Source organism: Chrysoperla carnea, chromosome 2 (genome assembly GCF_905475395.1).
Source record: "Chrysoperla carnea chromosome 2, inChrCarn1.1, whole genome shotgun sequence".
NCBI lineage: Eukaryota > Metazoa > Arthropoda > Insecta > Neuroptera > Chrysopidae > Chrysoperla > Chrysoperla carnea.
Window position 1 is genome coordinate 40,021,473 of NC_058338.1, and position 144,179 is coordinate 40,165,651.

The 144,179-nt window shown below is 28.1% G+C and overlaps 11 protein-coding genes across 14 annotated transcripts; 6 read left to right on the forward strand and 5 right to left on the reverse strand.

Annotated features, from left to right (window-relative positions):
- Nucleotides 1-14,996: 14,996 nt before the first annotated feature.
- Nucleotides 14,997-25,716, reverse strand: LOC123291460 (B-box type zinc finger protein ncl-1). 2 transcript variants are annotated; one of them, XM_044871760.1, is made up of 8 exons: nucleotides 25,623-25,716; nucleotides 24,956-25,282; nucleotides 23,877-24,021; nucleotides 20,812-22,132; nucleotides 17,414-17,607; nucleotides 16,997-17,354; nucleotides 16,394-16,626; nucleotides 14,997-15,321 (listed from the first exon to the last, which is right to left on the reverse strand). In XM_044871760.1, exons 2-8 carry the CDS (start codon nucleotides 25,093-25,095, stop codon nucleotides 15,217-15,219), a joined length of 2,496 nt encoding a protein of 831 aa, XP_044727695.1. In that variant the 5' UTR covers nucleotides 25,096-25,282; nucleotides 25,623-25,716; the 3' UTR covers nucleotides 14,997-15,216. The 2 variants fall into 2 exon arrangements, with proteins under 2 accessions (XP_044727695.1, XP_044727694.1); XM_044871759.1 differs by having other exon boundaries at nucleotides 17,414-17,787.
- Nucleotides 25,717-30,526: 4,810 nt separating this feature from the next.
- LOC123294192 (high mobility group protein DSP1-like) lies at nucleotides 30,527-54,642 on the reverse strand. Of its 3 annotated transcripts, XM_044875302.1 has the most exons (6): nucleotides 53,415-54,642; nucleotides 52,668-52,985; nucleotides 34,405-34,571; nucleotides 33,176-33,350; nucleotides 30,841-30,888; nucleotides 30,527-30,776 (listed from the first exon to the last, which is right to left on the reverse strand). In XM_044875302.1, exons 1-5 carry the CDS (start codon nucleotides 54,051-54,053, stop codon nucleotides 30,853-30,855), a joined length of 1,335 nt encoding a protein of 444 aa, XP_044731237.1. In that variant the 5' UTR covers nucleotides 54,054-54,642; the 3' UTR covers nucleotides 30,527-30,776; nucleotides 30,841-30,852. The 3 variants fall into 3 exon arrangements, with proteins under 3 accessions (XP_044731237.1, XP_044731236.1, XP_044731235.1); XM_044875301.1 differs by lacking the exon at nucleotides 30,841-30,888 and having other exon boundaries at nucleotides 52,668-52,970; nucleotides 53,415-54,641; XM_044875300.1 differs by lacking the exon at nucleotides 30,841-30,888 and having other exon boundaries at nucleotides 53,415-54,641.
- Nucleotides 54,643-58,606: 3,964 nt separating this feature from the next.
- Nucleotides 58,607-63,187, forward strand: LOC123292193 (histone deacetylase complex subunit SAP30 homolog). The gene is made up of 3 exons (XM_044872756.1): nucleotides 58,607-58,956; nucleotides 59,944-60,159; nucleotides 61,453-63,187. Exons 1-3 carry the CDS (start codon nucleotides 58,786-58,788, stop codon nucleotides 61,576-61,578), a joined length of 513 nt encoding a protein of 170 aa, XP_044728691.1. The 5' UTR covers nucleotides 58,607-58,785; the 3' UTR covers nucleotides 61,579-63,187.
- Nucleotides 63,188-63,341: 154 nt separating this feature from the next.
- On the reverse strand, nucleotides 63,342-66,622 carry LOC123292191 (exosome complex component rrp45). The gene is made up of 4 exons (XM_044872755.1): nucleotides 66,500-66,622; nucleotides 66,344-66,438; nucleotides 65,847-66,290; nucleotides 63,342-64,888 (listed from the first exon to the last, which is right to left on the reverse strand). The coding sequence occupies exons 1-4, from the start codon at nucleotides 66,569-66,571 to the stop codon at nucleotides 64,222-64,224; spliced, it is 1,278 nt and encodes a 425-aa protein (XP_044728690.1). The 5' UTR covers nucleotides 66,572-66,622; the 3' UTR covers nucleotides 63,342-64,221.
- A 2,127-nt stretch (nucleotides 66,623-68,749) lies between these two features.
- Nucleotides 68,750-75,228, forward strand: LOC123292430 (DNA repair protein complementing XP-C cells homolog). The gene is made up of 5 exons (XM_044873088.1): nucleotides 68,750-71,333; nucleotides 71,824-72,065; nucleotides 72,937-73,331; nucleotides 74,030-74,184; nucleotides 74,250-75,228. Exons 1-5 carry the CDS (start codon nucleotides 68,802-68,804, stop codon nucleotides 74,475-74,477), a joined length of 3,552 nt encoding a protein of 1,183 aa, XP_044729023.1. The 5' UTR covers nucleotides 68,750-68,801; the 3' UTR covers nucleotides 74,478-75,228.
- Nucleotides 75,229-77,594: 2,366 nt separating this feature from the next.
- LOC123292377 (ubiquitin carboxyl-terminal hydrolase 46) lies at nucleotides 77,595-82,763 on the reverse strand. The gene is made up of 7 exons (XM_044873008.1): nucleotides 82,627-82,763; nucleotides 82,417-82,497; nucleotides 82,125-82,341; nucleotides 81,980-82,060; nucleotides 81,613-81,713; nucleotides 78,564-79,043; nucleotides 77,595-78,061 (listed from the first exon to the last, which is right to left on the reverse strand). Exons 1-7 carry the CDS (start codon nucleotides 82,645-82,647, stop codon nucleotides 77,954-77,956), a joined length of 1,089 nt encoding a protein of 362 aa, XP_044728943.1. The 5' UTR covers nucleotides 82,648-82,763; the 3' UTR covers nucleotides 77,595-77,953.
- A 1,454-nt stretch (nucleotides 82,764-84,217) lies between these two features.
- Nucleotides 84,218-91,980, reverse strand: LOC123293595 (monocarboxylate transporter 2-like). Its single transcript, XM_044874467.1, has 8 exons — nucleotides 91,865-91,980; nucleotides 91,627-91,753; nucleotides 89,445-89,588; nucleotides 88,231-88,524; nucleotides 87,748-87,922; nucleotides 86,878-87,170; nucleotides 85,854-86,045; nucleotides 84,218-84,357 (listed from the first exon to the last, which is right to left on the reverse strand). Exons 1-8 carry the CDS (start codon nucleotides 91,958-91,960, stop codon nucleotides 84,218-84,220), a joined length of 1,461 nt encoding a protein of 486 aa, XP_044730402.1. The 5' UTR covers nucleotides 91,961-91,980.
- A 7,170-nt stretch (nucleotides 91,981-99,150) lies between these two features.
- LOC123294274 (phenoloxidase-activating factor 2-like) lies at nucleotides 99,151-102,411 on the forward strand. Its single transcript, XM_044875400.1, has 3 exons — nucleotides 99,151-99,341; nucleotides 100,206-100,578; nucleotides 101,171-102,411. The coding sequence occupies exons 2-3, from the start codon at nucleotides 100,277-100,279 to the stop codon at nucleotides 102,111-102,113; spliced, it is 1,245 nt and encodes a 414-aa protein (XP_044731335.1). The 5' UTR covers nucleotides 99,151-99,341; nucleotides 100,206-100,276; the 3' UTR covers nucleotides 102,114-102,411.
- Nucleotides 102,412-108,276: 5,865 nt separating this feature from the next.
- Nucleotides 108,277-120,661, forward strand: LOC123293402. Its single transcript, XM_044874213.1, has 5 exons — nucleotides 108,277-108,427; nucleotides 114,360-114,529; nucleotides 115,556-115,779; nucleotides 119,393-119,733; nucleotides 119,928-120,661. The coding sequence occupies exons 1-5, from the start codon at nucleotides 108,403-108,405 to the stop codon at nucleotides 120,632-120,634; spliced, it is 1,467 nt and encodes a 488-aa protein (XP_044730148.1). The 5' UTR covers nucleotides 108,277-108,402; the 3' UTR covers nucleotides 120,635-120,661.
- Nucleotides 120,662-127,695: 7,034 nt separating this feature from the next.
- LOC123292364 (epoxide hydrolase 4-like) lies at nucleotides 127,696-131,634 on the forward strand. The gene is made up of 5 exons (XM_044872993.1): nucleotides 127,696-128,195; nucleotides 128,260-128,384; nucleotides 128,806-128,918; nucleotides 130,598-130,906; nucleotides 131,278-131,634. Exons 1-5 carry the CDS (start codon nucleotides 128,004-128,006, stop codon nucleotides 131,538-131,540), a joined length of 1,002 nt encoding a protein of 333 aa, XP_044728928.1. The 5' UTR covers nucleotides 127,696-128,003; the 3' UTR covers nucleotides 131,541-131,634.
- Nucleotides 131,635-138,258: 6,624 nt separating this feature from the next.
- LOC123292690 (glutamate receptor 1-like) lies at nucleotides 138,259-142,905 on the forward strand. Its single transcript, XM_044873403.1, has 8 exons — nucleotides 138,259-138,370; nucleotides 138,430-138,653; nucleotides 139,352-139,442; nucleotides 140,094-140,302; nucleotides 140,367-140,570; nucleotides 140,639-140,700; nucleotides 140,764-140,909; nucleotides 142,862-142,905. Exons 1-8 carry the CDS (start codon nucleotides 138,259-138,261, stop codon nucleotides 142,903-142,905), a joined length of 1,092 nt encoding a protein of 363 aa, XP_044729338.1.
- The last annotated feature ends 1,274 nt before the right edge of the window (nucleotides 142,906-144,179 follow it).

Sequence of the window (144,179 nt, forward strand, 5' to 3'; positions counted from 1 at the left end):
TTATAATTTAGGCTTTAGCTATCCTTTAGTAAGAACCTAATTTCCTTAGTACCTTGGTTCGTATCTAGCATTGTCCCGATTAACTTTTAATTAAATAAATATAAAAAATATATGCCGAAATAACATTGTTTTAAGTATTTTTTAAGTAGGAAAGTGGGACTAACACAATTTTTTTTGTGAAATAACATGTTCTCCTAATACAAAATCTTATAAAATTTGATTTAACAAGAAATTTCCATGTACAACAAAAAAGCAAGCAAAATAAGTATTTTTTTTAATATTTTGTAATAGGCGAATATGTTATAAAAAAGTGGGATAAAATATATAACATGTTCTCCTATAATAAACTTTCAAATTTTAGTCTCAACGAGCGATTATTTTAATTTTATAAATACAAATTTTAATATTTTGAGAATATGAATGAAATAAACTACATGACATGTTCTCCTATTAAAACGTTTCAAATTTTAGCATAATCAAACAAACCATTTTTGTACATATTTTTAATATTTTGTAAGAGAACATGATTTTAAAGAATGAGATATATTTATGATTATTTAAATTCCCACCCCCTGACAGAATAGTGATTTATGACATATGTATAACTGTTATATTACTTAAATTCCCACCCCCTGACAAAATAGTGATTTATGACATATAACTGTTATTTATAGCAAGAGGACGGAGTATATAGATAATTTAAACTATAAAAATAAAAAGAGTGAAAAGATTTAACATCAGGAAAAATTCATTTAATTTAAAAGTATAAATCTTAACCACACCAGGATACGAACTATCGTACCTTGAGTTAAGAGGCAAGTGCTATACCGATACAGCCACCCAGCTTATTTGTTACCATATTATTAATTTAATACTTACCTTTACTAAATACATAATTAATTAACTGATAGTTTTGTTCTGAAAGAAAAAATAGGATTAAAAAATAAAAACAAAATTTAAAATATATAACGATTTTTATTTATTTATAACCACAAAAAAAATGTACATTTTTTCATAAAACAAATGTACAGGTAAACCTCTCCGATATACCGTAACGTGTCCGTCCTTATACTTCACGGAATGGAATTGGGTTGGAGGAAAGAATTAATATAATTTAAAAAATAATAAATTTTTTATTTTTTTTATTTGAAAAAACGAAGAACATTACAAATCAAACAATCTTACAATAAAAGATATTTTAACAGTTTCCAAAAATATCAAGTAAGCTAAACATTTCCATTTGACCCTGAAGAACAATGTATGGGAAAATGATGATTTGATGGATTTTGGAGATCCACTTATTATATATATTATTTAAAAAAATACATATAAAGTGGACATTAAATACACATATTAAGAATAATTATTCTATGTATATATCCATCCAATCAGACCATAAAATATATTTAGCTATTTTGTTTAATTTTTATTATTTATTTAATCAGTTTTTTTTTTTTACATTATGATAAAATTTTATTATCAATTTGTTAATTTCGGCACGCGAAACGATTTAAAATTTTCATAAATATATTTTATATATATTATATATTTAATTTGTAGAATGTGTATACGTATTTGTCGTTTTTTTCGAAAATAAAGAAAAAACGTTTTTATTTCCTTTTGATATATTTTTTAAGCTATATTCGATTTAATTTCTTGCAACTTTTAAAGCGCATGAACAAAACTAAATATAAAATATGTAACAAGTTATTATTAGATTTGCATATAAATATACGTACATTACACAATTTTTCTTTTCAATTTGAATCCCTGATCACTTTTTGAACAAAAATTTGTGCAAACGATTCTTAGAAATTTAGCTGTAATTCCAATTTCATTTCACAATTCTTTTTATTGCTTGAATTTCATACGCAACTTGAAGTAAGATTTTACGATAGTCTAAACTATTTCAAGTAATTTTGACTAGGTGTCTTCCAAAATTATTAAAATTCAACAATAAAGTGAAATATGACTTTAAAAAAAGATATTTCGCTTAAAAAATTTTTATTGTGTACTATGCTATTATATTAAAAAGTACATTTTTATCATTCCTAATTTGGTTTATCTATTGCGCGAAAGGAGCATCAAGATATTAAAATATTGATATTGCTTTTCGACAAAAATTTTAGCCTGTTTCAATCTATCAATGGTAAATAATACTGAATAGAAATTGAAAAATGATGCAGGGATTAGTTACTTTTCCTTGAATTTATAGCGAATAAAAATCAATGTGATTCGGTCAAGATACAACAAAAGTGATATTTTGCACATTATCGAAAGCCATTATGACATTTTAGATTTTGATTTTTGTCCCTTCTGCGCTCGCTGCACAAAGTGCTAATATAGATAAGATTTTTTTGCCGTGTGGTAAAATTCACTATAAATTAAAGTGAATCTAGTCCGTACACCATTTATTAACTTTATTCCAATTATAAAAATTAAGGATAAGATGAAATACACGTTAGAATGTCCAAAATATGAAAAATATAACGTTTACTTTCTAAAAAAATTAGCATATTAATCAAAGTAGTTTAAGTATAAATTGTTTAATTTTAGGCATATTTCAAAAGCAGAAATCACTACTGGTTTTTTTATTAATCACTATTAACTTAATTACTAATTTTGTTATAATTCTGCTTGAAATGGAAGCTTCATAATGTACACTTGGAAAACAATTTTATAAAATCTTCATATTAAAATTAAGATAATTTCTGAAAAATACTAATGCTAGGTCGACACATCATGGCTATACGAGTCGTGAGATTACAATACTGCACTTCAGAGTCTTCAATCGAGAATATGTACAACATATTAACGAATATCGGTACTGATCACATATGTTGTCTTCCCAAATGCCAAAACTATGATCTAAACAACTCGGAAGAATATTAAGATACCGAAAAATGATCTGTGTAAAGTTGTGGAAACGATAAGGCATAATATGAATGTCCAATATTTAACTTGGACGTCATTTTCAAGGCAAAACATAATTCATAGTTTAAGTTTTTTAAATTGAACTTCATTTTTTATTACAGATTTGTTTTCTTGGAGAAAAAACTAACATAATAAATAATTTTCAAACTTTAAGAGAATATTTACAGATTAATACAATTAAAGATTTAAAAACTTGATCTTCGTTTTTCCTTGAAAATGGCTTTCAATGTCAAATCATGGGTCACTATTTTATGCCTTAAAATTTGTACAACTTTTATTACCGTCATTTTTAACTGTATTCTTGGTACACCTTAATATATAGACTGAATAGTAGATTGCCTAATAAAAGTAACTTTTTTACTTATATGACAAACTAAATAAAATTTAATTTATAAATTATTGAAAGGTGTCTTATTGTACTGCCCAGAACAATTCAAATTTTGAAACATTACCACCACAGCCCATTTCAACCTAGCATAATCACTAATATTAAAAAAATGATCGTGAATACAATGAATTGAAATTTAGCTATATTTTTAAATATATAAACTAATAATAAATACAGGGATTCATTGACAATAATAATAATACTAAACAAAAAAAAAAAAAAACAAAAAAGAGAAAAATTGAATAACAAAAATATAATAAAAAATAGAAAACAAAAACGAATAATAATCTACTTTTAATAATAAGTGTAGTACATGTTTATATGTCTTTGAGCCCATACAAGCTAAAAAATACAATATTAATACTAAGATGGTGTTCAAAAAGAGCGTGATAAATTTTTTTTTTATTCTTTGATATACAATATTACTTTTAAACTACAGCCTTAATATTGCCGATTGTTGAATGCGCGTATGATTGTACGTTTTTTCCTTTTACATACTCTCTAAAAACACTCATTTGATATATTTAGATTATTAATTAATAGTTAAACACACATCTACCATCTAAAAAAATTACAAAATATGATTAATCACTTTTTTATACACCACATCCATTATCCAAAGTTGAGGAACCGAAATTTTCTAAACAAAAAATAGTAAAATACAATTTGGAAGTTTTAAACAAGTTGTTAGGTAATAAAAAAATTGATTGTCTTTTTTATACAGTATATAAAAAAGGTAAGCCAAAATTATGTTTATATTTCTAGTTTTTGATTATGGAATATTGATAAATGAAAATTCCATGAATGCAATATCAATGAAAGAAAAGGCGTTGTTTATCTAATGCTAAACAACTCTTACAATTAGTGATGTTTAAACTTCATGCAAGAGTTCATTTTCCAAAATTCTTTCACTAAATTGTGGGACATGAAAGTATATGGTTAAGGTAGTAAAAATTCTTGGTTGAATTGTAAAAATTTCAACGAACACAAAATTAAGACCTGTATTGAAAACAAAATTGTAATAAGTGAAATAAATATATGTCAAGTTAGGTCGATCAGTCTAAAAAACGGCAGTTACTATCTAAACGAGCGGTACAATCAATTGTAAAAATGAATAATTCAAAATGAAAAATTTACAAATATTTTGTTATAGATTAAAAATTTTTTAACGGAAAGTAACGTAGCACAAACCTAAAATATGGCAAAATCGCGTTTTTGATAAATTTTTTCATGTATAGAAATTTAGATTCACATACCCCGCATTTTAACAAAAAAAAAAATCTTAAAAATTCTGTGTACCCATTTTCTTTAATGGACATCTTGAAGTACTATTTTCAATAAAAAACCCCGCCTAGTGAATATTTGGATGTATCAAGATTAACTTAAGCCCCTAGATAATGAAAAGATAAAACTAGAATAGCAATGTTGTTATTGAACAGGGCAATACTCTAACAGTCTAGCATATATTTGTTTAATAAGCATGTATGAAGCCCCAACTGAATGCTGGTACTATTTTTATATATTATAGCCAGTGCTGTAATGGAGGGAGTACGACGGTGTACGGTATATTCGACATGGTTTGACCTAACAAATTATTCTGTCCTTAATGAAATTAAACAAATTTAAATTTATGGCGTGTATCCTTTGATTTTTAAGGTATATATACTATAATATCACATTAGTGATGTAATATATTTAATAACTGAGCTGTAAGTCAAATAATCAGCGTAGCTGAAAGTCCCGTGTTCATTGCCCTGATTGCTATAGTTTTGTGATAGATTTAAAGTAAATATATGAACTTTAATTCATACAAAATAAAAACTCAAGGTATTTACAAATTATTTTGTAAATTCAAAATTTGTTTGAAAACCTTAAAAAGCAGAAGGGCAGTAAAATTAATACAAAACGCCATAAATTATGACGTAAATATAAGGATAATTGAAAAAATTAAACGGCGTTGCTAAGTGGAGAATTCAAGCATAAAATTGAGAAGCTGCAGGATGAAACATAAATCTTGGCCTGAGTATGACAAATTTGAACATCTAACATCGTGAAAATAAGCTTTAAGTAATTTTTATTCGTTTTGTATTACAACATAATTTTTACTAACCCTTTAATTGCTTTGCAAATATGAAGTTTTTTTAAAACTTTTATTAACAATATTCTTTCTATCTACAATTCGTTGTAAATTATCTTAATTTTTTTTTTTTTTTTGAGTATTTAAAATATTGCCATTTCCTCAACTTTTCACAAAAAAAGCAGTGTATTGAACACCATCTAAGTTTGATATTAACATGAAGAAAATACAATAGATAAATAGTAAATGTCCCTATTTATTATCTATCGATAATCAGAGCAGTTTTTTTTTTGTTTATAATATAATGCTTAATAATAATAATTAATACTAAAAATTCTTTGGAAACAAATAACATTATGTAATATTAAATATTAAACGTATGTATATTTTTTTGTTAATTTTTTTTATATTTAAATTCGTTTAATATGACATGGACTAAGACACAGTGAATTTATTTCGTTTTTTATTATTTTAATTTTTTTTTTAAATTTTTTGATTTTGTTTTATTTAATTTTTTTTTTAATTTTTAAAATTTTTTTTCTTTTAATAATATATAATATATATATATACTTAAGACAAGATAAATTGGTGTCCAAAAATGACTATTTGCGATTTCATTTTATAGAAATTGCTTTCTTTTTTTCAATATATATTAATTAATAATAATTTAAAAGTTAGTTTTTTTAAGTTAAATCACATAAAGTGTCAGGAGATTTTATAGTGATTAATGTAAGTATAATTGTGATATGTCAATGTGCCCAAACAAAACAAACAAAAGTTTTTTTTATATACAGATAGCAGTCATTACTATATTTTAATTTTTCCGATTTTTCTAACAAGCAACTAATGTTTCTAATTATTTGGTATGTTATCAAAGCATCCTAAAGGATATTAAAGCAACGTATAAATTATACGCGTGGAAGTACGGTGGGTTTTTGATGCTTGGACGATATTCAAGTGCAGAATTAATTAAAATATAGTAATAAAAAATTGACACTCTGTATATGTATATATATATATATATTTATATAAAAATATCGTGGCACAAGAAACAAATGAGCAATTTTTGTTTTATTAATATATTTTATATTTTTAATAATTATTGTAGTAAAAATATGTATTTTTATAGCAAAAAATAAAATAAAAATAGAAAAAAAAAATGTTTTTTGAAAGATTTTTTTTGTGTTACATGAAATATGGAATTTTCATCAATAAAAATAGCAAACTAGTACATTTTTATTATAAGGTTAATAAATTCATCATTAATTCTATTAATAATAATATAATATGTATTACTTTTTTTTTAAATATTTGTACTTTAGCTGACTAAAGAAGAGTGCAAATAATCTTATATGAGACCTTATCACGTACGTTAACAATATATTTATAATACATTCCGTAACTGGTCCTTCGAGACGGAACTAGTAAAATAGATAAAACAAATAAATTTGTTGTTTTAAAATTGGCACTACATTATAAAAATTGTTACACAATACTGTGATGTAAATTTTGATACAGTCCACATAAGATATTTGCACAATTAACGAGGCTTGGAATGTTAATATCTATCAATAAATTTATGATTGCATGCATAACAATCAATAATGGAGATAATATTTTCATTGAACAAATAAAAAAATAATTTGTTCAATAGTTTTTTTTTTTAACAGTGTGGTTTTTTTTTTGTATACCTAAAATGATTTTCACTTATATAATTAAGAATTATTGCACAACTGTATTAACCATAAAGTATGGTGAAACAGTCAAAAAATATTTCCAAAAGGGAGAATATTTTTAAATATATTAAATTAATATCTCACAACCATCTTATTTTTTAAAATTTATGGTCTATTATATATACAAATATATAAGGATGTTTCTAAATTTGTGCGAAAAATTTTATCAGTTATATTTTTTCGAGCATTGTTTCAAAAAGTATTATTTTATTTTATTTTCTACAAAATAAAAACGTGATAAGTACTGAATTTATTTTGAATATACTTACAATCAAAGTGGAACCAAGCTCGAAAAAATATAAGGAAATTTTTCGAATATACTTAGAAACAACCCGTATACAAATACATATACATTGAACAAGTATATATATAAATATGTGTATATCTGTATTAATATATAATTTCAATGATTGTTTGAAAAGACGAGCGGCGGCTGCGCATTTATGTAGAGCAAAATCAATCTAAATAAAAATTTTGCAAAAAAAAAAAAAACGACAAGCGTTTTTAGAATTGTTGATGAATTTTATCAAGATAATACATTTTGAGGAAGATTTTTTATAAAAAAAAAAAATGTATGATCAATGATAACAGTCACCGTAAATATTTAAATACAAAGTTTATATAGCACTCATTCAGAAAAAAAATCCCTCACAAATAAAAAATTCACACACAAACAATTATTTTCCTACATATATAGTTTTTTTGATGTTAATTGGTGATTCAACCTAGGTATCAATTTTTAAAAAAAATTTGTTTTCTAATACTCTAATAATATTCAAATTTGTTAAGAACGATGTTGTACAGTTACGACAAAAGTCAACGCACATACATCACCGTTATACAGCCATAGAAAGAACACAATGCATTAACAATATTAAAGTCAACCCGAACAGTACACGCGATGTACACCGTACGAGAAAAGAAAAAAAATCATAAACAAAAATACAAAAATAATAAAACCGCATTTTTTTTATTAAATATACCGGGAAAGCTCAAGGTTTAGCTTAGGAAGACGTGGATTGGGGCTGTTTTACAAGTCCCGCGCAATAATGATACTCAGAGCAATTAACTGCTACAAATATGTATATTTTTAGTGTGTGAAAACGATGCGCTCTTTTCAATATTACATACCGTGTATTGCATTTTTATTTTAAATTATTTACAAATGAAAGTGAAGGCTTCGTTTTGCAAATTGTTGTTTTTTATATTAAAATTTTTATTTTTTATTTTTGGATGGAATGATAAATACACATACAAATATTTAATTTTGTTTTAAATCTCTAAGTAAATATACACTCAGAGATTTGCTGTGGCAATACTGACGACGTGACACTCGACACTTATTGCTAATGAATTGAAAATATCAATCAGTTCTGCCAACTAAATATCGTTTCTATTTATTTTGATTCAACAATAACGACCTACTAAAAAGGTGATTTAATTTTACTTTTGTATATCGACAACATTCCAAAGTTTTTCTTCCTATATTCGTTGGCATGAATACCTATCTACACTCGCGTTTTATTTAAGTTGGTACTTAGTTTTATACTTGAAAGATTTTTTTTTTAAAAGTGAGCGCACGGGTACAATTCATGATAAAAGACTGGAATGCTATTAATATATCATCCATCTATACGTTGATAATATTTCCTATATGAAAACAATTACCGTAATTGGAATTGCATTCATCGATTATCTAGCTCTACTGACAACCTAACGTTTTCAGTTATTTCAGTACGTACTTCAAGAATCTACTTTTTCCATACGTTTGAGATGAAATCGAATAGAAAGCAATTTGGACACGCGAACAAATCATCCTGAGTAAAGATCAGGGTTCCTTCTGATGGTTTTCATTGATATTGAAAATTAAAAATAAATGAAAAATCGATTTAAATTACTGAATTCCTGATTTTTTTCGCTTATTTTACTTTGCTCAAAGCGAACAGAGTTAATTCTTTGTTTGGAGAAACTGTTGGGCATGTCAAAACTCGAGTAAAAATGAAATTAAGACAGTATGATTTTGGTTGCGTTTCTATACAAATTGCTTTCTATTTGGTAGAGCCATTGAATAATTTTTTATTTGTTATTTATGCAAATTTTCAATTTTCCTTTTCATAATAATGAACTTAATAAAATACAATCTTATTTCTTACTGTGTTCGTTTTTCTTCGTTATTAATGAAAGCAGTTCATACTTATACGAGATATTTTTGTATATAATTAAAGTGCTAAAAATATGTAATTAGTTTCTTATTGACTTAGAATTGAGACAAAATTTCGAATGTTTCTCGATTGCGCATAAGACTAGATTATACATTAAAAATTTGCATATTGTATTTGAAATTAAAATAAGGTCATCATTGTTGATTGAGAAATATTCTTGGAAATTGATTTAAAAAAATGTTTTCAACACACGATAAAACAATAAATGGCAATATTTGAAACTGATTGAGAAATATATGGAATACAATATTTTTAATATATATAACATCTAACGATTTTGTACACATACTAAGACTTGTGATTGTAAAATCATCAAAAAATCTATCACATTAAATACCATTATATTTTTAAATAACTTGTTAAGTTTTTAATTTTTGTTTTTGTTAAAATAATCTATTAGTGTTTTTTTAACTTTTTTTAATTTTATTTTTGTTTGTTAAATATTTTTGAGAACTTATCTCGAGCCACTAAACAGCGTGCGAGCGAATGGCAAATATACAGAATATATAATTGGAGTCATCCACATAACAACTAATATATATAATTGTGGATTCTTTAAATAGGGGCGCTGGCGTGTGTATCGGTGGTGTGAGAGAAGTTCATCATCAAAAAAGTGATATATAATAAATTTAGAGGGATGTCATAGAATTTAGTTATAAGGCAATATTCTTTTAATTGTTAAAATTTAGTATCTTCGACTCAAAACAAATAAAAAAGTTAACTTCCATCCTAACAGTTAAGGAAATATTGTTAACTGAATTGTGTGACAACCCTGTGCTTTTTTTATTGTTGTATTTTTATTTATTTAATTTTTTTTTTTAGTTTAAAAATTGTATAATTTCAAAAAAAGTGAGCAGATACTTTTTGAAAAATGATGTTTTACTTTTTGTTTTATTTTAGTATCACTCATGGGATATCAAAAAATATAATTATTATGTTGTGTATATATATATACAAATAAATATTTGGTTAAAATAAATAAAAATGTTTTTTTTTTTAAAACTACTATTAAATCATTGAGATTTTCATCACATCACATAAAATTTTGACTTGAAATGATTAAATTTTTTTTAAATTTTCATTTGTCTACCATTTGTACATATTTTTTTAAATGATGTTCGATTAAAATATTGCTTGGAATACTTTGTAAATTGACTAGTAGTTACAACATTCATAATGTATTAATGGTAACCTAAGAAAAGGCTGTCTGAAAGAAGATATTTCCATTCTGGATTTAGATTTAGATTGACAAAATTTTGGATGCGTCAAATTGTGGGCGATATAATTTAAATAACATGTAAAATAATATTTTTTGAAGGGGACAAACTTCTGCAAAAAGTTTGTTCAAAATAAATAGGAAAACTTTCACTCTTCAATATGAGTACCGTGTTGTTACAGTCGAAGAAAAACAACAGGACTCCAGTTGCGATGTTAAGTAATTTTTAATATTTATTTTCGCTTTTCATGAAGGGCATAAAGATTCAATGGAAATTAACAAAAATGGTTATTTTATAATCTTTATAATTAACATTAAATAAAATACTGAAAGCAAAAACAATTTTTGGTTCTTTCCTTTATTTCTGTCTCATTCAAATTTTTCAAAGATAATTATCGAACATAATTATCTTAATGAGATGGCTATACGTAGATGATTTAAATGAAAAAGATAAATCAAATTTGTAAGTTATTAAAAATATACTTCATTCTGCCTGGTCTGTGCTTCATCCTAATTTAACAATCTATATTTTGAGACACATGGTCGACATATACTCTATTTTGATGGAAATTAATCTAATAGACAGCCAATTCCTAGACTATAATCTAGAAGCATTTTAGAAAATATGGTGCATCCAAGAAAATTTGCTCCAATGCACCTTACAATTATGTCGAATTTTAACGTTATTAATACTTTACAATTTGTTATAAACGTATTTGAAGCTATTATGTGTAGAAATTGTGTTCATTTTGTATATAAAGAAGCTCATTGCTCTCAAAGCTTTAATAAATTGCAATTACCTATATTTTAGATTTGGTGCAAGTAATTTCAATCAAGAACAGTTTTATACAATTTGGGAAGAAATTTTATCTACCATAACAAATTTGGTTGCAAGTATTCAAACAATATTTACCAAGAAATTGTATATGTAAACCCTTTGCAATTGCACACGAATTAATTGTCATAAATATTTTTCTTAAAAAAAATAGGAATGAATAATAAATGACTGAAATAATAAATGCATACATACAAAATAATTAACAAAAAAACAATAAAAAATAAAGATTTTAAATATACAATTCATCAATTTTAACGACTAAGTTCGTAATTAGCGAAAAGTGTAAAAATTTATGATTATAAAAAAAGCATTCACAAAATACAATTTAAAAAAAAAGATCCATATCGTTACCAAATATACAAATGGTAGCAAAAAAATATTTTTGATTTTTTTTTAAATATTTTTTTTTTTTTTTTAATATTATTTTTTATTTAATACATATATTTTAATAAATGCGTGCATTTTTTAAATAAACGTTTCAATATAGAATCGTATTCAAAAAATACACTTAATAACAACGAGAGGCTAAGGTCACAACTTATCCTGAAGATACTATTATCACAGGCATGGTTTATCGAATGGTTTTTTTACTATATTCATCCATCGAAAAATGTATAAGAAGTGAAAACACAATAACACACTAAACTAAATTTTTTTTATTACTAATAATTTCGTTTATATTCTTGCTCAAACGATTGTTTAATTTTTTGATATATTTAATAAATATGGCTATTTTTATTTTATGTACAATTATTTGGGTAATTCGAAATGGAAATACTTTTTTCCAAGTTTGTACAAAATTAGTTCTAACTTAATAATAATAATAATAATTAGAAGCTTCAATTTTGGAAAAAGTTTTCAGAGAAATTAAACTATAAATTTTTAAATAACTGACTCTGAATCCCGCTAAAATGATAGTTTAGTACAGGATGGGATATATGAGAACTTTACTAATTTTGAATTCCATTTAAGGCGTAAAAGCATTAATCCATTCACACTGCCGAATTTGAACGGATTGTAGCATATCAGTTGCAGTATTATTAACAAGAAAACAATAATTCGAGGTATCATTTTGACTTGTAAATGTGGTTACAGAAAAGCCTTTTAGCACAAAGTTTAATATCGTATTGATTCCAAAAATTGTGGTCGATACTTCAGTACTGGATTCAAATACATTTTATGTGGTTTCAGTTGATCGAATTAATAAGAAAACTTCATGATTAGACTAGAATGATGAATGGTGGAGAAATTATTTTGAGATCTTAACACGATTATTACGAATATAGGTTTTTTTTATTTAAAAAAAAAATGTTCAAGTTCTTATACCTCACCCTCTAAATGTTAATGTTTACTGTTAATGTAAATGTTACTGGCGATATACTACAAAATATGGGAAACTTTCAGAATGAAAAGTTCATTATTTATTGCGAAACGAAAAAAATTTTGCATTTTAATGTTATCAATTACGAAACTCATAAAATCAATAAGAAATACCAAAATTTAAAGTCCTTTTTTAAATTCAATAGCAATTTCATTAAAATCGTGATTCTTAAATCATTTCGGAAAATGGTTTTCTTAAAAATAAATACATATTTGTTAAATATTTTTAGTTTTAAGCTCGCTAACTATACCCGTGAATTTTAACAATTATAAAAAATTAGGCCTGGTTTAAATCCAATTAAAATTGTACATAAAATAATTGATATAAATACTTTTAAAAAAATATAGCATACATAAAAATGAATATTTAAGTATTGCTCAAAATTTCACAGATAAATTCTATAAAATATTGATTTGTCTCAACAATGAGGGATGATTTAATTCGACTAATGAATTTTTTAAAATTTGATTTTGAAAAATTTGAACAAGAATTGGATGATTTGGCGCAATTACAGTGTGTAAATTGTGATTGAATCTTAGGCGAGGGAGAAGGGTTATATTATTTGAACTTAGTATTTATATATTAATATAGATGGCACTAATGATGCGCACACTTACAAAGCTTTATAAAAACAAAGCTTGCAAACTTGGTTTTTAAGTGTGCCAAATTGTTCTTTTTTTATACATGAAGACTATGAAAAAATATTTTGATTAGTCCGAATTTTCGTCGGCCCATATTTAGCATGAGAAGATGAAATATTTTTTAAAGTAAACCAACCTGAGTAAAAATAAAGAATGGTCAAAATTTGTAGACAGATTAAATAATTTAAGAATTTTCAATATGAAAAATTTGATTGGATTTTAATTAAAATTTCAACAACAAAAAATCACAAAAATTCCAATATCACTGATGTATCTCAACTGTTTGCATGTCTTGTTCAAAAAAATATACGCCAAACAGTCGATAATCTCGATAACATTTTATTTGAATTAAATTTAGAAACGAATTATTGTAAAAGATTCAAATAAAAATATCAAGTGAATGGAATTATATTTAAAAAGAGCAAAAAATTTAAAACAATTTTGTACATGCAATTTCTTGACCATCCTATATTACAAAAATTTATACACACATTCACACTTATACACGTTTTTTTTTAGAATTATTAACATTTAAATTGAAGCACACATTTTAAAATTTCGCTAAATAAATTTCTTAAAGTTTTTCAACCATTTACTAACTATTTTTAAATAATTTAAATGTTCTATTGGGGTAAATAATTTGATTTTCAAATTTCGTGCCAAAATTATTTACAACTCAGATGATAAAAACGAGATGAGTTTCAAATTGGCACTTAATCAAAAAAAAGTACTGATTAAAAATCTAATTGACGCCTATTACAAAAAACAAAAAGAATACAAATATCAGCTCATGCTATAGGAACCATATTACACGCCTTTTAGCTGCTACCAATTTTTGCTTTAACAAAAATTCATCAACTTAAAAATTACTTCGTTAATATTTATAATATTTAAATACAATTATGCTTTGGATAAACTGGTTTTTTTTTTCACTAAACTATAATCGCGAAAAATTTATCTAAAAAACTCTAAAAATACATTAACTTTTAAAATTCTATCAGTGCAAGTAAAATTAATTCAGTGTGATTGTACGCGAACTATAGTAGCATGTACATGAAATTGATTTATTAATCACTGGTATATCAGTCTGAGTTTATTTTAAAATGACTAAAAAACATTTGCAGTTTATCATTGATAGTGCGTTGAACGAATAAAAACAATTAATTTAAAATTCGAAACACATGCGATTCTCACTTATTGTCGTTTTTATTTTTTTGTTTGAGCAAACATTTCGAAAAAAATCACAATCTAGAATAATCGAGAACTAAAGTTACTGGTTAAAATTTGTGGAGTATTTAAACTTATTTGTATTTTACTATGCGATTATTCGAAACGGTAATTTAATTTCACTAATATCGAAAACAATTTACGAGAAAACAATTACGTGAAAGAGAAATTTAACGAAAAAAAAGTGAAAACCCCTCGAATTAAGCATTATTTTCATTTAAATTTTAAAAACAATAATTTCATGTACAACGAAAAGTTACGTACAAAAAACACACTGATTTGATAATCAAAAATTTGTATAAAAAAATCTTTTAAAAAAATGAGTTATTTGCGTTCATAGAGATCATTAACAGACACGCGCAGCTTTTAATTAAAACTGAAATATTCTAAGCATAGAATTTAATACGTATGAGGCCAACGGATGTCCTTGTGTGTTAATGCGGCTGAAGCGGAATACCTGGAGACTGCATTGTTTGACTTGAAGTGTGTTGTGAACACTCAACAAGCTGAGATGTTTTCATTCGCTTCCTTTCCACTTTCGACTGCCGTATATAACTTACATTATGTACAAAGTGTTCAAGACAAGTACATGATGATTATTCTTAGCTAATGTCACCACGTACCCTTCAGATGTTATTTTTAAACCACAACAACGAGATACCTAAAATACAAATACAATTAAAAAATGTAGCTAAAATTCACAAAATTAAAAAAAAATCCTTTGTTAAAAAGTCAGCTGTTGGAGGTAAAAATTAAATTATTTTAATGAAGCACTGAGAAATAAACCATTTGAAAATTATTAACATAGATTACGAAAAGTTGAAAATCAGCTTTAAATATTATTAACAAAATAATAACAGTAAGCCATGTAGAATAAGGTACCCCAGCTCGCTGATATTCCCATCTATTCTTGCGCCCTCGCGGGTAAACATTACTGTTTACGAAAAAATGTTTCAAACAAAAATTTTTGATTTTTTTATAAGGATTATTTTTTACATTTTAACTTTTGTTCTGTCTCTAACGGTTTACAAGATGGGTCCTACAGACCCAAAACCTAAATGACCTATGCTACTATTTACGAATTAAACCTTTTACGTCCTGAGCAACGCTATAAAAGTTTCAGCTTGATATCTCTTTTCGTTTTTGATTTATCGTATTTACAAACAGATAGGACATTTGAGCGTAAATGGCTGGGCGGTCTAAGGCGTTACTTTGATCGTTTGACTACTTAGAGTTAGGTTGCGGATTCGAATCCAGCGGCAGTGTGAACACTTATTATTAATTGGGGAGATAAAATTGATCACATTGTCGTCGCTTGGATAAGAACTAAGTAACTGATTTCAGCTACGTCATAAATGTAATTGTAAAATATGGATGTAGTTAAATAAATAAATATTAACAAATAATAATGTTGGTGGCCTCTGTTATAGGCGTATGTCAGAAAAACGAAGATTAAAAACCCCATTATTATTAAACAGATAGGACAGACGAACAATCGGAAATGGGCTAATTAGGCGATTTTATGAAAATCTATACCAAAATTTTGTTCGTAGCATCAATATTTTTAAGCGCTGCAAGCTTGGGACTAAACTTAGTATATCTTGATATATTTCATATATACAAGGTATAAAAATTATAAACTTCAAAATAAATATATAAAATTATGATGTTTTTAAAAATGTAGGGTTTTTAAATAATTTAAATATTTAACTGAAAAAATTATAAATCTTTACCTTAACGTATGGGCATTCAAATTCGGTAATAAGATTTCCTTCTCGTGAGAACACAGCTACATGGAACCGATTACCATGCGAATCTCCAATTAACACATCGCCCGCATCAGAAATGTCAATGCCATTTGGAAAATTAGTGATATTCTCACATCCAATACGACGTAAATACTGCCCTTCTTCGCTAAATACAACTACATTATGGCCCTTAAAGTCACAAACATAAAAATCTGACCCTGAAATTGAATTGAGATAAAAAATTAATCTTTCGTTAAAAAACAATAAAAACATACACGATATATATATGGGTAGTTCTTTTAGAAATTTTATTTAATATTGGTTAAATGTTTAGAATCAGAAAATTTGATTCTAACTAGCTAGTGAACTTTGGATCCCACCACCGAGACACAATTCTAATTGGAAAATGCATTTTCAAAAATTCAAGTTTCGATTAGCGCTGTGTTCAGATGCATCTTGTAGGTTTTGCCTTTAGAATTTTTACATTCCAAAAGTTCACTGAAACTTGGTCTATGAAACAGCTTGATAATGTTTGAAAACAATGTATTTTGTACGTGGTCTATTTTGAAGTAAATTAAGAATATTTACCGTGAACAGCAATATCAGAAGGCTCCCTCATAAAGTCACTGCAGTCAAACCAGCGCAAGAGATCGCCTGTTTCAGATATCACAAACACTGTTGGTGATACACTATCTACGGCAACGATATGTCCTTGAGGTGTAACAGCAAGTCCTGCCACAATATCAATATATCTGATTGCTATTTTTTTAATAAAATGACCATTTTTAGTAAATATTTGCATGCGTGATCGTTCATTTCCACGATCACAAACAACGAATTTCCCAGTCGTTCTCATCACAGCCACTTTTCTAGGATACCATAATTGGCCTTCCTCTTTACCAGGTATTCCAAATTGAAATTTATAGGTACCAGTTTTTTCAAAAATCTAACGGAAATAAAGCTTTATTAAAATTTTAACTCTTCCAGTTTTGTACAATTCCTTACTTGAACTCGATGATTATTAGTGTCAGCAACAACAATGTCTTCATCAGTACCCAAACAAAAGCCGTGGGGTGAATTGAATTGACCTTTACTTGGTCCAAGTTGACCAAACTTGCAACGTATCTGCATTGGTGCTAATTTGATGGATCGCGGAGGATGTGTAAAACTGGATACAGGGTTATTGACGTTTGAACCACCTATAACAACGGGAAGGTTGTCGGATGACGATAACATATCGTCAGGTGTAGTAATTATAGGCGAGGTCGATGTGGACAGCGAACCGAAACCACCCAAAATTGGATTACCGATATTACACGACGGCGATAGTCCACTCCGACCTATTATCAGCTGCCCATTTCCGCCTCCTCCGTTCAAATCTACATTGATCATATTAGAGCATTTTTGTATTGATTTTTTTTACAATCTTTCTGATTTACAAATTTGTGGAGGCATTATGCTGCAACAGGTTATTAATTCACTCAGATAGGAATGTATAAATTTCGATTATGAATTGCTAAATACTAAACAAAAAAGCATATACTTAAGATACTAAGATGATTCGGGGAATATAACACGATATTTAAACATACAATCTTGATTTTTTTGATGACTTAAATAAGAGGAACAGAACTTTTAAAATAATATTATCCATTTTAAATTAATGTTTTTTCACATGCATTCCAGCCAAACTATTTATAGCAAAGGAATCATTAAATAAGAATTCAACTCAGAAAACTAAATTCAACTCAAATCAGAAAGTTGGCCAATTGTAATCTTAATCTGATGACGTTCATTAGAATTCGTGAAGAGGTATAATTGACTTGAAAATTTTGTATAGTAAAATAATTTAAAAACGATTTATTTAATTTGAATTGACGAATAAATTCAAATTTGAGATAAACTTTAATCAAAATCTCTAGGTCAAGAAAGAAAATACAATATTAAAACACGAAACAATGCACTCAGTTTGTTCAATTAGTTATAAAATATAGTTTTTTGAACAAATACTATCAAGTCAAAATGAACAGAAAGTGGCAAAAATCAATGCAAACTTGAATGATCTGATTTAAAGGATTTTCTGTAGGTGTAATGTTGTAATAACTTGCAATTTATACTAATTTGTATGCTTACATGTACACACATGAACGTACAAAAACAGGTTAAATTCTCCCACAAACCAACTGGATAGAGAAATATACCTATATTCGGCGTTTGCTACAGTCAGAACAGAGGTAGTTTTCGCAGTAGTTTCAGTTATGTATAAGAAATACTTCCGACAAATATTAATTAGTGGTAGAAAAATACCTATAGAAACCGTGCTTCGTAGTAATCAAGAAGCAAAAACTTATGGTCAGGATTAGCTGATATAAAAGAAATCAGCGCATATATTTAACATTTATTTTTTACATTAAAGAAAAGATAAATTTTCGTTATTTGAGATACTGAATGTCTGGGGAATGAGTCGTCGCGTCGTCTAATTAGCCTAATTCATCAGTTAACCACCACCAATTAATATATGTGTAACCGTAAGTGATTCGAACTAAAACATGGTTTAATTTTGAAGTACACTTTTCATAATCTGCAGAAAATTTCAAGTTTAGACCAAAATATCTGGAAAACTGTGGAGGCTTCTGTTCAATGAGACTTCTTTTCAAAAAACAACATACAAAATTTTCAACCCATTTAACCATGAACACTTTACCATAAAAAGTTCCCATGTGCACTTTAACTGCTCTTAATAGCTACTTTCTCCATAAATATTTTGGAAAAATTAATCTAGAACAAGAACTTTTTATAATTTTGAAAAGCTGCACTACAATAGATATTTTCAGTGATCAGATAGTATTTTTGCGGAAATAATCTTGATATATTCCCCTTAAAATGAACTTGAATCAAATGAAAATCATACCTGAGTGAATTAATTATAACACGACTTGGTTACACGATTATTAAAATTATAGACCAAAGTCACGGGTGTATTATTTATTACTAATTTTTCCCAAATGTTATGTAAAAATGGATATTAGTTACATGAGTACAAAAATACGAATGGTAAACTAAAATGAATTGAAATTACAATGATATTAAATAAAAAAATAAAACAGGTTTTAATAAAAGCACAGTTTAATTATAAAAAACATGGGATTCAAAATTTTCTAGGATAAGTCGTCACTTTTTAAATTAAAGCAAGTTTTAAAATACAATCAATTATTAGACCGGGAGGCACTGATACAAATTTAAAGTGATTCGTTACAAAGTATGTAAAAGCAGTACTTAGTAGGTTTATTTATAAAATTATTAAAAAAAATAAAATAAACACAAATCGCTATGGTCATCGGTTTCCTTTCAATAATAATTTCGACCCATTAAGAGTAATCTTAACAAATGGCATTGCTTTAATCTAGATTCAATAATAAAAATAAATGAATTATGATCCGACTCTCACAGAAAACTCTAGCTTGAAAAAGAGTCATTAACTGCAATATACAATAAGACCCACATAAAATTTTTAGAAATTTCATCAAACAACAGTTTTGGCCTACTCCAAAAATTACTCACATGCTTCGAGACATAGCGATTTAGTTTAAGAAATAAGTATAAATAAATAATGAAAGTTATTAAAAAACGGCGTACAGATTTTAATCGTCATCGACTTATAGCGAATTTTTCAAAGGCCAAAAAAATCCGCAAATCTGAACTACATAAACTGAATTTATTTTGTTTGCCTCTTAGTCGAAAATTATCCAAAGAAATTTGAACAATTTGTATCGGCATACGAATAACAAGCATAATCCTTTTTCGGGCTAGAAGTTATCCTATTGAAGAAAAAAAAATATGGCTTTATTTTACTTCATCTAGACTGGGATCAGTAACATAGACCAAAATCGAAAGTGGTTTTGTAGCATGCTTGCGTTTTTTTATTAATGTAATATGCTGAATATATAAAATGATAACGAACTCGATAATGCTAAGCAGCATACTGACTATAGAGCTTTTCATTTAAAAAATGATTCTTTTTTGTTTGAGACAGTGATTAATCAAGTAAAAACATATCATATATCTTCTATCCTTGTCAAAGAGCGCTGTTTGATAAAGGTGGTAAAATAGATTATATTTAGTTTAATAGTTTAATTTGTTAAGAAATCTAAAAGTGACGACTCCCTGTTAATTTGCCAATGGATTGAAAACAAGGGTCGTGGGAGTAATTTTTTGGAAAAAAGTATTATAAACAAAAAAGCAAAACCACATAATTTTTTAAAAAAACATCAAAATATATATTCAGGAACTTAAAAATGATATTTACAAACTTAGCTAATTAGTAAAAAAAAATTTTGTGTGCAAAAAAAATTAATTCCACCAGTGACCATTGTCATATAAATTATCATATACACTAAAATTACCTGTATTGCTATTCAAGCCAAGTTTGGCAAGTGCTTGTAAATTATTCAACGCATTATTTGCCGAACTGAGATCACCGGTAAACAAATCAGCTAAAGTGAATGAGGGCGTTGGACTTGGCGCAGCACTAGTTTCACGTTCCGCTAAACTTGCTAACTGCTGTAAATTATACTCTGCCATACTTGTAAATCCATATGGTGTTTGTGGTACAGGTGCCATTGGTGGACTATCTGGACTTAAAACAGGTTGTGCCAAAAAACCACCAGTGTGTATTTCACCATCAAAAGATGATTGCATCGATGTTGGCAATGATATTGGACTACTATTTGTTAATGAATTTGTACATCCATTTGTTAAATTAATATTCGCAGTTCCGTTCATGATAGGTAATAATGGCACATTAGATGGAGAATTTGAATCTTTTGAGCTTGCCGCATCAATTGGATTCATTTCTGTACGAAACTTTCCAAATATTTTTCTTAATGTATGCTTAAAGTTTGCGAAATCAGTCTCGAATTCAATTGAGTATGTTTGTTCGGGTTTTGATGTATTATTTATTAAATTCATCAGTTGTGTTCCAACAATCTTCTTTAAACACATGATTTCAACAGTGTTACCTTTCTCGAGTAAACGACTGGTGAATTTGCAAGCATCATCGACAAGACTAATATCTTTACCAACACGCTCTGTTAAATCCATTAATTTCAATTCCCTTTCATGATGGAGTTCGTTTAACTCATTCAGAGCATCATCTCGACACTTTTCTAGTACAGCTTTATAACTTTGATATGATTCATTGATTAAATCTTTGGCAGCGGAACGCTGATGTGCGAGCTCATTTAAACTAATATCTAATTCAGCGGAAGCGTTTGTTAGTACGCTAGCCTTGGCACGACCTTCAGCCAATAACGTTTCTAATTCTTGTTTTACACGTTGTTCAGCATCAATGACCGCTTCACATTGATGACCCATATGATCTAGTTTTGCACATTCGGCGCATATTGCAATTTGACAAGTTGCACAATAGAATAACAGAGATTCGCTGGGATGTAAGGTACATGGTATTGGTTTATGTATACAGATTTTTTCACCCTTTTGTTTAATTTCGTCTAAAGGAAGAACTCTATGACATTCAAAACAACGCATATACTGATGAGCTGAATTACAGTTCGAACATAATAGATTGTGACATGTACAACATCGTGACACCGCAAGCTCTTTTGATGAACAACTAGTGCAGCTCAAATTTGGTAAACCAGTCACATCAATTATATTCGTTGAGATCAAATCCAATGGCAATGAAGCCACCTTACGACTGCCAACCTGTTTTAATGAACAAAAATATTCAAACTTATTCATTCATTTATTTAAACTCATTCACTTTCAATGGACTCCACACTTATCTTTAGGAAATTGAATTATGGTCAAATCTACCCATACTGCAGAATTTTAAAATTTGACATCCTGATCAAAATTTTCAATGGTCACAATGCTCTAACTACAAACCATTTTGAGTTATGGACGTTAGAATGTCAATAGTCCCTGTATGAAGATATTTATTAGTGTTTCAAAAGAATACAATGAATAATTTTTGTGCTTTGAGAATAATAATTTAATACAACACGCAAAGCTCTATACACAGGGATTATTGGCATTCTAAGGACCATCAAAATGCATATTTAGATCATCGTGCCCAGCGAAATTTGATCTGGATTCCAAGAGCTTCAAAATCCTGCAATATAGGCAAGTTAGGCTAAGACCAAATTTTCATAAGTGCGGTCTTTATTGATTTTTCTTATCAGTATATTCAGTAAGTCGTTAGCCACCTTTAATTCTAGTTTTATTGGGTAACTTGGTTAAGTTAGGTACAGAATAATATACCAAACAAAAGTTTTTGGCTAGAACTTAACTTTCACCTGTTAGTGCAAGTTGTTTTATAAAATAAAAAAGAAATTTATTTGTTTGAAATCCTTTTTACAAATTAATCCGACACAATTTAAATTTTAAATTGTAATTTTTTTTTCCTTTGAATTTTGAGCAATACACTGATTTTTGACTAAATATTTCGAAAGAAATTTGTTAATTTTTCAGTGAACACCAATTTTGCAATTTACGTTTGTAAATATAAAAATTGAAATCTAAAAAAAATTGCAAGGACAGAGAAGACAAATTTTTACATTTATTTTTTCCTGAAACTACTTGATTTATAAAAAACGGTTATTTTTATTGCGAAAAAATAGTTATTTAGTGATAATTATTTAACAAGCTCACATCCTCCACCCATATCACATTTCGACCCGCTAAGCAATACCCCTCCCTTCTCTTGCTTATGTAACATATTTTATGAATAGACCCTAAATTACAAACGATAGATTTAAGTATTAACACCGACAGTAAAAAATTAACGTATTGTGTATGAAATAATTTTCGTTTAAAATCTGTCGATTACTACAATAATTTTTTCTAAATAATACGCTTTAAAAATAGTTTTATTCTTCTTTAAAAGACTTATCTAATCATACCAATTTTATGGACTACTAATGTAATCAAGGTTTATGAATTTGAATTCATTAACCGAGCTAACAAAGGAAAATTTTTTAAGGGTTCATTTTTATAGTTTGACAATGGAATCCATGACCTTCAGGATTTATATATTACAAACTCTGTACATATATAACAAATATTACAGATCTTTTTACTAAGTCCAAAATACAGTAGAGCTTTCAAACATTCAGTAGTTCGACACATCCATTAATCGATAATATGAATTAATCCCAGTAATTATAACATTTCAGTAATACGGCACACTTCTTGGTTTTTAATAAAGTCGGATTAATTAATTTAAGGAATCTTGAGCAACTGTTACATTCTTTAAGAAAAAAATGTCTATCACAAAAAACCCATTCAAGATTGCAATTTTACTTCTTACAGCAATTTAAATTAGCTGCTTTTGTCAAAACCTGATCCAAGAATTACACGCTTTATAGAATCTTTTTAATCACCATATTTTTCAAATTCATTCTTTTTATACAATTATTGTGAAAGAAATTGAAAATAAATGTCTTACCTTTGTCGCTTGATTGCAAATTGGACAGTTTAAAACAGCTTCTGGAGTACCAGGGTCCCCAGCTTCCCCAATGAGCTTTTTGTCAAGGCACGGCTCGCAAAAAACATGAAGGCAGGACAACACTCGGGGGTTGCATAGGGTATTTCTGCAAATCATATCAAAAAATTTCGAATCATTTATAATATCATATGAATTAAAAATTAATTTCTGAACTTTGTGGTTTTATCACAGAATCCTGAAGGTATATCGCAACGATTACGATATGCAGGGTGGTAAATTTTGATAGTTAAATTATTAAAACTTCAATGTCTAATTTTCGTTTCTCGTTTTTTTCTTACTAAGAATAAAACCCAAAAATTCCCGATTTTTAATAATAGTTTCACCTTTAAGTGTCATTTCAGCCTTTAGCCCCGGGTTTTAGGAAAATACCAAATGCTAGTTCATTTTGTTAAAATATATCCTCTTTAGGAAAAACAATTAAAATTAAAAATTAAATTTTTAGTATTTATAATTTAGCTAAATGTTTTTAAGAAATTGAATAATGCAGCCCACAGAAATGCTCATCTTAATTTGAAATGCTTGTTGGTAATAGGAATTTCTTGGAGAAAGAAGGTAATCCAACCTAAACAAGGAATAGCAATCAATTGACAAAAACTGAACTAACTCGCAACTCAGATGAAATAATTTCTTATACATAAATATACAGCTTATAAAATAAAATTTCAAATTTTAATTTTCAAACTTCTAACCATACAAAAACTAACGACTTATTTTACACTTTTCCTCAATCACTTATAGAGTATAATATGAAATCGTTTAATCGTTTAACGCACAGGTAAAGCCACGTTCCTTAATAGATATTTTTGTTATACTAAATTGACAGCTTGATTTCTAATTTTTCGGTGAAACTGAATCTCTTTACATGAATGTCATGGTTTAAAAATAATTTGAATATTTTATTAAAAAATTTATTCAAACTTTAAAGATAAAAATCTCAGGCCTTAATCTCCTAGTGAATTTTATGATCATATACCTTCATTTTCTGATCAGGAAAATTATACAATTAAACGTATACATACCCACATATTCCACAACTATCTGGATCACCTAACAAACCATCTTCCAATGGATTATCAGCGCAATTCTTTAAACTCTCACCGAACATTTCCGTACCCAAGTTTAACTTATGCAAATCTTCGTGTAATTCATTCGAGGCCATTACAGCCCAAATATATTTGAAATAACAATATCAATAAACTAAGAAATATACTTTTTTTTTTAATACTAATTATTTGTAAAACAGTTTTTAAAAAGTAAATTTCCTCGTTTCCTTATTTTAGAACAAGTTAGAGGTAGGCCTATTCAATTGAAATGTTAGGTTTGCGGCACTTGATCTAAGTAAATATCTGCAAAGAATATAAGAAAAACGAACGGATATTTTTAAAATTCTTAAACACGTACTTTTAAAACAAATTAACATTATTTAAAAAACATTTTATCTTTGGTTAAAATTAGTTACACAAAATCACAGAAAAAATATTAAAAAAATTTTTTTTATACTTGCACAGGTATCATTACTGCTTGAGAATGATAAGTGATTTTAAGGTCGTTTGATTAAATATGAAATTATTAGGTAAATACAAGTGCAAGTATAAACATGTATTAATTTACATATAAATCAATGAAATTCATAATTATAATGATTTATAAAAATTAAATATCTATCGAAAATCAAAAATAACTTACCATAGACATTGTGAATCGTGTGCTTTGCAAATGGCGCGAGCAAAGACTGTATTACAACGCCATTGCGTGAAAAAAATCAAATATTTTGTATATGTACATAAACCGCATATAACTGATATTTAAGAAAATCAATGTTTACTAAACACTGTATGAAAAATACTCTAACATAGTTGAATAATATTTAACTGAAAAATCCCCCAGTTCTTTTTCTAAACAATCTATTTTCCCGCAGTTCAAATATATATGAGCAATTCTGCCATTATGAATTTCAAAGTTTTATAATTAAGTCATTTGAATATCGATTCAAAATTTTATAAAAATGTCCATGATGATATTGATATTTTTTTTTAAATAGTTTATTAAAACACTTACCTTAATCTAATATTTTATTTAACATAAATATATGTGTTTTACACAATACATAAATAAATTATTCTTAAATTCATGAGACAAAACAACCAAAAGTTGTTACGATAAACAAGAATATCATTTGTTTTAGTAGCTAAGTAATTTTAAAATAAAAAAATTTTAATATTTATTCTCTAATACCGCGATATTTCATTTTATTTAGTCAATTAATAAAATATTAATTTTTATATTTCAAATAAAAATTAATCGATAAATTTTAAATGTAAGCGCTTCCGTTATATTACGTATTATACTCCCCTCTTTGAAACATAAATGTAGAAATAAAGGCAATGAACCAACTCGAAATTTACGGAAAAAGTTTTGTTTGGAACTTATAAAATTTATTTTAGTTAATAATTAATATGAAAGTATAAAGAATAAATAAAAGAAAATATATATGTTTTTATGATGTAGAATTACTACGTTCAGACATCTATGTCATGACATAATGCTGTTTTCTAAAGAGATATCAGTTTTCAGCGTTTTGAGTTATAGTGTTAAAAAATTTTCTGATTCTTTGTAGTAAAAAAACAAAACTTAATATGAGAACTCTATATTTAAATTTGTTGAAACGGCTCAAAAAATTGCATGTAATGAAAATTTAGGATTTAAGATTCTTTTTTAGATTTTCTTATTGCACTAATATCAGCAATTAGAGTACAAAATGCATGTTTTCCTCCTTTTTCTCTGTTTCTTCCAACATTTTTGACTCGATATATTTTATCCTGTCAGATTTTCCGCAACCGAGTGAATTGAGGGTATTAATCATAGACATATAACATATAGATAGGGGATCCTATGTATTGAAATTGGTCTGAAATTTGAATGGAATTAGAGATATATACTAGAGCCACAAAATGATTGCTAATGAACATATAGCACGCGTTAAATGGTTTTATTTAGTTTCCAGCCACTCACTCTGAGGCGCTGTTTTACGCCATAAAGATCCTCGCCTAGATCTATATGTTATGGTAATAATTCACTGCCTGTATTAAAAGCATTGACATTACATTATAACTATAAAGTCAATGATTAAAAGCCAAGAAATTTAAAAAAAGATGTTACTGGTTGGTCGCTTTTTAGCCAAATTACATCTAATATATTAAATATACTATTAAATACCTATACTAAATAAACTATTAAATACCTGTCAAGGATTAAAAAAACTTTCTTAGCATATTGTTATAATGAAACACTATCTTAAAATAATGCATTTTGTCTTTTATCCTAATAGAACTTTCTAATCTTTTTAGTTTCTAACTTTGCTTTTTCAGAATTTAACCACAAAAGCAATAAAACACAGTTTTAGCTACGTTGTAAAAACAATCATGATTTAATTTTCCTAACTACAATTACTTATTATTATTTAACTACAATTCTATTGATGTAAGAAAATTGGTTCCATAACTGCAAAAACAAAATGGTATTTCAGAAAAAAGCGCCAAATTTAAATATTTCAAACATACAGTTTTCGATAACTCTTACTTCATACAAATAAAAATTTTAAAACTGATTTTAATAAAATACAATTTCGGCTTTAGCAGGATGCCTGCCACCTGGAAGACGGAACGTATGGTACAGTATGGCATCGAAGTATTCGGAAACTCTTGTTGCTGCCACCGCTTATCCACTTAATTTAATATATACATTATGTATTTGGCAAAACCCAAATAAGCTCCAAGTTTGATACTTTTTTTTCTTGGCTTGGCCAAATTAATTTTGGAATAACTTAGTAAGGATATTTGTAATGTATAGATTAATCAAATTTACTGTAATTAATGGAAAAATCTAACGTTCTCTAAGTTTCTAATCTTTATTTCCAAACCGGAAATTGATGTAGCCTGATAATGAAAAGATAATTTGAAGAAAAAAAATTCATCTATTACAAATTGAAGCATTGATTGAGGGAATATAAAGGTAGGGTTAATTAAAAAATCGACCAATTATTATAAAAATTGTATTTTTAATTTATATACATAGAATGTAGTAAATAATTTTTATTATAAAAATACCTAAATAGTATAAATAAAAATTTAAGTTACTTATGTTTATTGAATGGCTTTAGAAAACTAATTGGAAGAAACTATTACTTTTTTTTATAAAATTTTACAAAAAAACAAAATGAGATTTTTCAAAGGGAAATATTACAATTATTACGCATTCTACAAAATAGTAGTACTTAGTTATTCTCTCACTACAGCCTATGTAAATTTTTTCAGTATTTTCAATATGATTAAACCTATTTTGAATAATACTTTATTTTTAAATTTTTCGCTAATATTTTTATAATTAGGTAATATGCTTTTTTTATTTTGTAATTCTTATTTTAATACAAAAAATTATATAACTGAATTCTACAACTACTTACGATCAGTGCCCTGATATATGAGAAAGCTATACAGACTAGACGAAATAGAAAACAACAGTCATCGGCAAAAATTTGTAAATTTTTTGTACTATATTCGTTTAGTCTATATTGTTCCCATTTTACCACTAATGTAGAAGGGAAAATGAAATAAAAGTAAATATTTAGAATTTTCTGAAAAGTTTATTTATCCCTATGAGATACAAAACAAACATTGCTTTTTTCTATGAATTTTTCCCTAAATAACACAGAGCAAACTGTCATTAGAAAATAAATCGTTCCATTTTATGGAATTTCACAAAAAAAAAAATAAATCAGCTTTTCTCAGTGTTTTCCACATGTTTTCAAATTGAAAAATAAATTATAAAACAAAACAAACAAAAAATGACTTCAAAGAAAATTTGAATTGTATTTTAAAATAAATCTAATACATTTTTTTACATTTAAAAATAATTACATGTACCCCCGGTTTAATTAGTACAACGCTTTTTCTCTTATATTTCACAAAATTTACAAACTTCGGTAAAAAATAAAGTTTAAAATGTATTAATCGTCGTCCGTGAATATGCATTTTTCGAGTCACAAATATTAAAAAATTTTCGGAGGTACATATATTTTGTTATAATTATTTTATATTATATATATATTTATATATGAAACATGTGGCACAGGGCCGTAACAATGTTGTAATTATAAGTATTATGTGTAGCAGCTTGGAGATAGATTTGGAGACCACTGTTTTAAGTAAAGCATAATTAGTTCATTCAGTGGTACCACTGTTTTTTTTATTTAATTTTCATAGTTGTATTATTTTAGTCTATTGTTGTGCTGCATTGCGTTTGCACTTGACTGCACGCACTTCACTCTCAAAAATAATGCACTGTACATTTTACACGGTCATACAATTAATTATATGTTTAAACTATTTAATTCTTTTTTTTTAATTTAAATTTAATTAAGTTATTTTTATTTTTTTTAATGAGAAGAGTATATTTTTTATGAAATTACGAACCCTATTGTAACAATGAAAAATATTTTTTTTTAGTGTTATGCTCTGCTCTGTATTTTGAAAAAAACTAACAAGTATTTTTTGAAACAGTTTCAAAGATGCATGGATTAATAATTATAATTCATTTATTTTTTAATAAAAAGATTTTATATTTAAAAAAATAAAAAAATTAGGTTAATTTTGCTGATACGACGTATTCTGGCCAATGTAAACTAACACATCTACTGGTGAATTTAAGAAATTGTTTCACAGCCAATTATTTTTTTCAAATAGCAAAAATCGTTTAATCGCTTGATTTATTCTCATTTGATTTTTAGTATTTATTTTTTTTGAACATTGAAATATGAATTTTCTTAAAAAAACAACTAGATTCGTTTGTTTATCAAAAACAAGGACGTATCAACATGTACTTAGCTATGTTTTAAATAATTTAAAAATGAAAACATCAACTAATAAAATAGAATCCATGCAACTGAGCACTATTCAAAAGAGTTTTAAAAATTTATTTTTTTGTTTTTGTAAGTAAAGTACTAATAAAGTAAAAATACAAGTACCATACTCGATAATATTTTTATTTAAAAAATGAAAACAATGCTGTTGTCAATAAGATTAAAAACTAAAATTAATAATGAGAAAAATAATAATTACAAATGGTAATAAATTTTTTTGATTCCACAGAAAAAATAAATGAATTAATTATTTTAATTAAAGTAAATTAATGAAATTTTATATCATGATTTGATTTTTTTATATCGAACGAATGTACGAATATTATTTTTAGCGGCCAATCCGGTCGACATGTGAGAAGATGTGATATAATAATAAATGATGAATTGAATGGTTGGTTTTGGTTCTTCTTTCCATATTCTGTGGAAACTTAACTCTAAAAAAATGTACTCACATTCACAAATGAATTGGAAATTGCAAATTACATACACGCAAAATTAAAATGAAAAAAAAACAATGTAATTGATTTTTTTGTTTTGAAATTGAAAACTTAACCAAATCTCAAAAATTTGCCGATGTTTGGTTAATTATTTTTCGTTATTTTATTTAAAGAGAGTCTCATCAGTTGTTACGATCGGATCGGTAAATTATAAATCAAAGAAAAAAAACACAAAACACTGTTATGTTAATATTATTTATATACACTTGGGAGCAGGAATGAACAATTATGATTAGCAGACACGCCTTTGTTTCTCAAGTGATCAACCTCACATTGATTTAAAAAATAAAGGCTTTAATGTGTTTAATTTACACATTTTAATGTCTACTCATCATCTTCTTCTTCTGGGTCCTCTTCCTCCTCCTCTTCTACTGGTTCTGGAACATTGTTTTCTGGCTTAATTCTTTTTTTGTATGCAGTCATTTCCTGCAAATAGAAAGGTATCACATAAGTACTACTGATGTTTTGAAGATGATGATTATGTTATTACATTATTTCTGGATTATTGATTGATCGAGTTTTTGTATGCGGTCATAGCCTGAAAATTATAAAAATGCATTGCTATTTTCTACGTTGAATAAAATGATTAAAATAAAAGAGATAATTTGGAGAATAATAAAAATTTATAATACAATAATATGGAAATAAAAAATTTTTATATTGAAAATTAATATCATAAGCGTGGTATATGTATGATTTTTTTTATTGATAACGGGTCATATGAAATTACAAACATTAATGTCCAAAAATTTTTGATTACTTGATTATTTCCATACAATTGTGCAGAAATAATAAACGCAGAAACTCGAACAATTGCAAAAATTTTTTAATCTCAAAAAGAGTATCTGATTTAAATATTTAATAAAAATCAATAAACTCAATTGATAATTCAATGGTATTATTTTATCGGAACAATTGTGAAAAAATTTATATCAATATTTTGGAATTAAATATTTCACGCTTTAACTTGTTATTAAAATTATTCAATGATATTCAAAAATCAATTTATTAAATTCATTTAATGATCTGTTGTGTCCATTTTCATGTCAATCATTAAGTACGATATTTCATTATTACCTTGCTTATCAATTTATTGTATTTAATATAAATTTTGAAATTTTATTATTACATCTACTCGCGCCCTTTTTGTTTTGTTATTGAATAAAAAAAAAATTTATTGGTTAATTACATGAAAATATTCTAAACCATATGTCGAGTTTACGTTTTGAAATTAAATTTTATTACTCGTTAATTTCTTGAACAAACAATTAAAAAAATTGAAATTTAAAAAAAAAAATATTTAAATGTCAATTTTGTATTTAACGAGAAATAAAATTTATTTGAATATTTTGGACATTAGAACTTTATATAAATTTAAAAATAGAGTGAAACACGCCAGTTTGTTCATTTCTCAATTGGGTAAGATAATGAGGATATTTAATTATCAATATAAAATTATTAACGTGCTAAGTACAGCATCCGCTTAATACTAAAGCCACTACCATAATACAGAAAATTAGGCAAGTCTTTTGAAAGATTCCTCCAAATTGAAAAAAACAGAAAATAAAATGACTACAATTACCTTTATCTATTTTTATTTTCTCGATTAAATAAAAATATATAAATCCAGAGCTAGGGCTTCCAAAATTTCGCCGTGCACTACATTAATGAATTCTACACGAAAATACAATTCGAAAGGATGTTTTTAAGAATTAAAATATTTTTTCTTTTGAAAAAGTCCCTATCGTTTGGAAGCTTTATGTACTTATTAAATTTTAATCATTGGTTGGTTACAGTAGCGATCATAATATTCAAAAAGTTTCCAAGGATGAGTTAAAATTTACTAGAGCACATAGAGCACAAATTATGCGATAAAATACATTTGAAAAATAGGCTAATGTGATTTTGATGCCTTCTTAGTTAATTTCTAGAAAGAAGTATCTAAACCATTCTTTAAAATAATGCAATGACACAAAAATCTTTTAAAAGCAATCGTATTTCTTAAAACGAAATCATTAATTCGCAAGGCCATCCTTCTGCGATGTTATTTCATGTAGGGAAATATACCATTTGTCTTTTATCGATATATAAAAATACATAAAGTGCAAAGCATAAAATTTGGTAGGTCTGGCTTTTAGTGTTAGTGAAAGCTTCGCTATTTTCCATTTTTTCAATAGGATACTCTCTATTAGCTTATCTGCTTGCCCTATGTATACAAAATTCTTTGATTGTACGCTCAATTTAAAAATAGCATTACATTGGTTGTTCATATAGAGCAAAGACCAAACTGGCAAGTTCCTCTCCTAACCATCACCCCTTTCTATTCCAATTCAAAAAATTCTAATTTATCTTTTAACAGGATTTAAAGAAAGAAAAATGTTAAAGAGTTGTATCCATCACCAAAAATAAATTAGGTAAAATTATAAACGAGATAAAATTAAAAAATAATATCTAAAAATATTGAAATTCAAGAACTGTATAAATTATTTTAACAAATTAAATTCAAAATTTAAGATAGAATATTAAAAAAATGAGAAAAAACAAACGAATAAATTTGAAATAGATAAAACATACACACTTCTGTAAAGTTTTCTAACAAAGATAATTTATTTTACCCTATAATCAATATATTGTCTGACGTCAGTGTGCTAAAAGAGGGTTGAATTTTATTAACAGTAACTTTAGTAAGTATATTCAAGGGGTTCTGAAACATTTAACACAAAAACTTCATTTTTATTTTGTTGAAAATATGTAAAAACATTTTTATCACGTTTTATGATTTTACCTTCAGAGATTTCAGAAGTTATGGAAAATAGAATACTTACCCTATCGTATCGGGCTTTATCTTGTTCAGCCATGGCCTCATACTTAGATTTTAATTCAGGTTCAACATCTGACCATCTTCTTCCCAATTCTTTAGCAATATCACCGACTCCATATTCGGGATTAATGGCCTTTACTTTACTGCGTTCATCATTACAGAACCAGAAGAATGCTGATCTGTAAATTTTATTAAAATATATATTAAAGATTTTCATATTGTTACGCTAAATAAAGAATTTGCTTGAACATAGTGATACTGTAATATCATTCACTCTTGATGAATTTTAAATTTTTGAAAAAACTATTATTGAATATTTAAAAAACTATACAGTCTCAAGAATGGCAACTTAAGAAATAGAAATTAACGAAAAAATTCTTAATAGCAGGTGAAAAATATGTGTAAACAGATTTTTCTGTAAAATAACAAAACTCATCCTCAAAATGTCATTTTTAAAATTCGTAGCATTTAAAATTTCAAAATATGATAAATAGTTTCAAAATAAAATCGTTGTAAACATATTTTTTAATAAATTTTAGTCATTGTTTACGTAAAATCAATATTTCACCGATAGTGAATTATATCACCCTTTATATTTAAAATAGCGGACACCCCTTATGGGATAAAAGGGGTAAAGTGAATTGTTGCGGCGGCATCATCAACCTACTATTTAAAATTATCCTGGGTTCGATTTTTGTAACTAGGTGTAATTGCATATACTGAATTTACTAATATTTTGCTAATTGTAACAATTTCATTTTTGTTAATTGTAAGAAAATTGTTTAGAATAAATAACATAAAATTTTGTTCTAATTTTAACCCTTTTCTTTTATTATAGCGCATGCTTATAACGAATATTCATTATAGAATAACCGTTGATCAAAATGCGCAATTATAAAAATGATTATTCAATAAAAAAAAACAATTGGTTCGACAAGTTATATTTCTTAGAATTAAAATTGATTTGAAAAATAAATTACTGTTTGATTAAAAAACCTTATTAATTACTGTAATTGTATCTAGTTCTATTACGAATAAGAATCGATAGAACGAACATTTTAACTAATTTACTACATAACGATTTAAAAATAATATTTTTAAGACTCAAATGATTCTCATATCACAGTAATTTGAGAAAGGTAAAAAAAATTTTATCAACTACATTACAACATTGTTTTAGCGAATCAAGCAAATTCTTTCAACATTATTTTAAATAATTTTAAAAATACTTACAATGAACGTTTTGGTGCATTTGGATCTTTGATCTGTTTCCTTTTTTTGCCTCTTGGCTTAGTTTCACCTCCTTTGGGAGGTGTATAATTTAACATTTCTGAATCATAACGTGCTTTGTCTTTTTCTGCCATTTCATGGAAACGTTTCTTTTCCTTATCTAACATGGTCTGAAAAAATACAAGAAACATTTATTGATTGATTCATAAAAAGTTAGGATTCGAGCTTTTTGTTTTACTACGCAATTGAAAAATATAAAAAATATTTAGGTAGTTATTTATTTTGCCATGTGGGTTCAAAATTTATAGAAAAATTTTACTATTTGAATAAAAAAGAATTTTAATTAAAAGTTAAACTTTATCGTTTTGGTCAAGTGCCAATTTAATGCCATTTTGTGTTACATAAAAAATTCGACAAATTTATTTAAATACAATATTTTAGCTTTTATCAAACTTCCGTGTTTCAATTAATCGAACAATATAGTTTGTAGTTTAATTAAATTAACAATTTTCTACCATTTTCTATTATCTTCTAGATATGAATACTTTGTATTCAAGCAAGATTCTATTATCGCATTTTGTATTAGAATTTCAAAGCCAACGAATTAGGCCAATCACAAAAAGTCAAGTTAAAAATTCTGTTTCTGATTCTGAGAGCTCGCTTCCTCGTCACATCGTCCCATTAGAGACAACTTTTCGCAATTACATATAATAATCATTCAACGTAATTTTAAGAATAGACGTTCGAGTTAATACAGTTTTGGTCTTAATTTTTTCTACCAAATTTTTACTTTTATGGTCACAATTAATATAAATTATTTGATCTTGCAAAATAAAAGTGTAAAAAGTCCATAATATAACCTATGTGACTTATTGGTCTTGCGTTTTTCAGATCCCTACACTTCATAATTAATTATCAGTTGCACTGTGCTTAGTTCTATCGAAACCTTTTAAACCTTCAAGTTTTTTTTTTTTTTTTTTCAAATTCAAGTTACGATTTACGGAATTAAAATTATCTAATTTACGGAATTAAAATCATCGTAAAACCAAATTTAATTTTGAATTAAGTTTGAGGTTTTAAAAAATAAAACGGCGTGGCATAGTTTAACGAGTTTTAACAATATTCGAGGATCATTCAGGGATAAACAATGTATTCAACAATTGATTATCAATTTTTATTACATTACGTTTTATGTTATATTAGTCAGGATATATATTACAAAATTAAATTTTAATAAATTTTTAAGATATTAAAGGGTACAAACAAGTGAATGTCTAAAATTAATATATCTGAGATATAACGTTTTAAATCTTGTTCTGCCATTTAAATAAAATCAATTAAAAATTTTTTTGAATATAACTTGACAGAGGTACTAAGTTTAAAGGTTTTTGTTTTGCTTGTTTAAAAAATTATACCCAAACGTATATTAAATTTATCATTTATCGGTAGTGCCCGTTCAAAGTTTCAATTTCAGCCCAAAAACGACCTTTCAGCTAAGTCGAAGCTTCAAAAAATATAAAAGAAACGATCTATAACAATAAAAATACATATCTAGATAATAATCAACAGAATACTGCAAGAAAATGTGAATATTAGATTTATTTGATAAAAATGCTGTGATTTATATTTTTATATATTTTGGGCTGCAATGTGGCTGCGATCGTACAGCATTTATCAGAATGCACAGAATAATTACAGAATTTTTGTAATTGAATTATCAGAAATAAAAAGCTTCTTTCGGTTCATAATCAGTGAAAATAAAAGAACTGGGCAATTAATTTCAAAATGGGAATTAAAAAAAAAAATCAGGCAAAGATGGCTACTAACTAAAGGTTTCTGAGATTCAACGTATATGAGATTTAATTTTTTGATTAACAGTACTCTTCTTTCGTGTAAAAATGTTTTTTAAACATGCTACTATTTTTCATAATTTATATACATGTTGTTAAAAGTAGCTAAATTTTTAGTTCGATAATTAAAAATCTTAAAAATTTGTATTTTGTTGTATAAAGCTTAGTCCTCAAGTTTTTGGATTCAACGTTAAGTATCGTTAACGAGATAAGTTTATCTTTATTTCTCAAAATTAAAAACAATATTTGACGAAGCTCTAGCTCTAGTACCTCGGATCTAAAAACATCTTTTACTTAGAATGTTAGGTTATATATCACTAACTATGTTTCCCAAATGCTTTTAAATATTCAACAAGCAAATTTTGTTTCTGTGATTAAACAAACCACTTTTAGTAATATTTGAAATTAAAGAATTAGAGGGCATTACAATTAATAATTTCTAAAATGGAATACTTGACCAAGCACTCACTTGATGTAAGCTAGGCATATCTGCTTTGGATTTGTCGAACTTTTTTTTCGAAACTACGTTATATATTTGCACAAAACAGGTATTCAATTAATAAAGAAATTCTTCACTAGAGCAATTAGACTTCATTAAGAAAAATGTCCTCAAAGACATGCTGATAAATGGTGACATTCATCATAGAATGACGTCAATTGTTGTGGTTTTTCAGTTCCACACCAATAATTGTATTTTTTCTTTTTAATTTGTTTCATTAATAGAAACAAAAACCAATTGAAATCCAGACAGAATTAAATTGAATACATTACAACTTGATTGAAATATACAAACGCTATGATATCACAAACATATACATAATATTATGTATAATCAGTGGTACTCAACAGTACATTCTACACATAATACAAAAAAAAAAAACACTTCATAATACAATTTATTATATTATGTACCCATTGTTATTACATAAAAAGAGTTTGAAATAATTTTTATTTGAATGAGAGAATATGTCTGTCGTTTTGAGTATTATCGGTCGGTCCGTCATCCGCAGCGCGGCACAAGCCTATATACTCTCTTTAGGTGTTTACATTGCTACAATTCACGCAATTATTATTTATCGTGATGCAAGTTTAATGAGTGTAGTATCGTATAGTATTTATATTTTAAACAGCGGTAACATATTATAGCCTTGCAATGTCATTACTAGCCAGTAATATTATGTTTTTATAAATATTTTTCATTAACACAGGTTTATAATATTAGTATTATTATTATTTTTTAAATAAAATCATTTCCATTTCACTGGGTCATTGATTTCAATTGTTTTATTATTATTAATATTTATAATATATTTATTAATAGTTTATAGTAATTACCGTCACATTTTTCTTATCGTTGTAATTTTTATGATATTTTTTTGGGTTTATTGTGACTAACTTGCTAATCATGCAAATTTTTTTTGGTGTATTGAACTTAAGAGTTTATATAACGGTTTTTTATTTTTTTAAGAGTAGAAGTGTACACCGCCAGTTATTAAATTTCTGAAATATTTTATGTATTGAGTATTTATTATGGTGATTTTTTTATGGTTATGATTTGTTATTAGCGATTTTATACGATTTCATAGACTTTTATATCTTCTGAGGTACAGGTAAAAAAAGTTTAATTATTACAAGAACTGGTGGGTTTTACGAAAACGTTGAGAATATCTCCGTTTTTACCTAATAAGACGTGATTTTATCAATATGATCTTAAAGAAGCAAGGTTTTGGTCTATTATACTATATATTACTATTACGGTGTTTTTAAGTACCTCACAAGAGAAAATTTAAAACAGTAAAGTTAATTTGGTCACGTTTGTGAATTCCTTTGGTTTGCGAATTGTATGATCTAGAAATAACTATAATTCGAATTTGAATGAGTTATGAACAATTTTTTCTGATTTTTTTGCCATTTGAATTTGCATAATTTTTCTATCGAATTTAGCGCGTAAGATTTTTTTATTACATATTTCGGAATTTTTGCAACTTTCTTGATAGAAATTATCAGTAGTTCTCTTACCTGTGTAGGCATCTTAAATAGTAAAAAATTTGACATTTTGACATTGACAAATTTGACATTTGTTTTGGAAAAATCGAAAATGATTTTTACTGTCTCAAACAAGTATGAAAATATTCTAGAAAATTTAATTTTTTCTCAAAATTGCCTAATTCAATTTTCAATTTACTTAAAATAATTTCATTTTACGAGGTAAAAACTGTTTGACGCTATTGATTTTCACCCCACAACTTCTAGCTAAGTAGATGACGCCAACAAAATCGTGAAACTTTTTAATCGTCCGCTCTTTCTAAAAGGCAGTAATATTCGCGCGGGAGAAATTTTTTTTGTTTTTGTTGTATTGATAGGTAAACATTACTTGAATGGAAATCTTATTATAAAAATATAATGTGGAAATTTTTATTATTCGAACACAATTAATTACTATTATCAGATTTTAATTTTGAAAAGTCGTATTTTTCCACCCACATATACAATAATAAAATGATGATATTGACCAACTAGAAACACATCCGGTTGAAATGAATGTGAATGGCCTCTGTTATACATGACATAATATCTAAGAATCAGAGGTGAAACTTCGTAATAAAAAAAAAGTATAATTAGTCAACTTATTCGACGCTGAATAATTTTTATACATGCTGTGTTTCTTTTAACATTTCTTCGAAGTCTAAACACGGAAATTTTAAAACATTTTTATTAGATGGGTGTGGCATTTTATTACTATTTTTAGTTGTTTGATAACGTTTGGAAAATAGTTACTATAAAACTCAATAATTATTTCAAATGCGCTGCAATTTCATTAATTAAAAATTAAATGTAAATAAAATTTTTACAAAGAACGTGAATATTAAAATTCTGTATATTTTTCGAATGATGATGGCGAGGAATTGGTTTTCTTTTTTTAAATTCTTTCACAACCATTTTATGTTAGAGGTCATTTATATATTAATTGGAAGTTGAAACAATAAAAAAGTTATTTCTTTGTTATAAATTTGTAATTAATGAGTTTTACGATATTCATGGTGGTATCATATTGGTCTTACAAAATTTCTATATTCATTTTCGAATCTTCCCGCAATGTTCGACACACATCAAATTTAATAGATTAGTCTATCATCTTTATCCAACCGGACTTTGACCCGATTGTTCCTTTTTACATTTAGCATTAAGGTTAAAATACTCCTCAATCAAAATTGGTACGTATTTTTAAAATATAAGTATGGATTTCGCTGGGAACTAAAGCAAATATTTATTTTGTTCAAAAAATTGAACAATGGACTTAAAATTCTGGGCCTTAGGAGGTTATCTAAACAAAATCGAATACTTAATAAACGAAACGAATTTTCGCCCATTTTTATCAGAATAGCTTAAAACTTACGTCTGAATACTAATTTAAATACTGAACAATTAATTATTTTCTGTGGCAGAAATCTTAAGTTTTAAAAATTTCTTTACAATTTAAGGACCCTAGGCTTAGGTCCAATTTACTGAAAGTTTTTGATGAATAAATCGAAAGTCTAATAATAAATCATAAACCACCAATGATTATAATCACCAATTACACAGTTTTTCAGTAGCGATATCGTTTTTTGCAAAATTTTAAGTGGAAGAAAAATTCAATATTTTGTATCGTTTATAATTAGAATTAATTTCCGCTTTTTGTAATAAAAAAAAATTAATTTATACTAAAAAATAAACTTGACCTACTATAAGAAACAAATACAAATTTTTTAGATTTGAAAAAAGGTAACGTTTATTGAAAGCTCAAAATGACAAATAAGGTTGTTGTCTGAGGGTTATATAAAAATATTTTCAACTTAGATATTTTCCATAATATCCAAGATAGTGAAGAGAATTGGTTTGTTATAGATTCTTTCAACCGTGTTATGTTTGGGGTCATTTATACGTTAAGAAGATGAAGAAAAAAAAAGAAATCTATTCAGAAGTTGTAAAACTATTCTTGTGTTAAGTTTAATTTGTATGATTTTATTTTTTAAATATCGTTACTTTCAAAAGAGATTCATCTGGCGTACTTCCAAATTTATTGTGAAGATATTTTACTTTAATTTAGAAGTTTAGTTATCTCCATTTTCATTATAATTAAAATTTTATTCTCTCTCTATACTTTGACATGCAAAATAAGTGAAATTTTAAATAGATTCCTTATTGTATCTTTTAATCATTTTGGTATATTTATATTTAAAAATCCATAGTATTAATCCACTGTGTTAGGCCTTTAGTGTAAGTAACTAACTATTTAGAAAATATCGCTCTGAAGCCGGAATACGATCTTAAATTCGGAATAAAACGACTTTGAGAATAAAATTTTATTAATAGCGTGCTTCGTTTTAAAATATAAAAAATCCAAGTGCCATTATTCAATTTTGTTTGAGCTTTATATTATTAATCTCTAAAACAAACGGAAATTAGACTCAATTTACGATTTGATAAAAAATATTTACAGCGTTATATTTCGAAGAAAAAGTAAATGGAAGTTATTGGAATAGACCAGACATGTGTTTTAAAGGAATCTTAAAGAGACGTGAGTTGTGACTGCAACTCGGGTTAGTATTATTAAAAAATATATTTTTTCAAATATTTCAAGATGATTTATCTCGCAAACAATGCCGAGAACTTCGGTAGTAAAGGAAATTTGTTACAGTTTTTCAATTTTCAAAATAGAAACTGAGAGTGGGGCGTTGTACACATTTTAAAATGTTTTCATTTAATTTTATCAAATTAATAAAAAATCTGACATAATTTATTATAAAACTGAAGCAAATTTATAAAGAAAAGGGACACTTGATATTCAAAATTAAATTTGCTAATGGACATTGCTTTCGATAAACTTGATATGCTTTTTCTTATATTTAAAGTAATCTAATTTAACCTTAACTACTTTGCAATATGCTATAATTTACGAGAGGCAAACAACTAAAAAAGTAAAACAAAAAAAAGTAATTTTCGTGTAATTCCTTCGTAGAGTTTGCTTTTCTATTGGTGTTTTATAATTTACAAATTTTCACACTAACTATCTTAGTAATATTTAATAAACGGTTAAAAAGTATTAGAGTCTTGAATGATAAAACAATTAGAAGTTTGAAATTATGTAAACCATATTACAGAAATAATGGTTAAATCATTTCACAAGCTCATCAGTTTCAAATGCAATTTATAAATCAATAATATTACAAAAATGACGTTAGTGGAATCTTCTCTTTAGGCTTGTTCTATAATACACTATCACGTATTATGTAAATGAAACCGAACATTGACGACAACTGCAAGTAATTAGGAAAATGAAGCTTTATGAACAACGCCTATTTTTGTACGAAATGAAAAATCAATGAAAAACTATAATTTATTGTCTTATTTATATTAATGATATTTTAACTCAATTAATTATTTTATCAAGTTTCATGTTACAGAACGGAATTATTAAAAAAAAAACCTAAACATTGGAAGGTTATGCGTATATATCCAGAAAATTCGAATTGAGTTTTTCAACGGATCTTTAAGATTTAAGTTATCTTGATACCAAAAAGAATATTTTCAGTCATTCGTCTGCATGAATGTGGGATTCAAACGAAACGACCAAAATTATTGTAATTTCATACTTCATATCCGAGTGTTATTTTGATTAGCAATTATTGTTTCACAACATTTTTCAAAAGCGATCAAAATAGTGACTCGTCTTTTATAAACCTACAATTTGATATGCATATCAACTCGCAGACTTTTGAAGTTTTGAGTTTTTTCCTTTTATAATTCAAAAACGATGTTAACAACTTGTTTTTAGAGCATTTATAATTATTCGTTGTGTATCATTGAGACCTACACTTTGATATTTAACCTTAAATTATATCTTTTTAAGGGGATATTCTGGTCTAGGCGCCTAAACTATAGCCATTTCTCAAGCTAAAATTCACTGCCTTAACTTATTATGTTACTAGATGTTTAAGTATTTAATTGTGCTAAGGCATTATAAATGATCAACGATTTGGATACATTAACCACCTTTACAGCCTAAAAATTGCTTTTCTCTTTATTGCAGTCCTGTGCAACAATAAAACTTCACACAGGAGGATGAAAAAGAGATAATACTTTTTTATATTCAAATAATAATTTATTTTTACAATCGCACTTAAAACTCTATTTAAGTGGCACTAAAAATAAGTACCAAATACTGTAAAAAAATTACAATGCTTATATTCGATAGTAAAATATCAAATGAAATACATTTAAAATCCAAATCCATAAATAATGTTTTAAGTGTTTTGTAAAAGACTAAAAAAAATTTATAAGCTCAATGGATTTACCACAATTTTAGGTTAAGTAAATTTTCTTCATTTTGAAGGTTGATATCAAAATGTAGATCTTCATAAAATCAAATCGAATAACAATATTTAAGAGAATCACCGTTTTCGAGAAAGTTAATTCGAAATACAGCGATTTGTATATTAAGCCATACATCTGATTAGCTGAATTTAAATGTAAGTATTTCTGTTTGGTTGAATTTTGGTAACATATTTTTAATTAATTGCTTCACCAGTTATGAAATCAACATTAAAAGACATTAAAACGTAAAGACCCATTAAAAATTCATCATAGAATTTTCAACTGGAAAACATATTTTTAGTTTGGTCCAAGTAGATGATGTTAAGATAACTATGTATTCTACTTTATAGTTTATTAAAACGATGTAGATTATTCTAACCCTTATTTGGTAAATAAAAAAAAAAAAAGCTCGCAAAATTACGAGCATATAAAATAGTCATTAGGGGTTAAAAATTGAAAAATCGTAATCGCTAATAATATTTTGAAAATTTTAATTTTTTTTAAACATTAATTATTTTTGTCTCCTACCTTCTATTCTAACGTTTCTACCTTCCATTCAAATGTTTACGGTAATACAATATAAAATTTACACTAATGTATAAATAAAATTCTGTAGCGAAATTCATTTTCATCAATCCCTACAAAACTGGTGGGATTGGTTTTCGAAGTATAAATTTCCACTTTTTCAATATTTCAATTTGCTTATTTTTCGCATATTGTAATATTTCTTCTAGATATACATTAAAATTTTGGGAATTATTCCTCACGTAACGCATAGCTTATATTAAAGAGAATTTTTATAAAAATACACTCGTATCAGGAGTCAAATCTAGAACTCTTGGATTTTAGCCAAGCGCCTTAACCAGTTTGGTCATACGCGCTCTAGCTTATATACTCATCATCGGTTATTTCAGCCACTAAGCCAGGATATTACAGGCACTATGTACTGTGATTCAATTTCTTTCAACTAATAACAAACAAGGTGTCCTGTTAACATTTGCTGTCATTGATAAATACACTTTTGTGGTTTTATTAAGCAAAAGTTTCTATAAGAATGAAATCCACTTTTCTATAAAGATGATAATTAGAAAATTGTGGTTATATTCAAAAATGTTAAATATACAAAAGCGCGTAAAGCTCTCAGTTTATCCAATACAATATTATTCACGATAAATAACTTTTCAAATAAAACGGGAAAAAAGTATATCCACATAAAAATAACAAAGTGTAATAATAAAATAATTTTACCGGAAATACAATCAACGGAACATTAAAATTAGGTAAAAGGAACGATGAATCGATGATGTATTTTTCTTTTATATAAACGTTGCACGGTTGCATTTATAGTTAAACATAAAAAAAAAAGAATTCGGACGATGAAAGTGAACCAAATAACAGACAGGTGGAAACATTAACAACAAAGAATAATTGAAAAAAAAAAACTGAGAGAGATAATCTTTGTTACATGGATGGATAAATGGGTGGACTAACAACAGACAACAAAATGACGGACAAGTTAGTGTATATATACACGTATAGTATTTTTGTATATAAAAAAAAAAAACAGACAGTTACTTCAAATATTATACATAAAAATACTACAATATTCTTTGTTCATGTCTGTTTATGCAGAAAAAAAAATTTACAATACTTTTTTTCAATAAAAATGTTTTGTTTTAACTAACTATTCCTCACTCACATCATGAATGTAATCATTAATTTTTTTTTTGTTTTTTAGATTCTTAAGTATTTATTCTAATTTGTTTTTTGTTGGAAAATAATTTCACTTTTAATACGGGAGATTATTATTTAATTTTTCTATGTTCCATATTGTTTTATTTTAGTGGATATTATTATGTTTTTCATTTATTTTAGATACATTGCATTAGAAATAAATTGTACGATATTTTAAAGAATGTTAGATTTTTATTAAATAAAGACACATATTTCAAAGAAAAAATTTCGCGTGTTTGGACCTGTAAATGAATCTTCGTTACTCTTACATTGATTGCCTAATCGAATAATTTAGACAGTCAAAACAAAGAAAAAAGCTTAATTTTTATACTTTTGTTGAAAGTTAAAAAAAAAGGTTTTTTTTTTTTTTAAATATACATGTTTCTTTTATCAACACGTTAATATATATGTGTCTATCAATGTACAAATATTTCTTTTTTACTTACATTACAGACTAAGATTTCTGATAACTGCGTACAATTCATTTACAGATGGCGAGACTATAATTCGCAAAATTACTTTAAAACTAGAAAGTGCTCTAAGTCTACTTTTAAAATTTTTTTTTTAAATTTAAACCCATTGCAAGTAATAGTTTGTAGCTATTTTCTGTTCTGTATTTACAAAAACATACTTGTGTTTGTAAGCATAAGAAAATCGAATTCATTCACCAAACATATCTATTCGAGGGGACATTTAACAAAAATTTAAATTATGAGAGCGTAAATTTTGTAGATAAAAAAAATACAAGGCTTCATAAACGAGAGGATTCGGTCTATATTTCAGAAAACAGTTTAAAACACAGATTATTAAAATTGATATTGCTTGTGATATCATTGATGAAACCTAAATCCTAATAATCTATTCCCAGCAGAGATGACTAAGAAAATTTAATAAAAACACATTCGAAGTAAATCTCAAGAATTAATGAATTTCTTTCAGAGTTTAAAATTCTCTACCTAGTTGACTGGCAGAATTCCCTAGCAACTTGGCAGGTACGATCATCATATATTTAACTTGAAATATGTACATGTAATGGTTTTTCAATCTCAAAAAATATGTAAATTTCATCAATTTTAAAAAAAATATCATAAAACCTTTTTCAAAATCTACCTGGGTTTTAAGTAAATTTTAACAGGTAGAATAATATAGGAAATCCTTATTTATAAAAATGTCTAGTTAAGCAGTATTACATTTTTGCTGCAACGTACGCGAGCTTTTGAAAATTAACTAATTATTTTTTATCTATAGCTCAAAAATTAATGCATTTTTTTTTTTAATTTGAGTATTTATTTCATATAATATCAAATTTGTAATAATTATTGAGATAAATAAAAATTTTTATGGTGTCTATTTTTTGTGCATTCATTTTTTAATTACCACAAGATAATTTGAAAAATTTTAAAAACTCGCATATGTTAGTAATAATATTTTTTTCGTTTGCCCAACTTTTAATAAAAAGAAAAAAATAAAAGACCAGAAAATTTTTTCCAATTGCTAGTTAAATAAATGCTTATGATTTATAATGCAACATATTTTCCAAAAACCATCCCTGCTTATTATTCTATTTCGCACTCGAACTATGCTCGAAAATCGTCATTACACAACATTCTATGTATTCGATTTAATAAAGATTTTGATGGAAAAGGTGAATGAATGAGTATACCACTCACCCACAAGCCTATTAGAAAAGCCTGCAATACTAAGGTACAAAAAGAACAAATTAACGTAATATTATAATAATCTATAATCGTTGGAACAATAGAAATACGTTTTAAAAATTTTTTCGATATAACACTTGTACCAATTGAAGAAAAAAATGTTTCATTTTCTTACAGACAAAAATTTTTAATGTTCAATTATTTTGATATTAAGTTACATAAAAACTGCACTTAAATCTTTCATGAACGTAAATTTTTATTACATAAAACGTATTAAAATTTATTAAATAAAATTATATTAAAAATTCAGATTTTTATCTGTACATTGCTCTAGTAACTCTATAACGTTAACGGTTTTTAAATACGATTAATTTTGAAACATCTTAATTTAAAATCGTAGACAAAATTTTAAATTTCAACTTACTCCCGTTTCCTTTTATTAGGAAAATATATTATTAAAATAAATTAAATTTCCTTCAAAATCTTTATTAGTTCGTTGAATATAGAGAATGTTGTGTAATGGCGGTTTTCGGGCATTAATACGAGTGCGAAATAAAATTATAAGCGGGAAAGTTTTTTGGAATATCCATTGCAGATTACATCATGAACTAACGTTTTTGTTAATGTATGAAAATTTATCTTATTTTGTCTTTTAGACTTAATATTTAAATGCAAAGATATACGTTTAAAATTAGATTGTTGGTAAATATTATTCTCAAAGAAAAAGGATCAAATGATTGTAGTAAAATTGATTATCTACAACTTTGGTCTTCATTAATATTTTGTATCAAAAAACTTGAGATTGTATATGGTTGTAATGGGTTTTTTAGATTAGTCTCTCTGGTTTTGCAACAGTTATACATCAGATAGAAAAAATTTTAAGGAGTTTTTCTGCCTCGAATTTTAATCTGCAAGCCCCTGTGCTGTCCAAATGTGATGTTTATGCTACACTTCAAATTTTTATCTTAAAATACAACAAACATTTTTTGTCCTCAAAATTTAAATTTCTTTTACTATTCTCGTTTTTTCAGTTCTTATTATAACATATAAAATTTCAAGTGTTATTTAACATTATATGGAATGCGGAAAATAGCAACAGTAACAAAAAATATAAACTAATTAAATAAGAAATTATAATAAAAAAAAATCGGAAGGAATATTATTACTAACTCGAACAAAACAAATTTCATAGTTGAGTTAATATTTGCAAACATACAAACATGATGTAATATTTTTCAAATGACGTAGTAATAAAATGCGCGCAGCAGAGAATTTTTGTCTCCCCAACAACAAAATAAATGAAATTTGATGTAATTTAATTTTTTTTAATCATTGCTTTTAATAAAACTACACATCCTAAAATGAATCAAAATTTCCTATTAAACAGCGTAACAAATTCTTTATTAATTATTTGAAAATTTCTTTACGCCTAATAAACGATTATTGTGTTGTGAAAACAAAAATACGATGAAATTCACCACGGATATTCTTTTAAATTTAAGATAATTTCAAAAATTAGTTTGTAAACGCAAATTCAGGGTTAGTTTAAAGAAAAATATTAATTGATTTTATAGTAATTCTTATGCCAAAAAGAAAAAAATTTTTCCTTATCCAGTTTATTGAGTTTGAATATTAATGTTCCTAAAACAAACTTTTTCATACCACCCTATATGGACATATACTTTCTAGTTTCGATCGCTGATAGCACATTGGGCGAATTTAACGATTTTGTTCTTTCGAGTTAAAACTAACGCTAGAAATTTTTATACTTCCCGGTCAGGTATGAAAGAAAAATGAAAAATATTAGAAGTAAAATATGTGGCACAATCTTAATACAACTATCTTACTTTTAAGACTACCTTTTAAGAATCCAAAAATATTGAGATATTTTCCAAGCCACGGATGAAATATTTTTACAGTTTCTGAATCAAAAATTTAAAACGCTAGCGTGCACGCATCATCTCGCTACATCGGATTGTATAGCTATTTACTTTTTAAAAAAATGAAGCATTTGTTTTAAGACCTTAGAGAAAAATAGGGAATTTTACCTCTCAAAACAAATTCGCATCATTAATTTTTTTAAATTCGATTTTTTAATAGTATCTATCTATCCTACCATGACAAAAGTTCTCGCTTTTCTAAAATATTTCTTTCTAACTTATGAAAATAATAAGATTTTCCTATTTATTATAGTCTGAATAGCCGTCTTATCCATATGGGGTTATAAGAAAACAAAAATTATCAGATAGAATTAATAGAATTTCAATATTTTGTTACCCCTTATAATTTCTTTATTGGGAAATGATATAATTTTGAATAACAAATTAAGTGTACTAGAATATCCAAGCGATCTTAAAAAAATGACTATATATTTCTTTGTGTTACAATTATACATCAACTTATAGAAATTTTAACCACAGTAAATCTAACCATTTTAAACAACTCACAAGTCCCTGAACTTTTACGGTAGATATTTCAATTCTTAGATATATATCATCGAATTTTTCCTAATATCAAATGTAATTTTTTTGAAAATTTGTTATTCTTAATAACGTTTATTTAAAATAAATAAATAAAAAACGAAAAATATTTAAAGAGTTTTTCCAATTAAGAGCAAAATATTAATTAAAAATATCCAAAAGGCAATAAATAAAACTGTCAAGCAAGCAAAAAGTTAATAATTAAAAATAAATTGTAGTATCGTTAAGAATAATATTTTTAAAACACACGAACGAGAAAATAAGTCGATCAATACTGCACATAGCGCATTATACAACCTTTTCTAATAAGAGAGATGAAAATACGAACGGCGGACACACGACGACTAACTAATTGAGATTGAAAAATTACAATTTCAAATCTTTGTAGAGAGAGTACGTACAAAAACAAAAATTGTATTTTTATTTTTAACATTTTTTTTTTGTACCTGGCCTTAAGTTTTTAATTTTAAAAATTTATTTGTTCTGAAAAAGGTCCACTTTACATAACAATAAATTTTAGTGAAAAGGGTCTTCAAAAAGATTTTTATAGTTTTTAATCTTCAAAATTTTGGGTTGAACACTTAAAAATATTTTAAAATAACAATTGCAAAGAATTAATAATATTTAGTCATAAATCACTTGAAAATTAATAATTATGACCTTTTTGTTTTTTAAAATTACTTGGAAAGAAATTTTGATTTTATAAGACAAATTTACCAACAATCGAAATAAATTATTTTCAAGGATTCTTAATTTTATTTTTTAATTGTTGAACGGAATATTTCGAAAAATAAATGATGGAATTCACAAATTTCTAGCAATAGTATTTTCTCCTACTTTTGAAAGATGTATGTATAAAAATATTTAATTTTCTCAAAATTATACTTTTCGAATTTGTATAAGCTGTAACTTCTCAAAAACACACTGAATCAATTTGTGTTTTATTATTTTATTATTTTTTGAAACAAAAAACATATGTTAGTTCTTTTCTTACGTGAAAAAGCCAAGAAAATATCATGTTTTTTTTTTAGTAGCTTGAGAAACGAATTGCTTCCTATCAAAACTTAGCACAAAATGTTTTATGAGAATTACGAAATTTCTAACATTTAAGATTAATTTTCGTATTTTCAAGAATTTTTCCTTCTAGTTATTATTCTTAAAAAGAATCTATTGTAAAGGTAAATGTTCGACATTACAAAAAATTTAATAATTTTGAAGAAAATCCAGTTTTTTTGAAATTATAAAAAAAAAAAATATTTTGATTTCCTTGTTTTGAAAGTTGAAATAAAAATTGCACTAATAAAAATCATTTACGTATAATAAAATTGAGATTTCAATGACCTATTCACTGAAATATCAACTAAGATAAACAAAAATTTATCTCTTGATTATTTTTATATTAAATCTGAGCACACTAAATTTATTATTGTTCTAAGAATTTTTATGAACATTTCCAAGGTTAAATTGCATGCTGTTAAGTTCATTAAATTTTGTGTTCAATTTTTTTAATGACCGTGTGATTAAATAAACGATTTCAAATTTATTGATAGAAAATTATGACTTTAATCTAGGGAAGAAAATTTATACATTTAATAATGAAATAATATTATAATTCCCAAGTTATTAAAATATCGGAAAATGCAAAATAATTTCCAATGTCATTATAAGAGAAAATTGGAACTTTAAAAGATTTTTTGAAATTTTTCCGGACTATCTACAATTACGTAATAAAATAGAATGGAAAAATTTTTTAATTATAAAACTTGAAAAAAAAAAAAATGTATATAATCTAGTTTGTAATCGGGTATCGTACGTTCGTTTCTATATGCAGCAGGCGTGATGCTTTAACTTGGTTGTCGTTATATATTGAAGGGGGAAATACAACACTCTGATGTTTTATATATGAGGCAACACTCTGTGACCGTCACAGGAGTACGGGGAGAGGAGGCCCACATATTACAGAAAAGGGGCAGATTTGCACAGGCGGCGCCGCCATTGATTTTTGAAAGGAAATGAAAGAGGAACGCCGCGCGCATTATTTTGTGTGTGTGTGCCATGCACTGCAAAGTGCAGATTCTTCATTAAGATTTTCTCAATTTTTTTTTATAAAACATATTGTTAACTTTTTTTGAATGTGTTTTAATCGTTGTCAAAAAGCATTTTAACTTAGAATTTACGATCGTTTATTTTTTAATGTCTTACAAAATTGATAAAAACGTTTTTAAGAAAATTATCCAAATTTTTTTCAATTTTGTTTTTTCTTTTTTTAAAGAGAAAAATGCTTTGAAATCTAAATGAAAAGTTAGTTACTAAAACAATTTTTAACAGATTTTGATATTCTGAATTTAATTAGTTTATTTTCTCGAAATTTTACTTCCTTGTACGAAGCAAATAACTGATTTCTATTTTATTAGCATCGTTTATATGTAGGTATCTAGCAAAAGTCAAACATAGAACGTTTAAATTTTATAAAAATCGGAACGTTTATAAAATCAAAACACAAAATTGTAAATTTCATGGCAAATATTTATTTAGTAAATTTATAAGCAACATAGAAAATATAAATATTTTCTATTATATATTTATAAAGAGATTTCAGCAATATTGTAATATATTTGAAAACAAAGTTTTTGTTAGCATCAAAAATTTTTTGAATCTTTAATAATAAATTTTAAATTTTAAGACAAATAAGACAATTTTTATATATTTTTCCTCTTTTTTGTTGTTAACTCTTTCATAATTTATTTTAAAAAATATACGTCTTAATTAAAAAATGGCAACACAAGTCAAAATAATTTTGTAATTTAAAAAAGAAACGTATTGATTAAGAAAAAAAAATTAATTCCCCAAACAACATTTTTAGGAACACAAAAATAAAACCAGTTAATCTAAATATCAACTCTGTTAAAAATTTTATGAATCATAAATTAATCAGAAAGATTTTAATCTAATAAAAATAAGTTACTTTCCAAACTACATTTTATGTTACATAGGGGGAGAAAAAAAATATTCAAGTTTTATAATTTAAATAATTCAACCCCTACGAAATAAAATTTCCTCTCTAAATAATATAAATCATTTGGAAAAAAATATGAAGCCAAAAAATTAGTTCATTGTTTAAAAAAAAACGATTGTAAATTCGAGATAATTTTTAAATATTAAAAAAAAAAAATCAGATCGTTAAGATCTAATTAAGAACGCATTAATAGTTGTTCTTTTTTTTTTATTTTGGTAGTGATGAAGATTAGGCAACAGTGCACAGAGTTGAAGTAGAATTAAAACGCGTCAGACGTGCAGCCGGCCGGCCGACTGACTTGACCGAAACCAGTTTGCCTTCGGCCTCGAAACGAGATAATAATACCAGGGTACAACACACAAAATACTTTTTTAAAAAATAATAAAATACAATTATAATTTTTTTTATCCCAAATTGAAAATTTTGTAAAATCCAGGTTGAATTTTTCTCATGATGATGAGGTATTCAAGAGTTCGAATCCCCACTTATTTATTAAAATATTCACGTGTTGGAATGCGACTTGTTTTTAATCCCCACTATTATTTTTATTTTTGAGATTGCTTTATGAGATAAATGTGTTGTGTGTACGCCTCCTCAAAAATTTACATGACTTTTTAAAACAACTGGCTATGAAAGAAATGATCAAATACAACACACGGTCAATCTACCAAGTACAATGAACGAGACTGAGAATATTAATATATATTTTTGTAATTAAGAATTCTTAATTAATTTTCAATTATGAAAAATATTATTTTTAAATTGGAAAATTAAATTCTGGTCTTGAAGTTAATAAAAAAAATATGTTATTTTCCAAAGCTGACTTTTTTTCTTCAGTTCAACGACCAAATAAAAAGATGGTGGTGATCAATAAACGTTTATGAAGGCCACCAGTATATAATAAACTGCTTTGAAACTCATCATGGAAGAACAAAAACAAAAAAAAACTAAAATAATAACCTAAATAATTGCTTAATAAATTTCATATTATTTTAACCTTAACAAATAACTTATGTTTACTTATTAATTTTTAATCTAAAATTTTAAGTTGATAACGAATTTATCAATCAAATTTCAATTGCGTATAAAAAACTTGGAGATTTCAATGCAATTTTCAAAATTGAATTTCCTGTTTCAATAAGAAAAAGAATTTAATAAAAAGAACACCTACCTTCCATCGTTCGGCACATTTCCTAGAGAATTCAGCAAAGATTACATTTTCCTCAGGATGTTTTTTCTTATGCTCTTCGCGACATGTTTGTACGAAAAACGCATACGCAGTCATTCTCCCCCTAGGTTTAGAATCAGCTTTTGCACGCGGCATTCTGCCTCTCGGTGTCTGTTGCTGTTGTATTTGAGGAGACTGAATTTGTTGATTATGTATTTGTTGAGGTTGTTGTTGTTGCTGTTGATTATGTACCTGCTGCTGAGCTTGTTGTTGAGCTTGTTGCGCTGCTTGCTGCTGCGCTTGATTCTGTTGATTTTGTTGCTATGTAAGTGTTTTTAAGTCAACAACAAACGTAGGAAGAAACAAAAAAAAAAACAATGTAACCTAGGTGTTAAATTTATTAAAAAAAAAAAAAAAAACCATAACCTTAATTAAATAATAAACGCTATCGCAAACGATTTAGCCCTAATTTGTTTTGTCTGGCAAATGATGGCAAAGATGAAATAAAAATTAATAAGTTTGAATTAAATTCTCAATGATCAATAAGTGCAACTATTGAAGGTTTACTTCATTTGTTTTCGTTAAAAACAACACAAACTGTTTAATTAAAATTTAATTATAATGTTTCGTCTAACGAACGTTTAATTTAAATTAATACTAAACAAAATAAAATATACAAAAACAAAACGAGTTAGTTAAGTAATTTTATAATTTCATTCGCTTTTCTCCTGATAAGAAAGTAATTCTTACCGGAGGTGGTGTTGATACATTTTGCATATTTTGCATTGCATTTTCCATAGCACCAGGATACCACCATTGAGCTGTGGGAGCTGCTCCTGCTAATGTGGCACCACCAACATTTACCATACCGCCACCAAGTCGGTAATCATAACCGCGAATACCGGCAGCACCTACAGGCGACGTGGAAGACACACTTGCCACCGTACCCGTGGTGGCCGGATTTTGGAAGCTACTAGCCATTTTATATGAAAAGAGTTGGTGTGTCGCTGCCGCAGCAGCCGTACTTCTTGCGACCGCAGCATCATGTGCTGCTTGCGCCGCTGCTTGTTGTTGTTGTTGCTGCTGTTGTTGTTGTTGTTGCTGTTGATGTGCAGCCTGCGCCGCAGCTTGCTGAGCTTGTTGCTGTTGTTGGGCCTGTTGTTGTTGTTGTTGCGCTTGTTGTTGTTCCTGTTGTTGCTGTTGCGCCTGTTGTTGTTGCTGTTGCGCTACAGCTTGTTGTTGAGCCGCAGCTAATTGCTGTTGATGATGTTGATTCAAAAGATGTTGATGATGCGACTGTAATGTCTGTTGTTGGTCGGTTGTAATAGCGCCCGGCCACCACACTGCGTCCTCCCGCGCTCCCCAGGCACCACGATGGTGCTCAGACATGGCTTCACTACACTACACTTTCGCGAAAGCTTGGTTAGCACACACCACACGAAGAAGAGACGAAGCGGGGCTACTCTTCACACTGATCCAACACACACAACCAATAAACAAGGGGGGTTTCGTTCGCTATATTCTCTTCGTATATAGTATGTATATATATATACGTGTGTACTCTATCTCTTTCTAACACTGTATTTAGTTTGTGCGCTTGTCGTGGGGTGGCTGCACTGTTGCCAAGCCACGCTTTCTCTCACAAAGGAAGCCAAGCGGCCACCATGTAGCCGGCTTTACGGAGTGGGGTGCGGTATAAAGGGATACCCCCTTCGCTACCCTTGAATTTCGAGGTCAACTTGAAAAGTAAAGGCGCGCGGAATATGTATTATATTTATGAAATTTAAAATTTTTAGGGGAATTTGGTGATGTGAAAACACACTAAAAATTCATGCATTGATTTTTTGTTGAAAACAGTTAATTTAAAAATAATACGGTTGATAGTTTGTTTAATTAAAAGACACTGATGAGACAACACCGTCGCTGAACTTGTTTGAAAACATTGATTTCTGTTATTGTTTTTCACAGATTTTGTTGAATGAACTTGAATTTGATTTGTTTAAAATAGTTTATTTAATAAATGTACCAACGAAGTCTCACTAAATATCAAACAATAAATACACCACTAAATCTGAATCTGACTGTGAATACTGACTGATGAAATAAAATTCAATTCAATTTACACACCACTTTGAGTTTTTATAAAAGTTCGCTACAACATGGAATTTAAAACAAAACATAGTATTTATAATAAATAATTTACTACGGAATAATTTATTAATTATAATTAATTAATATAAGAATAAATATTAAACGAACTATATGTTGTTGAACTAAAATGAATTAACCGAAACACGATGCACGGACAAGCAGCACACAAGAAGAAACCGACCGATGCGAACGTATCAAGACCGGCAAAACTACATCACAGCCGAAATATTCACACTAGCAAAGAAAATAGCAGGTGTATAAATTGTTAACACTCGCAAATACCACATGGTCACCAGAAAAACTCACTACCTTTTCAGAAAAACTTTAATTAACTAAACAACAAACGACGTTACGACAAAGACGACATGAAGGAGATAGGCGACTGAAAAGAGAAAACGAGAGACACAACATCCGTGAGATCACATCTACCAACGATGTTTCGAACACGACTGAACTGGCGATCTGGCAACATGGTTCTCTGAGGACGCCAATAGTTGAGAGCAGCGCCCTCGGTATGATGAACGGTGCGCGGTCAGGGGAATTATACTTATTACTCTTGTTGTGATCAAGAGTGAGAAAGATGAACTACAACGGCGAAGTATGAGAAGTAAAGAAGTGAGGTACGGGGATTACATTGTACATAGTATACAACATCACAAAACCAACTCTAAACTATATACAATCCATCTATATATGATATATATCCCCCTCTGTACAGCACTACACCCCGAATTTACCCATAACTTGACTAAACATAGAGGACCGAGCCGTGACGACTGTACATCGGCCTGCTTGCCGTGCCGGTCAATAAGACGCATTCCCAGGGCTGTACTGAACCGTCACGAGCCATCACCATCAGAGCCAAGCCCTGTTCAGTTCAAACCCCGACCATTTGTAGATCATGCAAGGGGTGAACGGTGTACGGGAATATGCCTGTACGACAGGCAATAAGCTTTAAATTACCCCATCTTTTACATTTTTACCTCCCTATGCCAAATTAATTTTTTTTTTTTTTTTTTTAGAAAATTTAAAAAACTTTTTTAGATACCGTTTTTCTTTAAAAAATGAAAATTATAATTTATAAGACGCAATAAAAAATACAATTAGTTTGGCATTTAGAACATAATGATGTATGGGTAAAATTTCACAAATTGACTAACAATATCCGGTAATTAACATGATAACGCTGGATAATCAAAAAATATAAAAATTAAGAATCTCAGAGTTGAAAATGAATAAAATCATAGACAAAAACACTTATATAGTAAAATATTTCTAAATCACTTTTAAAATTAATATTTAAAAAATAATATAATAGTAGTATTAAAAATAAAAGAATATCTAGGCTTAAATAATTTTTGAAAATTCGTTACATGTATACTATATTGTATTAAAAAAAGACAGAAAACATTTTTAAAAATATTAAAACAAATGCCTAAAACCGTTACAAAAACAGCATAATAATAAAAGATTATTTTCATTTCTAGATGTAACAAATTTTCTTGAAAATTTGCCAATATTCTTATAATTAAAAAAAATATATAAACATATTAATGAATTAAACCTATGCACAATTTTGAAAATATCAAATATCAAAAATGGGAAAAAAAGAAAAACGAAAAAAAAAATTATTAAAATTAATAAAAATAATTTGCCCTTCATTTCACCTTTGCCATTATTATTAAAATAAATTAAAAATAAAATTTGAAAATAAACTGCGAGATTCAGCAAAATAGTAAATGTAATAAAATTGGCGGGAAAAGATTGCTAATAAATATCACATAACGAAAGATATATGTTTGGGAATACTCGAAGTAATAAATATAAAAATATGAAAGACAAAAAAATGAAACAAAGGAAACGCAATTAATGTTATTATGAATAAAACATATTTTATTTTGAATTAAGTGAAATGCGTTTTAGAGAATTTTTTTGAAAAATTACACCTAAAAATGTTTTTTCAAAATAAAGTTTACATAGGACACGTATATTAGAACCTAATGTACATTGAACAAGCATATCTGAATATACAGTTAATGGAGTCCATATGCACTGTATAATGCTATATTGAGTATATACTGTTTAACATTATACACAGACTTTAATACAAATGTTCACTTTAAAATTTAATTATCACTTTGTTTCCTACATGAATTACGCATCAAAAAATTTCTACAATTAGTTAAATGTTTAAGCTATTCAGATTTAAAATATGAGTACGAATTTGAGCATGAATAGTACTTAAAAAAATTCATTTAAAATCTCATATGCCACAGCCTATGCTTTGCTTATGGCAGCCATTTGCTAGCTATTGTAAAGTATATAGCAATATTAATACATATCAGTTTTCTACTCATGCAAATAGAGTTATGACATGCAGTTTAACAAATAATTATAAAATTAAATGAACTTATTAAATACTAAAATATTAATTAATGACAATATTTAATAAAATAAATACAAAAAATTCTTACCTGGGATAGCTATGAACAACTAAAGAATTCTCGGCTTCGTATCTAGTAACCCCACGCCACTTATGCGGTACATACAAGTAACATACAACTTATACTTGATATCGTATTGGTGTATTTCAGATAGGCCGCAAAAATTAAACCAATCGTAACGTACATAAACAGTGTGTACACTCATTCATTTCTCTCTAACTAATATACAATTGCGCAATATATAAAAAACTTATTATATTTAATATATTCACGTTTAACTTAATAATTTGATAAAATTTAGTTAAAACTTTACTTAAAGCATTTAATTTACTCGAATTATTACTTTAAAATAAGTAAAACTACATTTAAATGACACAATCTAGTAACAAATTCAAATGTCCCTAGGCAAACTCACCAAAATAATTGAGAGAAAACATATGATTTCCAAACAAACTTTTTAGGTGGGGTTATAAAGATCCAGCTAGATCAGAAATTGTTTGCCGCCTTTTAATTACGTATTATTAAAACAACAAGATAATTTACGCAGTAATGAAGCATATGAAATACGCACTTATTTTACTCGATTAAAGTAATAACTCAAAGGCATATCTCATTTTTTTATTCAAACCTAAAATATCTTATAAGTATTAAACTATTTACTAAAGAAGTAAAAGTTAATTTATAGTATAAAAAGTTTGAAAGCGGAGAAGCGTCAAAATTTCAACTAGATCGTGTGAAATTGTTTATTTAATTTGATTGATAAAATTTTATTTCATTCATTTTATTAAATTAGTATCTAGAATCTATATAGTGGTTACTTAATGCAAAAAAGAATGAATTCGAGAGATTTTTAAAACAAAATAATTCAGAAATATTATGATTATACACACAAAATTAGTTATTTAAAATTCTGAAATTTTTTGAAAGCTTCTGAATATTCAGTTTTGCTTCTGAATTTTCAGATAGGCATACATAGAAACAAATCTTATTATTAAATAAATTGGAAAATCAATTCCGTTGGTATTATTATAAAACTTTCAAATATAAAAAAAATTAATTAATAATATTTAGTTAAATTCGTAAATAATTCTTTTAAATATAAATTTTCTCATTTTTTAATACCGTAATGTAAGAAAAGATACGTTAAAAATAAGAATCTACCATTCAAACAAGAAATTTGGCAACTGTGTTTAAGTAAAAAAAAACGTAACAAGTTTTTAAATTTCAATGTTGTTGACGCAGTCTTACTAGAATAACATAATAAAATACGGTATTGCACAAAGAAAACAGCCATCTAACCATACCTTTACAATATATAAGTAGAAGTTTCATAAAAATAAGCCAATCACCTGCTATAATATTAATCGAACATTAATGCCATGACAATAAACAAATTACTTTATAGGCATATATGGTTCGAATCAGTGAAAAAAACTTTCTCAAAGTAGTTCATCACATACTGATAATTTGCGTTGTCCTTAATTAATTGAATGTAGTTATTTAGTTGTGTTTTTTTTACGGCAGTAATGAACGGTTTTAGTACTGGTGAAGAAGATTCTCGTGGACCAAACGATCAAATTTGTTGCTTAGTGGACGATGGTGAACGGTGTTTGAGACCAGCAGGAAACGCTTCGTACAGCAAACGAATACAAAAAACAGTTACACAACGAAAATTACGATTGAATATCGATCCACTTGTAAGAATTAGTTATTTGCTTTGTTTATCTAATTTTTTTTTTTTTTATCTAACAACCTTATGGTTTATGTTTCGGGGTTTGCCTTAACATATCCGTAACACAGCTTGACCTTCTCTTTAATTCGAAAAAAAGTAAGTAAAAACCTGTAATAGATAATAACCCGTAAACTTAAAAACAGGTAAAAATCAATTCGGCAATATTGTTATTAAAATTATGTAACCGTAACACTTGTCGTTAGCTTGTTTATTCAAAATGTCGAATGAAATTCGTGACTTGGTGTGAATTCTAAATATTCATAACCGCTATTTTTCTTGATCAATCTTTTTAAATTAAAGTTTTCAAAATATTTTCTTATTTTAATTCAAAAACCATTTGTGAACTATTCATAATAATTTTATACTTACACGTAGAATAATAAATTATATTATGCAAATATTTCGATGAAAAAAAAAAAAGAATAAATAATTTCATATAACTACGGAAATAAGGATCCCAAATAATATAAACAATTCGGCGTTCGAACTTACGAAGGATTCTCCGTTCACTAGTTTATTTATAACCTGTTGAAGTTGAACTTGCATAAATAGGAGCCAGTATTAGATTAAATATTTAAACTTATCTTAAAATTTAAAATATCGTAAAAAATTAAAACCAATTCTAAACCAACGTAGAATAGTATAGTCTGTATCAACTTGATATAATTATTTTCTGTAAATATAAGCAATCGAATATCGTTATTAATGTGAATACCAAGGAAAGCATCCCAAAAATTAATTATTTGATTGAAGTCTAAAATTTCCCGGCGCTATAAATTCTAACAGCTAACAAATTCACCGCGGGATTTTTGTTTTTGAATCTATGTTAAATTAAACCAAGAGTCGTTTCCATGGCATCAATCATTTGGAATTTTGAAACACTTACCTAACTTAGTCTAAAAATTTTCAATGTGTTATTTAGATATTTCACTAAATTTTCATTTATTTTTAGGCTCGTCATATTTACATATGTGATTATCATAAAACTATGATACAATGTGCTAGAACGAAACGACGTCGAAAAGAATCAGAAGATGATAGTAATGAAACTGATACAGATATTCCAGAAGTTGATCTATTTCAATTACAAGTTAGTACTTTAAGAAGATATAAACGCCATTATAAAATGCCCACACGCCCTGGCATTAATAAAGCTCAACTAGTAGACGTAAGTATTATCTATATATGTATTCGAGTTTTTTTTATATAAATGATTGATTTAATGAATAATATTGCATTACAAATATGTTTCTAAATAAAGCGAGAATACAATTTTTCATTAACCAGATAAACAACGTTGTATAAAAATAAAAATTTGATTAAAAACATTGTTGATTATAGCACTCTCAAGAGTTATACTCTATATAAACGAAACAAATCTCAAGAAACGACACTATATAATATTCAAAAATCTAACATTCCAATTATAGTTAATAAGCCGGGTTGCATTGTAAATTTGGGAAACAGCACCGATTTTAATGAAACTTATAAAAATACCTACTAGATGGCAATTTTAAGTCAAAATAATCATTTCAAAAAAAAATTCGATTGCCTATGCCCCCGGCTTATTCACTATATTTATAGCCTGTACATAGTTTTTTAAATCATACTTGGTTATTCGTTGCAATACTTGTACAGAGGTTTGTCATGTTGTGTCGAAGTTGAGTCATTTTAAGAATATGCACTTTAATTTTAATTTTTAAGAAATATTTTTTCGTTTAGAGGCTATTACGGAAATTGGTATTAGTTGATTTGGTTGTATTCGACTGACCACCTGATTACTTACTATTTATCAATAGAAAAATCTCTGATTCAATCATAATTTCAAAGAGTTCAGTGGACAGACAGCTCTGTTTTATTAATCGTGTGTCACTAGCAGCGGACAGCAACGTGCGATCATAAAAACAACTGTTCCCTTAACTCTAAATTGTAATTGAGCAGTACATTTTTCGACTATTAGCCATAATTTCATACATTTCAGCTGCAAAACGGGTGTCACCAATTTCAAAATTAAACAGTGGTGAGGTTGGTCTGGTACGACCCTTCCCAGTATAATAAAGAGTTATAAAAAATAAAATAAAAATTTCAAGACATTTATATGTTTATGGTTCACTACAGTATTTCAGATAAATTAAATGTTCAGTCTTTTGTTTAGACAGTCAATTCGACCTAATGTTATGAAATTCTTTTCGGATCATATTGCCGTTAATACGCTTCGGTTTACACCTCAACCAAGTCGATTATATATTTTTTTTTTCTATCAGGAAAAAATGACCCCACATGTACGTACATACACACACATCTCCAAATTTTTGTCGTGATGCTATTTCCATTGGACAATTTTAAAATATGTTGAAAACGCGATTTTTATGATCGGTCTCGTTATAATAACTTTCCTATAGACTGAGAAGTTAAAAATATAGAAATATCTTAAACTAATTTATAAATTTTTTGTTTTCAGAGCATTTTCAAACATTTCAAAACGATTCCTGTTAAAGAAAAAGAAATTTTAACATTTTTTATATACACTGTAAAATCGAATAGTAATAGATTAGAACAAAAAAATGGAATTAATTCAGATGTTTAAGAATTTTCATTTGTAAAGCGAAATAAATCTAGCTAATTATTTAAAAGATCATACGTTTATGCTAGTCTGGGGTTGGTAACTCGTTTTGGTTGGTAACCTAAATTGTATAAATATTAAGGTTACCGTTGATAATAAAGAAATAATTTATTATATTTTGTGAATTATTTAAAAATCGAAACGATTACAACCCCAGTCTAGTAAGTACAAACATTTTAAGGGAGCAAAAAAATTTTTTTAATAATTCATGGGTTTATTTTTATTTGTAAAAAAAATATGTTTTACTTTAATTTTTATCTAATTCATAAATTAATTTATTCGAAGTAACTGTAAAGTATACAGTTTTTGTTGTGCAACGGTTAAGTTAGTATAAAGAAATGAAATACGCCAAGAAAATAATTTTATATGAACGATTCAGAATTATAGTTTAATTTTTTGATATGCAATTGAGTCCTTCCGTAGACTGTTTTTTTGGGTATATTTCAAGACAGATCAGATTGATGTCATATAAGACAGCAATGTATCGAAATGTTAACAAAAATTTTGGTAAATTGGATATCTTTAATAAAAATTAAAAATGGCATCCTAAATACACACGTTCATTTATGGAATATTTCACCATTTTTATTAACCAGAATATTTTGTCTTCCACATGTCCACAATACATGTCATTCTAGTACAAAATAATAAGATAGAGACACATTAAAAGAAATAACATCCTTAATGGATCACTCTATAATGAATACAAAATAATTTTCTATGTAGAAAATTTAAACATTGAACCGGAAGTCTCTGTAAATTATTTCTGATATACTGAGGATATTGCAGTAACACGGTTGACTGACCAAACAAATGACAGCACTTCTGTACTAGTCGGTATCCTGAATTCATACAAACGAACATATCCAATAAATTACAGCAAATTTTTTTTCTAAAATTTTACTCATTATAATAATTTTGAGAAATTCTCAAAATAATATATTAACGAAGACATTTTTTTAATCAGGGACTTTTCTACTTAGAACGGTCGGATAAGCAGACAACTGAAAATGGTCTAATTAGGTGATTTTGTGTACACATGTAAAATGCTTTGTCCAGAATGACTAACGGATCAATGCATACAGAATAAACCGCTGATTGTAGAGACCTGAAACTTGGAGGGTGTGTTCTTTGTATGACATCCGATAAGAAAAGATTTTCCGAAATTCTACCCCTAAGGGGGTGAAAATGAAGGCCAAGTTTGTATGGGACAATATGATTCCTTGGTCCGATTTACTTCAAATTTTTTTTATAGAATTGTATTGTAAGTATCTACGCCCCTATCTGTCTAACCATATCTCTCTCTTTCTCTCTTATGCGACGCCGAAAGTTGCGCGAGTCAGCTAGTAGGGTATAAAAATGGCGTAAAAGTTGAAAAGTGATACAAATTATTGATTATATATATGATTTAGATAAAAATTTATTATTATTTGTTAATTTTATTTAAGTTGGACAAATAAGATTGGCTTGAAATTAAATTGTTTTTTATTCCATATTTTTAATTTTACATTTAATTATTAAGACGACTTATATAAGGAAAAGAGTTTAATAATAAAAACTTTTTATATCAAAATCACCATGTATTTTTTTTAATCCAGAATTTGTTTGTACAATTTATTAATAACGAATTTGTTTATACATTTGTTGCGAAAATAAATCCTAAGAATTATATCAATCATAATTATACTATTTTACGATGATTAAAGTCGCTTATTTTTGTCGTCCAATTTACAGGACCTTTTTTCTTAAAATTCCATAATTTTAAACCATGTAAACAATCAGCAAATTGAAAATTTCCACATACTTTCTCAAAAATAAATCCTTTTTTTAATTGGAATATTATTGAAAGAATATTAAAGTATCTTTTTCCATACATTTCCTCTTCAAAGCAAACAATTTATTAAAACAGTAATTAAAAACTGCCTCATCGAGAAAAAAGTTGTTTAAACGTATTTTTACACCCCATTTATGCACCCCATTTATGGGAAAAAGTGCTTAAAGGAACCCTTTAAAAGGGTTGGTTAATGGTAGAAATATATTGTAATTTAATATTTGTTTCCATGTAACGATTCAATTTGATTGAATATGGCAACTTTAAAAAAAATTGTTCAAGTCTTCGTATTGTCACAGAAAAACAAAACAGTTTTACTTTCCTTATTATCTTTGAACTACGCAAGAAAAAAAAGAATTGGGTATTTTTTTAAATAGAATGAATCCTCCAGCGGTATAGTATGTTCAACGGAAAGGCTCTTTATATTTTACATAATATACTTAACCATGCGTCCATAAACACAAATTTTATGATTTTTCAATTTGATTTTGGAAATTAATGCACTTTCCTGTTCGGCACAAATCACCTCTGAAGGGAGCCATTTCTTTATATCATATGCTTGTTTTGGCGCATCCTACCACTTACTTAATTATTGACCATTTATTTATATCCATCCGTTAATAATGTGAGTCCTTGTTTTATCGTAACCGTTTAAACAATCAATAAAACTCGATTTCGAAATTTTATACCACAGGACAAATACCTTCCTAATTTGTTTGCGATTTGAGTATAAAAAAAAATGTATTTTTGAACAGTTTTGAAATTTTTTTATAATTCTAAAAATTTGAACCAAGTTCCATTGTTTCTTCTTCTTCACTATCTGAATCATGTTTTGAATGCTTATTTTTTTTAGCTGATAAAATTTCTTTTGTTTGGATATTCGATTTTGGCCGTTTTGTATTCAAATCTTTTCTCTCGTTTGATTTTTTGTTCTTCATCATTTTTGTAGGTTTAACTGGTTCTATAATTTCAACATCAGCACTCTCATCCGAACTGAGCATTTGGACATCATCTCGAATTAATTCTGCTGTATTTTCTGCAACTATATTTATTTTGGGTTCTTCAATTATTTCTTCTTCCTTGAGAGTGGATGTATCTCCACTTTCAAATTTTTTATTTTTCTTGTATTTTCGTAATTGGAATGTTATACACTCTTCACTGTACGAAGGTATTTTATTTAAACGTAAACATTCATTAAATCCAACAATTTCATTTTTACGCCTATTTTCTGTGTCTTCAGCTAATTTCTTTTTAATTAATTCAACTACTTTTCCGGCTCGTTTTGCTGCCATTGAAGAACATTTTAAGACTAAATCTGGTTCTACAGGAGTATTTCCTTCTAAATGAAGGCCACATAATTCTTTGTATCCATTTACGGCTAAACTAACTTGCCCTTCTGATATTCTTTCTTCTAATGATGTTGGGTCAGCGATTATTCTCTCACTAAAATATAATTGAATATAGTATTAACTGAAGAGCATCCTACTAGATTTGAAAAAACCTTTTATAAACAGTGAGAAAAATATCTAATTTGGATTATTACAACATGCTAAGAATTAAAAAAATCGATAAAAATAAAAAAAAATCGAAATTTCTTATTCAAGGTGTTTTAGGAGGATTAGTAAATATTTCGAGGACACAAACATAAAAGTTATAAATTTGTATTATTATGAGGTAAATAATCATATACGGTAAGGTAAGGCAAGATCCAAACATTTTTATTAAATTCATCTCTATCATTGCAAACCTCAAACGTTGAATATTTTAAAAAAAAACTCTTGGCGTTAAAAATTCAAGTAATAAATAAAAACAAGTTAAAACAAACAATTGACTGAGTTAATTGTTGAAATGCCATGCATAAATACTGTTGATTACTCTATCACATTGCACATGCATATACAATTTATATAATACATATTATAAAATTTACGTATAATTTGCACCCTCATGGGTAAACAGTGATGTTTACGAAAAAATGTTTCAAACAAAAGTTGTTTATTTTTTGATAAGGAAGATGTTTTACATTTAAACTTTTGTTCTATCTCTAACGGTACACAAGATGGGTCTTACGGACTCATAGGTCAAGACCCAATTGACCTATGTTGCTCATTTACGAACTTGACCTCACTTTTTACGTCCTGAGTACGCTGTAAAAATTTCAGCTTGAAGTCTTTTTTTGAGTTATCGTGCCCACAGACGGGCGGACAACCGGAAAATGGACTAATTAGGCGATTTTATGAACACCCATACCAAAATTTTGTTCATAGCATGAATATTTTTAAGCGTTACAAACTTGGGACTAAACTTAATATACCTTGATGTATATTACATATATACATGGTATAAAAAGAAAATAGCAAATATTTCAAAATAAATTGATTTTTAAGATAGTATGAATTACCCTTCTGTAAAAAACGCATAAGTTACATAGACTGGATAATGCTGAACAATCAAAGGTAACGGCTGTTTTTCATGAAATTTATGAATCGTAATTTCGTTTCCAATTAATGTAACATCTGGTCGTTGATAATGTGCTAAAGCTGCTAATGCAGCAATTGATGCTGCATCAACTAAATTTCCATCTAAATTTAATACATTTAAATCCAATCGTATTGACCAAACTTTTACACCAGCCCGTATGCATAGTGCCTCTAAATTTATCACTTTTGAATCTTTTAAGCATTTCTCTAATGCTCTATTTACGAGTGTACTCAAATCTGATTGTCGGTTTACTTCATAATGCGGCGCAGCCATAGGTCCCAATTCTAAGTAAACTGATAATATACCCTCGTGTGGTCGTGCATTTCTAGCTGGTAAAATTTCTCCGGTAACTTGAGCTAAAATTCTGATACAAAATTTTATATAAGATGACTTTAATATTTTATCTGAATATTTTACCTAGTTTCTCCTAAACAAACGTGAACAGAACCAAAATCAATGCCAAATACTATACTTAAATCTCGAAATTCATATTGCGTGCGACCATCATGCCTCTAAAATTTATAAATTATTTTAAATTGACGAATAAGTAACAGGTATATATGATGAGCTTACAATACCACCGGTGATTGCTTTATTTATGAAATCTTTTTCACAAGTTGATAAAAATCTTTCTTTTACATTCATTTTATAACCTTAAATAAAAATTTAAAAATATATCTTAATATTTATTTTGATTGTGTTGACATCTATGTATGATTTTATTAACAACATATAACTTCACGGTTTGTTCATCTTCGAGTACTGTGTTGTATAAAAATAATTGGATTGCATAAAAAATTTTTGGACCTTAGGATCGGAAAAATATGAAAATTTAACGTCTGTTGCAAATTAAGAAATATTTTGTTTCAAGTTGATTTTTCGACAAACGACGCCAAAGTACGCGCGGTGGGTATGTTTCGTTTAATGTACATATTTTGGAGTCAAGTTGACGTCAATTCTGCATTTTAACAATACTCATCGAATGCAGTTCTTATCTCTTATGCAAGTTTGTGAAAGAATTTAAATTTTACAATGTGTTCAATAATGAATGTTAATAGTTTTTTCTAAATAGTGAAAAACATATGAAATAAAATTTTTCACGTTTATCAGTTAATAAAATTACAGACCCATATTTTTCAATTTGCCACAACCACAGCGGAAAGATATTTTTCCGCTATGAACTCGGCTTGTAAAAATATTTTGGACTATATGCACGGTAAGAGTATACATGCTGTAATCAAATAATATGTTATTTTTAACTCTAATGTTAATTTTAACGCGAGATATTCTCGTTATAAAATATTGTGTATTCTTGTAATAAAGTCTGTGTTAAAATAGATATCTCTCTTCAACTACCAATATTCTAAGTATAGTTTTGTCTCTTCAGCAATAAAATTGTTTAACTCTGAGTTATTATATCTTAATAATTCAATCAACGAGTTAAAAACACAATCTCTCCTATGCTCTCCATATTAGTAATCCAAACTTTAATTTAATTTATTTCGAGTCAATCGACTTTTTTTTATGTTTATTGTATTATAATATTCTTAATAACTATAAAAAAATTTAGAACTTTCTGACACTACCCATAGCGAAACAAGCAACTTAAGTAAAAAATTTTCATTTTTTTGTAAAAGTAATAAAACGCCAGTATCAAAATTGGAACAAACTTTGAAATGTTTGAATATTAAGAACATATATAATATTATTAACCTACTTCAAACAAAAACGGAGGAGGTTATCAATTCGACTGTATTTTTTTTTTTGGTTATGTTTGTTACCTCAGAACTTTCGACTGGGTGAACCGATTTTGATGATTCCTTATCTATTTGAAAGCTCGTGCTTCCCGTGTGGTCCTATTTCATTTCAGTCCAGTTCTGACAACGGCATCCATGAGAAAACCATAAAAATCTTAAATTTGCATTAAGTATGCACGACAGGAAGACGAATAACTCAATATCACGCCAACCGATTTCGATGATTCTTTTTTTAGTTACAATAGTAAATGAAATTCAGATTCACTAAAAATCACTAAATAAAAAAACATTTAACAAAAAGAAAACCGACTTCGAAAGAAAAACTTTTCCAAAATAAATTAATATGCACTAAAAAGTAAAAAAATTATTTATAATATGTAAAATGATTGTTATTCTTGGAGTCGGTGTCATACAAGGAAACAACTCTGACAGAACAGTTTACCTTTACTACATTGGCTTGGCTGACACCGACTTCAAAAATAACAATAATTTTAACTACATTATATTATAAATTATTTTTTTACTTTTTAGTGCATATTAATTTGTTTTGGAAAAGTTTTTCTTTTGAAATCGGTTTTCTTTTTGTTAAATGTTTTTTTATAGATATGTAATAATATTTTATGATTAAGATAATATCAGAGAATAGGTAAAGTGTTAATATTCTATGATTAAGAAGCGATATTTAAATCCACATCAAAAATTTAAAGATTGCACAATTCTTTGCAATTCTTCATGCAACTAGCAAAAAATTTAAAATTTATTAAAAATTTCCAATCCAATCTTTCATAAAACCGTTTTTTTACAAATAACCTAGTTCTATTTAAGATTTTATTTTTGAAACTTGAATGCCTATAATTAAATGATAGTTATTTTTTGTGAGAATGTCCTTGGAACATAAAAGAAATAAGAAAACTAGTTTTTTTTTGTATTATTTTGGCTATCATGAGAAAAAGGACCAGTTATAGAAACCAAAGAAGTGATTAAAGATATAATAGTTTGAGTTGTTATTTATTTAAATAAATTATTAAATTTTAATAAAATCACTTTCTTAAAAAAATTATAAAAACTTGATTTGTTTATATTGAACATTTTGGCGCCAAGATATTTATTATCGAATAATGAGACGAGCATCAAAAAGAGTTTCAAAAACAGTCAAATATGAGGAGAAAAATTCATCAGATTCATCTGATGATGATGAACCGGTTGTTAAATCCAAGAAAAAAGTTTCACCTAGTGCTCCAAAAATATCAAAAACGAAGACAGTAGAATTTTTAGATGATGAACCGGTTATTAATACTAAGAAAAAGCATGTACAATCACCAAGTTCTTCAAAAAATGAAGATGATGGTTCATCATCAGATAGTAGTGTTGGTGGAAATTTTAAAACAACCGATAATATTGATTCTATTTCATTTTTTGAAAAATCTAATGTAAGTAACACGAAAAATGATTCATTGGATATTCCAAAAGCACTTAGTGATTCCGAAGATTCTGATTTGGAAGATGTCCCTGTCAAAACTAAAGAAGAAGTAAAGAATGATGTTTTTCGAGAAATTGAGGATTATCAAAAAAGACTTGATGATGCTAAACAAAAAATGATGAATTTCAATAAAAAATTAACACCAAATGAACAGTTATTAGACGTTAAAGAACTTCTTAAAATGGGTGAAACCGGTGTAGATGAATCAAGTCAAATATTCGACACAGATGAAGAAGTTGATTCTGAATTTGAAGAAGTAGAGCACGCAGTTGACAAACCCTCAACGTCAACTTCAGTTCCTGAACAAGGTGTACAAATTACCGTTGAAATACCTAATCAATCAAGGTCTAAAAGTAAAAAAGAAGTTGATATGATGGCAGTTATAAAACGTAAAATTAATCGAGTTAAAAAAGAACATCAAGTTTATATTCATCGAGTACATTTACTTTGTTGGATTGCGCATGGAAATTATGTAAATACAATTCTAAATAATGAAAATTTATTAGGTCTAGCTTTAAGTTTAATTCCTGGTGAGAAATGTTATCCTGATGGTCGTATTACGCTAGCCTATTTGGAACAGATAACAAAATGGTATTCAAAAATTTTTAAAATAAAACCTGAACCAGAAAATCGTACCATTCAAGAAATTTTAAAAGATTTACCTTTAGATAGAGCTTTGAAATTAGATATAAGTCGGAAAGAAGCATCCTCGCGAAAAAATCACGTTTTAATCTTTGTTTGTATGTTAAGGGCACTAGGTATACAGTGTCGTTTAGTACTTTCTTTTCGAGTTGTACCTCTACGACCACTTCAAAGTGAGTTGTGCTCGCTATCCACTAAAAAACAAGAATTACCAAAAAAAGTAGAAAATAAGGAAATAAAAAAATTAAACAACGCCTTAAAAGATTTAAATAAAAAGAAAAATTTGAAAACCAAGTCATTGAGCGTAAAAAAATCAATTTTTTTTGAAGATAAATCGAAATCTAGTGAATTACCAAAAATACCACAGGTAGATGGGGCAAATGACATTACACCCAACATAGCTCAAACGCGTCAAACAAGAGGAATGAGCAAAAATTCAAAACCAATTAAAATTCAAATCAATGATGTATCGTCGGGTGATGAGTTTCAAGAAGAGAAAAAAACTGCAAAAGCTCCAAGAAAATCACTTTCTGATTTACTTAAAAAACGCACACCAGATAAAAAGAAAGTTGATACAAAAACACGCAGTAAGTCAGCTTCGGAATCTACAAAGAAAACAAATCGCACACTTACACCAAATCAGAGTAAGCTATTAGAGACATCGTCAACTAATAAACGCGCTAAAACGCGGTCTTTAACACCCGAAGTTTCAAAACCTGAAGAAAAATTGGAAGAACGCAAAGCTAGAAGGAAGTCTCCAGCTACTAATCTTGAAGCCAAAAAGTCTTTAAATAATGAAAAAACCCCAACGCGAAAAATAAGTAAGGATTCAAAATCACATAGAACAACCGTTACTCAAAAACAAATGAAAGAACAAACACCACTAACCAATGAAGAGAAGTTATTAAAATCCCAAGGAGTTAAGCCTTCAAAATTATTGACGAATGAAGAAAAGTTATTAAAAGCTCAAGGACTTAAACCTCGAAGTAAATCGGCTAGTAACGTTAAAAACACAACAACGTCGAAAAAGCAGACAACAGCTCAAAAACCATTGACTAATGAAGAGAAGTTATTAAAAGCTCAAGGAATTAAGACACGTAGTAAATCAGCTAGTAATTTAAAAAGTCCATTTTTCGATCATAATACCACTAAGTCTCCATCAAAACATGTTGCTCCTAAAATCTCAATAAGACCTAGAACAAATAAAATGAAAAAATTATCGGAACCTCTTAGTGATGATGATAGTGAATATCTTTCAGATGAAGCTATACCAAAGAAGAAAAAGAAATCTAGTAGTGATGATGAATTTGACATTGAAACTAAAAATAAGATTAAGTCGAAGGTAAATCAGTTGAAAAAAAGTATGGACAGGAGAGTACTATCGACAGACGATGATGAAGATGATAAGGATAAGAAGAAAAAAAGAGTAGGTAATGATATTTGGGTTGAAGTTTTTGTTGAAGAAGAGGAAAAATGGATTAGTGTCGATGTTGTTAAAGGACAAGTACATTGTGTGCAAGAATTACACGTAAGTTTCTGTTTACTTATAGTAAATATGATTACTGGTAAAAACCTTCCTTAGTCATTAAATTAAAAAACAAATACAAAACTGCACTGTTACAAATATTTTACATTAATAAAAGGTATAACATAATTCAGGCATCGCAATGCCTAAAGCCCCTAGAGCTGGGGCCACCATTAGCTTTTCGGCCTACTACTCAGAGTTGGGTGAGGCTAAGAAGTCTCATTTTTTCAGAACAACTATGATTCCTGGTAAAAATCAAAAAGTTTCAATTTTCGTTGATTACAGAATATATTGGAAAAAATTTTTAAAAATGACGAATAAGTCCTGAATCTTGATTAAATTGCTGTAAAAATTGGTTGAATATATTGAATAAATTTTGAACTGGGATAATTTTTGACTGAATTCAATCAAACAGATCTAAACGGACGCGTCCAAAATTATCCTATATATAGAATTGCAATTTTTGTTAATTTTGTGCCTCTAAAATTTTTAGACTCGAGCCACACAGCCTGTAATTTATGTGGTTGCTTGGAATAATAATGGAACGCTAAAAGATGTTACCAGTCGGTACAGTAAAAATTGGAATACAGTAACAAGGAAATTACGTGATGATCCTACTTGGTGGAATCGAACGTTAAAACCTTATCAAGAAAAGAAGAATGCTCGAGAAAAAGAAGAAGATGAAGAATTAGCTCGACAACAATTAGATCAACCATTACCTACTGCTATTTCTGAGTTAGTAGTTTTAATGTTTTCGATAGTAAGGATACTTACTATAAGTTTAGTTAAAAATTTTTAATGGTAGACATTTGGATGTTAAACAAAAGTGTCCACTTAATCTGTACCTCAAAAAAAAAGGTTTTCGAAAAAGCATCTATTTGTAAATCGGTTGTAAAGGCTTCCATTGATCGATTTAATTTTAAAAAAACACGATTAAGTATTGTAAAATGATATATTTTTATAATGTATACATGTTTTGTTTTCATTTTCAATACTAGATGCCGGACGTGACCACCTACTTTGATAAATAATTGTAAAACCTTAAAAGTAGTTTTACCGATATTTTTGATTTCCAAAGATTTCAACTGATTTTAATCTTCTCAAACGAAGAATAAAGAATTTTCAAAAAAACTCCATTGTAAATCATTTGCAGAATTAAGTGGTTACGTCCTAGTATTGAAAATGAAACAAGTACATGTATGCATTGTATATACTGCAGTCTGGTCGCATTTAAGATGAAGACATCCTCATATTTTCATTATTTGTAGGAATATCTATTTAAAATTTTGCACAATCATACAGGATGATGGATCACATTTTTTAAGATCCTTAATCGAAACTGAACTTTAAACTCAGCCTACTAAAAATTGACAAATAGTCCCGACTTAATATTTTACCTAGCGTCAGAGATGGTTAGAGATATCAAACAAAAACTATTGGAAAAAGTTGCTTAGAATATTCTGTATTTTCATAACAAAATTCCCATTTTTTAGTTTTTTCATTATTTCGGTCTTTATACCAAAAATTATTAGAAGTTTATTGAAATATTTGAATTATATATTGAACTTCTTATTATATAATTATCTCTTGTTCATAACTTTTTCAGATATAAAAATCATCCATTGTACGCGTTAAAACGACATTTATTAAAATTTGAAGCAATATATCCTCCTGATTCACCAACATTAGGCTTTGTACGAAACGAACCTGTTTATGCTCGTGAATGTGTACATACATTGCACTCAAGAGAAATATGGGTCAAACAGGCTCGTGTAGTGAAACCATTTGAAAAGCCTTATAAAATTGTGAAAGCACGCCCAAAATATGACCGTTTAACAGGTACTGTTACAACTGATATACCGTTGGAAATATTTGGTATATGGCAAACGAAAGATTATGAACCACCAGTAGCAGAAAATGGTGTGGTTCCACGAAATGCGTATGGAAATGTTGAATTGTTTAAGATGTGCATGTTACCAATTGGAACAGTTCATCTTCAATGTAAGTGATTTTATTTTCTCTCACTTTGTTAGTGATATTAAAATGTTTACATACCTATTTTATTATTACGATGCATTCTCATTAATTTCAAATTTTGAATGGTCTTCAATACGAATAAATCGTAAAATAAAAGTAATTTTTACTGATTAATATCTATTAGCATCGTTTCAAAATTTGAATGGATTTTAAATATAATAAATTGTAAACTCAATTTTCGATTAATTCCGATTTATTAGGACGGTTTTAGTCCAATAAGATAGAGAAATCGAATAGTCGCGATTAATACATAAATAGTGGCTCTAATAACATATACATACGATTTTCTGTTAATACTAATCATCAAACGATACTTGTCTAAATTTGGTGACATATTTCGCCATTGTTTTTAAGATTCGAAGTTCCAGTGCTTCCCAATTCACTCTCACTGGACCATTTAATTACAATTCATGCAATTTTACTATCTGCGCTCAACGTATGACACGAAACATTGCCTAGGTGAAAGAGCAAATAGAGTTACTAAAGCACTGTGACTAGATATCGGAAAGATGTTTTTAAAATAAGCTATTAGACTAACGAGTCAAGAAAATCAAAGCTTAGTATTTGTACTTATTGGAATCTCTTATTTTCAAAGACGAATTATTGCTATCAGAAATGTAAATGAACTCAATATGCTCATGAATATGTTCCGTGTTTTTTAGTACCAGGATTGAACAAAGTTGCTAAGAAATTAAAAATCGATTGTGCACCTGCAGTTGTTGGATTTGATTATCATAGTGGAAGTTGTCATCCAACTTTCGATGGATTTGTTGTTTGTGAAGAGTTTAAAGATGTTTTACTTGAAGCTTGGGAACAAGTAAGATTATTTATAATCGAATGCTAAATGACTATACCGAAATTCAATTTTCAATTTTTTTTTAGGATCAAATAGAAACAGAAAAAAGAGCACGTGAAAAAATTGAAAAACGTGTATATGGTAATTGGCGTCGTATAATTAAAGGTCTATTTATTCGAGAACGTTTACAAAAACGATATGATTTTGGTGGAGATAAAGAAGATGAACCTCCTGCTGGGACATCAAAGAAAAAAGGTTCTTTAAAAGTGGCAGAACGAAAACGTAGAATTTGTAGTGATACCAGTGATAATTGAAAAATGTACTAAAGTTTTATCAGTTTTTTTTGATAAACCAAATAAATTTTAATATTATGTTGTTTTACAGTAAAATAAAATACGGGTAAAGTACAATATTCCACCATAAAATTGCACTAGTTAAAATGCATCATTTTTTAAACTCTAATTTATTATAGTATTTTGTATTTTTTTAAAACTAATTTTCTTATAGGCGCTTCATAATTACATTAGATTGGCATTTGGCTCCAAAGAAAAGTTATTGACCACGACTCATGCATCACACATATCAGATTATTATGATCATAGATTTTTTTGTCCCTTGTGAAGGAATCGTCCTTTCAACATAACGAATCTATTTGTTTGCGAAAATATGTTTCCATAAAAATACGTTGGCTTTCTCATATGGATAAACTTTTTCAACATCTAATTTACACAACAAGATATTTTTTATTATAGAATGGAAACGATTCACACGACATATTTTTAATCATAACAACTGTTTAGTAAGGTCGTCCTTCTATCTTCTATTGGTGAGACGCAACTGTTATATTTTGATGAAAATTCAATATTTCAGACGATATTGACGTATTGTTCTAAAAGTACCTGAAAAATTCGCTATGAAATCAAGGTAAAGCGATTAATCCATACGTAATCTATCACCTTTGTTTCAGTTTTGTATCCTAATAATTTGATTAATCATTGAAGTTTACTGAGAGCAAATTTCAGCTTGGTGCAATTTTGTTGTGGAAGTGTATATCAATTTACATGTTGCCAGTATTATTTTCCTTGAATTTTGTTAAATATTGTTTTGAATCGTTTATTATACTCTGTATATACGTAATATATCAGGAGTATATTAAAATTTTATTAATAATTTTTTTTTTTGTTATTATTTATATTTTACATTTATGTTTTTTGTGTAAAGTTATACTCTAAATACTCTATTATAGCAATATTATTATTTTCTACGTAATATACATTTGTTATTTTCATAATATAATTGTTCAAAAGAAGCTTCGTTTTTTATTTTCTCCAAGCTAGTAATCATTGAATGCAGAACACATCTAGTGCCAGAGGTAGCAACTGCAAAAATATTAAATAAGTAAATGATAAAATTGTTTATATACTCATAGTTATTAACGGTGTGTAAAATAATTCTCATTTATTAAGCTAGTATAGCATTATCGAGGTGAGAAATAGTGTGTCAAATCAGCAATTAATTATGTACCTCGCCAATGTTATGGTTATATTGGCTGTCCACGAAGGACACACTTAGGCTATATAGCCCATTGTGATACTTACTATATGTGTTTTACCACTTTTACCGCTGATAATTTCATTTATCAGCTCCTCAATTATTTTCAGAGACTGAGTGCACTTCCTTCATGCATACGCCATGCACTACACCAGCCCATCACAACTATTAATTAAATTAATTTTTGTTGTGACGGCGGGAATCGAACTCGCTACCCTAGGCATACCGCGGACGCAATTGGTTACGCCTTAACCAACTGACCTACTAGGTTTAACTCGTCAATGTTATACTACCTTAAAAAAAATAGATATAGGCAAAAATATTATATAAATAATGAAATTATTGTACATAAACTCATAGTATATATGATTATTAAAATTATAAAAATATTTTTCCCACGCGTGATAATTACAATTTAAAAAAAATTCTTATATATATATGCCGTTCAAATAAAAATCTAAAAGATAATGCGATATTATTTAAATAAAGAATATTAAAAATTTGCCGTTCTTAACTGATATAATGAAAAGATTCTGATATTATAAACATTTCCGCTAAGATGCGTTCAGTCCGTTTCTGCATGCAAAGAATAGTCATAACACGTCACTCCAAATGGTAAGTAATCAGGTGGTCTAAATTAGAACTACTGAAAAAGCGGTCCACTTCCTGTTTAATAGTACAAATTTTTATCGCCAGTTGGCTGTTTTTCATGTAAATTTAATGGTTTTTCTAAACTATAAATAAAAACGGCAATGACTTCAGCACAACGTTTTAGCAACACCACCGCATGGAGAATTGATAAAATAACATGCAGAATGATAAATGGTTTGTCTAATTATAATCGTAATTTTCTATAGAAACCAACTGGAAAATGTAAATTAGCATGATTCCGATTGGCTTACAGTCTCCACGGGTGTAAATAAGTCACTGTCTTTTTTTTATTCAAAAATATAACTCTTTTTACATTATATCACATACACTTCAATTGGGCTTCAACTAACTGAATCGAATGTAGTGAACATTTTTTGATTTGGATATTGTTTCATTGTCCTTGGGGGCATTGAAATTTCTCAAATATTGTTGTAAAACAAATTAATAATAATATAAAATCAGTAATGAAGTATATTACAAACAGAAAAAAAAAATTTTTGCTGAATATTAAACATCTTCTACATTTTAAGCCACCCATTCTTGAAGTACTCTCAAAATTTCGCCCTCTTAAATTTTATATCGAGCCCATTTTCACGTAAAATGCATTGTTTGGGAATTATATTAAATAGAATGAAAAAAGTTCGATTTTTCAAGATTTTTGTCAAACAGTACAAAATAATAAATTCGATGTTATAAACCATGGATTATTTTCTTCCTTCAATCATGTAATTGACCTGTTAAAAAATATCAACCACCCCACAACTATATTACAACGATATAATTATTTTGTACTGTTTGTATTGTTTTAAACTTAAGAAAGGCTAAAATACCACTCACGCTAATCAATCATATATTTTCCTATGGTTTTATCATTCAAATTTATATTTTGTATTGTATTTTAAAATTCCATTATCATATTGGGAAGATAGTAACATAGTTTTTTATTGACTTAGGATCTTAGTATATCTGCATAATTTCAAATCGTGTTCAACCACTGGGAAAATTGTTGAAAATTGAATTCCATTACATTCACACATAGATTTATAGACAACTCGGTTAAGTTAATAAAGTTTGTTAAGAAGAAAAGACTAAAAGCAAAAGGAATTTAAAAAAATAAAAATAAAAGATATATTTAAAAGATATAATTTGAATTATTTACATAAGAACAACATAATAAAGAAATATAAATTGAAATTATACAATTAACTTGCATGAAAAATAATATAATTATTTTATGTATAGTACGATATATTTTTTATTGGAGAAAACTTTAGGCATTTGCCACAACCTCTCAGTAATTTTCCAATCAATTTCAATATTATTATTATTTTAGAACAGAATTTGAGGCTATAATTATTCTTCTAACTGGAATTATATAATATGTTGTAGTTTAGGACGCAACAACTGATACGATGACATATATTCATTCATTTATCAAATTGACATTGTGACCTCGAACCGCAATCGAGCTGTAAAATTTTTGTTGTCATCTCTCACCGAATAATATTTTGTTAGAAAATTCTTTTATACAATTTTTGGCATTTAATTTTTTAGTTATCAACAAGATGATTTGTTTTTAAATAAATATCTATACATAATCCTTTGACTGATAAAATAAAATGTACCCCGTTTCTGATGATTTTTGTATGTCGGACGTTAATCCATAAAAGTCTTCAATCGTGGACGCGTCAATTTTCTGTAAATATAAATAAGATTAAATATTAGATATGTTTCTTATACAAAGGACATTCCAATAACAAAAGTTTTAATTTCTGGTTTGTTATTAAGTTTTAGTTACTGGCTGTTTTTACCATAGAGCGAGCTGTATAGGCATAAGAAACGCAATAAGTGAATCGCAGAGAAAAAGACAAAACCTATAGACATTTAACCACCCCTCTCTTGTTGGGTTGAGTGGATCAGTGAATGAACGCAATCACAGAGTTAACCAAAAAGCCAAAAATCCGCAGATCCATGCCAGCTCGACCATACTAAAGGCAAGGCCAACCCATGGACCAGTGAGTGAACACAGTCGCAGGATTAACATCAGTTGTTTTGGTACCGGATTGACTTTATGTGGAGTTGTATTGACCAGAGTTATTGAATATCAAGTTATTCCAGACTGTACTCCCCCTTATATGTATTAAGCAAACTATTTAATCTAAATTTCCTAGTTCAACAAAAATAGATTAGTAACTTACATCAACCATATCATCATCAAACAGCAACCAAAATCCATGACTTTTAACAATACTTATATAGTGCCCCCTGTTTGGTCCACTTCCACAATGTATGACAACCGATACCAAATCGTATAATCGATCTGGATTGACAGCATGATCCGATGTATTAAAAAGTCTTAACTCTAATGGAAATACAACACGATGTGATACTTTAATATGCCTATTATATTGTTCCATATATTTAAAACGTTTTAAATGTAATGCTAAAATCATTGGTAATTTTTTAACTCTCATACGTTTCTGTGCTTCTTGATAACTACAACAGTTATCACACTTAAATTTATTATCACCACACAGTGTCTCTGTATTACTAAAACATCGTAGACAATGCGTTATACTTGTATTTTGATCAATATCCACTTGTAAATCAAAAAAATCTTCATCTTTACTACTAACTGTTTCACAACATAAACAACGTGTTTCACTTGTTAAAATACCCTGTAAAATACAGAAATTGTATGTGTTAATGCAATAATTCAAGAATACCGAAATAATAATCGTATTTTAAAATAAATTGATAAATAGTAAGTAATCAGTTGGTCTAAATTGGAACTACTGAAAAAGCGGTCCATTTCCTTTATAATAGTACACATTTTTTGTGTCTTTAAAAAATTATAAGTACAAGTAATGCCATCTGTTTAAATTGTAGCTACTGAATTCGGGTGTTCTTCTGATTTTAATAAGTACGAATTATTATAGCCAGTTGTCGAGTTGCAACTCTGTAATTCGTATAAGTCTAGTTGTAGGTGAAAATAGTGCATGTTGATATAAAAAAATTGATCGGTTGGACTTAATACTCTTTTTTGGCTTTTAGCCAATAATTCGGAAAATAAAGTCACATGCTCATTATCAGTTACCCGGAGTTTGTTTATAAATAGAGTTTAACAATAGTTACGCGTGTGCAAATAAAAAAATTGAGATATTTGGGTCTTGAAAAATGATTTTTGATACTTATAAAAAAAATCAATCTGCGCATGCTTCGCAGTCTGTACCGTTTTAATATGGTGGCATCTTAATTTGATATTGTAGCAAAATTGTCACTAGAGAAATGCTGTAAACAATAAAGTTTTGTCGGCTAGATTTTTTAACCCTCAACACAAAAAGAGGTTTGCGTTAAGTTTGACCACTATTAGTGTCTTTCTATAACATTATAGCTCTTAAACGGATGAAACGATTTTATTTTTTGTTTGTTTGTAAGGTATTACTTCATTGAGAGTGTTCTTAGCTATGTTCGTTAAAAAATCGGTCCAGTTTGGAGAGAGCTACAAGAAAGAATTCGCATTTGTCGAGGGTATATTAAATTTTGTTAATTGCCTCGATGATTCCACAGTTGATGAAGGTAAGTCGGTGATCTTTGGGTAAAAAATTGTACCTTTTTCTGCCAAAAATAAATGTTTTTCGGTTGTTAGCATTAAAAACACATTTTGACTCGTTCTACTAGGGGAAAGAAATTGTAGAAAACCATCGATTGACGATTAGTGTAGGTTTTGAACTTGAAGCAATCCTTTTTAGTGGATAATTAAAAAAGTCGATTTTTGCAATTCATTTATTTCAATTATTCGTGTGTTAATTTTTAGAATTCCATATTTAATAAATTTTAACTAGTTATTATGAGTGCTCTAATTGTAAAATCACCGGAAAGCATATGGTAAAGGTACCCCAAAAGGCTGAGGGTATACGCTAGATATAAACTAGGAATGGAGTTTTCTAAGTTTCCAATCAACAAAACAAATCTCTAGATTTCTTTATGAATATAAGAAATTTTTTTTCATCTCTTAGTCTTGGCAAAGGATTTTGAAAAGTGTGAAATTTTTTATTTTATTTTGATACCTCTTTTTGGATTTATATTGTCGATTTTTATTAACATAGTATGGGAATTTAAGCTGTTTTTTGTTAAAATATAAATAAAATTTAATTTTGTAAATTCCTTGAAAATTTTTCATTATTTTAAATAATAAATGAAAGTTTCAGCTGATCCATACATATATGGGCATTTTTTAGAGTGATTCTCTTAAAATAATTTTTTTTTTTTTTTTTTTTAAATAGAACATGTTACAAATTAATAGTTTGTTTACACTTGTAATTCAAGTACTGTTTGGATTCTTTCCTTATTGTTGTTAAAATTCTTTATTGTTAAAATGATGAATTGAAGCTAGTTTTTTTAACTTTAGTATAAGGTTTCCAAACGTCAAACGTAGCACAGGACTGCCGTACGTCCTTAAATGAGCTGGCGGAACAAATGAATGTAAACCTGGTATGGGTACCGGGATGCAAAGATATTCCAGGAAATTGTTAAGCCGACGAGCTCGCCAGAAATGGCATAATGCTGCCGGACACAAGCATCAATAAATATCCGGGAGTTCCATTTGCGAACTGCAAATTACTCCTGAAAGAGGATATCCTGAAAAAGGCCAATCTTAGATGGAGGGAAGAACGTACCTGTGGTACTACAAGACAGATATGGTCTAAGTACAATCGCAGGCGTTCCGAAGTTCTCATATCACTTCCAAGGGCCTCTGTTCGCAAAGTTGTTGCGGCTATCACAGGACACTGGCTGGACGGCAAGCATGCTGAACGCTTGGGCCTGGCAGTGTATCACGACTACTGCAGGAGCTGTCACAGTGGTGACGAGGAGGAGACAATGTCTCATCTTCTCTGTCACTGCCCAGCTCATGTCATGAGGAGATGGACTTACTTGAGCCAGCCTCTCTTTGACGACCTCTCAAAGCCCTCCTGCTGTTCTTAAACAGCTCCAAATGGTTCATGGAGTAGTGGCCGGGGATGGGCCAACCCATTTACGGTATCACAACGGATCCTATGGTCTAAGTATGTCCCACCCCAGGACAGCCACTCTAACCTAACCATAAGGTTTCCACGGCAATAAGAAAAGAATCCTAACTGTATTTGAATTACGAATTGGAAATTAGAGAATATAATTTTGAATTTAGCTGTTGTTTTGTATGTTCTTATTTGATTAGTACTATAAAAGTTGTTTTATTTTACTTACTTGAAAAATTTCATGAACCCATGTTGGCTCACTAGTTGAATTGGCACTATCATTACTATTGCCATGTATTTTTATTTTAGATGAATGTTGCTGCCTTTCCGCTGAAAGAGTTAAGTATAATTAATTACTTGAAAAGGATAATTAAGATAATATTTTTAAACTTTAATGTTTATTTTCTTTATTTATTGTTAACTGAGAACTGAATAGATAAGTAATTGTTCGGAAATTTACGAGATTGTACTGTTTTCAATGATTCTAAAAACTATCTTCACGGTTTTGACTAACCGACAACGGGTTTAACTATAAATTTTGCATACTAATATAGATTAACAATAAATAATTAAAATAAATTAAAAAATTTATTCACCTAATATTAATTCATTAATGTGATTTATTAAAAAATTTAAAAATTCATGAGCGTCTTGTTGCATATAGTTATCAAATTCCTCTGCAAGTAAAAAAAAAAAAGAAATTATTATAAAATACAAGGAAAAATTTATATGAAATAGTACCTTTTTCTTTTCGTAACCGTGCAATAAATTTTTTTGGCGCAATGGAACCTACTTTTTTCTTTTGTGTAGCTATACTATAAAATAAGTCTGCCAAGCATGTTAATAAAGTCTCTTTAGTTCGCTTATTTTTGGCCTTATATTCCAATACTTTTTCCCTGAATGGTTTACAAAAATATAATGCTTGTAATACTGAATTGCTGTAGCATGTATTCCCAAACTGAAAAATGAAACGATTATCGTTGTAAACAAACTAGACAAAATATTTAAGGAAATTTTAGGTTTTTTTACTTACATTGACTAAACCAAAATAATGCTCGTTCGGTGGAAATTGATCTGAACCTATATCTCTTTCCAATTGTGAAATATTAGCGCCCTTTAATTAAGGAAAATGATTATTTATACATGTTTTTTAGATGAAATGGTTATGTTATAAATAATAAACCAAATTATTTAAAACATTTGGTTATGGAACTACTAAAAAATAATTTACTAGATTACTTACCATTTTTACGAAAAAATGCATGAAAATATTTTTTTATATTATTGCATTTTTTCACATTTTTCTTTAATTACATGATAAACACCAATTTAATTATCACCATTTTGCTTGGGGTGTTTTTCCATATGATTGTCAACCTGTAAATTTGTTGAGTCTACAGACTTCTATAATTTGACAAGTAATACTCTCCACCATCTATCGATTAATTTATTTAAAACGTAACTAACACCTAGTTATTAAATTATAATCGCTTTGTTTAAAACTAGATGGCATTAAGATTAGTAACAACTAACGTCGCGTGATTGGCGCTATTTATAAAATAAAATAGGTACATGTTATCTATACAGAAGGTTTCAGAAGTCCTTGACCTCCCTTCAGTAAGAAAAATTTGACTTTGACATGCAAGGATATCCAAAAGTCAACTCGATTCTTTTTGCAACTTGCTCAATGAGTAGTGCCGGTACTCATTAAAAATAAATTTGAATTATTTACTATTCGAAGCTATCTACAGATTAAAAATCTTCTAGTGGAGAAAGTATAGTAATGAGCATTCTATCTTTTATTAGTTTTTTTTTTTATTTACTAGTGGAGAAAAAGGAAACTAAAAAACATTTTTTTTATAAGGAACACTTATGACCCCATTGCCCTTTGTTGATCGTTTTACGAAATCAAAAGCACTTTTTACTTCATAATCATGTTATAAAAATTTTAATTAGATATCCTTTATCGTACGATAACGGAACAATTAAGTGATTTTATGAACGACTAAGTATATCAACATTTTGTTAGTATCATTAATATTTTTTAGCGTTGCGATACTCTCAGTTGCCTGCCACTTGATTTCTTTTAAATGATCATAAATAAATCTAAAAATTTAAAAATATTTGGACTTTTTTTGATTATAACATAGGTTAAAAGACGAATTGTATAGTAGACTGCATTTCGACTAAAATGTACAAAAATGTTGGACCGAAATTAGACCCATTTTAATTCTTAGTTTGTAAAACAATCTATATACAGAGTAAAAAAACTAAATGAACTCCTAAATATTTCATTTATGTTGTATATAGGGTATAAAAATATATACAGAATATGTTTGATTCACATCTGGGCATATAAATATTACGAGTATGACAAGCAATGCATCTAAGCGAGAGGTATTATATACATGTGTTGAAGCTTCGATATGCGTTGAGATAGTTGTAAGAAGCTTGGAGAGTAGGAATTTCTTAGTTGAATAGATGAACTACAACAAATAAGCTACGATACAAGTCACTATTGCAATTTCATACAACATCTATAATACCTCTTACTTAGATGCATTGCTTAACGCATGTACTATGTCATACTCGTGTTATTTATATGCCTAGATGTAAATCGAACATTCTGTATATTATAAAAATATGTGGATGATCGTAATAATTTTGAAAGTCTCGCATTTATAAAAAAACCGGGAATATTTCAAAAATCACTCTTACCAGTGTATATAAATGCGATCCAATTAATTGTAAATTATTTAAAATATTTTTTATTATTTAAATAATAATTACATAAACATGATCCAAACACAAATAAACAAATAATAAACTTGATGTCATCTTAAATCTGAAGATCTTCTGAATTTTCTCTTTGTATATATCATTTCAATAATCCATACTAAACATACAAAACCAGTAATACTTGCTAATAGTCCAACAATAAATGCATCGTTTTTCAACGATTTTATAGCGAAGACTAGAATAAAAAAGATAACTCAACAAATTACCAGAAGATTTATAATATTTTGGCAAATTATAAAAATCCGAACAAAATTTAAGAAATTTAAATTAACATAATTTAAGAAATTATGAGAAGAGATATTTAGTTAGAAAGTGGGTAATAGGCATCTTCTATATATTAAAAGAAAATGCAGCAACAGCTAGAACGTCTAAAAATAGCTATTCGTTGTGTGCGTAGTCATGGTAGGGATAATAAAATCGATGCCAGCGCTTTAAGTGAAAAATTTTGGAGATAAAGGAGGCTGTTATGACTAATTTGCAATTCTTTACATGTTAATGATATAGAAACTGTCAAATTAAAATGATTGAAAAACACTAATTAATTAAACTTAATGCATTAAAAATTGTGAAAATAAGAAATCAAATTGTACAAATATTATTTTTCAAATGTAAATTATCATAATTATTTATTTAAATTTGTGAAACAAGAATATTAAATTTTAAATGTAAGTTTTCAATGCAATCCATACAATTATATATGCATCCATACAATTCTATAATTAAAGTAGTGTATCGTTGTCATGGAAACGAAATTCACGCACGAAGCGAATAGTCCGAGACAGCGCCGGTCCTAGCCCCAAATCAAGGTAGAGCGAGATCGTTTTTCAGTGCCTTTTTTTTCAAAAAATTAACTGTATTTCAATAATCAATACTTAAAATGCGAAATTGTTTTTTCGCATTTGACATTTTGGCGCCTGGGGTCAATTGAGCGCCCGCTCCGCTTGCTCTACCCGCATAGGCCGGCGCTGGTCAGAGAACTGGTGAAAAATTTAAGGTAAGTTATTGAGGCACTATGGAAAATTGTGATTGTAATTGTCCTCCTAAATAAGATAGCCGAGGTCTGACTGAAGGGTAGCGGCAACCCTTGATTTTTTTTAAGGGAAACGTAATTTTTTCTGTTTATTTGATTTTCCGGGGAACTGCGATGTGGTTTATGAATTTTTTATAACAAAATATGTAATTTTGACCACATAGAGTTGGTTAGGTTCTAGCACGGGTTGATATTTTTGGTTAGTTTCAAGGCTGCATTAGTTTTAGTTTGCAGAAATTCGTTTTCTTCGAACTAAACGAATTTCTTCGAACTAAAACTTATAACGAAATTCGATTCCTGAATGCCGAATGCTTGGATGTATTTGTAATTATTTTTGTCGGAGTATTCTTGAGAATAGATTTTTTTAAACAAAGATTTTTTTAACCCCCGAACTAAAAAAAGGGTTATTATAAGTTTGACCGCTATGTGTGTATGTCTGTCTGCCTGTGGCATCGTAGTGCCTAAATTAACGAAGAGTGTTCTTAGCTATGTTTCAAATGCAAGTTTAGGGTTCCGTACACGAAAAAGTGGGGTGTTTTTAAAATTTTGTAAATTTCACTTGTTACAATAACATTTTTGCTGGAATATTTTTACAGGGATTTTATATAAAAAAAAAAACACTTTATCTTATTTAAACTTACCGATGGCTGATCCAATTACCATGTAAAATACACACATTATAATCATCAATAATCCAAAAGCGGCTGGAAAACGAGATGGAATGCATTGTTCAGCAATTGCCAAAGGTAACGCAACATGTATCCAACTTCGAAAGAAACCAATACTACTCAATAATATTTGAACGACTGTTAAATTATTTGTAAATGCTAAAACTAAAATATGAAAAAATTTATTATTTGAAATTTGTAACATTTTATAAAGTAATTTATTTTCTAATCACATCCATTTGAGCCATCCTTAAATAGGCAGTTATGAAATTCTATAAAAGTCCGGGAATAATCAGGGTGGTTTACCCTCGATGAAAGTATTTAAAAACTAGATTAAACATTGTTGAAACTTTTTGGCATTGAAAGATCTATGATGATATTTTTAAAGAATATTATGTTTGTTCGGCTTGATTTACATTAGTGTAAGGTTCAAACCACCCTACGAGTCTATAATACTCAAATTCATTGTGTTATTCGTCCTCTAATCTTGCAGTATAAGCCACTCATAATTTGAAATAGTTTCGATAGTTTGAAGGATTAACGGGAGCTCAGTCATCATGACTGAAAATTCGAGAACCCTATAAACCCTTTTATACGTCATTAAAAGTCTTAATTTGCAGTAATTATTATTTCGGGGGTCCCCATTAAGTCTTAATATGCAAAAAAATGATCTTTTTCATTTTGAGAGTTTTTTAGACCCTCGAAGGGAGGGGGGGCGCATAAAAGAAGTTATTAATAAAAATATCTTAAATTTTGGGATACTTGATCTTTTTTACTTTACGATTTATTTACTTTACGATCTTTTTTACTTTACGATTCTGATTTACTTTATGATTTAAACACCCTTCACCACAATGGCGCGGGGGTTAAAACTAGAAACTAGAAGCTTTAAACCATATAACAAAAAAAAAACGGATACACGCAGCATACAACTTTTTCGAAGGAAAAAGGTTCGTTTATTCTATTCTGACTGATGGCTTATTCATATTTTACTTACTGTAGCGTATAATTGTAGTCATTAAAATGCCAAACATAACACAATATCGATGTTTAATTTTGAAAAACACGTTGAACAATAGTTGAAGGATGCGAGAGACAAAATCCCCAATGGTCGATACTGACAATATAAGTGCAATTTGACTAATGTCAAAACTATGATGATATAAGAATAAAGGCACACAGCAAACGAAAGTTACATCAGCAACGACTGTTGCAGCTAAACCAACTATAACAATGCTTACTCTTATCTCCTTTAATATGCTTATATCCAAAGTTTTAGAAATTTTTCGCCTACAAAACAGTTTGAAAATTATAAAATGTTTTCATATAGTAGATGGTAGCTTTTTTCTTATTGTTATATAATTGCAATAATTACAAAGAAAATAAATAAGTCGTATCTTGATAGATACGAAGTGATTAGACTAATTAATGAACGATGTTTTCATGGAATTACTATATAATTCCTGTAATAAACTTTTTTTTCCTAAAAAAATTTGTAGATACTTTTATATTGTTATAAAATTTTCCATCCCGATCTAACTCTCTCAATATTGTATTGAATCGCGTTAGTGTGAAGTTAGGATCAATAAACCAATTTCTCAAGGCTACTTACACCATTTCCACTCTTCTTTTCTAATTTCGAAATAAAATCTTAAAAATCATCTAAAAATTGAAAAATATTATTTTCTCAAGAATTCACGGAAGAGTAAAAAAACCTAAGGCGTATAAAAGTTTATACAGTACTTCGAAGTATTAACGGAGCGTATTTGTTTCTGGTTACGCTCGGATCATATTTGTAGATGCGAGTTGAAAATTATTTTAGAGCATTTTATAATTTAGAATAAGCTAAGATTTAAAATTTAGGTACCATAAACTTAGCTGAGATTCTCTGTATTGTTGTATTTTAATGTCTAATGTTTTTTGGAAAATTTGGTTCTGGATTCTAGTTTCATCTTTGTTCACATTGAAAATTTTTGTATTTCTTGGAGTTGGCAAAGGTGTAACTATTGACGATCCAGCATTCACTGTTATATCTTCATTATCTAGAAAAATAAAATCGGAAAGTTAAATTAGAATTAAGCATCCTTTACTATAAACAAATTTTTCTTCAGAATAACAATGGTACTTTTGTTTTAAATAGATATACGCCATTTTCTTTTTTAATTATCTTTTTACGACCAACGTCTAAACGTAAAAGCTAAGTCTGCAGAGTAAAGTCCTATCTATGCCCGCCTTAGCATACTACAAAATAAGAGGGAACACATTATCCACATTATATTTGAACTACAGCGTGCTGACCATCTAGAAAATATTTTTACAATTATTAATAGAGAAATGCAAAAATATGTACCTGTAAATGGCTTTTGGATTGCTTCGTTTTCATATCGTAGACGTTTCACTAAGTGCCATTCTACAGGTTGCATTAATATCATAGCGACCATTGTGTGTAAACTCAAAGCTGCTAAAACCATCATGGTACCAAATTGTCCATAATATGATTTCATTTGTTGTATTATCATTGGAAACATAAAAGCAATTGCTGATATAATTGCTAAACATAAACTATTTATCATTCCCCGTTTTTTCGTAAAGTAATATGTAATGTTTGCAAATATAACTGGATTCATTAAGCCAAATCCAATACCTAAAAATATTAAAATTCATGTAATTTGGAAAACCTCGAAAAAAAATTCTGACACCTCGAATCTTTTCTGGTGTTTACGAACAACTTATAATTTGATTCTATTGTCTTGCAGGACCCAATATAGCTATTTAGCTGCTCCGGAAAAAATTATATTTGCCGTGCTTTACATTCATACCATATGCAGGGTATTAAATACATAGATTCCAATGGTGCTTTTTCTGTGTTTTATTTTATTTATTAGTTATAATGAATTTTTCCATACAATCCCAGTTTTCGGAACATCCCTGGTCTTATTGAGTCCCGATTATCGAGATTACTTTATATAATATTCACCCCCCCCCCTGGATCGGACACTGCTGTCTTGTTGATATTAGTTACCTCAGAAAACTAATAAGTCAGCCAAAAGTTTTTTATTTTGCTATTAGTTGGTTATCTACCCAGGCGTATGTACAGATGATTATTCTACTTCTAGTTATTCTACTTGGGTAGATAACCAACTAATAGCAAAATAAATAAGTTTTGGCTTACTTATTCTTAGTCGGCAGTTTCCTGAGGTAATTAATATCAACAAGATAGCATCAGCAGTACTAAAAAGTCCTAGTTGTTCTTGGGTCAATACCCAAGTCTGGTTTCTGATCTTCGCTCAAGCCTAAGTGCAAGTAAAATAAGTAGAAAAGTAAAAAGAAATCAGTATACCGCATTTTTATGGTAATTAGATTTTATCCGAAACGACCTATTTAATAATGATTACGTATACTAGTCAGTTTTTAGATTTATTTAGTTTGCCAAAACCGAGGTTTGAGTCAGTATATGTGCTTACTTACTATTCTGAATTTTCAGTCTTCTGAATTTATTTACCACTCACAATGAAGGAAATAAAATTAGTTTAGTTGAAAACTTTAATAAATAACAGTACCTACCTTGTAGACATCCATAAGTAAATCCTAGTTGATAAATATTTCCCACATAAATGTTGAGGAAACTTCCAGAACAATATATAAATGATCCAATAATTCCAACGCCTCGAGGTGGGTAGTCGGTTAATACTTTATTCGTAATTAAACCTAATTAAATTTGCAAATGTTAATTTGTTACATACAGCAATCATTTGTAATTAGTTAAGAGGCTTGAAAGTTATAGGCCAAAATTTGCCTCTGAAATTAATTTATCCATCCATTTTTTTCAGTACGAAAACGAAAGCTGGATGAACATCCAAGCAAAAAATTCGTGTTAGGAGATAAAAAAGGTAATGAAAAAATTGGGTGAATTATCAAAATAATTTTGGCCATTGGAAAGGGCTCCTAAAGGTACAACATAAATAAATAATTTTTATTGTCCTGTAAAATTTAATGCCAGAAAGTGTAGGGTACTTTTTCTAAGTGATATCACTATATGATAAATGATATCACTAAAAGTATATTTTACTTTCTTCATAAAAATTCATTCTTTAAAAGGATAAAATTGGAGATGAAAGTTTATATAAAACTCTGTAATTTTGGTGGTGAAAAGAGGATCATTATTTGTATGAAAATGCGTCATTTTTGAATTAACTACTTATTATTAACCGATTTTAAAAATTATTTCACCTATAATAAGTAACAATGCAGAGTTTCTGAGATATCGCAATATTTGGATCGATTTTAGTCCGTATCTCAAAAACTATTCGACCAGTCGTCAAATGGCTTTATCGAAATTGGAGATACAAAAACTTTATCGATTTTTTATTGCAATTTTTTTAAGGGGTACCCCTTTAAAAAAAAACGAGAAATTCGCAAAAAAAAAATTTTGTTTTGAAATTTGATGAAACTCAGCGGATAGGGGCATTTTTGATCCAAAATGTATAAAAATCAGGTTAATTTAATGATTGAACCTATAGAAAGTTACAATGTCAGCGAGTATCATGGGCAAAACTTCATTTTCAAAATAGTTAGAGTTCCCCACCAAAAAATTAAATCCATAAATTTGTGAACAAAAGGATGGATAAATGAGGGCTATAACGTGATAGTCTAAAAGAGAAATTGCCCAGCAAAGCGGGCCGGTATCTGCTAGTTTTACATAAATTAATAAATAAATAATTTATAAAAAATATTAGTGGTTGTTATTGCTAAATAATAAATAAAAAGTACAGTTGATTTAATTTTTAAAATTGTTTTTATTAATTTTATTTGTCAGAAGAAGTAAAATTGAAATGCAAAGAAGTTAAAAACTATAAGAAGTAAATTTTTTCGCATTTACTACATTTATGTTATAGGTATAAAATTAAAGGTTTAAAAAATGGAAAAGTATTCGTAATATATGGAAAATCAGCCGAAGTCAGTTTCTTGCCGAACTCATTGAATCTCTTCTTTCAATTTCGAACTATGTTCCGGCGATTATATGCTTGTTTTATTGTATTTATGGTTGCTTTTATATTTTCGTGTGTTTTAATTTATAAAATATCTATAATTTCAAGTTTGAATTTGTGTGTTAATCCAAATATGGAATACCATTAAGTTATCTAATAATGAGATGCCTTTATAGGACAAAAGGATCTGATTTGATTCTGTCGATTTGTCATATAATAAATTGTATTTAATTTTGAAATTATTTTCTTTATGCCAAAAAAACAAAAGTATTCCATATTTTGCTACTTTTCTCGAAGATAATATGCACTTTTTTAAGTTTGTTTTGAAAATTTAATTATAATATATACCAAAAATAAAAAATATTTTAACATAACTAATTTATTATGGAAGCAATATCTTATTTTGATACAATCACAAATTCATAAAATTTATTGATTATTTTGATTACAAATGTATACAGGGTGTCTTAAAATCAGCGAACGAAACAGAAAAAATGTACCAATTATCTCAAAACTATAATTCTAAACTGAAAAGTATTTTGGAGCTTTCCAATTAGACGAAGGCTTAAAGAGGTTTTAAATAGGTAACGATTATATCAAAGCCTCGTTAATTATCGTTTTTAATTTTAAGAATTTCACGTTTAATATTAGGAAAACAAGCAAATTTGTAGGAAAAAAGTATTTTATAATTTGTTCACTTTATAAGTTTTATATAAAGACGAAAAATATCCTAATATTAAATATGTTTAATAACTTACCAACAACGGATGAAAATATTCCAAATAAACTGTTAATGACCACTATAGCACTAATAGAATCTTGGCTGTCATTTAATATTTCAAGAAATATAATACCAAAATTTTGAGATAAAATTGTGTGACAAGCCTAAAAATTTTAAAAATTTTACTTTTGAATTGATCTTGTTATTTATTGTTATTTTTTTAAATTTCTATTATTGTTATTTATCAATTTTTTTTAAATTTCTGGTTTTCTTACAAGCATTACACACATTCCTATAGCAATCATATATCCCCAACCCCCATCGGGTGGTTCTAAAATGTATTCCATTTCGTTAATTTGTTTTTGTTGCATACTATGTTATGAATTAGAACTATTTCAACGCAATGAAAAATTTTCGGTATTTTTTTGGATGGGTAATACATTTTCATTTTATCAAAAAGTAAATATTTGATTTTTAAATTTTATTTCTTTTAAATGTCAAAATAATTAATATGCTTATTTTAGCAAATAATAATACAATGGATTTGTTATTTTTGAATTAACTTATGATTAACTCATGTGATTTAAGTACGCAAACTTAAAGAAGAATAACTAATCGGATTTGATTAAACAGGAACCAGCGAGTAAATTTTGTTTTAAAGGACCTTCGATCCAAGTTAAATCTTCTAAGAAATATCGATCTCTGTCCTATGACTATTGATTTTCTCCAAAAATATTATCATAAAAGTACATTTATAGATCTTAATAAATAAGAAATGTTGTACAAATATTTCAAAACCCTACTTTCTAGTCACAAACATTCCAAAAATTATATTTGCGTTATTAACAAACGATTCGTGAAAATTGCTAGAATATTATTGAATTCCTGGGAATATTCGATTAAAATAAGGGATATTTCTTTAAATCTAATCACATTATTTTCAAGGCTTTACAAGAACACGTAGATAATTGAGTCCCTGCTACACATATTTGAGTCAATTACGTATAACATATGAGTGACAAAGATGGCTACGTCCTAAACCGGATGTCTAGAGGACATCCTGGTTTGCAATAGCGGTTTCTGTGTATTTTGTTCGTATTTTTCTATTCGCTTAGATACAAAAACGTAATGTGCGTTATTCTATCGAAGTGTACAGCCTCGCCACCCATATGCTATGTCGTGTTAATATGGTAAACGCTTTTAAAAAAATATCAAGATTGAGGTATTTTGACTTATTGGTTTCCAAATTAAAATATAATCTTATATTAAACCCTAATAAACCAGAATTATGTAAAAATTATTTTTTCGTTATACTTTCAAATTTGATCTATGAATATTGCCTGAAAATATTGTTGGATTCCTGGGAATATTGGACTTCTTTAAATCGCCAATGTTTCGATCGTAATCACGTTATTTTCAAGATTCAAGAATTTATAAATGATAATTTCCAAGGATTAAAACAAATGCACCTCAAAAAAATGTCACGATTTTTTAAATAATTTACATCTCAGCACAAAACAGACACCATTTAATGAATCTTAATGAGTGTTCCATATTCATCTTGTACAGTTTACGTATTTAATTAGTGATCTAAAATATTCGCTAATCAGTATACTCAAACTCGTTTAGCATCCCGTATAATACAAGATAATTTACTATTACTATCATTAAATAAATTTTTTAAGATTTTGGAGGTAGGCGATTGACCTATCTATCCTCAACAGCCTCTAATTTGTCTCAAGCAACTCAAATGTCAGAGTCACACATTTCTTAGAGGATTAAAAAAATTAATTGCATTCTAAAATATATAGATACCTACAAAAACTTGACGAAAAACAGTATTGCAAACCTCCACCTATAACATCTATAACAATGAGACTGTGCAGTTTTGTGTAAAAGTACAACTCTTTTTTATAGTACAACTAATAATCTGGGATGCATAAGAAAATTGGGGAAAAGGAAACATCACCGATTTTAATGAAACTTTTTGTAGCGTATTAATAGAATCCGAAGAAACATGCAGCCAACTTAAACTAGTCAGAAATAGGCATTAGGCCCCAGTGGGGGGCATATATAGCCAAAGATATTTTGAAATGCTTAATTTGGCTTAAAATTGCCATCTAGTAGGTATTTTTATTTTTGGTCGCTGAATACGAATCCGATGTCAGATTACATGAATTCTGTCACGTATTAACGTATCTCAAAAAACGATCTATTTTGAAAGTTTCTAAAAGTATACAAAAAAAATTTGCTATTTTTGACCTGAAATTCCACTTTTTTTTCTACAGTCATGAGACAAATATTGGCCACACATTCAATACTCTTTCTCACTTTCTAAATAGTGGCAAATTTCATGAAAATATTACTTGGCCTATTCTCTATGTCTATGGTAGTAGCGTATCGGCGATTACCTTGACATTAGATAATGCATGCATTAACTAAATGCACAAAAAAATTTACAAATTAATTAGTCAAATTAAAATAAATTGTATTACCACAAATTAAAGGTGTCAAGAGTAACATTAAAATTTAAAATACGTGTATTATTTAATATCTAAACCTTGCCATTAAAATTTATGTTAGGGAATTCCTATGCTTAATAATATTACACTGTATGATTCCGGATCTTTCGTCGATTAAAGTCTTATGAAATATTAAATAAGATTTTGTGGACTTTATCTCTCTATTACAAAATTTAATCAGTATAATTATTAAAATACTTTTAATAATCCAATAAAAACTTGCAAAACCAAAAATTAGACCTGTACAATTTTGGAACAAGAAATTTTGTTTTGTAAGAAAGTGAAAAAATAAGCCTCTTGTTTTCATTTTTAGAATTGCCATTTGACAGGAATTTGAATTGACAGCAAACACGTGTCAATTTTACTTACATTAGGGACGAAAACAATCGAAAAGAGAAGTACTTTATAATTTAAAAATTTTTAAACAAATCTTAAAATAAATCCTTTGTGACAAATTTGCAACTTTTACGTTTATAGTGTACTATTTTTATACTATGTATATATGAAATATATCAAGGTGTACCAAGTTTAGTCCCAAGTTTTTAACGCTTAAAAATATTAATGCTACAAACAAAATTTTGGTATAGGTGTTTATAAAATCGCATAGTTCGTCCATTTACGGTTGTCTGTTTGTAAACACGATTACTCAATAACGACAAATATCCCACATCTAAGTGTCTCTGTATTGGTGAAATAATTTGATAAATATGTTTTTTTTTTCTTTATAAATAACGACAACAAAATATTTTCAAATCTAAAAATATCAGAGATGGCAAAACTAAAAAATTCTTATTTCTTTCTTTCTACCAAACCTTGGGTTACGAAGAACAATGCTACAGATGAGGCTTCGATCACACGATCTGATAATCTTGAAAATTAGTGCCAATCTTTTTTATACAATAGTCAAATGCTTGTATCGGTTTATAAGACGATTTTAGGCGTTGTTACCTGCCGATCCATTAGCTTTTAATGTTAAATTTTTCCATAGTTCTTCTTAAGTTGATGTGTCAGTAAACACTAATGTCGTAAAGTAATCTAGTTCGTATTTTGTAATCATCTATTCTGCGTTTCAAAAACATAAACGTGTAATTAATTATTATTTTACTAACTTGACCTCGTTAAAACAATACAAGAATAAAAAAAATCTAATCACGTCTACTTAAAATAATTCAATAAATAATTTCATAAATAAAATTTCCCAAAACTAAATAACTTAATAATTAAAGTTACAACATAGTAGTTACGAGTCTGTCCGTCGATACGAATCAATATTAAAAATTATTGTTATTAAAATGTAGACACTTTTATGGTTATTTATTTAAATAATTTAAAAAAGTGAAAGTGTCAATATTAAAAAATATATTATTTTTGAGAATATTTTTTGATGTTAAACTCGTGATAACAACTCGTTTTATTTAGCCATTATTTGAAATTTCTTAGTTTTACCTTAAAAAATGAATAATTACGTAAATTACTTTTCAATATTCAAGTTTTATCTAATTTTTAAAATACGTCTATCAATAATTTTTCAAAAGATTATTCAAATTATTTTTGTATTTCAAACATTGCATTATTTTTTGATCCACAAAAAAGGGCCATGTCAATGAAGCTACCGCTGTCAAATTTGCAAAAATTGTGCTTTCAATACACTCTCAAAAGCGTTAGTGCCCTTAAAAAATAGTATTTAGTTAATTTTTAAGCTTTGATCATTCGTTATACTTCTCTCTCTCCTTTTAATAGATTTAAAAACTATCATAAAAAATGAAATCTTATTAATTAATTTTGACTTGTTTACTTAATTCTGATTTGTTGATTTGAGAAATAAATTTAAAAAAATACTTTTCATTTACGGTCTTTTATTGCGGTAAGAAACAAAAATAATTTTTTCCTTATTTATATAAGAATGTTTATGAAATTGAAATTCTCATTTTTTATTTTGTGGATATTGTAATCTGAACACTTTTTATATATACCTAGTGTTCAGTTTACATCTTGGCATAGGCCTATCACGAGTATGACAGAATACATGCGTTAAGATAGAGGTGTTATAAACATGTGTTGAAGGTTCGATACGCGTTGAGTTAGTTGTAAGACGTTTGGAGTTGTAAGACATACTTTTTCAATTTCATGTAACATCTATAATACCACTTACTTAGATGCATTGCTTAAAGCATGTACTTTGTCATACTCGTGGTACGTCTATGCCTAGATGTAAGCTGAACGATTAGTATAAATTGTAATCTGAGCTTTTATATTTACCTAGAAACTGGGTTTATCAGAATAGATGATCAATAATCTAGACGACGATAGGATACTTCGAAACAAAAATTTTAGTATGAGGAAATAAGATGTAGCTCGAAACGCTCCTTTTCGGAGCTACAGACTTAAGAAACTTTGTATACCGCGTCTCTATAATTAAGATTTATTCGACTCTCTTAATTAGACACTCTGAACTATTCTCTTTAATTAAGATTTATTGTACTTACCTATTATTTGTCTTTTTGCCATTGATATCTTTATATGATAATTCTTCTATGCTTGCGTATGTGGTTGAACTTCTAAACAGCTAGACCGATTTTGATGAAATTTTGTGTGTGTTCAAGTGGATTCCGATTTACAATTCGGTCATTAAAAAATTAGGGTTCCGCACCAAAAAAATTAAACCCATGAAATTGTATTCAAAAGGAGAGAAAGTGAGGGCAGGGAAACTGAAGGCTATAGTGTGCTAGTCTGAGCCACATCAACGCTTGACCGGGTAGCTATTAATATAATATATATTTATAGCGTGTTCACAAAATAAGTTCGATACGCATAGATAACATGAAAAATGAGACCACCAAATCATGAAGGTTTTTCGCAAATTCGCAAATTCGCAAATTCTAAACCTATCGTTTTTAGGGCAATTATATCTAACCTCTAAAACAGAAAAATCTGATCAGAAGTCCTTAAAACATGGAATATTGAGAATTATTCCTAAAAAATATTTGTTCAAACATTCGAAAAATTTTCACATTTACTTTCAGCTTATATGGTCGAATTGGTAGGACACTTCGGATGAATCCAAGAGACCCGGGTTTGATTCCTGGTGTATGTGCATTTTTTCAACTCTCTTTCTATATTTAAATGTTGTTTAAAAATACATTTTACAAGAGTAATTGAGTAAGATATTATTCAAGTAATTATTATACCAAGTTTATTTGGCTCATAATAATCAACTATGAAAAAATATAATATCAATGATAGTTATAAACAATTTATAATTACCTACAATAAACAAATGAAATTAGAATGATTTAATAATTTAGTCATTATAAGTCAACATAATTTTATGAAGAAGCCGTATCCGTAACTGGGAACGTGATTTACAGAATCATTACTTAATTTTTTTGTTAGGTAATATTGTAAAAAGAGAAAAATTATTTAAATATTAGAAGTTGAAATGATTTACCATTATTTAGGTCAAAATTAATTCTTAGTAAATTAATAGAAGTTTACAAATCTTCAATAGTCGGAAATTTTGAAAATGTGTCTTGCTTTTGCATGTTCCTAGAAGAATACGTTACACAACGGTGAAAGGGTGTAAAACATTTTGTATATTTTTATTTTGTGTGTTTACTCACTCATCGAACGTTTTTTGGAAAGCTTGACTTATAGCTTTCTTTCGTACAAAAAGGCTTTCCCGCACTCGAAATCATACTATTTTTAATGGTGGGAGCGCTGTGGAAGGACACACAGAAAGTACATAAACAGAAAAAAAAAGACAGGACGAATCATTTTAGTAAAAAGACAAAGTAATGATTTAGGAACAAAATGAGATTATGTTTTTACATTTTGAGTTTTTTATCGTAAGTTTGAGGGTCAATAAAGGTTTAAGTTATGTATACAGACGGTGGGGCTCCTTTTTTTCTCTTTGCACCGGAGCCCTTGTCCACCTAGCTACGCCACTGGGTGATAACCATTGTAGGTAATGTTAGCCCCACCCTCTTTATATATAACTTAAACTTATATTGACCGATTTACCCTCAAACATATAGCTAGAGATAAGAAAAGAATACACTTGAACTTATTCCTAGTAGGAATAAGTCGTCGTTATGAGGGGTAGAATAGGCTATATATGTTTATAATGAAGAAAAACGGGAATTAACAAACAACGATGCACATGGAAATTAAAAATATTTATTATAAAGATGAGAACAGACGTAAAAAAACAAATTTTCAATAAAATTGTCGGTCAAATTCACAATTTCTTGCGATGATAATGAATCTTGATTGACGAACCCTCTATGGTGTGGTTTACCAAATGATTATGAATATTATTATTTCTCTTTTTTTGTAGCTACCAAGGTTTTTTTACTCGGCTTGAGGCAACCGGAATTTATTGGTTTTTTTTTCTTAATTTGAGTAATATAAACAATCCTGTTACGATAATTTAAAAAAAATAGGATGCTGTACCACGAATACAATGGTGGATTCAGAAGTAGAAATGGTGCAGGAGAATATCACTGATTAATGTTAATTAATCTGCCAAACGTGAAATTTATGTTTCAAGCTAATTTGATTTTTTAATACATTTTTTCTCAATATTTCTTCGCTCCCATTTTATTATCATCCACTGATTATGAGGGCTGTAAATAATGAAAACATTTTCTATTTATTAAGTGGAATTTTTGCTGATATACCTAATAACTGTATTATATGTTTCAGGTCTTTTTTAAGGGTTGAGAAGTGAAGATGCGCTACTCTTATATAATTTAAGACTCGAAGTGTTGTCATTGCAATGGGAAATGGAGACTGAAAATAGACATGAAACCGAGTATTATATCTATGTAATAAAAATAAAAACTGCCCTGGAGCGTGGAAACTACATCATGTCACACACATTTTTTAAGAATAATTTAAAAATTTAAAATGTTAAAGGTTTTAGAAAAGTTTTATCAGACTTCAGTTCATTTTTTTTCATGTACGGTGATAAATATTAATTTTTTGAGTAAAATATAATTTCTTCATGGTTCTAGGCTTAGTTGGTACACAACCACGGACATTTCCGCCACACTTGATCGATGTTATCTTTATGTTAGACAATCTAAAATTTACTAACACAGTAGTAATTTTATATTTGAATATGAATGTAATTTGTTTGTGTTATCAACTGAGATCAATAGTAAATAAGAATTAAAATAATTATATTTAAATTGAAATTTTTTTAAAACAAGTGTTAATCATATGCATGGTATGTACCTTCTCATTAACATTTATTATCAATTTAGAAAAAATAAAAAAACCACTTTTTTTCAACAGTTTTAATTGCACAATTATCGGACGTGACAAAATCCCGTGTCGTATTTATTAGAAAAGTAGAATAGCATTTGGCTTTCCGAGTAATTTTTCATAATTGAAAAACCTAATTAAAAATTTTATGGCACAAATACATTGTAGCTGAACTTGGTCTACTACCTTCTTAGAAATAAGTACATGAACGTAAAACATATTAAACATATTAAGTTCTATTTTTAATAAAGAAGTTTGACACAATCGACGTTTGAGGCAGTATATGCGTTTCTATAGCCATAAAAAGCACAAATATGAATTAACAACAAACTTGGATTGTTAGCCTCGACCAAATCTCGGAAAAGCGATGGTCTGTCAATCCTTAGTTTGCACATCCATTGTCCAAGCCTTTATCAAGGCTTATAAATCAAGCCTTGGTTGGCCGAGGGTTCGCAAGCGAACTATGCTTGATTTACCAGCATGATGGTCAAGGCTGGCAAACTAAGGTTTAGACAAGGTTAATGAACTGAGTTAGTTGTTAATTCATATTTATGTTTATGCTATGATAGCTGCAGATATAATGGATATGTGAGCAAAGTAATAAAACTGTAAAGGCTCCCAAACCAAGAGTTGGCACACTATTTTTGGGATAACCTGGGTTGCTTTAAGGGGATTTTCTGGTCTAGAAGCCTAAATTGTAGGCATTTTTCAATATAAGATTATAAAAAAATGAAAAACATATTTGTTTGCCATTTTTCATATGATATTTATTGACATTTAAAAATATAATTAAAAAAAAAAAAATTAAAAACTCTTCGAATTACAGGTCGGTGAAGTGGTTGCTACAAAACGCAGCATTCTGGTTGACACGATTCCAGCTCCTTTTTTCTTCAGAAAATGAAAACGTTAATATTCTTATATTTAACAATTAATGTTATGTTATTAACATATGAAGGAAACTGTCAAATTTTAATTTCTTCGCGGGACAGGCAAGAAGTAAAAAAATCGCAATCACAAGTATCTTTGTCTGAATATCAAGAACAAACATTAGAAGATTTAATTGATTCAGTTTTTGATATAAATCAAGAATCACAACAATCTGAAACTATTTATTTGAATAAAACTTCAAATGAACAAAAATCTTCTAATCAAATAGAAAATTGTAAATGTGTACCACGTAATCATTGTAAAATTGAACAGTAAGTAAAAAAATCTTTAAAAAAATCAGTTAAAAGCTATCGAATTTTTAATGTGGACAATATTAAAGAAGTCCGCTATCGCGGCTAGAAATGTAGCGAGGCAAGTCAAAGAGTCAGTAACGGGCAAGTTTGGTTTGCCTAACTTTCGCAAGCCTAGTTTGCGCCGCACTAGATCTATGGTAGGAAAAACGAACATACACACGCCAAAGAAATTTTCAAATTTGGTAGTGATTCCGAAATCCTGTGGTATTGCTACACGGAGTTGCCGAAGTTCGGCTTGCCAAATTTGGGTGTAACTAAGGAAATCTATAGCATTGCTGAAGTTCGGCATACAATTAGAAATGAAAGTGGGGGTTGTCCTACACATCACGAATATACTTTTTAGATAGCTTTTAACTCTAAGAGCTTTTCTTTTTTTTGTGAAATATTTTACAAAAACCTTATTAAAGTTGTTCAGCCATCTCGTTATATGTGTATCATTCCGCATTTCAAGATATTTCGAGATTACATTTATATTTTAAGTGCGATCTTTAGGAAACACTGTTTACGAGTAAACTCTTTGATATAATGAATTTTTTTTTAATTGCTTCAGAATAAGAACCGGCTCTTGTACTAGTAACGATGTTTTATGCTGTATCGAAACTATTCATACAACAACGCCAAGAGTTTCACCAAGTCCACAGTTTATTTCTGGTGGGTGTGGGATAAGACAGCCTGAAGGTGTTGGTTTTCGTGTAGCTAGTAAAAAAAATGAAGCATTTTTCGGTGAATTTCCATGGATGGTTGCTATTTTGTTTGAAACTACTCTTGAGGGCAATCATAAATTTAATATTTATCAATGTGGAGGATCATTAATTCATCCAAAAGTTGTATTGACTGCTGCGCATTGTGTCAACAATCAAACTAATCATAAATCGTTAAAGATACGCGCTGGAGAATGGGATACTCAAACTGTGAATGAATTATTTTCACATCAAGATCGTAAAGTTGCTTCTGTCCAAATCCACGAAGAATTTGTTAATGGACGATTATATAATGATATAGCACTATTATTTTTAGAAACGCCTGTGGAAATTTCTGAAAACGTTGATGTTGTATGTTTACCCCCAAAAAATGTACAAATTGATTTGTCAAAAAAATGTATTGCTACTGGATGGGGTAAAGATGCATTCGGTCAAGAAGGCCAGTTTCAAGTGATTTTGAAAAAAATTGAATTACCTTATGTACCACGGAAAGAGTGTATAGAATCGTTACAAAAAACACGTTTGGGTAAAACTTATAAATTACACGAGAGTTTTCTATGTGCCGGTGGTGAACCAGGAAAAGATACTTGTAAAGGTGATGGCGGCAGTCCTTTAGTATGCCCAATTCGTAATAAAGCAAATCAATATCAACAAGTTGGCATCGTGTCCTGGGGTATTGGATGTGGGGAAATCAATACCCCAGGGGTTTATGTGAACATACCATATCTGAGAGATTGGATCGATGAAAAAATGCTGGCTAACAATCTTAATCAAAGTACTTACATATCTTAGCAAAAAAGAACAATATACAATTGTTTGATATACTTGTTGTTGTGGAAAGCCAAAAATTAGTTGTTTCATAATAATTTATAATTAAAAAGTTCCAAAAACTAATCAAAAAGTTTGATGTAGTTTTAACGTTGCTCACAAAACTTTTACGAAAACTTTGTATCACAAAGAGATAAGATAACATTTTTACATAAATCTATATGTTACTTACCATATACAAAGTAAATAGGTAAAGTATAGAAATTATGAAAAAATAATTATCGGATTTTCGCCAATTTATTTACGTAAATTTTGAAATTCACAACAACCAAGTTATTTCTTTAGGAATCATATTAAATTATGAACAAGTAATATAAAAAGCTAATTATTTACTAAGTTTGAACAATAAGGACAATAAACGAATTAGACGAAAAATAAAAGCTTTTAAAAAGTAGTGTAATAATTTATTTATTCTTTTAATAATAGTTCTGTAGACATTTTTTCTGTATTATTTTATAATAAATCATATAAGAATTTTAAACATTACTTTTTAGAATATTTAGAAACATTACATAAAAAAAATTCCAAATTGGAAACAGGAAAATATTATTTATTCCAGCATGGAGGAAAATATTTCTTTTATGTTAATTTATTCAATTTGGGAGCTATTTCCTAGAATTCCTGCCTTTTCACAAACCAAACGTTGAAACTTTTCTAATAAAATTAACTCAAGATTATTAAAATTTCTGATAATTCTGAATAACGATCAGACAGGCGTTCATGTTAATTAATTTGAAACAACAAGGACTCTCCGCACGATTAGATAGCCTGTGAAACTTTTTCAAACCATTTTCTGTGAAAACCCACAGATTTGTCGGATCTTTCTGGTCAAAAGCTCTCACAGCTTTAACATACAAACTAACAACACAACACAATATAATACAACAAGTGTGAAAACATTGGATAAGTATGCATGACTATGATCAGCAGTGAGTGTTACACACACGGTAGCGGTGTATTTTGGTCAGAATGATCCGAAGAATATTTTGGTCAGAATTTAATTACAGCTACTTTTAGTTTTTACTGCATAAAATAATTGTAGTATTAGTTTAAAAAAGACATACTCTTGAATTAGTAGTCAACCCAATATGTAAGTACATTACGTTTGGTTTTATTAGTATATTTATTATGACATAACATACAAATTGCATTATACTTACTTTAAATTATCTTTGTTTTCTTTAACTTCTGATAACTTTCACAACAAATACAAATTGACAATTATAAAAAGATTTATGCATTTTCTTAAAATTCATGGCAACTTGATCGATTGAAAAAGTTTTAGTTTCCTAGGTAACATAGATGTCGGTTTTTCGTGCCTGTTGCAGTTGTTTTTTTGGTTTTAACTTCCAACCAGCAAACAAATATCGTGCGATAGGTAACATAGTTCCAAAACTCTGTGACTCTTATTAACAAAAATCGATCATAATGCGCATAATATAATAAATAGCTGGCTGGCATTTGATCTATGACATGTTATACAATACTTTTCTACTGAAAAATGAGAAAGTTATCTAATAATAATAGTAGGTATTATTTTTGTAGGTATTCATATTTATATTCATAATCATAATATATAATGTAATATAATGGATGACATTGAATCGAACCCTACTTCTTTTAATAGTTTTAAATAAATAAATAATAGATAAAAAAATACAATCGCTGAAAAAACACATTCACTCTCATCCGCAGTAACAACACCGTGTTTATTATTAAATATAATAATAAATTTCATCTTATACTACTTAGTTGTAGCCGTTCGTCACATAAGTGGCTAAAAAATAACTAATTTCATTATTATGAAATAAGATATTTATCGTGTTATACAACAATCAAGTGATGTTAACAATTAATTCGGTTATAATGATTATATGTTTAATCGATGAAATGTGATTTTATTAATTTTTATATTAGTAAGAATAATTTGGGTTTTTTTTTTTTTTTTAATTCCTAAGTATAAATTAATTTATAAAATAATGGAATAATATTATCTTTAAATTGTGTTTAATCACATTGTGAGATTTAATTATACACGTGTGCGGAAAAATTGTGTTTTATATCAGTGGTGTAGTGAATTTTCTTGTTAGAGAAGGATAAAGTTTTCAGTTTATTTTAATCCCGTCTAACCACAAGCCAGCATAAAAGTGGTTAAATATTAAAATAAAAAATGTTTAATAAAATAATGAACGAGAAAAGTGCCATTAAGAGAATGAATACATCTATTTAACGACTAACATAATATGAAGGAAAACCGTCTATGCTAGAGGCATAAACTATGAGAACACATCATACAAGGAAATTTTTACGAAAGTGCCGTGTACCTATATTGTACTGCGCATTATAATTTCTTTTAAGTATTTCGTAGAAGAAATTATGATGCGCAGTACCTATACACTTCAAGAATTTCTTGAAAGAATTGCGATTAATCATTTCGTATAAGAAATTCTTATAAAATGACTTCTCAGCCTATAGAAGAAGGGCGGCCTTTGGTATAGTTTAGCACGGAGCACTGATTGTGTTAATGACGTGTTATCTATATTTAATATGCAAATAGCGCACTTTTCTCAACACCAATTACTTTTGGTTCCATTAATAAGAACATTTTGGGAAAATTTATTCTGGCCTCTATTTATTGATTTTTGAACCAAACTGGGTTCAATTTTAGCTTTATACTCTTGAGCTTTGAAAAATGGGAAATAGAAATCATAAAAAAAATGTTTTTTGGAGTATCTCATTTAAATAGTTCAATTATTTTTAGAAGGGAATGGGAAAATGTAATTATACCGAAAACTCAAGTCAAAATAAATGAAATGTACCCTTGATACTCTTTTTGACGGAGAGTTATTGTATTAAGTTTGTCACCACAATTTTTTCCGTTTATTTTTTGAACATACAACATTTTTGTACGAAATATTCAAATAACGTTTAATAAGAACATTGATGAAATTCTTTTTACCTTTTTGGATTACGTAATAATGTTGCATCATTCTATATATTCCTCAGGCGTATCGCCATTTTTTGTGTGGGTTGCATCAAGGATATATATTTATATATTAAATAAAATCTATAAGTAACTTTTATGGTGAAAATTAACCAAATTTTTGGTATACCTATATAGGTTATAAAGATACCACCATAAAATCCTTACAAATGAAATTTGTAAAACTGAAAATGTTGGAATTGAAAAAATTTCGATATCTTCCTTGGTTTTCGAAATATCGAAAGTTGAATTATTAAATAAAATTTTCAATTTTTGATATTTTGAAAATTATTGCAGATATCGAAAAATTTTATCCAAAATTGGAATACAACTTTAAAATTTTTTTAAGAATCCTCTTAAATATTCATTGGTGGAAAAAAAATTTATAAAGAAAAGTTTTCAGATAAGAATGGTTAAAGTTACTTTATCGATTTGAAATTTGAATATGTTGTAGGTTTTCATATTCTACCTGCTCTGTGTACTGATTATTTTTCGAAAATTATGTTAATTTTCCTCATTTTTCATTGTTCACATCCACGTACAGTGAAATAAGAAAAAGTACCTGGATGTGAACAATTAAAATTGGGTAAATTAACAGGATTTTTGATAAAATAAACATATTCAAATTTCAAATCGATAGAGTAAAGGGTATGTATAATCAGAGTGCTTGAAATTCAGTTGTAACTTTAACCATTCTTATCTGGCAAATCGCTTTTCTTTATAAATTATTTTTCCCACCAATGAATATTAAGAAAATTTTTTAAAATTATTATAAAATTTGACGCCAATCAAGGAATGATTTCACGCTAATCAAAAATGTGTAAGTATAGAACAGTCTTAACGAAGTTAGTTACTCTCTTTATTTGTCGCAGTGCTTGTTTATATAATGATCATAACTTTAAAACGTAATCAAAAAGTGAAATTACTATAAACGGGAATTAGATGATTAAAATAATTATTGAGAGACAATTTATATGTTCTTAAGCACTGTAGTTACCAATACCTAAGACAATATGACATATTCATGGTTCTATTCACATTACATTACCATATCTATATTATATAAATTAATTTTATAAAATCACAGTGTTAGTTTGTACCAACGGAATGCAACTATACTTGATATAATGTTTTAATATTGGTTATGATTAAAATCTGAATATGTGAATTTGAATAATACACATTTCTAACTCTAAAAATAGGCGGGAAGCTACTGTTAACAGCCAGACTCTGTTAATTTTGGTACAAATACGGTCAGATTATGATGTATTAAATCGTATCCTTGGAATATGTAACGTCTAATCGAATTATTCGAAAAATATTTGCCGTACAGGTTGTGAAAACATATAATAACATTACTTTTGGCATACAGGTAGAAGATGGCTTTGTCGATTTAAGTCCAAATGCACCCACTTTTTAATTTTTGAAAGAAATTAAGGATCGTTTAAAGTTATAAGGATCTTTCGTCCTACATAGGTATACCAATGAATTTGCACTGTTTAATATTTCCATAATATTAATAGGTATAATAAGTCGTAATTCGATTCTACGTTCCAAGTTTGAGAATATGATTTAAAAAACTCAAACGTAATTTTTTGCAGTTAAAAAACTCAGCTCAAAGTCTAATTTAAACTTAATTTCATATTACAACATGGATGTATGAATATACCTAATGTACATTACATGTTATGTAAATTAGCTAACCAAATAATTATTAACAGTCGAAATATTGACATCCAATTAAAAATTCCTAGGTCATCGGGCTTTTTCTTATTATTTTATGGTTCAAAGTTGGCTGAAAAAATGATGAATCATATAGGTTATCTTTTTCAATTGGATATTTCTATCAAAAAATCACAGTGTGATAAAAAAATTATGTAAAATATTTAGACAATCTTGCAGTTTATAATAATGCCATAAAAATATAAGGTTGCCGATGATATAAGAACAAAATTTTAATTTAATCGAAGTTCCATCATTTGATGAACAGAGACTATAGTTAGAGTATTGATGATTGAAGAGTCATATCTATATTATCAAATTTATAAGCATCACTTGCACACAATATATTATATATTTTTGTAGTTGCGTGGTATTGTAAAGCTAAAAATAACTCATTACTTGACTACAAAGCATGTATTTGGTTTATATGTATGTACCGGTCAAAGTTTAGGTTAGGTTTGGTTAGGTTATATTGGCTGTCCACGAAGGACACACTTTGGCTATAGATCCCATTCTGATACCATATATGTGTTTTACCACCTTTCCGCTGATAATTTCATTTGTCAGCTCCACAATTTTAGAGGCTGAGTTCACTTGCTTCATGCATATACCATGCACTACACCAGTCCATCACAAATATTAATGAAATTAATTTTGTTGCGATGGCGGGAATCGTACCCGCTACCCTAAGCATACCGTGGACGGAATTGGTTACGCTTTAGCCAACTGAGCTCATTTGTAGCCCGAAAAGTATCCTCTTCGATAGGAGGACAAAATTTCACACTTTATTTCGAAATTAATATTTTCCTTAAGGATATTTTTGCACTAGGATATTTTTAACGAAAACACTTTGAGTAGGATATTTTAATAGGTATGCGACCAGTTTTTTCCGATTTAAGTCCGCTGTTCTTCATTAAAAACATCGGATGTTTTGAGGAAGTCTCCTTGTATAGAATGCGTTAAATCGAAATATGTATATTATATTAAAACAAAATAACCTTGTATTTCTGAATTAGCATTTTGTTTGAAGGTTTTTATTTGAAACGTTTTTATTTAATTTCTATAATATGTTTTCACAGTGAACGACTTTAAAAATTAATTTTATTCATTGAAAGTTTAGGAATTGCCTTTATAAGAGATAAGAGTGTCTGTATAAAAAAAATCAGTCAATATAATTTATTTTATTATAGTTAAAAGCAGCGCAAAAAGGTCATGATCGTGGATCTTGGCAGCAGTAAAAAGATATTTAAATACAATATTAGATAAAATATAAATTACAATTTGTGTTGTTAGTGAATGTTATTGCAAAATATTTTGTTATTCTTCTCTTATTTAAGTAAATATGTGATTAATCAATTATTTCTACATTGCAGTGCAGTGCGCGCGGTGTTGATTTAATAATTTAAAAAAATTAAAAAAACAACTAATTATGTTGTGGTTAATTAATTATAATAACAATAGCTGGAAATATAAAATCAATTTTTTCAAATTAAGTGTAAATAATTATTTATTTTGATAAAAATATTTTTAGAATTATTAGACTGGAAAATGATTAGAATTGATTTTCTTAAACGTAAGTATGATTGAATAATTTATTTATATAATTTTAAAAAGAATTATGCAAATTATATTTTATTGAAAATAAGATAAATATGTGCAATAAAATTTATTCAAATGAAAATATTTGATCTAAATTGTAATTTGAAAAATTATATTAAATTAATTTTTAAGATTAATACACATTAATATAATACATAATTAATTATTATGTATATTAAAACAATTAGGTACACATTAAAATTTCTCTTATCAGCTTAATGAATAATCTTAACGCTCAGTTAATGATTATAGATAAAACGAAAAATTTGTAGCCGGGGAAAATAATGATACCAAGATTTTATCAAAGTTAACCATTTTTGTAGCTTTATTCTAATTTTTTGTAATAAGAGCTACCATGAATGACATTTCTTTTAAATGCATGCTTTGCAGAACAACATTAATAAAAAATAAATTATATTTAAAAATTAAAATTTATAGCTTCAGAATGAAGTAATGTATAATTAGAATATCTCCTCTTCAAGGTTTTGTTAATTAAAGGAGATGGTCAAAGATTATTTGAAAACTTTGATAATCTTAAAACTTGCTTGAAAGTTTTTGAATAAATTCTATAAAATTGAGGAAAAACGTGACAAATTTAAAATAAATAAAGGTTTTTCCAGCTATAAAAAAGATTGGAAAAACTAAAATATATAAAATAAATAGATTTTTAGGAAATTATATTAACAAATTTTAATAGAAGATTTTTCGCTTTAAATTCCATGTTTATGACAATAAAAATATGATACTATAATAATATAAACATATGACAAATGGGAAAAAATAAGATATACATACATTAGGAAATTTTACGCTCGATAACTCCGTACTGACCGACATTTCTAAAAATCAACGATATTTTCATGTAGTATGAGTGAAGTTTAGTATAAAAATAAATATACGATAGAATATTTAGATCCCAACCTTCTTTTTTATTCCATGGCTTTGTAACCAATGATTTGAGGAAATTAATATCATTTTGAGTTTTCCTATCTGAAATTCATATTATTTTAAACAATAAAAATTGAAACACCAATACAAATTTGTGGATTCAGTTGGAAAATTTGTGGATTCAAAAAAAGGTTTATCCAATCAAAATTTCGTTAGGTGAAGTATAGGTTGGCAAAAGCATTCATTAAAAATAACAATTGGTGATAGGTATAGAGAGAGCAGCAATACTTTGAGAAATACATATGATTTTAAAATCTGTTTCTATACTCCATTAGTGTTTTTACGCTAATGTGCCAGATTATTCAAATATTGCGGTAGCGGTATTAAATTTTCAACGGAAATACTCCTTTGAATATCTTTGAATGAACTTCGTATAACTCAAAATGAATCGTATAACTCGAAAATTTCCGAATTTCATATTTTAATAGAAATATAACATGTTCAGATTTTGTAGGTACCTATATTACAAGCGATATTCAAAATTTAAAAATTATTCGACAAATTTTTCGGGTACGGAACCCTAAACTCGCACTTGAAACATAGCTAGAAATACTCTCCATTTAATTACATTTCAAACGCAACAAAACAAATCAAAATCGGTTCATCCGTTCAGGATCTACGATGCCCCAGACAGACAGACAAACACACAGATATATATAGGTCAAACTTATAACACCCCTTTTTTGGTTCGGGTGTTAAAAATAAAATAAATAGTTTCCACAAACTTTGAACCACCTAATTATTTATATTTATTTTAAATTGATTACTTTTTTGTAGTAATAATTAGTAGAAAGAATTGATGGGTAGGTATTTAATTCATTTGTGATTTTGTAATGAGGAAATCCTGTCTATTATTAATAAATTGTTTTGTTGTTTGCCATAAATTTTATTTTAATTTATACTTTCATGTGTGTAGTATATTAATGGAGTTATTTAAATATAATTTTACTAAAAAATTTAGCTTAACGAAACATGAAATAGTTTATTTCTATATAAATTCTAGATAAAATTTTTCAATTGATGGTCCAACAACAATGCTAACTCGATTTTAAGATTTGTGAATCTAGAATATCATTCCAACCTAACAACTCATTTTAATAAATTCAAACCCAAATCAATATATTTAGAAATCCGCCGTTTGGAATTTTAAGAGTGAATTCAATTTTCTTTGTAAATATTTGCTTTATATAATCTCTATATATTATAAATGCGAAAGTAAGCATGTTTGTTTGTTTGTTACGCTTTCAGGCTAAAACTAGCGTATGGTTTTTAATAAAACTGTACCTACAGCAATATAGCTGATATATCAGAATAACACATGAGATATAATTTAAAAAGATATATTAATAAAAAATTTAAAAATGAATTTAATTTGACAATACTCAATGAATAATTACTATTATACATTAAAAAAAATAGAAAACCATACATATATTTTACCTGCGTAAAACAATCCTTACCATTATTTCGAGTGTTATAGAAAGGGGATAAGCGAGAGCAATCTTTATCAATCTTTACTTTTAAACCCAGCGAAGCGGGTAGGTATCACTCTAGTTTTCAATACAATTAAGCTAATAGATTTTTTATATAATAGATTTATTAAATTAAATGACCGTTTCACTGGTAGAAACAGTTTTGCAGCGAAACTACCTTCTAGTTCTAGTTGTAACTTTTAGTGTCTAATAGTAGTTCATTGTTTTTTTTTTGTAAGGAAAATCTTTACGAATTTAAATCTTTTATGAAGTAGTAATAATTACTACAGGCTAATTTGGTGATTCTATCACCAGTGGTGTAATGGCTGCTTTAGGGCGATATACGTCACATTCCCTGTGGTTTTATTTAACAAGTAAGTGAATATCTTATACTTATTGAAAATTAAAGAAAAAACTCCAACCCGATTTATAGCGAATAACTTCTGATTTTTACGATCCTTATACCGTATAGTTTTTTACTAACTTTACGGTTACGGCACTGTCTTTCGAAGACGATCTTTCTTTCTAAGGGAATTGAAAAAAATCTTTATGAAATATGAAATATTGTCTCTTTTTTAAAGAGAATTGAAAATTATCCCTTTTCTTAAAACCATTGATCGGTAACTATATATACGATTGTGTCGGAAATACATTATGATGTATGCAAGTTATGTGAATTTTATACTTTAAATTTTGTGCTAAAAATTATATAATATTAATTAAGTAATTTAATAGTAGCTGCATAGTTTTATACTTTTTTTTATATAATAATAATAAAATTATCATACAAAGATCTTTAAAGATGATCCTATAACTTTTATCTTTTGAATCGCATCTCTTTTAAAACATTCATTATAAACGCAGATCTGTTCATTTCACACTACATAAATTTTTAAAATTTTAAATACAATTATTATTATTATTTATTATCATTATACTATTACATAAACAATAAAGAGATTGTTGTTATTGTTTGTTCTTTTTCATATATATTTTTTTTTTGGTTTGTTTCTTAGTAAAACGTTACATTATGATGATTTGTTTGTATGTTTATTTTTGCACTATTCATGAAGAAGTTGTTTATTTCCTATTTTAGTGAAAGTGATTTTATAATATTTAATAATATAATATGTATCCATGTACCTGCCTATAACAGTGGGTAATATTGTAATTTAATTTATTAATAGATAAAAGATATTTTACATATTATCTTAGATTATATATTATATTATAGTAAATACAGTACCAATAATAATTTATTTATAATAAATATTTTCTTGAAATCGATAAATATTTAAAAACTTTATAACAGGACCGGAACTACAATGGGGCAACCAGGAAAATTATCTAACTCGATCCAAGTAGCAAACAATTTTTTGATCATTACCTAAAAAACCTCCGACCGAGTAGGTAGATACCGCTCGCGCGCATTTTATAAAAAGGGTGGTTTAGTGAAAGATACTAAAGAGTTAGCCCGTTTCTTGATCATCCATTGCCGTTCAGTTATTCGGATGTGTGTACAACACTTCTGATGTTTCCAACTGTCCCAGTCAAGCTACTGCGAAGTTTTCTCTAAATAGAAGTTGATCAAAAACTACTTGTGAAGCTCAATGGGGCAAAGACTAAGTATTTTAACGGTACGGTCTGTCGAAATTCAAAGAGCGCCCAAAATTTAATTTAATAAAGCAATAAACGAAAAAACCTCCTACCGTAAAAGTCCTTATGTTTGTAGAAGATTTCCATACTAATATTACTAATTCTACAAGTTTGTATGATAAAATATGGTTATTTTTTCCCGTCATTTATATACTTTATTATTATAACAAGTGATTTTATATAGATTTACTTCATTTTATTTCATCCTGGGACCTCTTCAGTTCAAGTTCCTGTCCTGATTTATAATAATCTTTAATGTATTTAGGTATGTAATAAATAATCAAGTGGTTCTTAAAATTGAAATCGATATTAAAGGATGTTTATAAAGTCTTATTTCTAAAATAAAATACATACGTGAAAAACGTTAAAGCAAGACAGAAATCTTGCAACGAAGCAGGCGGATACAGGATTTCCTTCAGGGTGTTATTTTTCATATTTTCCAGAAAATTCGTTCAAATCATAAATTTGTTAAAATTCGAGTTTCAAATTAGTATACAAACAAACTAATAATGAGAAATATCATACTGGAAAAACTGGATGTTGAGACAGAAACCGAATTGTGGACCACCTGTAGAGTTAAAATTTAAAAAATTTAAAAAAAATTATACAAAAATTTACATAATATTAACATTATTTGGTATATAATTATTTAAATATGGGAGTGATCACTATTATTGTAACCAAATATTAGAGTTTTTCTTTTTTTTGCTTCATCATTGTCATAAATAATGCTTTAATTATTAGTTTTATTCTCTCTTTCATTTACCCAGTACCTACAGATACTCGAATAATATGATCAGTTTTAAAGTTTTGTATGAACCGTATATTATTAAGATGAAAATGAAATCGGGACTCACTGAAAAAAAAATTAAAATTATGACAACCTCATTCCGAAGTTTGACGTTTCATATTGAAATAAAGTAAAAATACTTCCAAACAATTGCTTAATGATTGGAACAAGAACAGCTAAATATTTGTATTTACAATAGAATAGGATATTGAATTTAAAATATGAATTCATTGATACAAAATCACTGAAGTAAAATAAACAAAATCATTACTTCTATGAAAAAGATTGATTTTAGTTTAAAGTCATACATTTTATTGATAAAAAATAAAATTGTACTTAGTTGCTGAAAAACGCTTCTGACACATATTTCTGGAAATCATTTACGACCATTATTTCTATATTTCACCAATTTGAATTTGTTGACTAGACTAAAAATAATATCTTCATAATAATCATAATAATTTCTTCTAATAATAGGTAATTTATTCATTTGGCACTCAAGAATGTACACTCTTTCCTACACGATTATGCGACGAACTTATTTCATTTATAGAAAATATAATTATGGCCTTTCGTGATAGCCACACACGTTTTCCTTTATACTTAGCGCACCGCGTTCTGAAAGAATGTTAATGTATGGGAATCCATTACAAAATATTTTGAAAGATTATAGTTGTTACATATTATTAAAATTTTCAAATATCATTGATTTGAAAGTTATTAAATGCGTATTTTTTTTTCTCCAACAATCAAATTTTTCTTGTTTTTAATTATTCAAACGGCTGAGTTTAAAGCACAATTCATCTATTATCGGTTTGAACTTTATATATATAGTACAGACTATTGTATATTTTTGAAAATATATTAATTTTCGTGTATATACAAAAAAAGGAAAAACTATGTATCCGTGATCAAAGCAATAAATTCCAGATGCAGTAATAGCATAAGATTTATGAATTATAAAAACTGATAACTACCAATGTATACTTAGATATTGATTTTAATTACCTGTTGTATTGTTTGATTTTTTAATTTTTCAGTAAATGGAATTTTATTTTCAATTCTTTTATCATTTATCATAATTTTGGATCCATCTAATGGTGGTATTGCACCACCGCATTGGGTTGATTTAAAACGAAATCCGTGTGCGAGTCAAGGATGGCAACTTTTATATTGGGCACCAGATCAAGCTTGCTACAAAATATTTCAGGTATAACCACTTTCAAGACTTGAATATATAATATTTTATCATCGACGAACTTGAATATACAATTATATCATCGAACCATCGTTGCGTAAAATTTTAAGTTTAGTTTTATTTCTTATTTTTGCACAATTTTCTTCATCTCTTAAATGTTTGTTTTTGACGAGAATGAACTTGCTAATCTTTAGAGTTTTCCTTTACTAATCTACAGGTGAAACAAGTGAAGAAAAACAATAAATAATTTTGAACCAATTTTTTTGACTAAAATGGAAAGATCATATATTAATCCAATTAATTTACGAAACGGATGACAAAATTGGTATCAGAAAATAAAAAATACGTTGTTATAGAAAAAACAAGCCCAAGAAACATGGCGTTTTTTTTTATGACTAATCAATGGCTAAGTTAACCGAAAAAATTTGCAAAAGTAAAAAAAAAACGGTCTTGTCTTGCGATAAAAAAAAGTTAACGTCCAATGCAAAAAAATTGAATTGGAAAGTTCTAGGTCTCAAAAATCTATCGATTGACGTTTAGTAAGTCCGATCTGGATGCGTAGGTGCCGAGAAAACTTGAAAAAAATAAGCGAAAATAGTAGTTTTTACTTGTTGTCTATGTTCTTGGCTTGTTTTTTTATCAATCTTATATTCATCCGCCAGCTGATTTAATTCATTTAAGGCCATTTGTCAGTTCTCTGTTACCTTCGTTAGACGTTCCGCTTCTCATTTCTGCTTGATACATACTACAGTAATCTGGATTTTCAAAGTAATGCCTTAAAACTGGATTTTCAGAGTAAACTCAACAACCTATTTTCCTCTCTAACTTAAATTCGCCGGTATGAAATATCAAACCTTTTAGGTTAACCAAGTTCTCATCCCATTCCTGGCTGGTGGTTATTTTTACTGAAAACTTGTTAGCGAAATTAGAGGGTAATTGATCAAAGAATTATAACTTCTATAACACGTGTAAACGATGGATGCGAACTCTGAGGTATATTTAATAGTGATATTTACACATGGTATTTAATATTTTCAGACTGGCTATCCATGTCCAGAAACAATGGAATTAACACCATCATTATCGGAAAATGTAGCTGAATGTAAATGCCCACCCGGTACAGCACAATTATTAGATGAACCAACAAACCAAGACAATGACAATTCAACCATATCAAAATGTTATAACTTATTTGAAAAAGGACCTTGTAAAAATAATCAGTTTTTTTCACCCGATACAAATAGTACTAAATCAAGTACAAGGTTAGTTAAACATAATCATTAATTTTAATTTATGTCTTTTTTTTTAATTAAATTTATATTATGTTTGGTGATATATCATACATATTAGACACATTGTCGATATGATTCATAATTTTTAAAAATTTTACGTTTAGTTATAAAATTTAGTGACAAAACTATTTTACGTTCATTTCCTCATGTTTCCAACAGTGGCTGACTTTTCATCGTGGAAAATGCTCGGTGGCTACAATTTGTTTTCATCCTTCGCACAATTTATTGACTGATTTTAAGTTGATGAAAAATATATTTTTGACTATGTTTTTTCAATTAAAAAAATAATTTTAATTATTAGATTCTATAATTAATTATTTATAATTTTGATGATTAAAAATATCTTTTTATCAGACCGATCTCATTTACGATCAGTTCATAATAACATAACCCAAAATTATGTTTAAACATAATTCTTTAATTATTAAATGATTTTTTATGTAAGGATGTATGAGCGCCAGGGAAATTTTGGATAAAAGGCTTTATTTTTTGTATATGAAGTTGGACTTCAATTCTGAAAATTTTAGGGAGGGTTTGTCCGATTATTTAAATAAATAAATGACTTCAAAAGTAGGCATATTTAATATTGATCTTATGGGAAAACGGTAGATAGATGGATGATATATTTACATAGATTTGTCCAAAACTAGTCGGTGGAAATTAAAAAACAGGTATTTAAATTAAATTAAAACCTTAATAAATTATTGGAAACAAAAAAAAAAAAAAAAAACGTTGTGCCCGACTAATTAAGGATAAATGAGTACGGAAGTGGGTACACAAATTTAAGAAAAATATATATTTAAGAATAAAATTTTTCGATATCAGAGTAATTTTCAATATATTAAAAAATGAAAATTTTACTAAGTCTTTCGATATTTCGAAAACCAACGCAGATATCGAAAAATGTTATTCTTATTTTTCGTCTACATTCCTGAAGTTATAATAAAATTCATCATCCAAGTTGAAAGGTACAAATAATTTCAACCACAAGTCTAAACTTGCCTTGACGTTCGTACTACCTTTAATATGCTTGGATTCTTGTAATTCCCCGATCGTTTTCCTTATTTTGATCTAGAACTTGAATTTGATTATCATTAAAATCCCCGCATTCTTTCAAAACAGACATTTAATTTTCTCTAATAGTTATTTGAAAAGATGTCGTCTCTTAAAAAACATAATTATGAATATAATCGTTGTATACTTGATTTGTTTTTTCATTACTTCATATAATTACACAAGTCAGAGTCTAACCTTGAACCAGTTTAACATGTATACAAAGAATTATAAATAATAATTGGAATCGTATACATGATGTATATGTATGGTCATAATATTACTAAATAAATATATGCGTTTGAAGTCACTTTCACTCTTGAAAAAAAATTATAATCAAATATACATCAGATCAGATCGCCATACGAGAGAGTTAATGACCTGTATATTTGCTTGCATATCAAGTAAAAGAAGCCGCCTTGCATTTTGTGCTTAGGGGTCAGATCAATAACTTTCTGCTTAAGTAAATGTTTTATATTCATTTATGGAGTAACATGCAGTTGCGAGATATTTCTGATTTGGATTATTTAAAATGCAAAAATTCAGAAAACTTCTTTAGTCAGTCGATAGATTAATACGAAAAAAAAAAAAAAAAATTCAAAAAATTTCCAACTTGAAAGAAATCGAAATAATTTTGAGAAATCTTATTCCTTCGATTAATACCTGGAGAAAATAAAAATAAATTTTAAAAGACGTTTACACTGAGTTGAAATTTTTTTTTTTGATGCGTTTATCTTCGTGAATATTTCTCTGATCAACTTGAAATTTTCAGAGAATATACTAAAATATATGTTTATTTCGGAAATGAAAAAAATCGATTATGTGGAAATTTGAACTGGATATAACCCCTTATAAACTTATGAAGCCTCTGTCTTAAGTTTAAAATAGTGAAAATAGTGATTTCTTATACTTTTCACTATTTCGTTTTTATAGAGCTGGTACGTAATTATTTAACTTGCCACCCCCGATCCACACTGTCGCGAAGTATCCCCATCAAGTATACTCATCAAAGTTAGATGAAGTGAAGCACCCATCATCACACTCTCGCCTCACTTGGCAAGTGTCAGAACTTGGCAGAATCATAACATGTTATTACGATATTATTACACAGAGCACAGTGGCCTATTTTATGACTAGGCGCAACCACTGGAGGCTTTGAAATTCTTACACACTTTTTTGCCAGTAATAGAAGCCTTCTTCTCTATCTTATACTCTTTCACCTCCACATGCTCCAACTTCGTCCAAAAATGCTTTTTTTTTGGTTTATTTAATTATGTTTGAACAGTCATTCACGAAAATTGTCAAACCATACTTATCCCAGGGTTCGACATAGCCGCCATACTTCCGAAAAAATGCTATTTTATATTAATGGCATATTTTTATCGGCATATTTTATCGGCATTTAATTGATGGCATATTTTTATCGGAAAGTGTTTTCCAAGAAACAATTTACGAAAAAAAATATATAATTTTTTTTGCATTATAAAAAAAACAAAATGTGAACTATCATAAAATTTTTGTTTACGTAATTGGAAGTGAAGACAGTAACTTTCTTTCAAAATATTTATATATTCTGTCTATTAATATATTATATCGTCTCGCAATTAATTGATGAATGTAGGAGGCAGAGACATTGTTATTTTGAAAATTATTACTACTACAATATTCCGTACCTATATTATAATTTTTCTTATATACAGAGGCAGCTAAAGGCCTTGAGTGGGTGGTTTCTGTTAAAATTCACGTTTCTTTCCCGACTTAACAAATATTCATTTTGTCATTTGATAAAATGATATTTGCATTTGATTTAAATTGATCAAGTATATTTTACAACTGAAAATGGTTTTTCTAAACTCTATTCAAACGACAGTGACGACAACACATCGCTTTCGTAACGCCACCGCACAGACAAATGATATAATTACAAGAATAATGGTAAACAGTTTATCTATCACTATATTATAACGCCATTTTCCATATAAACAAGCCGAAAAATGTGAATTTAGCTTGATTCCGATTGGCTCACAGCCTAAACGGGAGTACATACGTCACTACCAATAACAATTTAATATAACGATTAAAAAAATGGCATTATTAATTTTAAAAAAAAAATTAATAAAAAAATTACTTAAATATACTTTAAATGAATAATTATTTCATTTATATATGAATTTGTGGAAAAAAAATTAATGTAACTTCTTTATTTTACTACCCGTGGTATATTTATGATCAATTGGGCGTCTGGCGAAAGCATGGACAATAATTTATGATAATATTCTATTTACTTAAATAATAGCAACGATTTTCAGTGCTAGGTCAGATTAAAAACTTGCACCACCTCCACCCCTCCCTTAAAATGAATCAAAATAAATAATAATAAGCTTTATAGCGCGGGAGCTATTGGCCTTAAGAACCCCTTAAGGGTTGAAATGGGTATCTTTGGAAGTATATTAGTTTTAAAGGAAGAGTGACTGATATTGCTGGAAAGAAGGAATAATTAATTAGAAATGATTTTTTTTTTTAATTTTAGTAAACGAATTGGAGTATGTCGAAATTTAGAAACTTGTCCAAATCCATCACAAATTTGGTGGCCCAGAGATGAACGTTGCTATCAAAAACTTACTCGTGGACCATGCCCTGAAGGTCAGTTATTAATTAAAAATTCAGAGGATGAATTACCAACATGTGACTGTCGACATGATAATAAAGACTTACAATTATATTATTGGAACCAAGGAAATTCGTGCCATGAGTTATATACACCTGGACCATGTACAACAAAAGGTCATTTATTTTTGCCGGGTGGAAAATGTGGATGTTCGGTAGACTTGCCGCATTTTCATAGGGAAACCTCACAGTGTTACAAACTAGGTAAGTGTACCATTTGTTTTGAAGATATATAGAGTGAGATAGAGAAAAATCCGATTTTAGAAGCGCGATAAAACAAAAACTCATCAATTTTTAATTTTTTTTTCTACATATTAAAATGTATAAAAAATAATTTAAGAAAATTAGGTAGATAAATAGAATTTTCAAGTATTATATGTATTTCTTTAAAACTTTAGGAGATATTGGACCATGCTCAGCGGGGCATCAATTTAAAATTGTTCCTGGAAATAACGAACTTAAAACTGGTCATGTTCGTGCAAAATGTGTTTGCAAAGAAGGCTACGTTTTCTGGAAAAGAGATGGAAAATGTTATCGTCTTTATACCCAAGGTCCATGTGATCTAGGACAATTTTTAATCAATTCAACAAGTTGTATGAATGTGCCATGTGATAAAGGATATTTATATTTTCCTAAAGAAAGTACTTGTTACCGAATTGGTTCCCAAGGTCCATGTAACAATGGATATGTTGTTACGTTTGATTACAGTTCTCGACCATCTATCGATGGTATATCATATCAAGGAACATGTGATTGTGCAATGGGTAAAGGATTAAAACAATGTCATGAATTAGCGAAAAAATCACATTGTGATCACGGAAAAGTGTTAATGAACAATATTTGCCATATGTTATACACTCAGGGTCCATGTGATAATGGACAGTGGCTATATCCCAAACGAACACCGAAGTGGCAACTTTGGGAGGAGGAAGAATCGGAAAGTGCTAATAATGGAATGTGTCGGTGTAAACCTGGTTATAGTGAAGTGAGAAAAATGGAAAATCAAACTTTAATATCCATAACTTGTGAGCCACCTTTAGTAAATTTAGCATCTTATTTAAATTCGAATTTGTTTTTACGAACTTTAAACAAATTAATTTTGTAAATAGTTAATTAAATTAATAAAATGTTTTTTCACAGGACGAATATATCCTTATTTATAAAAATCTCATAAAGGCTAATAGGCAATTCAATTCAATTAGCAACTCTTTAATTAAATAGAAAAAATGATTTGATTTTATAATTTGGTAAAACATAAAAGAATCGTTAAAGCAAACTATGGCTTAGTATTGTTCTGAATATAGTTAGTCTTAGCTTTTTAATCGGTGTGCTCATTGAGAATTTGAATTTCACTAAATGAATTATGTCACACTCCCGGAATAAAATATGCGTTGGGCATGTCTTTCATTAGAAACATGACCAACCAGTTGAACATCTGTGATTTTAATCACGGGACTAACGCGTAAGAGCCAAAAAATCAGCAGAATCGCGTGCATTCGATTATTAATTTGGAATTGTTTTTGTTTTTCCGTCAATCTGACCCATGTAGAAGATTATTAAAATACAAGTGAAATTTACAAAATTAAAAAAATTTCCGACAAATTTTTCGGGTACGGAACCCTAAACTCGCACTTGAAACATAGCTAAGAACATTCTCCGTTTAATTTCTTTCAAACGAAACCAAAAAAAATTAATATCAGTTCATCCGTTTAGGCACTACGATACCACAGACAAACAGACACACAGACAGACAGACACACATTGCGGTCGAACTTATAACACTCTTTTTTTTAGTTCGGGAATTTAAAATTGGAAAAGGTTTGTTAACTGGAAAACTAGGAAAATTCATCATTTTTCCGGGTCGAAGCTTTCTCTTCCTAATTTTCAGAAGCATATAAAATTTAGAATAAAACACGCATTTTCAAGGAAATTTTCAAGAAAAATTGAATAAAGAACTATTGGAAGTGGAAAAATCCGGAAAGCTCGGAAAGTCAATATGTGCTTCCTTGTCAATTTTTTAAGGAGTAGAATTATTTTTAAAACGTATGTAAAATAAATACAAATTATATAATAAAATGGAAGTCACTGACTCAGCTTTAATAAGTTTCATGTCTGTATAACTCACAAAAAATGCAGTGAATTGTTGTTTACAAATCAATACTGAAGTTTTATAATTTAAAAAGTTTATTTACCTAAACAAAACATATTTACAGGTGTGATTCGAGGCAGGAAATATGGATTCATTCATAATTATTAAGAGAGAGACTTTGAATTTGTCCTTATATATCAGATATATTTGATGGTTGAAAAATACACATTTTTTAATATGCCCAAATAGTACCCCCAAATATATCTGATGTATATCAGTGTCGCATTTTTATTGACCGCAAGATACATATACACAGCTTGTATCACACGCTTACGTGACCATTTCTACCAGTTTGCTCATTCTGGCAAATCGCGTTCGTTCTAAAAACCAGCACTTTCGCTAAAAATTGAGACTAATATACAATAAATCATAGATATTCTTAGGAAGGTTAGAATATTTAAGAATTTAAACAACGTAGTTATGACTGAAGTAAGATTTTCGTGGGGACTTATCAAGTCGGTTGCACTTCCACTGGAGCAGCCATGAAAAAATGAAATTTTGTAGCGTTAAAAAAAAAGATATTATGCTTGATATTATCTTAATTTGAATACATCTCGAGTCAATCAATCACTTTTGTTTATAATGATTGTAGTCTGTAGTATGTTTTTCTTAAAAGTTGCTTTCAGAGATTTTTTCCAAACCGAAATCCTGTATTGAATCCACTACATAACCAACTGCACAATCAAAAAAACACCAACAAATTGTAAGCTACTTGAACAATGAATATAAAACTTTGAATGTCAAGCCAAAAATTTTTTATCATGCGCGTGTTAAGTGCTTCCTGTTTATTTTATGCAACAGTGACAGTATCGCCCTTGATGAGTGTTGGTAAGTGACTTTGCCTTTGGGCGTCTAATAATTGAGAAAACTGGTAAAAATTGATGCGCATTGAAATCTGCATAATAAGGAAGCAGCCAGCAATGATATTGATGAGTGTCGAGAGGCATAGTCTTGAATTCACGACGGCACAGACTGCTTAAGCTGGGCTTTCCAGTCACACGCTGTCACAGAGATGTGAAGGGAAACTAGCAAAACTTGTAGTAAAAGTGTACGATGCGGAAATTTGAGATTCAGCTAAGTTGCGGATTGTAACGATACAAGATAAAAAACTGTATCAATAAAATAATAAAAAAACAAAAACAATAAAAGATATCGCAAGATCGAAATGATTGTATCATTGAACAAAGATTGATAGCAGAAAGCATTGATAGCATAGTAGGACAAAAAAGCTGAATCATAAGAACAATCTGGTTTGCGCAACCACCGAAGTTAACACTGTGCTGTCGAACAAAAGTCGGGGGATCACAAGGAAACTTCTGCGGGGAGTATAGTGAGAAAGAAGAAACGATAGAGCATCTGCTACGATGATGCTCTATTCTGGAAAATAAATGGTCTGAAAGAGGCAGAGGAGATAGTCATAAAAAAAGCTGAGAATGTTTCAAGGTGAAGATTTAAGATAGGTTAATAGGTTTTATAATATAGAACTACACATTCAACTTAACCTAATCTCAGGTAATACTTCAGCAAAGATTGAAGAAAATTATTTTGATTGGATTGTATTGATTGGATATAACCGCGTTCGGGATATTCGTTTCCGGATATCGAGCTACAAACACCGTGTTTCGGGCGGCTGAAAAATAATTTTTGGCTCGAGTCACGGCTTCTGTGTAATATTTTCGTTTCTTTCTATTTGTTCAAACGAAAATACGCATGTGCGTTTTCCATTGAAGTTTACAGTCTCACCCTCATAAGCTATGTGGTTTTTAATGTGTTTAGATAACAAAAGCTATTAGACTTTGACTTAAGTACACCAAAATTTGAAATAAATGTAAAAAATTAATTCCATAATAAAAATAAGTACAATTACTGATTGTTGGCGGACCAATCAAGGATTGCCTTGGGTAATTAATGATGACATAATTTTGGAAATCAGAGAATCATAATTAATGATGACATAATTTTGGTAATCAGAGAATTACATTTCATTGTAGTGTTTAGCATTAGATTAATAGGATTATTTTTTGCACTTCCCCGTTAAAAAATTGACGTTACGCTCTTGTTGTTTTCATATTTAGTATAATAATATTTGACCTTGCTATTATAATAAATTGTGGCTTGTTGCATGCAGATTTAAATTTAAGTATTTATTAGTCTGGAGGCTAAGGAATGACACTTTCCCTTCCATAGTGGATAGTGCGTATGTTGTTTACGCTGGATTTGAGTAGAAAATGACAATTCTATTAGTCACTATCACTAAATTTTTCTATTCTCACATCGTAGACTATACCGAGACAAACAGAGCAGATATTGTACATGATTCTAATGAGAAGTCAACTCAAAAATTGTCAACATTGCAAGCAGGTTTTATTTACATGTTCTGACAGATCACAAAGATAAACATCACTGAGGCAAAATCGATTAGAAAAGTTGATGAACGAATTTCTGCATGTCGATCAAGCCACATTTAGTGATAGAAATTTCTTAATAACGTTATCTGAAGTCCAAAAATTTTCCTTTTCCTGAACTGTATCGAGCGCTTCATCTCGTGCGCCTTCAGTTTCAAAAACGGTCCAACGTATAAAAAAGATTTCCGACAAAATTTGTAAAGAATATTATCCTCTACAATTTTTTATAACAAATGTACATACAATTGAAGGCAAGGAAACGGGGTATTATCACAAAACTGATTTTTTTGTCCTTCGACCTTGAATATCTAAAAACGCACACACATGATCATATGTGACTTTTGAGACTACATTTGTACTATCAAAATAAAGGTTTGTACAAAATTCCAGCTTATTCCGTTAGATTCCGAGGCGACACCCTAATATGATTGGATTATTAACCTGGTAAGTGATCGTGGACTCATGGGGGTGCATTAGACCTCTTTGGAAATCACTCATCTGTTCTAATCTGTAGTGACTGCACTACTACATTTGAAAATTGCTGTAATCAAAAATAGAAAAGTAAACATAAAACCGCCTCTAATCGTTTGTGAGATAAAAATTAATAACATCCAGACTATGTTATATTAGAATTCAGAATTCTTATCAATATTTTTATAAATTTAAATTTCAATACAATCTTAAAATTTCAATATTGCAATAATGCCTATCACGAGATAAACACGTTGGGTGCTACACATGAATTAGTTTCATACAATGTTATTGTACCATATTTCACCGTAAAGACAACATCATTAATTACAACGTTATTTTTCTGATTACCGTTTTGAAAGAAAAAAGTGTTTTATTAAAATGGAAAATCATTTCAGTTCTATTTGATGGTTAAAAATTAACTAAAAATGGTTGAATATCTTGGTAAAAAATGTATGTTTTTTTTTTCTTTTTTTTTTTTTAATTTAATAAAATTTATTGTATTGTTATTATTTTTAAAACTTTGTTTAAAAATATCCGTCCCTGAAAGGTGTAAACTGATGGTTGAAGTTAATTAGTTTGAGTGGGTATAGTCTGGTAAAGGATTAGGAAAATGTGTTGCCAGGAATGAGAAGAGATAGTTACACCAGAGTCCTCCATCTCCCCTCTACACCTTATTTTAATGAAGGGTTTAAATTTAAAATTATATATTTTTAATACAGTAAAGGATATGCAGCCTGGAAATTGAGTTCTAACCGTCTGGTGGTTGGTTAAGTTGTAATTGGGTGCAATACAAAACTTTTCTTTCCTATAAACCAGACTGGACCATTCAGTATTTCCGAGATGTGGAACCTGAATAAACGAAATTTTTTTTGAGTCCTAACCATTTAGATCTATCATTATGTCCTCCAAAGCTCTTAAAATCAAGCCATAATACTACACTGTATACTGATAAGTTAAATGTACTGACAAATCAGTCAAATGTCAAAAATACTACCATTTACAATTCTTTTATATTTTTATGAATAAAAATTATTAAACTTGTTCTTTGCGATCTTACAATCCTTAAAAAATACTTAGATAAATTAGATTTTAAAAAACTATGAGTTTAGGGTTGCCAATTCTAAGTTTCGCGGAATCGAGAGATAAACCAGAAAGTCGGGAGATAGTAGTGATGTTTATCTAATTATATCACCGAATTAAATTACTGTTCAATATTTTTGTTTTGCGTGCCCAGTTTTTCCCTAATTAAATATTTAATTATTTATGCTTCAAGTTACTTATAATAAAAGCTGCTAAGAATTGTCGAATTTTCCTGAATATGAAACAAATGATCAAAAAATATCTTTTTTTACTAAACTCTTGAGAATTTATTTTGAATTCGGAAGTAGGGAGTCGGAAGGGATTACACGATTTCGGGAGATCAAATTTGGGAGATTCGGGGGATCAAATTCATTTCTGTTATTTATATGCAATATATAAGCTGTATAACAATTTTCAGCTACTTTCACCACGGAAATCATAAATGAATCTTATTTATTTATTGGACATAAATAAGAACTGACTAACTAGCCTTGTTCTAATATTTTACTGACTGATAGTCATAACTGTTATCTATATGCAATATACAAGCTGTATAATATTTTTATGAGATGCTAAGGCAATCATAACTTAATCTTATTTATTTATTGTACATACATAAAGGCTGACTGACCAGTCCTATTCTAACACCTAATTGACTGATAGTCATAACTGTTATTTATATGCAATGCACAATCTGTATAACAGTTTTCAGCTTAAGTAAATTTATTTAAGTACCACATAAAACATAACCTGGCCCTTCCATTACTTTTGGAGTCAAATGCAGCCAGAAAATACGTTCCTTCGGCTAATGGGTACAGGAAAATTATTTTAGAGAAAGTTGGAATCGTCCGAAGTAGGCAAGTAACTGCTAGTTAATTCTATATTGCATCAAAAAAGTAAAAAGTATTAGAAAGATTAAATAAATTTTATTATAATATTATGTACAATAATTAGACATTAGATATCTTATCTTGTCCATTTTAATCCACTTTTACCACAATAGTAAAAGTAATTTACCTATTTATTAACACTTTAAAATTATAGTACAAGTAATTTTCTACTGAGTACAGTTACACTAGCGTCTACACCAGTGTAATTTTTGAAGAAAATTGTTAAAATTAATAAATGGTTTTTCCTGTTCACTCGTTCAATGTAGGTCAACTTAAGTTGTTGCTATGAATACTCTGTACAATGTGTAGATATAATTTGATTGCACAACTTATACCTTTGCTTATCCCGCCCAACCCTATACCTAATATATCTTTCAACTACCTGAAAATTTCTTTGAAACCGCCTTAATTGATATCTTAAAACACATCAATTATACAATACTCCCCAATTTGCGTATAAAATAAATGCGTATTAAGAAAAGGATATTAACTTTATACAAAAATTATATGCAGCTTTATTTACCTGCTTACACATGGCCTTGTTGAAATTTTTATTCATATTAACGAAGCCTTATTATTAATAGCGCTGCCTGTTATAATGAGGTTTATAGTGTATATAATATTCTAGGTATGGTACGGTACTTGTGAAATCAAATTGCGTAGCCAATACGACTATCGTTTAAACGTTATGCTCCGTAGTAAACGTGAATGAGAATTAACAGAGTAATTTATAAATGTTTTGGGAGAGAATCTCAACTGATGTGAGTGTCGTCCTGTGTTCCGACCCGTTTTTCAAGCTTGAGACCACTCTATAATATTATCGTGGTATTTTATTTAATAAAACAGTCGCTATAGAAATATTTGGATATATTTAGAATTTGCGTTGATTGGATGGATATATTATATTGGATATAAATGGATCAAATTTTTTTTTCTTAAAATTATCTTATTTAATATAAACAATTTATAATTAAAATTCTTTATGAATGAATTTATAAAACTGAATTGTTTAATTTAAATCTACTTTATTGAAATGCTAATATTTACAAGAACGAAACTATAATAAACTCACGTTTTTGTTTACAAGGTTATTTATTAAAAAAAATACGTTATATAATAAAATATTCATTTCTATATCATCATAATAATATTTTTTACAGACGATTGAAGATAATAAAGAAAGAAGTTAACAGAGTTCGAGATTGAATTATGCAATTTATTATTTGCACTGTTATTTTAAATACAAATTGGAACTGTGTAAGAATAGTTATTCTGTAATAACACAGTAATATAAATGTACAAGTGATTGAGTATTTATTGAGTATAAAAGTATATAGTTTTGTGTACTTAAATAAATAAAAATGTTTTAAATAGTAGGGATTTATTCAATCTTAATTATCATATAAAAAATACGCACAACGACACAATTGTAATTCCAACAAACACGAGGTCGTTTAGTCAACAATTATCATCAAGATGCAACAATCAATAGTAAAATTACTTTTATTTTATGGTATGGCTGTATTTTATGGAATTTTAGTGGTTTTTAATTTATTTATACGAATGATAAAAAATCCATTAAAAGCTATACAATCGAAAGAACGTAATATTCCACCAAAATGTTTGAGTCATCCGGAAGTTGGAACACATAGTTATATAACCGTTAATGTAAATTATTTTTTGAGAGATGATTTTTAATTTATTTTTTATGTGTAATACAAATTTATTTTAGAGTGTGAAAATTCATTATGTGGAAGCTGGGGATCGATCGAAACCAATGATGTTATTTGTTCATGGTTTTCCAGAATTTTGGTATAGTTGGAGGCATCAAATTAAAGAATTTTCTAAAGATTATTGGTAAATATTATTTTTTTATTTAGATATAATTTTTAAGTCTTAACAATTTTGTTTACAACTATGTAAGAACTTAAGAACTATTCCAACCAATAAGAAAATGCAAAATTTAAAGTTGCAAAATTCTTTTGTGTTGAAGTATACCTAATTTCTGTTTTTTCGAAAAAAAAAATTTCAAACAAATACAATTACATTTTTATGAGAAAGTAAAACTTTGTTGTACCTATATATTACCCTTTTTGAAATAGGATTTCCGGATGCAACTTGGAGGTGATATCAATATTGAATTTAGTTGGTAAAAGTTCAGTTTAGTTTAACGGTGTCTATTTTCATCATGACATCTAAATTCATTTTGGAAATATTCTATTTACTTGTCTTACTTGTTACTACTTTTTATTAACTTGTTTTCTTATTTATTTCGAAGGTGTGTAGCATTGGATATGAAAGGCTATGGAGACAGCGATAAACCTAAAGGTACTACCCCTTACGGATTATTAACTCTTGTCGAAGATTTACGCCAATTTATTGAAAAAATAGGTAAATATTAATTGTTGATAATAGCATTTTGTTCGAATTTATTTCACATATATTTTTTGATGGAACTGCCAGTTTTAAGGTAAATTTTTATTTTTGTATGTGCAATTTCCGATAATGCACAGAAAGATTAAAAATAAATCTTTGTTCTACTGTCGTTCCAAGAACTAATTTATGTTTATAAGCTGCTGTCAAAAGCAGATTCAAAGCGGAAATTTTATGTTCATATCGAAATAGTTAAAATAACTTAATCTGAGTCATCTTGGTAATATGTTTGGGTTTTGGCTTTGCGCTAAGAATTATCATATCTCATTCAATGCGTCTAATACTCTTATCTGATTCAAGACGCTCCTCAATTTTTGAGTGCAGTAATTACACAATACATAATAGGTATGATAGATAATTACATTATAATTTATATTATAACTTCCTGACCTTTGACCAACTATTCCGTTGTCTTAAGTTCCCAATTTAATGCTTAGAGTCACTGGCAGGCACACTTACGGTATTTTAACAAACTGATTGTAGGCGCAGTCACTATAGAATCACAAAAGTTTGTGATTGTTCATATGCGAAAAACTGATTTTTTATCCTTATTTACATTTACAATTATTTTTGTACATTCTATAAACTGCTTATAGCCCAGTTTCCATCGATTTCGAAAATTTTTCAAGCTCATGGTGAAATTTTGATTCTAATTCCTATACTAATAATGTACCACAATCAAGGATTGCAAAAATTGTAGTTACAATTACAAATTGCAAGTCATAATTGTAAATATAGGCGCGTCAAACCTTTTTTATTTATGAACTGCGATTTATTTATTTTTTAGAAAAAACGTGTGAAAACGTGATTTTCTTAATAGGTACTCTGTTTAATTTATAAACGGAAAATTACTCAAATAAATATAAACTCTCATTTTTTTCGCATATTATCGGTAAAATAGTATCATAAATTTGTTATTTTAAATTTGAGAATTCCGATAGATATTTTACTGGAAACCAAGTATGTTAGGAATTAGGTGAAAATATCGATTTCGATAAAGTATTGATTTTTCGATATAAACTTTGAATATTTTTTTAAAATTTGTCCTCAAACTTGTGCAGCATCACTAAACTCATATTTTCATGGGACATTGGGATTTTTTTTTCATTTTTTGAAAACAAGAAATATGGGCATAAGTTTGGTGAGGCTGTATATACATGTTCAAAGCCATAAAGACAGCGAAATAACAAAATATATTGAAATAAAAATGGAAAAAGGTGGCTGGGAAATTGACGCCGATAAAAGACACCTTCTTGAGTTTAGACATTAACTCAACTTTACTGCTTACATAACGATTTTTGATAATCTATCTCAATTTTGGTCTGTACATATGTTCAAAGCTATAATATAGCGAAAAAATTCTCAATCCCAATATTTCGACATAAAAAGATAGGAGCACCCAACTTTAATACATACGTAATTTCAACCTTCTAGACAAATTTGAAAAGGTTGAACTGCATTTCAAATCCATAAAAACGTTGAAAAAAGCGGTGTTTCCTCTGAGAATATTTCGTGTTGGGTATTAAATTAAATTAAAAAACACAATGGCTCCGATTATAATTCCTTAAGATATCGTTTCTGTATGAGAAATTTCACATCTCCGATTAGTTTATTAAAACAATTGTTTTCTTTTTTAGATCATAATGGTTGTATACTTGTCGGACATGATTGGGGTGGTGCTGTATGTTGGGTTTTATTGGATAATTATCCGCATTTAGTTGATAAATATATAATCATGAATGCACCACATTATAAAGTCTATGGAAAGTTATACGCCACTAATGATACCCAACGTCGTATGGCTTGGTATGTGAATTTCTTTCAGCTACCATACTTACCTGAACTTTCGTTACGCTTTGGTGATTTTGAATTCTTTGATACATTATTTCGACAATTTGGAACACCAGAGGATGTTGAAGCTTATAAATATACATTTAGTCAACCAGGTAAGACGAAACGTAATAAAAAAGTTAAAAGTTAACAAGGCTAAATAGAGCGAAACTTTGTAGTTTTTTTTAAATGTATCCTCCTGATATTAACTAAATTTTTCTTGCTTTCTTGATCTTAAATTTCAACAAGTAATTTATACCTTTCTATCTTCTGTTCTTTAATATTTTAAGTTATTGGCAATTAATAGTGGCAAAAAATATCATCGAATTATATATATACTTCTTTTTTGCAACCCAAGTCCAATAAAGCCTCTATCATATTTTTCTTTCTTTTTCTTTTGAACATATTTGGCACATTTTCGAAAAAAGCTAAATTGATATGAAATTCAATTAAAAACCTATTTTAATAGTACATTTTTATATTTTAGGTGCACTAACATCACCATTGAATTATTATCGAAATATCCCATTTAATAAAATCGAAAAGCAGCCTGTTTTAAACGATTCACATCCTCAAGGTCTGTTTTTATTTGGTTCAGACGATATGTATATTGTTAAAGATTCAGTTCAAATGACTGCAACAGTCGTACCAAATTTAACAACAAAATTAGTAGACAATGTTGGACATTTTATTCATCAAGAAATTCCAAATGAAGTGAATGAAATAATGCGAACGTTTTTAAAAGAATAAGTATTATTTAATTGTATGTACCTAGTTGAATTCAATTTATTAATTGAGTTTAAATAAACTGATCTGTTACTAGATCCTCATGACTGATGGGTACTTTAATTTTATTGAAAATTGGTTTTCCTAGAAGAAAATCGATATTGCTTTATATTTTTTAAATTTGTAAGCAATGATTTTTTTCTTATATTTGTAATTTAAAATATTTTTTTGTATAAACTTAAATATTTTTGATGTAATTAATTATTTACGTAAGCCAACAAGCCATGCTTCTTAATTTACTGTGTAATTAATGCTGTACCTAAATGAAAAAAAAAAAAAAATTTAAATGAGAAAACACATATTTATTTACTTTTTTTGATTTTTATAATCATTGAGGGACGTAAGTCTTACAATAAATGATTGAATGTAAGATCAGTCAAAAAGTTGTCAAGAAATCTGTCAAGTAATGTAGATTCGATTCGTTACGTTCGATTAGTATAAAATTAATATCTTTTTGAAATTCCAAACTTCTATCATCAGCGATTCAGGCTGGGCGTCGATATATCAGCCGAGACATTGCCTATTCCCCCTCCAGATTATTTCTCCCATCTGAAATGTTTCTGATTTTAAATAATATAGGTACAAAAAGAAATAATATGAAAAAAAAATCATCAAAATCGGAGCTGTCATTGAGGACTCCCGACTAAAAACATTCATTGATGCGACTATTTATCATTCGAAAAAATAGAAAATATAAGTACAAATACTACGCCGAGAAATGAACCCGATTTTATGCACGCTATAAAAATTACAAATAAATTAAATACTTAAAAAAATTCAAATAGGTAATTACATATATACAATAATTCAAATAAATTAATAGGTTTTAATCAGAATTCAGTAATTAAAAGCTAAAAGCTCCCTGTTTAATTATTTTTCTTTTAATTTTTATAACGTGCTTCTAATGATTTCGTGAGAATCAATAAGCCCACCCTGAAATAATAAGTACAAAATATTTATATTACATTTTTCAGTAATTATATTTAAATATATAGTAAGATACATTTAAATGTATGGTTTTCTAGTAAGAAAACAAAGCCCTTTTAAAAAAACAGTAAAAATTTGTAGGTATTATTATGACGAGCCCTAAAACATTTTTTAATTAAGAATAAATTCTCATAAATGATAAAAATCTTTGCACAAAGTAAAAAATTTAGTGCAATTCCAAATTTTCAGTTTTCAGATTAGCAAGGAAATATCCATTTTAATTTTTATCTTCATCTTTTTCATCTGAATACATGTTCAAACAATTTCAACAAAGTGCACGTATAAGGCGTGTTTCGCGTTATCAAAAAACCACTACCAATAAAATGTTGAAATTTTGTGTTTAGGATTTTTTAACATCTAGTTGCGAATCTTCCTTTTTGATAACAAACGCCTGGACCCAAAATGTGTAAATTAGGTCAGAAAATTAATTAAAGAAAGGTTTTAATTTTGTATTATTTGATCTTCGATCTCCTTCAGTTAAGCGCTTTAGATTGCTTACTCAAATATTGTTGTTTTTCATTTTTAAAATTTGTATATTTCATATTTTACAAATCAAATGTTACCTGTATATCATTCTATTTCTCTCTTCCTGGCTTAACGTCAGACCACGCCCATCCAATCCCTATTATCCAGAGCTTGACTGGCTATTAATACACCTCTCGTGATCTCTTAAGATAATTAAGATAATAAAGTTCTTATTATAAAGTAATCTTCTGAGAACATGAAAAGTAAAAATAATCAATATCGAAAATCTCAAAAACTAGACTACAACTTGAGTAAGTATGAGCAAGATGTCCGCATGATTACTTGAATGGGATAGAGAGACTAAATATATTTACTATTCATATTTAAACGAAATGCAAGCTGTAGGTATACTCATGTTTCATGTATAGTATACACTTGGTATCACAATAAGTCTCAGCCAGGTGTAATTTTAATAAGAACGTTTAGGTATTCATTATTTTATCTTTTCACACCCAAATGTTTCCAGAGAACCTACGATCGGAATTTTGAATCCCATTCCATATACAAGAAACCCAAGACAATGGTTTAATGTATTCTCAAACCTTATAAATGCTATTTATTTCAGTTCAAATATTTTATGCCGTTGAACAATCCATATGCAGAATTCTAACTATTGTTGGTCTTCATTTTCATATAAACAAGCGAAAACAAACAATTGACAGAGTTAACTGTTAAAATACCATGAAAAAACAGTGTTGATTACTCTATCACATTACACATACATACATGTCACACATTCATAACTAATATAACTGATATTGCCCTATAATACATACTATACAATTTGCGCCCTCGCGGGTAAACAGTGATGTTTACGAAAAAATGTATCAAACAAAAGTTGTTTTGCTTTTCATAAGGAACATTTTTTTACATTTAAACTTTTGTTCTATATCAAACGGTTTACAAGAGACCCAATTGACCTATGTTGCTTATTTACGAACTCGGCCTAACTTTTTACGTCCTGAGTACGCGGTAAAAATTTCATCTTGATATCTTTTTTCGTTTTTGAGTTATCATGTTGGCAGACAGACGGACAGACGGACAGACAACCGGAAATGGACTAATTAGGTGATTCTTTGAACACCTATAGCAAAATTTTTTTTCGTAGCATCAATATTTTTAAACGTTACAAACTTGGGACTAAACTTAGTATACCTTGCATAATATTACATATATGCATGGTATAAAAATTTTCGGATATTGTTATACTGATTGTTGATCCATACTAGTTTTGTTGTTGCAAAATTTACAAAAAAATGTAAAATAAAAAAAATTATCCTGTAGCAAATAAAATAACGCCGGTTACAGGCGCGTGGACATTGTCGTAATACTTAATACTCAACTTATTTAAATGCGTGGTATAAATTGAAACATCTGCATTATAAGTTATTATGCAGATGTTTTTAATTAGATTTTATTTTTACCTATACCAATTTAAAAATACTAATTTCTATATTTAAAAATATTGGAAAATCGAGAATATAAAAATAGAAATATTTTTAAAACGAAGTAGTTGATGGTAAATTATTGGTAAACATACACGATGTATTGTCGTTGGAGTATTTTTCTTTTAGCATATTTTTGTATACTTTCAACGAATAAAGCACATGAAAATCAAATGAAAATTGGTTTTATAAGAGATTATTTTAAATTTGAGCAGAATACAAGATTTCTTCTATATATTTGCTTTCCAATAGGTAAGTATTATATTTATGCGCGAATAAAGAATCCTAAATTTAACAACATCAAAATGGGATGGTCTGTAATGTAGCGGGCTTAAGGTAATCAAATTTGTGTAAAAAAAAATTCAACTGTCTATACTCAAATAATTACATACAAATACAATAACACAATAAGTTCACAATACTTTTATTTTAATGTTACGCTGATAGTTGAGTTTTTCATTTTACTCGTTCTGTAGTTAACTTGAAGAGTCTGTATTGTAATCTCCTCTATTGTAATCTCACTTATTGTAATCTCATTTTTTGTAATCTGACTGTATCGCACACTATTCTCCGTCTATATAGTCACAATCAACAGTCTAGCAAATTCTAGAACTGACACGTATGTTCTATTGCATATATTTTATTTGTAATTATTAATGTATAGTCTAACAAATTCTAGAACTGTCACGTATGTTCCATTGCATATATTTTACTATAAAACGATATTGTTTGTTTCTTTTTAGAATTGTTTAGATTACATTTGTTTATAATATAGTACTGTCTGTGTGTGTTAATTGTTAACACCACAGTAAAAAGAATGTTTTCAACGTAACACTTAATCTCAAACAATTCAAGAGAAACGCATAAATAATAAATAGTTTATAAAAATTGTCAAAGATTTTGAGTTTTGATTTAGCAAGCTTTACATTCTATCCATACCATGTTATTTTATATATTCTTAATTGCTACCTAAATACAACTTTATGAGCTTGGGGACACTGACACAAAACTTCCAAACCGTTTGTAAAAGTATGACAATCCGCTTATGGGTTAGCAATTATCGGCGGCGCATAATTCAAGCACAATTGAAAGAATTTGTAACAGGCGTTATTTTATTTGCTACAGGATAATTTTTAAACAAATATTTTCCCTTCTGTACGTGAGTGAAATCTAATTTGTTTTATTTAACATTTTTGCATAGATTTTGAAACTAAAAAACAATTATGGATCAACAATCAGTTTAACATTATAAAATATCCGAAAGACTTTTTAAATGAAAATGAAGACCATCAAATAGTTAGAGTTCTGGATATGGATTGTCCAACGGCACAAAATATTTTAATTGAAGTAAATATCATTTGTAATGTTTTAGAACCAGCAGTTAAACCATTCTCTTGAGTTTCTTGTATATGGAATGGGAATTCAAAATTCCGGTCGTGTGAAAAGATAAAAAAATTCGTAGGGCAGACAAAAATAATTTTTTTTGGAAAAAATCCAAATTTTTGTAATTTGCGTAAACCACCTCCCCCAACCCTTGTCTATAAGTCGATTTTTTTCATTAAGGAAGTTGACCTTTCAAATAACAAAACTTCTTGATCCAAAATTTTATTCAAATCGAACTTAAATTTCGACCGCTAGAGAGCTTACAGACACATTAACGTATAGATACATACATTTATATATATAAATTTTAACTGTGGTCATTTTTGACATCTATGAGGTAGGATCATTTGAAGAAATTTTTTTTAAAATTCTATCATCAGTATAAAAGAAATTGCTTCATCTCCTTCGGTAATTCACTAATAATCAATACCCAAAACTTTCTTATTAAAAATTACACCTGGCAGAACCTTATTTTGGTACCAAGTGTACTTTAAAGAAAATACCTACAGCTTCCATTTCGTTAAAGTATGTTTAGGATTGTAATTACTCTCTTTATACCATTCAAGTAATCATGCGGTGATATTGTTTGAACATACTCAAGTAATAGTATTGTACCTATTTGAGTTTATCGACATTGTTTATTATTTTTGCTTTTCATGTTCGCAGAAGACTACTTCATATTTCCAAAGAAACTTATTACCGGAATTCAAATTCCTATTCCATGCACGGGAAGATAGTAGTATTAGTTCTTTTAAGAGAAATTTGATATTATGTATGGAAACTGTTAATTTTATTGTTTACTTTAGGCAAACTCGACAAAACATTTTGTGTCACCCAATAAATGGGTTCTTTTGCTTGGAAAAAACACAAGGACCGTAAATGATTCTTTATTATTGGATATTGATAGCAATGTTATTATAGCGAAAATATATGATGAAGGGCGAATAAATTTAAATCAGCAATATAAAAAAAATAGATTCGAGACATTTTTAGGTACAATTTAAACATTTTTTATTATTACGGTTTAATTTTAAAGAAGGTATATCTGATACAGTCGTAATATGTAAATATTGACTTATTTGGATACTTTACAACCTATTCATTTACGAAAAGTTTCCATGCCTTTTCTAGAAAAAAATCATTCAAATATATCAATCAATTTTTAATTCAACCTCCATTTTTGTAGTATGCGTAACCTACCAAAAATATAGATATCTGATGGTTTCGTCCATCTATCTGTTTTAGTTCTGCCGTGACTCCCTTTTACACCTTAGTGATAAGTGCCAAGCCTACTTCTATTAACACGAGTTGTGTTTATTTTGCCATGTTACGATCTACTCTAAATCCATATTTCTTAAAAAACATATTATATCGACATATGATCGAAACATCTTTAATCAGTATTTTATAATATCAATATACTGTTGCCACCTCGATACGCATGTACCTATGTATATAGATTTTCGACAAAGTTGCATAAATATCATGAATATAGTAAATTATCTTCAATTTTCTTTTTAAGTTAATGAAACATTTGGATTTTGGACTAAGCATAACGGAATTTTCGACCAAAGATCTAATAAAGTAATTACACAAAGACGGCGAAATTTGAATGGCTATGAAATGAAACAATCATATTATTTCACTTCGAAAGATACACTGAATCATCTCGAAGATTTTGTGTAAGGATTAAAAATTTTTATTGTTTTTGATAAATAATCAAAATCAGAGCTAGGATATTACCACATCTTTTGTGTAAATGAACTTTAGCATCCCAAAACACCTACATAAAATACAAATATAATAAGAATAATGTCGAATAAAGTCTGGTTCTGTCCGATGTATGAGCACGGTAGTGGGTACACAAATTATAAATATATATATATATATATATATATATATATATATATATATATACATTTTCAATTTTGAAGGGAAATTATGTTATAACTAGACAATATAAAACGAAAAGTAATAAAATATTTCGATACTGGAATAATTCTCAAAATATGGGCAATTTTTTTTTAATATTTAGCTTTCGATATTTCGAAAATCAAAGCAGGTATCAAAAAATTAATTCTTATTTTTCGTCGGCATTCATGAAGTTGAAACATTTTTTTTCAACCTGATAATATGAGTTTTTGCGTTCATGACGATTTTAGCTATTTCAATCACTCAACAGATTTTGGTTCCCATATTTTGCATGCTCAATTTCTTGCAGAACCTGCTGTATTAAAAAAAAAATTAGTATAAAAATAATTTTCTTATTATTTTTAAGCAATCGTCAGAAAGATACCATTAATAAATTTTCATTTGCTCTTAATAAATTGTTATGTTATTACATGAATGCAACCCAAAAATTTGATGTAGTCGATGCTTGGCATCGGCAATTACCAAATGGGACATGGATTGGTATGATAGAAAGGGTACATTTAGGAGAAGATGATGTTACTGGTAAAAAATTGCTTGAAATTTCAATGAAAATAATCAATTACGATTTAAAAAATTTGTAGGTTCAGGAATAGCTATGTTACGAAAACGATGCGATATGATTCGTTATATCGGTAGAACATTCAAGTGTCGTGTGAATTTCGTATTTCGAATGCCGCCTCTTTCGTTAGTGAGTAACATTCTAACTTTGTCGTTCCAAGCCAAAGTATGGATTTTTGGTGGAGCTCTGCTATTGTTGATGTTTTTAATGTTGAAGTATATGTTCATAGCAGAAGCTAAATTAACTGCAAGTATTAAACAAATTTCCTATGGTTTTTGTAACTAATATTTCAGCTTTCAGCTATTTCTTCTTAAGTTGGTGTTTAGACGTGTAAAACAGGAAATGGGGTTGTGTACTTAAAATCGATCAAGTTTAATGCCTGCGTAAGATGTGCGCCTATACATACACCCAAAATTTTTCACAGGAAGCATTTTTATCGATATTCAAGCACATGTCAACTTAAAAAAGTTGAAAGACACCCTGTATGTTTTTACATGGAGTTTTGATCGGGATCTTTCATTTTCGTCTCTATAAGCGTTGTTATAGCCGATTTTTACCATAGAGAGAAAAATTGCTTATTAGTTCAAGCTAAAAATTTATCGATTATATGATCAATTTTATAATGAACACAATAGATCTTAAATCTATAGTTTCTAGCCTGAATTTTACATATTATAAATGGTTGCTTATGTTTTGACTCTATTTTGCTTTTCTTTTTTACTTACCTGAATAAATTTACGTGGGCTGCCTTTTGACGAGCTAGATTGGTACTAAATCTTTCTTTATTAAACATTATAATATTTTTTTTTTTACTTTTTGGTTCTTTTACTTTATTTTTTTTGCACATATTTATAGAAAAATATTATATCCATTTAAATATTTGTATCTAAGTGTGTCTTGTTTTGGAGAATTAATGAATATATCATTTGTTTGCATATTTTTAGCAAGGTGAAAAACAAAACATGAACAATGCTTTGTCATTACAAGGATGGTCATCCACTTCGCTGTTTCTTGTAGGTTCTTTATGCCAACAAGGTAAATTCATTTATCTAATTTGAAAAACGTTGCCAAAAGGCTTAACATGTTTTAAACCGATGAAAGTATTTAATACATAAACCTAGCTTTGACTGATTATTAGAAAAATGAAGTAATCAAATGAAGTAAATTTCAATGAATTTATCATACAATCAAATTGATCAAAATGAATGATCAAATTGAATCATCGGTAGAAACAGCCCTGTTTTTGGTAAAACATATTAATCAACAAATAATTATCAAAATGTAATGAAATTTAGCATGTACTTAACATGAAAATGGACATTTTGAGACTTCTAAGTATTAAATAATTTCTTCCAATTTAAGGATGTACGAGCGAAAGGGTTATTTTGGATAAAAGCTTGATTTTTTTGTATATGAAGTTGAACTAAGTCTAAATCAATTCTGAAAACTTTAGGGAGGGTGGTTTGCCCGAATATTTAAATAAATAAATGACTTCAAAAGTAGGCATATTTAACATTGGTCTTAAGGGAAAACGGTAGATGGATGTAGATGGTAGATGGATATGTTTTCATAAATTTCTCCTTGGCGCTCGTACTACCTAAAACGAAATACTAAAACATTTTCTATACATATTTAGGTTAGTAAAAGCTTTAAATAATAAATATTTTCTAAAATTTTTTGTTTAAGGTGTTGAGAAGGAACCAGAAACTATTGCAGGACGCATTGGTACAATTTTTGTACTTTTAGTTATGCTATTTATGTATACATCATATTCAGCTAACATTGTAGTTCTTTTACAAGGAACCGCTTCGGGTCTTGATACAGTTGAAGAATTTTTACAAAGTCCAATTAAAGTTGGATTTCTAGATTTTGAATTTTCAAGAACAATGTTTATTGTAATGAAAATTATATTTTAAAGCATTTTCATAATTCGAATTATAATTCGTTTGTAAATTTTAGAACTCATCTCATCCTATACGAAAATTGATTTTCGAAAAGAAGAGTGGTCCAAATGAATTTTATTCTTACGCAAAAGGTGTAGAAAAAATAAGAAATGATTTTTTTGCATTTTATGGAGAACCAGGTCTAATATACGATTCAGTATCCAAGACATATGAAGAATATGAAAAATGCGACTTTAAAGAAATCTTTACACCCGGTGAAGTAAATAAAAATTTAAAGGTTTATTGTTTGTTTTAAACAAATTAAAATATTAAAATTTTCTATTTAAGATTTCATCCATATTTCATGCAACTCCACATAAATCTCCTTATATTGAGATATTTCGAACCGGGTAAGTAAATAGTGGAAAAAGATTTGCATTTTTAAACAGATTACAAATATTTGATTGTTGTAGATTAATTCGTCTGGAAGAGACTGGATTACAACAAAAATTCGAATCAAGATATTATAGCCCGCAACCAAAATGTGGAATTTCTAATGCTAAATTTGTTGAAGTAGGAGCTACTGAAATTTATTTTGCTTTTCAGGTTTTGTTTTGTGGTATTGGTGTCTCTATAGTGATATTTATAATCGAATATTGCGTTTATAAAAAAATTAGAGTTAAAAGATTGGATTAAGCAACTTTAATCTTTACCTAAAGTTTATGTCTAAAAGGAAATGATAGAATAGAATAGTATAATCTAAATGAATTTGAAACTATACTAGCGAGTTTATATGTGGGTTTTTGAAATCAAATACAAATTTCCAAATTCAGGAGCACCATGTTTTGTCCCGCAAAAATTCTAGCAACTTTTATGCAAATTATTTTTTGATATCTTGTTATCCCGTCAATTTATTCAGCTGTTATTTGGGCATCCATTGTATATAGTTATATAACGGTGGCCCGGGAAAAAATCCTTTTTCTTTTAGAATGTTGAAATAGAATAGAATAGAACAAATAGTTCTTTAAAAAATCAAGAACAAAAAACAAATGTTAATATCCAAGACAGGCATTAAGTAGGTTTTAATAAAAACACTAATTATGAAATGAGATTAAAAAGCTCTAAAGCATTAAAACCGGAATAGCTTCCGGGTAGATAGAAATAAAACACTTTTTATCGTTCTTAGAATGCACCAATTGGAAGTGGATGAAAGCTGAACTAGAAAATCGGACCCATTACAATAACTTCCTTTAGTGGGAAGTTAAAAAAGAAAAAACAACTATTACCAAAAGTATCTTTTTTATATTACACAATTTACTGAATCTAAATTCAACACACTCAATTGGCTACTTTCATGGGCCTAGAAATATGGGGGCTTATAATCTAAAACTCCACATTCATTGTCGATGAATTGATGGTAAACTTAACTTTTATTTTCTTGTCCTATAAAACAATGTCAATGTACCCAATTTTGGCAAATTAGTATTTCCAGTTTATAGAGTTAGCCGCCTAGGTCCCAAACAAAACGACTTGGTACCAAGGCAAGTCTAGTTAAATCGATTTTTTTTTAGCTGGACTACATCCGGTAGAACGTTGTTTAGACCTTTCAGAAATACCCCGTATGTATTTAAATGCTTAATTGGAATAATGCAAATTAAACTACACCTTGAAATCTTCAATATTTTTTATGTAATTTATGAACAATAAACTGTATAATTTCATCCTATTTTTATATTTATTAAAATAATTTTATTTCAATACAATATATCATGGTTTTGTCAATTATCTTTTTTTTTATTATTGTTTGTACTTTGATCCAAAGCAATTTTTTTATTATTTAAATTATTATTGTGTTTTTGGTTTGATGAAGTAATGCCCGACATTGTCTGATTCAAAGAGGATCATTGCCTGAAGTTTCAAAAGATTCAAGAATATTCTGCCATGTTTTTCTAATAAATCTTTTCTTTTCTTTTGATATCTAATAAATTCAAATATTTTCGTAAATTAGGCCTGTAAATTTTTTACGACATTCTTCACATGCATTTAAAATGATTTTAATTTAATTAATTTTTATATTTGGTTTGTGGTAGAACAGACTATAATTAACATAATTAAAAAATAATAATAAATAATTTTATTATTAGTGTATGACTAAGTTTTTTTATAATATCTCGGAATTTTTTGAACTTTCGTTCCTTCTCAAGAGATTAAATTAATTTATTGCTTGTATATTCACTTTGGACTTCAGGTATTATTATGTTTATTATTAGGCAGCTTCAAATATATTATTATGAATTATTACTATGAAGATTACAAACCTATCTAGAAAATATTGATAACTTTTTTTATCGTCTACTGCGGCCTGTTCACTTGAAGTCACAGTTACTGAGTCTATTCTCAAATATTCGGAATCAATTTGGGGTTATTTTACATTATACTCAGTGGGGCACAGTGAAATCTGGGGTACACTAAAACAGACATCATATTTGTTACTCCAAGAAAATTTTGGTACGAATCACCACACAGACTTATTGATTAAGCAGTCGTTTTAGTGTTGTTTCCAATTTTTAGTTGATATTGTTTGGTTATTAGCAGCTAAAGACGCTCTTAGTTGAACTGGTCGCTCAGTATTACTTAGTTAGAATCGGCCGTATCTCAAAGATATCTCTTATTATAGAATTAAATTAAGATTTCTCCGTAGGCAGCCATTTAGCCTTGCCCATTTAAGAATATCGAAAATAAGAGTCTGAACACGGATCTCTTCTTATAAACCACCATCATCTTGTTTACTTACACATACACACATGATGCACAAAATCGGATAAGAAACCTCCTGTTGGATAGCATTTGGTAATGCTGCCATTGGCGAAGTCTTTTTCGCTAAAATTTATATTCCAGGCTTTTATTTTCCTAAAACTTTTTGATATTCCTGAATACATTAGGATAATGCTACAAATTCGTAATTACCTTTGATGCGTTTTTAGCCATAGTTTGTTAAACCTCGACTTTTTCTGGAAGTTTATCCTGTTTACAATTCTTTCCGAATGAAATAGTTACAGAACGCTCCATATACAACTCAAAAAATAACACTTGTAAGAATTCTATAAAAAATTATCCTTCATTTTGTATTTTTATCCATTTATCAACGTGGAATGTTACCTTTTTAGATGATATATTGTTTTAAATTATTATGTTTGCATGTACCGGGCTGAACAAAATTATCTAACTATTAATATATCTTTGTTTAAATGAAAGAAAAAACTAAAAATATTTGCATGTCTACCTTGACACAAGCACTATTAGTCGTTTTTCTTTCATTGTAGTCAAAAGTGAAATGAACCCCGGCTAAGTAGAAATGATATTATTTAATTTCTAGAAAACACATTTCTGAATCAAAGAAAGTTTTAACTTATCTATCTGGCTCAGAAACTTTAAAACTTCCTAATTAAAAGTTTTCTATAAGATAATACGAAGTTACGAGAACATACAAATTCGGATGTTCCTAGCAATTTGGGCTAAGGAATCTTGAAACTTCTTCTATTCTAATAGCGGAGAATTTCAGCTTTTATTTAGTGACAATTTCAAGCAATGATAAATGTTACTTTAATTTTTTCATAGTATCAACCACTTTCGAAGCCAACCATAGTGCATTATTTTTTATGTATCTACTATGTTTCCTGAAAATATCATCCTTAACGAAATGAACTCCACATTTTTATGTCGGGCTCTCGGACCATTACATTTTAACCAATTTTAAACATTAAAATATCTATCCCTGTTTGACTTTGAAGTCAACATGTATAATACAATTAATTTTTATTAATTTTATCGAACATTTTTAAAGTATCATTATTACATACAATTAGCAAGGGACATCACTCACTGATAA

Bases quoted from the DNA above. Each gene is read 5' to 3' on its own strand.
- LOC123292193 (XM_044872756.1), top strand. From the start codon at position 58,786: ATGAACGGTTTTAGTACTGGTGAAGAAGATTCTCGTGGACCAAACGAT. The intron at 58,957-59,943 runs GTAAGAATTAGT...ATTTATTTTTAG, and splicing joins GATTGAATATCGATCCACTT to GCTCGTCATATTTACATATG. The intron at 60,160-61,452 runs GTAAGTATTATC...TTTTGTTTTCAG, and splicing joins ATAAAGCTCAACTAGTAGAC to AGCATTTTCAAACATTTCAA.
- LOC123294274 (XM_044875400.1), top strand. From the start codon at position 100,277: ATGAAAACGTTAATATTCTTATATTTAACAATTAATGTTATGTTATTA. The intron at 100,579-101,170 runs GTAAGTAAAAAA...TAATTGCTTCAG, and splicing joins AATCATTGTAAAATTGAACA to AATAAGAACCGGCTCTTGTA.
- LOC123293595 (XM_044874467.1), bottom strand. From the start codon at position 91,960: ATGCAACAAAAACAAATTAACGAAATGGAATACATTTTAGAACCACCC. The intron at 88,525-89,444 runs GTAGGTACTGTT...TAATATTTTTAG, and splicing joins TACTTATGGATGTCTACAAG to GTATTGGATTTGGCTTAATG. The intron at 84,358-85,853 runs GTAAGTTTAAAT...TTTTTATTCTAG, and splicing joins GGTAATTGGATCAGCCATCG to TCTTCGCTATAAAATCGTTG.
- LOC123291460 (XM_044871759.1), bottom strand. From the start codon at position 25,095: ATGGCCTCGAATGAATTACACGAAGATTTGCATAAGTTAAACTTGGGT. The intron at 24,022-24,955 runs GTATGTATACGT...TATGATTTGCAG, and splicing joins GATAGTTGTGGAATATGTGG to AAATACCCTATGCAACCCCC. The intron at 15,322-16,393 runs GTAAAGATTTAT...TTTGTATTTTAG, and splicing joins TTGAATGCCCATACGTTAAG to GTATCTCGTTGTTGTGGTTT.
- LOC123294192 (XM_044875300.1), bottom strand. From the start codon at position 54,053: ATGTCTGAGCACCATCGTGGTGCCTGGGGAGCGCGGGAGGACGCAGTG. The intron at 33,351-34,404 runs GTAAGTATTTTT...TAAAATTTACAG, and splicing joins AATGCACCAAAACGTTCATT to ATCAGCATTCTTCTGGTTCT. The intron at 30,777-33,175 runs GTAAGTATTCTA...TTCTATTTGCAG, and splicing joins ATAAAGCCCGATACGATAGG to GAAATGACTGCATACAAAAA.
- LOC123293402 (XM_044874213.1), top strand. From the start codon at position 108,403: ATGATTAGAATTGATTTTCTTAAAC. The intron at 108,428-114,359 runs GTAAGTATGATT...TTAATTTTTCAG, and splicing joins TAGAATTGATTTTCTTAAAC to TAAATGGAATTTTATTTTCA. The intron at 115,780-119,392 runs GTTAGTTAAACA...TTTTAATTTTAG, and splicing joins AGTACTAAATCAAGTACAAG to TAAACGAATTGGAGTATGTC.
- LOC123292430 (XM_044873088.1), top strand. From the start codon at position 68,802: ATGAGACGAGCATCAAAAAGAGTTTCAAAAACAGTCAAATATGAGGAG. The intron at 71,334-71,823 runs GTAAGTTTCTGT...TAAAATTTTTAG, and splicing joins ATTGTGTGCAAGAATTACAC to ACTCGAGCCACACAGCCTGT. The intron at 73,332-74,029 runs GTAAGTGATTTT...CGTGTTTTTTAG, and splicing joins TGGAACAGTTCATCTTCAAT to TACCAGGATTGAACAAAGTT.
- LOC123292690 (XM_044873403.1), top strand. From the start codon at position 138,259: ATGAATGCAACCCAAAAATTTGATGTAGTCGATGCTTGGCATCGGCAA. The intron at 140,571-140,638 runs GTAAATAAAAAT...TTTCTATTTAAG, and splicing joins AAATCTTTACACCCGGTGAA to ATTTCATCCATATTTCATGC. The intron at 140,701-140,763 runs GTAAGTAAATAG...TGATTGTTGTAG, and splicing joins ATTGAGATATTTCGAACCGG to ATTAATTCGTCTGGAAGAGA.
- LOC123292364 (XM_044872993.1), top strand. From the start codon at position 128,004: ATGCAACAATCAATAGTAAAATTACTTTTATTTTATGGTATGGCTGTA. The intron at 128,919-130,597 runs GTAAATATTAAT...TTTCTTTTTTAG, and splicing joins CCAATTTATTGAAAAAATAG to ATCATAATGGTTGTATACTT. The intron at 130,907-131,277 runs GTAAGACGAAAC...TTTATATTTTAG, and splicing joins ATATACATTTAGTCAACCAG to GTGCACTAACATCACCATTG.
- LOC123292377 (XM_044873008.1), bottom strand. From the start codon at position 82,647: ATGCATTTTTTCGTAAAAATG. The intron at 82,061-82,124 runs GTACTATTTCAT...TTTTACTTGCAG, and splicing joins ACGGTTACGAAAAGAAAAAG to AGGAATTTGATAACTATATG. The intron at 78,062-78,563 runs GTAAGTTACTAA...TTATATTTACAG, and splicing joins TTGATGATGATATGGTTGAT to AAAATTGACGCGTCCACGAT.
- LOC123292191 (XM_044872755.1), bottom strand. From the start codon at position 66,571: ATGAATGTAAAAGAAAGATTTTTATCAACTTGTGAAAAAGATTTCATA. The intron at 66,439-66,499 runs GTAAGCTCATCA...TATAAATTTTAG, and splicing joins AAGCAATCACCGGTGGTATT to AGGCATGATGGTCGCACGCA. The intron at 64,889-65,846 runs GTAATTCATACT...ATTATATTTTAG, and splicing joins TATGCGTTTTTTACAGAAGG to TGAGAGAATAATCGCTGACC.